This window comes from Rhipicephalus sanguineus, chromosome 2 (genome assembly GCF_013339695.2).
Source record: "Rhipicephalus sanguineus isolate Rsan-2018 chromosome 2, BIME_Rsan_1.4, whole genome shotgun sequence".
Lineage (NCBI taxonomy): Eukaryota > Metazoa > Arthropoda > Arachnida > Ixodida > Ixodidae > Rhipicephalus > Rhipicephalus sanguineus.
Genome location: NC_051177.1, coordinates 86,330,087 through 86,432,552, shown reverse-complemented (window position 1 = coordinate 86,432,552; position 102,466 = coordinate 86,330,087). Strand labels below are relative to the sequence as shown.

The window sequence follows — 102,466 nt, the reverse complement described above, 5'->3', positions numbered from 1 at the left end:
TGATTGTCGAAAAGGCGAGCGTATAGTGTCTGGATCATTGAAGCTGTCTTCCCCTGACAAGGCCTTTCTGGTTTAGGAAAATCTATTTGTTCACCCGTGGTGAAGCCTGCAAGGCTAAGAACAGTGTTATATGCCAGCATGCATATATTCTATGCAGCTGAAGATGTCTACCCTGCAGTTTACGAAGCAAAAGTTGGGCTTAATGCGCTTAAAGGGCCCCTAAACCACCCAGAGGTCGAAATTTAGTTGTAGCGTTGCAGTTGTGAACGCTGGCGGAGTTGCACGCGCTTTCTCGTTTCGCTCTTTCCTTCGCCAGGCTGCGTTCCTCGGCTCGTCTATCCACCTCTCCGAGTGCCCTTCCTCAGCGTTCGATGTGGAAACGCAAGAAGCGCGCGCATCTGCTAGCAGAAAACAGCTAGGCTCTTGTTCGCCCACTGGCAGCGTCTCTTGCTCGCGACGTCACCTCATACAGGTGACGTCACGGCGGCTGTTGTCGACAGAGCCAATGCCTCGAGGAGGCATTGACAGAGCAAAGGCACCGAGAGTATACCCACTGTACCGAGAGGAGCAGGCGAGCGTCTGTTGGTGGTTTAGTGGCCCTTTAATAAACACAACGCTTAATGAACACAAACACATGGGGCGAGAACAAGGACGGGCGCTGAATGCCCGTCCTTGTTCTCGCCCCATGTGTTTGCGTTCATTAAGCGCTGTGTATTCTAATAGAATAAGTGACAGGTCCTAATGTGCAGATCATGACATGCATGTCATGTACGGCATGATTTACATGACATGGTCTCGAGACGCTCGCGGCTATTTAATGAAATGGAGATGTACCAAAAGTGGTATGGCGAAACGTTTCTGTATGACAAACATAAATGACAGGTGGGAACATGAAAAGCGTGACGTACGGCATGATTTACACGCCATGCTCATGATGCATGCTCGCGGTCGTTTCGAATATCTTGATATATACCAAATTTGGTATTGCGTGACGTGAGAGTATGACGAATATAAATACAGGTCGTAACATGAAAATAATGATATGCATGTCATGTACAACATGGTTTACATGCCACGCTCCAGGGGTGTAGCAAGGGGTGGGTCAAACCTCCCGAAAATTTTCAATTTTGCTTGCGCGCATACATACAAGCGCACGCACGAACGTGCATAACCCCTTGAAAAAAGTTTCTGGCTACGCCCCTGCCGAGCTAGCTCACTGTGCAGTGGCGGCCGATCTGCTAGCTTGATATGCGCCAAAACCGGCGACTGTATAACGAACATAAATGACAGGTGGTAACATGAAAATGATGAAATGCGCATGTCATGCACGGCATGATTTACATGCATGCCACGCTCGCGATTGATTTTATTTGCCTCAAAGACAAACTAGGCGGTGTGCGCTAGCTGCTTCGCATTACATCGATTCCCACAGTGCGTGGGATATGCCGGATTTTTGTACATGTTCTCTTTTGTCTTGCCATTGGTCAGGCATTTTATTCGGCGTACTTGGACATCCACAGCTGTTCGTCTTCACAAAAACTTTAGATGGATACTCGTGCTGTCCAGCTTTGCTTTGTTTTGGTCATTTGATGATTGTAAGAGAAAAAAAATAAGTCTGAATGGCAAGGTGAACGCTGATACGCGTTGGGTCAATTGCATTTTCACACGAAGAGGCAAAGCACACGGAACAACAAACTGGCTGTGTGCCTTATTATTTTTTGTCTCTGTCTTCGCAAGCGCAACCCAACAAGCCGTTCGAACTTTCCCAAGCAGCAGCATCCGTGCGGTTGTGGTCAGGGGGCGTTACAATCGGGGGCTGACGGCTGACCATCATCATCATGTTTGTATTTGTGATGTTTAAAAATGGCGGCAGAGTTCAGGTGAGTACATGTGGCTGTCATGCTCTTCGTGGCATTATTTTGAGTTTCAGCATCTTGTTGTAATGCATATTTATTGTCGTGCTCCAGGCTACTACAATCTCGGCTCCATTTGGCTCAACGCCAGGTAAATATTGCCTTTTTCACCTTTTACGCTGGAAAGTAATTTGTGTTACACCGGTCATACGCTGTTTCCTGCATCAGGGACCGTACGAAAGATCCGATGGGAGGGAGCTGAACGAGAGAAGGCCAACGGCCTTAAACATAGGTGTGTATTAAATGGTGAAGACATCAAGCGCAAGTGTATATAACAAAACATGGACGTATATTTCAGGGTCTATATCGACCGCTGACGGGTCCGCGCTTGTCAAGATGGGATGCACAACAGTAGTCTGTGGCGTGAAAGCGGTAAGCGTTTGAAATGATATTGAAGCTACTAGAGTGCCCTCTTCGTCTCTATAATCTGTGCTGTGTGCTCTCCGTTCTCTTTCTTTTTGAAGGAACTTGCTGAACCAGCGGTCACTGCACCGAAACAAGGGTTTATAGGTAAGCCCGATGAGGTTAGGGACAGTCGTTTTCACCGCTGTGCAATTTTTTTTTTTTACGAGTTTCTTCCACTTAGCTGTATCAGCCACATACTTCGACGCACTTCAGATGACTTTGGAGGGCCCCCTTTTCTTGTCGCAGTTGTATTCGACCTGTATTTTCGTCTTCTATTATGTAGGTGCCACACGGTATGAGTCTGCACATCTTTCGCGTTGTATCCGGACATGTTTTTTTAAAAGCTAATTATCGCCGGTATGTGGTTTTTTTCACGGCTTGTGTAGTCAGTGTAAAGCTCGATCAATCATCCCGGAGATCAGAGGGGACCTGATTTTAGGATCAGGCTAGAGCAACCGCAAGGTGCTTGCACAGTTGTGAATATGCTGCAGAGAGATTCGCCATCTCATGGAAACTGACCATTGTTATCCTGCAGTGCCAAATGTGGATCTGCTGCCCCTTTGCTCTCCTATGTTTAAGCCAGGACCCCCGTGTGAACAGGCCCAGGCCTTAAGCAAGATGATGCTCGATATTTTGAACAGGTGATCAACGCCTAACGTTTTGAAAAATGAAATCCACTAACGTTTTGAAAAATGTTCTGTTGCAGTTCAGAAAGTGTAAACCTTGAGAAGTTGTGCATAGAGGAAGGGAAGGTAAGAGTTTGATTAGCTGACATCGAAAGCTTGCTCTGACCTGCCTTGGCTGTGGTTGGCGTAATTCACAATGCATATCCAGCTTTCACGACTGTCCACCGATTTTGAACTCGTGTTCCATTCTTTCAGCTTTCTTGGTGCCTTACCATTGATCTGACATGTCTGGACTATGACGGAAACATGGCGGAAGCGTGCATCTTAGCTGCCACTGCGGCACTCTGTTCATTAACGCTGCCCAAAGTAGACACGAGTGATGGTGAAGTCAATGTGCTGCTGGAAAGAGAGAAAGTAGACATCAGCGACGGACCCCTGGCAGCCACATTTGCAGTCCTTGCTGACGACACTATTGTGGTTGACCCGACGCATGAAGAAGAATGTCTTGCCGCAGAGACCTTCACGGTTGTTTTGAATGCCAATGACAACATTTGTGGAGTCCACAAACCAGGCAAGTTGCTCTTTGTGTGTTGTTCATGACGCACTGGAACTCCAGACCTACATGGGTAGCCGGAATTCTATTGGAGCGCGTGCACCAGCTCTCATTCAACCTCTCGCAATTGGTGTCACTTCTATGACCTGTCCGTCTGGACGACGTTGGAATGAGAATGCGATGCTGTAGCGGTGGTACAGTGGTTACGGTGCTCGGCTGCTAAACCAAAGGTCATGGGTTCGATCCCAGCTGTGGCGGTCACATCTTCAATGGAGGGGAAATAGAGAAAGTATTCAGATTTTCCCCTCCATCGGCATTTTCCCCGCATTTACTTAAATTTCGGTACATGATAAAGAACCTCGGAGGGCTCCGACAGAAATTTCCAGAGCCCTCCGCTATGACGTGCCTCATAATCATATTGTGGTTTTGGCATGCAAGACCCCAGCAATTATTATTAATGAGAATGCGCGTTTTCTGTGGCGAACTTCTGGCATATATGTGACTGTTTTTGCTAACTTAAACAAGGGCTAAAATAAACTACACACTGTGCTTAGGTATTCATTGTATAGGGGTTGACTAATATGCAAAGCTGTATATACTTACATTGTTTGCTAATTACGTGGATGTTTTTCACTGTTCCACAGAATAACGAGAAATAACTGATGGACTTATTGTTTACAAATGTGTGAATGTGTCAAACAATCATTGCAAAGCTTATATGAAATGGGAGTTTAGGCTGTATTGGATGGTGCATATGACACTTTATTTAGATTAAATGCCTTTGACGTGCAAACCACCTGACGAGCAGTACCTTGACCAAGTGTGAGCTGTGTAGCAAATGGTCAATAATGAAAGCGAATGCCACACATAGGATGAGGAGAGTTAATGTCGGGGACAGACAGAAGTGTGCTATAGTCACATTTGTCACGAACAACCAGCACTTGTCTGTGAAGTAATACTACTAGAATTTATCCACCTACATGGGACGCACTGTCAGCTGCATTTAACTTCTGTGCAAAACGAATACTGGTCAGGGTGCAAAGTGTGTATGGTGGGTACGTGCTATTATTTGTTCTTGGTCGTGATAGGCGAGCTCTCTATCGCCTAAAGGGGTCCTGCAACATTTTTTCAGCATGGTCAGAAAACTCTGCCGATTGGTAGTCAAGGTTCCTGAGAACACGCGAGCCAAACATTATAGCGCAGCACGCGGCCTGGAATTTGCGATGAATTCTCAAAGCCAGCTAGAAATCGTTGTTTCTTACCTCGACAAATGATGGCATAAACCCAACTGACCGCTCCATAATCCCAAAGTCCACGACGATTGGCTGATTTGAGCATCGTGAGCTGTATAGTTACCGTGACCACAGCGGAATGCTGCCATGTGCTCGCAACCACACTGAAAGTAAGCCGCACATTCGAAGAAAAAAATAAAATGTGCTCATGGCAGGCTCGTAGCCAGGAATTTTCTTCGGGGGGGGGAGCACTTTCTTAAAACCTTTACTATTTGAGAAAAACACCTATTTTTATTATTTATTTTCCGTAAAACAGCCCCCTCCATCAAATTTTTTTTGAGGGGGGTGGCAAGCCCCCCCCCCCCCTTCCCCCGGCTATGGGCCTGGCTCACGGTCATGACGCGCGCTGGTGAAGGAAAGCATCTTCTTGCCCCCTTGTCATCCTCCTCCCTGCGTAGCTTTCAGTGCATTCGCTAGTACGAAAGGAGAGAGCACTTGAAGCATGCGACAAACCCTGTAACTCTGCTCATACTTGACGGATTCTAAAAATTTTTGAAGCAGTCTATTTGTGAGGCAAAAAGCTCTTTTAATGAAGCCATTAGACGATTACATGGAAAACAGTTGCAGGGCCTCTTTAAAGTAATAGAAACAGGTTTCACTTGTGTTTTAATTGATATGTATTTCAGCTATACTTATAGTGCCTGAAAATTTCACCCTTTGTCAGTTGCAACCCCCCCCCTCTCTTTTTTTAATGAGTTGTACCACATGTGGGAACTGCCTCAAAAAAAAAAAATTATTGTTCCTTGCACAAGAATATTATCTGAAAAACAAATGGGACAACACCTGTCCCAATGTCACTTGAAGCCATGAGCCAAGATGGACCACGCATTATCCCACTGCCCACTTAGGCCTTCAGCTTTTCAGTCAATCATATGATTATTGCTGCTTCTAAAAGAGCCCAGTGCCTGCAATGCAAGGAGGCACTTGCCAGGTTCCAGAAATAAGCTTTCTGCATTTTTTTTCTGGAATGTTGTTGAGCACTATTGGCCTCTTCAGCATGTTCTTCATACACAGCAGGACAGAAGAAGTCATAACGCATGCATGTCCATCATAAATCTACTTCAGGCTTCACTACTACATTGCAGACGGAGAAAAGTAAATTAGTGAGAATATGCCTGCCGCTTAATTTGACCATCATTAACACTAAGGCTGGTGCAGAAAACAAGCATGACCAAATTTCATCTCTATGTCCCTCCTTTATTAAATGCGCATGCCTAAACGAAAGTACACTCCGTTGTTTGAGAAGCTCACACTATATTAAATTAAAGGGGCCCTGCAACACTTTTTGAGCGTGGTCAGAAAACACTGTCCATTGGAAGTCGAGGCTCCTGTGAACATGGGAGCCAAATATTATAGCATTGCATGTAGCAGGGAATTCGCAATTGCGTTTCAAAGACGGTCAGAAAATGTCTCGTTTTTCTCTTGGCAAATTACGTCATCGACGAGCTCAACTACATCATCAGAGTAAAGAGTGCAGCCATTGGCTGATTTCAGCTTTACTGCAGCTGCCACATGCCGGCATCGTGCTGTGTGGTCTACTAGAATTACACAGTAGCAACACTAGTGTGTTCGCGTCGAGGTCATTATGTGCGCTGACATAGCTTCTTGCCCTTTTGTCACCCTGCTGTGTAGCTTTCAGTGCGCTCGTCGAGATGAAAGGAGAGAAAAAGTACTCAAAGGGTGCGGCTAATCACTGTAGTTCCACTCTTACTTGACAGATTCTAACATTTTTTTTTGTGACAATCGATTCGTGAGGCAATAAGCAACGATAGTGAGGTCATTCGATGATAGCTTGGAAATGTGTTGCAGGGCCCCTTTAATGGTCTACTCACTGGAGAGAAAGAAGTCGCCGCGAGTGAAGTGTTTCGAACAAACCAGCACAGTGTCAGTCATTTGATTCCAGATGTGCAAGTTTGTAACCCACATTGTTCTCCGTTGCACGTTGTCTTCTGTTGTGAAACAATGAAATGACGCGTTGCTCCCTTTCCACTGCAATGACGCACGTTTCGGCACACAACAAAAGTCTTTGGACATAGTTTTTTTTTTTTTCGGGCTTGTGTGCGGCGTCACGGCAACAATTTAATAACTATACTCTGTTCCAGAAGTTCCGTGCAGCAGAGCCAAGGCTACACGACCCTCGAGCGCAGGTTGTTGCGAAGCGAGATGTAGTGCCCCATATACATAGCCCGTTGTTTGTCCTCATGACTTTTGCAAGCGGTCTCGTCGGAGGATTTTTACTTGAAGGCTTCTCAGCGTGTTGTAGCTGTGATTTGTATGGCGATTTTGTCGCATTTTCTGTATAAAACAATTTTTGTGGCTCCATGATACTGAAGAAAGAGTTCTTGCTTGTATGTGTTATAACATGCAAATGACGAAAGAAATAACGCTGTTGTGGCTTGTATGTGTTATGTTTTTACTTATAAAGTACGAAGGAATGGTACGACACTGTCTAAACTTTTATGAGTAGTCCGCACAGCCCGAGCGTCCACAGCGCCGCGGAGGACCCAGTCTTGGGTTGTGATTAGTCCGCGGTGGCAGATTTGGTCACTCCTTAGTCAAAATGGCGGCGCCTGGTTCACCTGTGCGATATCGCTCCCGGATCAGCTTTTACGACAAGGGAGCAAAGCAGTTGGCTCTAAATGTGTTCGGGACAGTGCGTTAAGGCATGCGTATACGAAATCTGATGAAGCGTGGTGCTTTAATATTCAATTTGGCTAGTGCGGCGCTTTCCACCGAAACATGAGCCACTGAACCCTATCCCTCAAATGTCTACGTGCAAGTATCTCGAAGACGCGCGCTTTTACGGTGCCGAGAATATTTAACCGCTTTCACAATTGCAGCTCATCTCACTGCGAAGTTGCACAGTGTCCCGAGAGGCTCTTGCCGCTTTCGCTGCAGCGCTCGCCGCTAGCAGACGACAGGGCGCGGAAGGATACACTTAGATGTGTTCGCCTTCCTGATTGGTTGAGAAGGCCTGTAGCTTCCACAGTGCTGCACGGAACTTCTGGAACAGAGTATATGCAGCAGCATCTCACCATGCCGCAATGCGAGCTCTTGTTTTGCTTCAAGGTTGAACCTGGATATGCTGCTTCCAGGCATGCCCACTAGATGGCGAGCGCTCAGTTTGGATCGCAATGAATGTGGGTGTCCCGGGAAGACACTGTCTTTAATAAACATAGCCGTGACAATAAAGCACTGTTTCTTAGAAGCTCCTACAGTAAAGGGCGACAGGAAAATCTCAAGCTGGCTACATCGAGCCAGTGTTAGTGCATTTAGTTTTATGAACTGGAATGGAGAATCTCTGGTCAGGAGCTTTGCTTTCCGCACTAGGAGCCACCAGTACATTTATAGCTTTGCACAACATAGGTAGGACACGTGGGGTTTGAAAGGAGGTGGTGCACAAGATGTCTTGTAGAGGCATCGAGTTTGTCGGAACCCAGTTCCACAACTAGCGACACATTCTGTATGACTGAACTACTGCATTTTTTGTTTCTTTCAGGTGGCTTTGCGCTAGGCACAGACCAGATGTGCCAACATGTGGAAACCGCAAGGAAGCTAGTGAAGGACACTCGTGATTTGCTTTCTACAGCGCTGTCGAATGTTACTCAGTGCACTGCCTAGACGAAGCAAGCCGTCCATTACTGGTTCAATGTGAAAAAGAAAAAGAACGAAAGAGAAGCCTCATTTCAGTGAGAGTCAACTTTTACTGCGCATTTGAAATGTACATATTCAACGACAGCAACATTCAAGAAAAAAAACGGGAAAGAGTTGCTTTGGAACACTTCATGCAAGTTAAAAACTATTCTTTACACATTTCATTTTGTATGTACATATTTTGTCACCACCACACACACACACATCTTTTTGGGCAGGGTATGACCGAGGTATACGACCTTTACATGATTTGTAGGGTGGTGGCAGCAAGGGAAATAGTAAAAAGTGTGCGAAATCCCTTGTTAAGTTAAAACAATGCACCGAGGGGAGGTGGGTGGGGGGAGAGAAATCTTAACTACAGCATAAAAATGTCCTCACTTGTGGAGTGGCACGATCTGTTTCTATGTACAGCATTGGAAAGTGGTTTATGAAGGCAGAAACAGTGCTTTCTTTTTTTTTCAGCACCTTTTGTTAAACAACTTTCCTGGTCACATTTTAGAAGCCAAGAAACAGCACATTCTACGGAACTGTTTGACGGGCAGCGAGTGTAAAAGTGTTCCTGGAGTGAACACTTAATGTGGAGGACGATTTCTCAAGATGCAGGAACAAACTAACAATGTGATTGGCGACCAGTTTCAACAGACATGCACTGAAAACTGTCCATCTAGTTGCAAGGTTTAAAACATTTGTAAAATCTGGTATTTAAAAAAAATTAGTGGCACTGATAACACTCTTCCATAATGCAGGAAACTAACAATGTAATAATGTGCTTTGTGACTACTTTGAAGCTGAGAAGTAGTCGCTGATGATTAGTAGTGCGCTGATGATGCATGGCATTTTCGCCGTAACGTGCAAAGCAAAAGCAAGGTATGGCTGCTATTATGTTGTGCATGCAACCTAGAGTGGACTTTGAAAAATCGTGAAACTAGCCGCCTTTGATGCCGGAACCTGAAATGAATGGGAGGGACCTGCTTGCCTAAAGAAAATGATGATGATAAACAAGGTAAATACGGCCTGCTTGAAAAACATCACAAGTGTTATTAGCCAGCTGCAACAAAATTTTAAACTGTCGAAACCCATTTCAGATTCAGGACAACTGGCAATACAATAAATTGTTGCCAGAAGTTATGCACCGGTCAGGTAGTTAAGAATCGGACTGGCATGGCCTCTGTGATGAGTGGCACCAGATATGCATCGAAAATCTCTGAGGCCATGGAGTCCACATGACATTTAGCGACCCCATTGCGTACTATCTGAAGGATGTTAATCACATAATTTCACGACTGCCAGCTCTGAAGTTGCCAGGATTGCTTCGATATCGTACACTAATTGTAAAATTTTGTTGCAGTTGACCTATAGAAATGGCTCTCGAGCGATGCTACGTTTTGCCAGACTTTTTACGGCTGCGTTGCCTCGCGGCAGCCCCACCACTGCCTCCACTGGACTGCTGAGGAGCTGTGCTGTGCGCTTGAAGTTGCAGCTGCTTTTGCAGGGCCATTTGCAGCTGCTGATTGTGCACAGTCGTCGGTCCTATGTAATTAAAAAAAAAAGAAAGAAAAAGGCATACATAATTTTATCAGGGCAGCAGCATCACAGCTGTGAATAATCTCTAGTAACATTGTTAGACATCAGCAATCCTAGTGGAACTTGTAATTTTACGAGGCATGCACGCGTGCGTACATCAGGAATTCAGTGACATAATGTGCTGTGTCCCTGCGACAGCTTGTAGCCCTTTCCCAATTTTAGTGCACTTTTCCACATGACAGCACTGTACCGCGGCAAAAGTGCATTCTGCACACACGAGCCATTTTCATTGGCGCTGCTTTATACTCCCTTTCATACATTAGGTGCAACGCCATGGAAGTGTTTGCAGTATAAGTGTTTGTACCAAGAAATAGTACAATGATTTTACCACCTGTAAGGCGATTTTTTCATTTTTAGACTGAGCAATAAATGATGATGCCTTGTGTCTTAGAAATAAACACACCCCATTATATTTATACGGTTGCCAAGAGGTTATTGTGGATCGATTAACGTTTCTTTGGCTTTGTATCGTGGCCTCCACGATTAGTTCAAGTAGGGCGCAGCCAGAGCCAATCGCGGAGGCCACGTTTATGACGACGAAATCCAAGTGTGAGACTTGCACATTTTGCAGACCAAACTTCTTGCATAGCTTCCACGGCATTGCACCTCACGTATGAAATGGAGTATACTTGCTCCTTCGTCTTGTCGCACTCACTGCACCACACCTCCATGTACATATTAGAGAGACTGCAATTACCTTCCTTGGACTGCAACTTCTCTACCCCGCTTTGAGTGCAACTGCTACAGCCCAAATCCGCACAAGGCACCATCACGCCAGCATTGTTTCAGCGAGAGCTGCTGCCGTACACGTTTCCCGGATAGGTGGTTCGGCCGACTACCCAAAATGCATAGTGCTGCCGCCGCTCATGAGAGCTACCTATAGGCATGCATCCTGACAACAGTTAGTACAGAATATTAAATGGCCAGTGTAGCATCTTGAAAACCCAACACTCCATCCATGAAGCACTCTTATTTTTTTCCATTGGCAAATGACCTGATGCTTACCTGTGGCATTGTTTACAACATTTGATGCAGCTGGAGGCATCTGCCGAGGCAGCGTCCCAATTAGTGGCAGTGTCTGCTGGCCCCCAGGAACCTACAATTAAAACAAGAAGTGTGCAGTGTGTTGGTGCTGTTTCTTTATTTGGCAAGTGGCTGCTTCGTCTGCCAGGGCATGACAAGTCAGTCTGCAGCCTGCATGGCGTTTTCCATACAGGCATGTTGAATTTGCATGCCACAGCAATTCAAGCACTTGACATGTTGCAACCGCATGTGTGTGTGCACACACACACACACATTCTGTAGTTGTACACTTTTCAAAATTCAGAAGATGTAGGAAATGTGGGAAAACTACTAGATGCCTGCAGGAGTATGACCATAATGAATACTACAGCATTTCAATGCACATGCACTGTTTTTCTTCTAGCAACTCTTCATTTTTTTTTTTTTTTCACTGCGCTACTAGTACCACCTAAGTACCGCCTAACTAGAATACGGTGGATCCCTGCTGATATGTTCCTCACTTATATGTTTTCCCGCATGTAATGTTTGTGGCATTCGGCAATAACAAAGAATCTACGGACACCTATGTATTAGATCCCCTCTCCACACATCGAGAGTGCAACGTGCCAGCCTGATATGCAGTGAATGGTTGGTGCACTGTATATTCTGAGGATGTATGCCAGACTTCCATCAGGGTCTTCTCTAGGCCCAGTGCTGGGCGTTATCGAAGATACATGTACCTTCGATACTATCTTAGATACTCTTCGGGTATCTTGTATCTGTATTGCGATACGTCTCACGAGACGTGTATCAGTATCTGTATTTCCGATACATTGATGAATGTATAGTGTATCTTAAGATTCTTACTGCGATCGCAACACCACGATGCGAAACAATAAACGTTGGTTGAACTCGGCGTCTCAACCTGATACTGCTTCCACTAAAACACCAGATTAAAACTAAAGACAGTGACATTATTTTATCTTTTCGCCAGAATTTTCCAGCGAGGGCAGGGATGAGCTCTGAGCGTCCCTATTGAGGGAGCAGAGTCACGTGGTGGCGCTTGTGTCGTCCCGACATACAAACGCGCAAACGTCTACTCCTAGAGGACATTTTCTTTTCACGGATTCTTCCTTTTTCTTTTCAGTTGTGTCAGTGCTGTGGCGCTTGGCTCTTAGCCGCTGTCCTATGCCATGTATTCCAATGCGCGCAGTGTCTTTTGCACAAATTCTGATGCCGCTCGAAGTTTCTCTTGCGTTGTGCTTCGTTACGAAGTATGAAGAAAGCAAGAAAGGGGGTTGCTTTGCGTCTCGTGGCTTTCACACATTGGCAATTTGAAGGACCTCGTCGATGCAAGTTTGGTTTACATGCAATGAGATTGACTTATATGCAAACGAGATTCGAACATCTATAGCACCACTGGTATCGATGCTGTATTTAACAGAACAAGCATTCGTCTAATAGAAGCTATTTTGGCGTACGTCTCTACTTCTTTTATTCAATAGTTTCAAAATCATAATTGGATTTTGAGCACAAGTTCATTCTAAGCTGTCCTTTTCCATCCCATACATTACCTATGCCTCTGTACTGCTTTTTTCGGGACTGCTCATGGCAATATGTCTTTAACATGCTGTTAAGGTAAGCTCGAGATCTCTGCTTTATTCTTACTTTTAGCTGTCTGCATCATTTCTGCTACTGTTCACAGACTTATATTCAGACTTAAGTTTACTGTTATGTCAAGGCGACGTTGAGAACAAATATATAATAATCTGCGCGTGCTTCCAGTATACAGTAACAAAAATTCTCTTTACTGTTTAGTAAAATAGCGAAATTGAGTGTTCATTATAATAACGTAAATTATTAGCAGCCATCTCAAAGATGTTAGCAAATGGATTGGAGAAACATCGTTATACAAAATGCTCCGTTTTTCTAATGAGCGTCTCATCGAGCCGGTTTACGCTTTTACATAGGCACTGAATTTTCTGTGGTCTTACCTTAAATGCCTAATTCTCATAGCTATTAGGGGTTACCCGCAGTGATAGTCTAATGGTTATGGTGCTTGACAGCTAACCCGTAGGTCGCGGCCGCCGCAGTTCGATGCCCGTGTGCTTATATTTCAGTTTTATAACACCACGTGGTCGAAATTTTTGGAGCCCTCCACTACGGCATCTATCATTATCATATCGGGGTTCTGTGGCGCGTTAAACGCAACAATTATTATAAGCTCTTCGGGGTGCCGCCTGTATCGTGTTCATATACTTATTCGCTATGTTTGATGCAGAACTGCTTTTCTATTTTACTTAGGTATATTTGTTTTTTCTTTTTTAGTCTTCTCAAAATATTTATACTGTTACTAATCACCAGGTAATCGGGGCTTAAGTGGCAATATAGTGTGAATAGCGGTGGTGTCCTGTGGCATTTCGTGCAAATATAGAACACGTCTGACACGTTTCCTGGGCTGCAGATGTTCTCTCATGAAGGAAAAATTGTTAAAAGATCGCGCATTACTGAGCACGTCGCTAACGAATGCTTTACGCCAGCAGATATGCAGAAAATAGAAGTAATTGCAGTTTTATGTCCTCTACGTAAACACGATGCATCGCAAAGAATGTCGCTACCAGCTACTCGCTGATGTACACCTGTCCGATGATCGGGTGTAGCAAAAACCGTGCTACGTTTACGGGCAAGGTAGAACTTAACCACTGCATTTGTGTATTGTGCGGAGGCTTCTTATCGAAGTTCTTGTGATTAGATCGCATCCCGCTAGCTGGTCTACAAGCAGAGCATCGACTCCACCCAATTACAAAAGCGGCAAGCAAAAACTGTTATCAGCGAAGTGTATAAAGAGCTGTCATGATATGCAGCTAAAGCAACCCCAATAACTTGTTTCAGAACGAAAGTAAGATACCTTCAGCAGGAAATACAAAACTTTTGCAATACTAACAGACATTACATTCAAATGAAACAAAAATGGCCACAGTTAATAAACTTTCAAGCGAACATTTTTGTGCATCGGCGTTTAGTGCTACATTACCGTATAGAAAGATATATAATAACAAATTTCTGAATGTATCGAAGTATCTTAAGATACAATTGGAATGTATCGTATCGGATACAATTGGCGTTGTGGTATCTTGTATCTGTATCTCAAATACTTCTTGCCTGAGTATCTTGTATCGTATCGCGATACAATTTCAAAATATCTTTGCCCAGTCCTGTCTAGGCCATAAGCTGATGTATAAATTCTTCTGAGGTGGAGCTGTGTGCAATTTGCCTGTTTTATTGTGTAGCAGCATTTTTTCCCCAATTTTAACCGCATATTCGTAAAACACGTTTCCCGTCTACTGCACGTTTTTTTCTCACAGTCCAGTGACAATCGTATTAGAGGGGTTCTACTTTATACTATGTGTGATGCAAATGTAATGGTGTGCAAACTGTAATGTGTGTGAGAACCAGTAATTACTAGGGGTGTGCGAATAGTCGAAATTTCGAATATTTTTCGAATAGTGTTTGCTATTCGATTCGATTTGCACTGGAATTTTACTATTCGAACTTCCCGAAGACAAATACAGTCAACGTCGGATTGAGAGTGACCCCTTCAGATTTTCAATATGATTCACCTCATTACACTCTTGCATTGCAGCAAAGCTGTCTTTCAAGCTCCGTTACGGTTGAACTTAGCCAAGACACAGTCAACGTCCCATGGAAGTGGTCTTTAGCTTTTCAATATGCTTCACCTCATCACACCCCCGTATTGCGGCAAAGCTGCCTTTCAAGCTCCGCTACGGTCGCAAATATATTAACGAAAAAAAAATGCTGGTTTTAACATGGAGATGAAAGATGTGGCAGAGTTGGGGGCTTTATTAATGCTGTTTTGGACCTGAAATTTGTGCAGGAAGTCCGAAAAATCGGACGCCGAAGCTTTTTAGCATCCAAAATTTCAGATGTTATATATCGATGTCTATGAGACAGATTTGGAGCTCCGGACTTGAAGGGAGCAGACCCTTGTCTGCCACATCAGTTGGGCTTCCACAGAAGTTGAAAGAGGAGGAGAGGCTGAGGAAATGGCATCTTTGCCTGTCACGTGTAAAGTGTTGTCGGCAACACTTTGGTTGCACCAAATCATGTACATAAATACAATTCAGCCTCTACATTGCCTCATTCTTGATAAGACAACTATGAAACACAACCCCACCAGTGCTTCATCAACCTAGCAAAAAGAAACACTTTCATGTTGCTATCTCATAAGAATATGCTTAGGAATCCTCTCCAACTTTTTTTTTTCAGCAATTTCACTTCGAAGTATTCGAGAAATATTCTAGAAATATTCGAAAAATATTCGATTCGATTCGCACTCACACTTCAATATTCGAATTCACTTCGCAACGGAAATTTTGCTATTCGCACAGCTCTAGTAATTACACAGGCATGTACGATAAGTTACGTACAAGTAGACAACACAGGACCTCTTAGATCAGATTTTTGATGGGCGACGACTGGGCTCACAGCTGTCGCTGTGCTTTGGGTGTCGCTTGTTTTTGTTGGCACAAGTTCATTACCTTTGGCACTGCATAGTTGATGGTACAATCTAACATAGGTAACACAGGTGACACTTTCAAGTTGAATGCCGCTTGTTCAACTTCGTTTTACAAGGGTGCTTTGTTACCGTCCCGGGACAAAGGAACAATCTCCTTACCTGGAGCAGAGAGACAGGTGCGGGAGTGCTGCGAACGGCCTGTGGAGGTGCAGCCTTCAGGGTGGGCGCCACCAATTGGGCTGTCAGTGTTTGTGCCCCAAGGGTGGCCACTGTCAGCGGCATGGAGAGCACACCTGATGCGGGGCTCAGCACCGTTGACACTGGGTTCACCATTCCTCCTGCATAACACACACCGTAGACTCTCAGTAAATGGAAATCTCTTAAACGGAATTGCTGCTTAAATGGAACAACTGCCTCTAATATGATTAGTTTTGTACTTTAATTTTGCACCCTCAGCAAACAGAATTCTTGTTAAACCTCTGAAGGTAGAATTTTTTTGCCAAATGCGACCCGCCAGGGTAGATTTTTTTTATTGCCGATTTAAATTTTTCGAGTGAATCTATTTCAGTAAAAAATTGTAACTTCGTCTAAAAATTCTAAAAAGAAAGCTTATATGACTGTTAAAGAATTATCCGTTGCAATAAACATCTGTGTAGTTCACAGACGTACGAAGATAAGTGCACCAAGTGGCATCAAGTGCAAACATGGAGGAAGAAAAGTCACCTTAGATCAAGTCAGCCTTGTCTTGTTGCGCACGCTTTTGAGATGTCGCTCGCTTATCAAAATTTGAGTCTGAACTCTTGACTCCTCGTATGACAACCTGACATCCAGTGAATCAGATTCTGATTCGGCGGTCGAGCGGAGATTCGGAGGAATCGCCGTTAGACTCACTTGCAGCGGAGAAATCTGCGTGCACTTCCATAGCGCAAGTGATCTGCGCGGGTGAGCGCATTGAGAAAAACTGTATGGTTATGCACGCATCCAGAAAGCAGAAAGAAGTTGGAAACCTACAATAATCCTTCATCTTATCGCCAACAAGACGGAAGCGGCTTTTGCGAGTCCCCAAAACGGGAAACCGAGCCACAATGGCATCGTTTGTGTCAGTCAGCGCCTGCAGGGAAACAGGCATTATCATGTCCCGGGGAGCAATAAACGAGAGAGTAACAAAATGGCCACCCTTTGAGAGATTCTAAACCAGACAGCCGTCTGTTTGGTGGGCACGAGAAGCAGGAACAACCCGAAGGACGAAACCGAAACTAGACAGTGCGCCACTGCAGTAAGGAAAAAACAAAACAAAAAACAAAACAGAGACATCAGAACAAGAAAAAAATTCCACGTATTCCCGCAACGTGGCAGCACATGCGAAGTAAGAGAAATGATTGAAAAAAATGTGCTTTTTAAACATACAAGCGATGACGTACATGCACGTCATTGACCATCTTGAAGGTGTTCGCTGAGGACGTCACTGACCCTGAAAGGGTTGAACGGAACATCTTTTCCTGTCCCTTCAGGTTCTGTCCAACGAGACTCTGCTGTATTGTGTAGGTGTGATTTCCCTTTATGTTTGACAGACAAACACACACAGTAGGGGAGGCTAAGAACTTGCCGAGACAAAAGCTGCCCTGAACACTAGGAGAGTACTGTAGGAAACTGGGAATGCCAGATTAATAACAGGGAAAAAAGCTAGGAAGCGAGAAACTAGACGACTGCACATGACAGCACATCCACTATGTACCAGCAACAACTGTGGGGCAGCTACCCTCAATTTTCTATAACAAATACATTTACACAGCCACTTCGCAATGAACTTATATAATTTACAATGTGTTGACATGATATCATGATGTGTATAAGATAGCTCATTCACAGACATTCCCTTTGATGTGTGACACGTGGATTCTTGTAGCACACATGAGAAATGCTGCCTTTTTCACCGTCACACGTAGCGTTTGAGTTCGAATGTAGTAATGTATACTGTTGCACTGCCTCGCTGCACGTGCTGTGCTGTGCAGTGTGCTCTCACCATTTTGTCACTGATTGCAAAACAATCACGAGAACATATGTCGCTCTTTAAGCCATTTTTTTTTATACAGGCATATTTGAATGTCTTAGCTGCACAAGCGCCCTTGAGCTACCTTGAATGTTGTATATAAACACAGGCATGCACTCTTCCAAGAATTACAATTTAACTGGGCCAATGCATCTAAGCCAATGGAGATAAGTTTAACTTAAGGAGCATGAAATTTAGACACTTTATTATGTAAATGTACAGTCTCCCATAAATTGTTATTTTGCCACCCACTCATAAGGATTAGGCCAAAAGTATGGTTCTTACATTGCAGTTTGACACAAGTTCTTGATTCATTATGGTACAGCTAGTGAATAAAGGACATAAAACGGCATAGCTAACAGAGACAAAAGTCTGTCAAAATACTAGTGAAAAACTTGCAACATCCCACCAATATCAATCTACACATGCCTAGATAAAAAAACGTTACTACATTACTAACCAGAGGACACAATGACAGCCGATGGTGCCATGGATGCCACATTTGTTGTCTGTGCTACACTCGCTGCAGACTGAATATTCTGCACAGATGAGTCTTGGATCTGCAAAGAGAGCAAACATGCTTCTTATGACACTGTGAACAAAGAAAATGCCCCAAGCTGTCACACATAACAGAGCACCCCTCTGACAATGCAGTATAAAAAAATCGGCTGATTTCAGTGATTCATGCGTCTCTCTTACTGCGACAGCAGTACAAGAGCAAAATTTTCAATTTTTATGCAGTGCGGCAATTTCCCCTCATTTATACTAGCTGCTACAGCTACAGGCGCATAATGCTAGGTAATTTTTCATCTTTGCAGCCTTAATGCTATTTCTTACACACATACATGCACACATGCAGGAGGGAAATAATACATGCAAAGCGCAGCATACACCTGAGACACACACCTGACCATGCAGGCTTCCAGTTGCTCCAACAAGCACGCTAGACTGAGTCACAGGCACCATGGTCAGTGAAATAGGCACAGGAATGGCAGAGGACAAATTGACGCCCGTCAGAGACATCTGCACAAATGATGAGCATTAGAAACGACAAAAGCTATCAGCTTGAGTCCAGATCAACACAGTAATAAGTCCTCTTTAACACACGTAAAAAATTTCAAATATACTGATTGTATAACATCACTGGGCAGTTTCTTTTTCAACATTCAAATATCAATCTCATGCATGTGCAATGAAGCCTAAAAAGATGCCAAGTGATTGCTACATTGAAATGTGCTGGTGTTTTCTGTCTATCACAGGTGTGTCATTTCTGGAAGCGCTGATTGCATGAACCAGAAGTAAATGTAATGAAAAGTATGCATGGGGCGTCGTCAGATATACATTAGTGTTTTTAGTGCATGGCAAGAAAGCAATGCATGCCAATGTTACCATTTCATTGAGAAGCCTGGTTGGGCACTGTGCCATGTTACAGTGAAAGCATCTCTGAGAGTGACCAGTTAAAGAATGTGACTTGAATGTGCAAGCAACCTGCCTACTTCGATGTGTTGGAATCACATAACCATACTTTGTGTCACTCACTGCTAGCTGCTCAATTTACAGTGCTACAGTCAATTTAATTAATTATTCATTGATAATTACTTCCTCGCCATGACAACAATAAGAAGGGCACAATGGCTTACTCCTTTCAGAATGCCAGTCTTCAGTTCTAATAACACGACAAGGACGTGTATGAAAACATACAGGACAACATTTAAGCAGGAGCACTTGAAATGGGCCATACCAATATCTGTATTAGGGTCAGCTTAAGCTGCGCTCCAGCTGTTTCACCAATTCGTTTTGAGTTGAGGAAGAGCCACATTTCATCATTACCAAAAGAAGAAGTATAACGAGATCAGTTCAACGTGAACGGTACACCAGTTTACATCAAGTAATGGCAAGAAACGCTGCTGAACAAAGCACTCCACAAATGCTGCCCTGTGAGTGGGTGATTACTGTTCCCAACGATTGGTTGCAGTCCTCAACAGACAACAGGAGAAGTCAGAAACAAACATGCTGAAATCAATGTTCGTGTACCCTGAACATTCAAGTTTTGTGAGTCACCGTTTTTATTCTGGTATACAAATGGTTCAAGCAAACTTTAATCTAAAAGCCATGCTTACCAAATTATGCAGGCCAACATTCTGTGATAAGCTGATGTTAGGAAGACTGACCACCTCCGGTGACTGCGCTGGCAGTGCGTTTGAAATAGTGGATGCCTGGTTTGGTTTGCTGGTAGCGTCATCGGGACACACTGCAAAGATAAAAAAAAAAGATTGTTGGTTTTTTGACTGGAGGCTAAGGTATCGCTCAAGTATGTCAATAATGTGTAGTACGGTCAACGTCCGATTTTTCGGACTCCCTAGGGACTGCAAAATCGTCCGAAAAATCGGGCAGTTGGAAAAAACTAATTAATGCTTTTTTTCATTCCACTCAAGCGGTCAAATCGCCACAGCCACGTCCGAAGTAGCTTTAATGCCTCCCAGTACAATTATCAGGCATTTTGGTGCGCGCCCAGGCTCTCGCAAATACATTCGGTACCTGCTGCGAAGCGCGCTTAACTGCGTGACAACCGCCATTTGCAAGTTTTAGAGCCGCTGATACCAGCAAAGCGTGGGATAGATTACGGCTCTCTCGCATGGAGTGTTTGGAAACGATGACGCGGAACACAAAGACTGTGGCTGGAGAGCGGACGACTCGTCCGGCTTTCCCCTATGCGTGTGCACACGTAAACGATGCATACACACATCGCCGAATCTCCGACGATAAGCAGCATTTGCTGCCGTGCAAAGCCGATCATTTCTAGTTGTGTGCAACACATCACCAACTAAGCTGACACTGTTGCTGTATCGTACGCATGCATTTATCATAAAAGTGTTCATGATGCGCACTTTGTTCCTGACTGCACACGGGCGCGGCAATGGCGAGCTGGTTTCGTCCGTGAAGGCAACGCGTCCGTCATCTTAGACGCTCATAAGCGTTTGCGTCGAAATGCAACACTAGCCATCACTCTCCACGGCATTACGAGACGCGCGCCAAACCGGACTACTTCGCGTAGCAGTACATGCGCAGACGCTCCGCCCCCGTAGCTTTCCCTTCATTGCCACAGAAAGTTGTCCCCGAGTATAATTAGTATATTCATTTTGAAATGTGATCTGTGCACTAGGCTATAGCAAAGAAAGTACTATCATGGACAAATGAAATCGAAGAAGAAATTAAAAAGTATATAGCAGCACTCCCAAGCAATAACTCGAGAGCACTATCTCGCACTGCTAATTGTTTGGTTGCCAAGGCCTCACCGTAAGTGCACAAACTGGAAAAGAACGCACTGGTGAAAACAAAAACGAAACAATGCGTTTTTGCTAGCCCCAACTCACTCTTATTTCAATTGTCCATTGACTGCACATCAATTGAATATTGTTGCATCATCATAAAGGTGGCTTTTCTCACCTGTGTGACCGTGGTTGGGTTCCAGGATATTTATGTTCACTGGCTCTTTCCTGCGAAAGGGAAGAGAAGGTGCATGGATAAATCCTTCAGGTTGGTGATGCACTTGGCGACTTTTGGTGATGCGTGTGTTAGCGAAGTGCTATACCAAATAAAGAGGTTGATATCATCACCTGGGGTAAGACGAAATATCTTCTTATAATCGGTGTGACCTCAAAGATGTGTGTTTGTGGTTGTGTAGCTTTGTTTATGCTCCCTTTCTGATCTACACGTGTTCTATGACAACGTCTTGAGTGGAATAAGCAAGGCGCTGATAAATGCGAGTCAGTTTGTCAGCAGTTAGTGCTGTGTTGCCCCATGTTCCAGGCATTTAGGGTGTTCGTCGTGTGCCGAAAGTTTTTCTAAAAGTGTGAAAAATTAAATCTCTGTCTAAGCATTGTATTAGCAGGCTATAAATTTGGATGTTTGTTATTAGTAAGGTAATCCATAGTATATGTTGGTGAACATACAGTAAAACCTTTTTAATTTGAAGTCACCGGGTCCACAAAAAGATCTTCAAATTAAGTGGGTTTTTTTATTAACAGAACGCACGAAAAAATAGGATACAGGAAACTTCGAATAACTGAAAGTAATCAATAGGCTTGTGCGAATATTCGAGCACTTCAAATATTCGAACGAATATTACAGTATTCGAATTCGCTTCGAAACTAATTGAAATTCTAGGAAATTTCGAAGCATTCGAAATGAACGAATAGACATGCTATATAAACCGCATGTAATCCCCTGTAAAGGTGGTTTCACTGCAGTGAAGGTGTGCTATACCGTGAATACATCTTCCCAAAAGAAATTCGCACTGCCGCGAAGCCCCACTTCAAGGTTAAATAAACATGAAGTAAAACCTCGTTAATTCAAAGTCACTGGGACTCTGAAAAATTTAAGCGGGTTTTCGAATTAACCAAACATACAAAAAGCGGGATGCAAGGAACTTTGAATTACTGGAAGTAATCAGAGGTGGTTGTTTTCTGTGACTGCTAGTTTGCGGCTACAAGGGTTATGTTTTCCAGCAATACCTGGCCCCAATTTTGCCGCTAAACCGGGGAAACGGCGGGCCTCGCTGCTGCCAGCGCAAGAAAAAGAAAAGGAAAAAAAAAATGGTCTCGCGGTCAACTGAAATGCGCGCCTGCGAGAAAAAAGACATGCTTTGCTGCAACACAGTGGTGACACGCAGGCAGCATGTCACCTGCTCCTCGCAGCGTCAGCGCGTTATGATGCGACCATTCGCCCAATCCTTCTGGTAAAATAAAGAATTTAATAATGACCAGTGTGACGGAATTCGCGATGCGTTCTAGGTGGAAAAGATTATCATTGAAGTTTTTTAACTGAGTTTTCGAAGTAGGTGTTGCAGGCAAGTACTCCGCCAGCAGCGCAAGTGCGCTAATTGCTGGAACAACCACCAATCGGAGGTTCGCATACATAGCAAATTCCGTCAGACCTCCCTTTATTAATTTCTCTATTTTCCCAGAAAGAATGGGTAAATCATGACGCGCTGACATTGAGAGAAGGATGCGTCATGCTGCCCGCGTGTCACCGCTGTATTGCAGTGAAGCACGTCTTCTTTTCCGCAGGCGCACATTCCAGCTGACTACCTTTTGTTTTGTTTTTTTCTTGCACTGGCAGCAGCGAGGCTGGGATGCTTCACTTGTCACTCATTAGTATCGCTACAGTGCATTGCCTTGTGGCTCCTAAGGCCATCGTTTCTGTGGATTTGCGGCTAAATCGGGATCGGGAAATGGGCACATGGCACCCAATGTTTTCGAATTAACTGGGCTGGTACTGACTGCCACTTCAAATTTACATTGCAAAATACGGGGCCGCAGAAATCCTTCTAATTGTGCGGGATTTAGAAATAACCGAGTTTGAATTAATTAGGTTTTACTGTATTACCCTCACATCGATTCATCATTTTTTAAGTTTAAAAGCTTGTTTGCTCTATATACCGGCTTGTATGCTCTATATATAGTAAATTTTAAAATGTAACATATTTTACAGGTTATCACTTGCGTTCTACCGAAAGTCAAATCCTGCTACTACTCAAAGTTGGTTCCACTTCCCTTCGAACCAAAAAGAATGACATATGCATATGTCTTGTTTCAACTTTAAAAATATTGCGCTGGTTAGTTGGGTTATGACAAGTATGCTCATATTTATTTCTAAAATGTGATATAAACTATTCGAATTCGCTTCGAAATTCACTTCGACAAAATCACTATTCGCTTCGAATTCGCTTCTGACCTAAAATTTACTATTCACACAAGCCTAGTAATCGGAGATGCTGGATTGTTGTGTCCAGTATTTTGCCACTCCAAGGGTCACGTTTTCCCCAGGAAAACAATGGCCCCTTGGAGCCATGAGGCAATGTCACACAGTGATGACTAGTGTGTTGATGACTGGTAGCTGAAGCACCCCAGCCCAGTCGCCGCCAGTGTAAAAAAAACAAAATGGTATGCCTTGCACTGGTACACCTTGCACAACATGCATGTGAACTTTGTGCGAACCTGTTCTCAGCAGTAGCTAGCACAGGTGGTGATTCACTGAGCTGTTCTTGTGCCTTCATGGTTGGCACTGCTGCCGATGGTTCACAGTGTTCATCCAAGCCACCAGACATGCTCTGGGGGTCAAGGACCACTGGTGGTTTGCCAGGAACGAGGTGGGTGATCTTCACAGCCTTGCGGCCCTCCTCGGTGAAAATCTCTCGGAACTGGTCCAGGTACCTGAAGTGGGAATTGTATATGATCATGACTTATCTCAAACGAAGGCATCCCAACTGCTAAGCCAGTGGACGAACATGGGTCCTTAAAATATTTTCTAACCTCTTCATCGATATTGATGAATCTAAGTGACTGTTTATATATGGCTGCCGATATACAAAGACGGGAAGAACGAATGCAGCGACTAGAGCGAGCAGGCTGAGCAAGGAAGTTGCGAGGAGACAATCAGTGCCATCTGTCGCATAAACTATGAAATAATAAAGGAGACTATTGTAGTGTTCCTGTGGGAGCACTTACAGGAACACCAATCCCACAGGTGCCCTTAGCACCAATTGGTACGTAAGAGCTCTGCCGACTTCCGAGTTCATTTTCCACGCATGGGAGCAGTGTTCGTCCTCATCACAATAAAGCTAAGGTTGTGACTAGGGTGGCTAGCTATTTTAATGCGACGGCATTGGAACAAACACTTGAAATAAAAACCGGTCATCACTGCTTTTTCTACTCTTTTATTTTAGGAAATACTTTGTTAAATCGGGCTGGGTGCGAAGTTTGTTTCACTAATTCAGGTTGATGAGAACATTGAACCCTAGTAATGAGTGCCGGGGAATGAAAAATTCTTCATTAGAACGGGAAATTCGTAGAATCGGGTTTCGTTAAATCGAGTTTTAACTGTACAAGTATGGCTTTGTAATATCGATAGTTGACCGTATATGGTAGTCGTGATAGTGGGGCCAACGTCCAGCCGTTGAATACACTCAAACCTCATTATAAGAAAGTCGCATCTGACACGAAAATAAATTCGTTATATCCGAAAATTCGTTATAAACGTATATTTGTAACCCTGTATATATGACAAAACTATTCTTCATTTACTTCGTTATAGCCGATAATTCGTAATATCCGTGTTCGTTATATCGAGGTTTGAGTGTATTATTATAGCCTATGCACCGGCAGTGCTGTTGCCACATAAACTTTTTGGATGGGTATAGCAGCTGGAGCAATGGTCTTCAACTGTGACTAGTTACCACTTAATAAATAAATTGTAATACTCTACTAATGGCGGGCAACTATGGTGCATTATTTTTGCAACATGATCTAATGAACATCGTTGGGCAAAATTCAAGGCATTTTATAGTTTGTACATACCTGGTAACGTTGGCTTGACTGCCAAGGTTGAATCTGCAAGCCACAAAATGTATCAAGGGTTATCAGAGCAATAGCCCCACTAAACACTTCACAAATGCACATAAAAAAATCCACAGTGCCCAAAACGAAAATGCTGTACTTTTCTCGGAGACCATGGTTAGAGGCAGACTGCCACAAATTCTTGGTTTTTTAAAAGACAAACAACAAAGCGTACCATGATAAACTAATCAAGCCACCTGAACGACTCTATAAACAGGATTCTCCCCCAGAAATTAATACAGCTACCAATGAGAATGCAAAGCGCTATGATCACATAATATGCAAATGCGATAGTTAATTGCCAAAAACGTCTTTGTAAGGGCTCCTACACCATTCACGGTAAATTCATCAACACCGCTGTGTGGTCTCGTATGGGCCTTTGGCTCCTCAGTACTACATAGCAGCAACAAAACAGAACAAGCTTCCTCTTAAGTTCAGCACATATTTTTTTATTCTAACACTTTCCCTTGGCAGGGTTTAAATGTTTGTTAGAAGTGGTTTAAAATGCACCTTAAAAATAACAAACCAAGCTATTATTTCTTATTACTGAAATTTTGAACCATAAAAAGGAGGAGGTCATCATAATGCAACAACACTCCATTTCATTTCTTTGTTATCATCCACCGCTTGTAACACGCCTATTGTGGTGATTGGGTAGGCAAACCATAGCTCCAACCACTGAAGAAAAAAAAACAACAGAATCGTCAAGATTACCACAATCTGAACTTCTTTTCTCTCTCTCTCTCTTTTTTTTTGGTGCATTCTCTTTCATATCGACCACACAATTCTTGGCAAGTGCCCATAGGTGGGCACACCAAGTGTGTGTGTGGGGGGGGGGGGGGGTCGGGAAGCGCCCTGCATTCTGATCATAAGGCTTCTATGGGATGGGGTCGAGAAGCACGGGGAGGCGCTGCGGTAAACCCCTCCTAATTGAGAACTCTGCGTGCACCTATGCAAATGCCCCATGATGGCGGTACGCCATCTGCCACGGGTTCCCCAAAAGCGCCAACACTCACTCGCAGCTAGTGCCCTTGTTGTTCCCTTCCCGATCAACGTAGAGACGGCCGAAGAACTGTTCGTCGGTGGGCCTTTGGAGGATGGTTACACGGGTTAGCTTGCCCGTGTTAGGCTCCGTTTCCAGTACAAACTCCTGCACCACCAGCGGTGTGTTGTCCATTGTTGGCGCGGAGGATTCCTTGACGCGTGCCAGTTTTTCCACCTGCACGAGCACATGCACCGATGAAGGCCCATCGTAAATATACTACTGTGACCATGGCCGAGGAAACATCATCACCGTCAACCTATTCTATGTCCACTTCAAGACAAAGGACTGTCCCAGTGATTTCCGATTTACACTGGCTAGTGCGAGCAGGTTCCATTTTATTCATGCGAGCTTCTCGATTTCGTCACCCCATCCAACTCGCTGCCGTCCTCAGCTGTGTTTCATATCGCTTCATATAGATTCAGCGAGATTAATTGATGACCAGCTGTCTACCCTTTGCATTATGTGGCCCGCGCAGGTAAATTTTTTTCGCTTAGCACCTACAAGAATATTTTCGCTTAGCAGCTACAAGACGTCCTCGTCAGACAGCATAAATATAGGTGCAATTTTTCCAATAAAGGTTGTTGCAAGTTTAGCGCTCGTCGTTGTTCGTGTTCCATCCGTTGTGTGTTTTCTTACGCTGCAGTGTGCCAGAATAGTGGCTATCCCTGTTTGTTTTCTGATTCATTCTGCTGTCTTTCGATCTCTTAATGTTACACCTATCATCTTCCATTTTGTCACACGCTGCGTGGTTGGTCCTCAACTTCTTCATGGGTTTCCTTGTTATTCTCCAAGTTTCAGCCTCATATGTGAGTAATGGCACATTTTGTATATATTGTAACCCGAACCTCTTCATCACAATGCTACGGCATCACTTTCTTGACTGTAGTACTGCTTATCGCTGCTGTGCTCACTCTCCTTCTACGCAGCACATCGGCCCCTTCCATACAAACTTCAGTGACAAAGCCAAGCACTCCTTGTCCCAAACATGTGACACTGTTAAAGTGCTGTTGCTGCAAAAACTGCTCACACAATGCATTTACAAGAGACACGGTCCTGGCCAAGAAAGACAAGAGTTTCAGCCAGGATGTGTTGTTTGGTGTCTTCTTTGGAGTGATGGCCTAACTCATTCTTTCTCACTTCAACATCTCGTAATTGTAAGCTGATAAAGGTGCAAATATTAGTGGTAGAAACAGGACAATGTTATAACAAGACCATCCATGCACACAGCCTAGGGAATTGGTGGTAAAAATGCAACTGCACGTATTTGATAATCACTGTACAGGCAACATCCGATTCATTTTAATAAAAGAGGTGACATCTGTTAATGACACCTGTCAGTATCTGCTCTCTTCAGAATGGAGCTCAAGGCATTTGGTAGCATTAACTACGTTTTCACATGTGCAAGTAAAGTCACAGAATTTGAAGAAAGGCTTATCTGTAGCTTCTTCAGTACTAAGTCATTTGTCCAGTCTCCATGTCAGGATGACGGAGTGGGGGGCAAACGAACTGCTTAAAGAAGCATGATTCACTGAATTCAAAAAGGCAGTGTTTGCAATTCTTTTTTCCTAAGCTGTCAAAAGTAAATACATAGATCACAAGGTGTCATTATAACGACATGGGAATATAAGCGTAAAAGAAATGGTCTTGTCAGCATTTGGCTGTTCACTGTGGGATCTGCAAATGTTCTCCGCTGTGTAAAAACAACAACAACAACAACTAATTTTTAGTGAACACACCAGAAGGGACTCGTGAGGGGAGCCAGTCAAACAAGCTAGACTACACTGTTGGCAGCTACATTTATTCTAAAAAGTAATTCACCATATTTTCTTGGCTGTGTGTAGAAAATGACGGCTAGATATTCTGTCTACTATGAAACTGTCACCACTGAAAACTGTAACTGTGCAAAATAAATAGAAAAAGCAGTTCAGTGAATAGGCTTGGAAAGCTATTGCGCAACAATACCACCTTTACTGGTCCTTTACTCCTTTACTGGTGTCTCGGGCCAGTGATGAGTAAAGTGGAATGCAAGTACTAAGTCATCATCAAACAAAGAGGAAACACTAGAATTGAAAACAACACAACACTATGTATGTGAGCCCAGAATGTAATTACCTCAATCTTTTGGGGCACTGGCATTGCCGCCCTTTTCTGCACCCAGATATCAGCCTGCAAGATAATGAACATGTATAAGAACCCTGACAAGCAACTTGTTCAATTTATTTTGTATATACCTACAAAGCAGGGACAACACTTATAACAATTCAATTCAAGTCCTTTCCCTTTTGAAGGCTCGTCAATGGTTGGAGTGACATTCTGTCTAAATGAACAACGTCATTACCTAGAAGGTTTAAAAGCCAACAATTCAGCTCCTGTAATGCTGCCCATCAGAAACTAAAAGCCTGACCGCAAGCTGTGAAGGTGTCTTATGCCAGGTTATTTCAAAAGCAATCGGGTTAGCATTAACAATGTGAAATTGCCTGTGATGTACAAAAATCGCCTTCATTACCACAGGCATTGTTATTCAGCTTTTTTTTTATTCAGGAGTAAAAACAGAAGAAAGAAATTGTAGATCAATATTAATTTGACAATTGTGGATAAACAAGTCTTCATTTCATTCCTTTTGTTTTTTTGGGCATATATTTCAGTATTAAGACTTCTTGGGGGCATACTTGCTACCAGAATACATTAAAAGATGTCCATCCTTTGCAGGAAACAAAATATATTAATATTCTCAGAAGATAAACCATGACGTATGCTCAAAGAGACTGTTTTCTAATTTTCAATCTCTTTCAGGTTGCTCATTTTTGCTGAGAAACATTGGTACACCGTGCTCAGAAACATGTAGCATTTCACAGTCTACACAACGCTCACAAACGATGGGCATAACACAGGCCTCAGCCCACTGCACCTGTTTGGAAGGCATGGTTGGCAGCGGTGTCGGTGCTGGTACCCTCTTGCGGTACTGCGTGATGAAGTCGTGCGCCCTCAGGTATGGTGGTGTCGCACACTGCTCCAGCTTTTTCCGACGATTGATGGCCACTTGGCTGTGTTTCTTTGCCATCCTAGAACAAGACATAAAAGTATGGCACAGGCAGTTACAGTGTCCATCTAGATACCTTCATACCACCAGGAAGTATGCTTTAAAATGCGCAAGATTGTGTTATAGAACTCTGACTTATTAACTTCTGCTTCATTAACCCTCACTCGAAGAGACAGACAGTGTGAATGTGCGAATTGGGCAAATAGACATATGGAGATGATTAAACCAAATGAGCTAAAAAATAAAAACGATGTGCACGCATTATGGAACACATTCATCAAGCATTATCCTAGCTTTGCATGCTTGGCAAATTATCAAAGAAATCTGCTGTGCCCTTGTCATCATAAAGAGAGCACGTAACAGTTTGTCATAGAAACGGGTGCACCAGTAGAGTTTCGCCACAAAGTGTGAGTGCCAAGTTTAATGACTATGCACCATCATACAAATGAGCTGACTTTAATTTTTCCCTGGACTGCGAAGGTTAGGGCTTGCCATGAGTGCGCAAGGCTAATTAATCATGAGGCCATTCTGGAAAAAGGCGTCAACGCCTTCAGCTGAGACAATACTTATCAAACTATGAAAGACCCAAAATACTGACGCTGCAACGTGACACTAGTTTTTGGACGTCGCCATTGCTAAGTGCACTGTGACATACCAGACACGAACAAGGTAGATGTAGTATATTCCGGACGAAGGCAAGAACAGAAATTACAGGACACAATTGGCATTACTGCCAAAGATAGATCGTTAACAAGCCTGAATTGCCACTTAAATGATGGACAAGGCACGTGTATCGCAATGATCACTTGTTCTTATCTCTCAAGAGTATAATGTGAAGTCATGACTACAAATTTCCGCATGTGTTACTAAAATTATCATAGCCAGTGGCTGTATGATAATTCAAAGAGCTAAGCACCTGCTGATCATGTGGTTGCTGAGGCGAGCCTTCTTGTGCTGCAGCCAGTTGGAGACAACGGCCACACCCACTGTGGGCTCCAGGCAGAGTGGCTCGGCAGTGGCCATGACCAGTGCCGCTTCCAGGTAGAGCTTATCCTCAAGACTCCACGAGTGGCCATCGCCACGCGCCACCAGGCCCACGTCGCAGAGCACAGACTGCAAACGCATCATCTCGAGCCTCTCGGTGTGCATTCGAGTCACGGCTAAGCTTGCGGAATTAAATAAGAGACATGGCATAAGCAGTTGCCTGTATAAATTTAGTTACTGAGGCATTAACTCTATAGTGTCACACTTAGTCAGTCATGTCCAAAGTTGGCTCGATTATTAAATTATTACCACCCTGAAGGTGCTTCACAATGAACCAGGAGGAGTGCATGGGAGGGCACTCTCTAATTTCAGTTGAGTACATATTTTAATGCACGACGTTTCATTACACAGAAAGTTCTGAGTTTCCATTTCAGAATCAATTTCATGATCTATAGTACTTCAATCATTGTGCCAAGACGTGGCAAGTACAATGGGGACAATATAGTGTGCCATGCAAGTATGATGAGGGTCAAGTATTTGAGTTACATGTATGAAACTGAGTTTCAATATGATGAACTTCGGTTTAACAATCATGAAAATCGCACTTCCTGGACCCCTAGGTTAAGTGCAGAAAGATGTTTAAACATGAAGGCAGCATCACCTGTACTAGTGGATAAGTGCCTTGGTGCACTATGCTGAACAACAGTGAGAGGTTGTGAGACCGCAGAAACGGGTTATTAACAGGTGGTATAAACTTTTGGATTTGAAAAATACTGAAAGCAAGCCTGGTTTTTAAAAGTACCGTCATCGAGAAGATCACATCCTTCAATTTTTGCTAGGGGGCTAACAAGGACAATCCAACAATTGAGGACATCTTGAGAGTTCATTTTAACGTTTATGAGCTGATTGAGCAAACTTGGCAAAGAACAATACAAAGGTGGGAATACAAGCGTTAATATTAGATGTCTAGGTTTAATATGTTTTAAACAGAAAACACAGTGCATGTGGTGCAAAGTATCACAATAACCACAAAATAGATGATCTTCAATCATCCAAATGAGCACATCCTAAATATAGGGACAAAGCGTGGGGTCCATAGCATGCCCACTGAGGCATGCACATAGCTACATTCTCTAACATTAGTAGTCTTGCGTGCCAGGTGCTCAAACTCACCTGAGTTGTCGGTTTTAGGAGCACATAATGCGTGGCAAATGTGCCCATTGTTGGTAAGCACCTCCTGTGGTCCCGTACTTCAACAACTATGCAGCCGCTGTAGAAAACTGGTGCCTAGGAAAAGGGCATGCCACACAGTAAATGCACAAATCATGAAGGGGAAATTTGTGTGCACTTGAACTTCCAAGCCAATTCGTATGGGCAAAGTAAGAAGACATGGCATACCTGAGATCTTTCCAAAAGGTCAACAAGGATTGGTGGAAGCTTCAGCGTGCAAAAGAAACGAAGAAGAGCAACAAAGCTTAGTTAATTCATCCGAATATCGAGTTGCTACTCTACAGCCGCTGTTATTACGTTTGACAAGAGCAAACTGTGCACGCAAAATGCTGAATAGTTGCCAAAGCTGGGGGCAATGAAGAAGTAAAGAGTACGCCATTTAAATCATGTTATTCCCGATGTTTCACAAATAGCTCTATGGTGAAAGTGAAACAATTATTCACAGACAATAAATTCCATGAAACAGCTGAAATATCCACTTGTTAGAGTATATATAATTTATAGAAAAAAAAACAGGCTTTTACAAATACAGAGAAAGTTGGGCCTCAGTGAACTTTTTTTTTTTGCATTTGTCAAATAAGCACCATACTTCACGCATGAATAAATGACAACTTTTTTTCAAACGAAATGAACTTCAATTTTTTTTTTTTCACCAGATATGCTGCAGACACCTTACTATGCAAGTTTTCTAGCTCGCCTCGGCAACAAAATGGAACATGGCTTCTGCAAATAGAAGTGACTGGAAAAAATATTTGTAGGGCACTATATAAATTTGCAATTATACGTCAGGACACCTGCGTAGACAAATATTGTCAACTGTGGGCGACTACTGAATTGCATCTTTGCTTTGAAAAGTCTCCACTAACTAACTTTAATGCTATCTATGAGTTATGCGGAAGGCACATAGATTTTCTCAGGCTGCTTACTCATTCGTGCATGGCATGACAGATAAGTTGTCGACCATGTATCATATAAAATTGAGTGAAAGTTGGTTTGAATAAAGGGCACCATACAGACAGAGGGAGCAAAAATATTAGTGTCATAAAATATACTAGATTACATGGTTCTGATAAAAAAAATTAGTTATGCAGGTGGCATGCATGTATTTTATTTATTTTAAAGTTATTTCTGTGTGTGCGTGTGAGAGAGAGAGAGAGAGAGAGAGAGAGAGAAAGGGTATATGTGCATGTCTTTTTTATGTGGTAGTTCATGTTGAGAAAAAGATTATAAAAAATAAATTCACCACAGGACCAAGAAGGTCTCCTGGTCAATGGTGCACCATTCTGTGATCTAACTGCATATTGCCTTTCTAGCATTCATTGCTTTGAAGCGCATAGAAATGCAAACATATAATTTTAGTGCACAGCCGTGGGCACACTTCATTTGTACGAGCTCGCAATGTCGCGCACAAATGCGGTTTTGTCCTTAGAACATCGCTCTGTTTATGTTTCATGCACTCTTGTATGAGCAGTACAGTTCAGACAGCGCTCTTTGGTTACGAAAGAACTTCAAAACAATCTGACAACACCACTAGGAACTTACCTCTTCACTGTCGATGTACTGCAACAGTTCACTTTCCTGGAGCAATGTGAAACGAGGAAATGATTACCGAAACAAGGCAAGAACACAAGCCAAACATGCATTTCCCGAGCCCGTTCCCGACTCGATGGCTACGGGTGGGCGCTTTAGAGTAACTCACCTCGTAAGGCAGGCGAATAGTTTCTGTTTCTGTGCCATTCCTGGTTTTCAGCATGAGCGAGTAGCCTTCGTTGCCGGCATAGAGGTTCAGGACGAGGCAATTCAATTTCTCCTTGGACACAAGCTTTCCCAGGAGATTTGAGCCATTGTATAAATTCTGCGCGTAAGCCACGGCGAAGGATACGGGTGAACAGTGAGCGAGATAACGGTGAGCAGTATCGAAGTGAGATAGCGAAACTAACCTTGTTCCTCAGATTAAAATTGCATTCGGACAAATACAGTTCAGTCAGCTTCTGTTGCAACGATGGGCTGCAACGAAACCGAAAGTTTAGCGTTAAGGCCGGCAACAATACGGGTACGCGTAAAAGAACAGGCTAAGCGACACACTCACTATTTTTCTTTGCGATGTTCACGACTTAACTTCCCAGGCTGCTGCTTGGCTGTTTGCAACAATACCTGCGCAAAATAACGCTCGACATGACACGCGAGCAAAGATGCATGCTCACGAAACAACGGAAATTTTTACTTACGTTTGCCTGTTGAAGGCAAGATGAGATTGTAGTCATTGATGACATAGAGTCAATCAAGTGAGTGATTTGCGAAATCTAGACACGCAAGAAACAGGAAATAGCTGTGAGAAAGACGTCCGACACGACTTTCGGCGATCGCGGTCACAAAAGTTCGCGCGATTCCACGCGAAAGCGTTCAAAGTACTCACCCGTCAGCTGATGTTTACACAGACGCACTGGACTCTTCTCATTTGAGCGTCCGTTTACCACCGCACGTGTACACAAATACATTGTCACTGACAAGCGCATCTTTGCGCATTCTTGCTAACATATACATATGCTAAGATCACGACGTATACGTAAGGATCTGCTCCAGATCATTTTGAACGCCGTTTCGAGGAAACTTGTTAAAAAACTCAGCTTCGCAAACGCCAACTAGGGCACCATTTTGACCAGTGTCATCAGACGTTGCAGGAAGCTTGGTCAAATCGCAGCAATCGTGTCTGGACGATATCAGCGTATTAAAAATTTATTATACTGCATTCAAGTAAACAGCAATTTGTACTTATCTAGATCAATTTTAAAACGTAGTAGAAACGGTGATAGTCAAAACTCGCGTTCTAAATTATGGTTATCTCTGAGGATTAAATGTAGATCTCTGAGGCTTTACTTTGTTTTCTACAAAAACGTCACGGTCACCATATTGAAACGATTTAGCTTCGGCGGCTTCGGCGGCAGTCTTGCTGCTCTTGCTTGGTCGTGTTTGTCGGGCGGAGATCGGCAGTCAACGAACACTGTGCGACTCTTTTTCGGCCGACTCTTCGAGCCGCAACAACGGTGAGTGCATTGGTTCTCAATCTGCAGTAATCCTGCTGTGGTAATTCAATTAAAATGTTCTCCTTAACGTGTGCTGATTTCTAACGCACCCTTAGTTTGTCTAACACAGCGATTACTTCATTATTTGGCGTGATACATTTATTAACTAGCGCTCACATCCACGCTACCTACCACTTCGGTTGAGACGTGCAGTCAACTCTGCATGTTGTGCATGTAACGTGGGATTTGTCTCTTGCGACTCGCTAAACGACGGTGTTTGTTGCGTGCGTTCTCTTACAGATGGCAAAGATCAAGGGCGAAGGGAAGCGCGAAAAGCGCGGAAAGTCGACGCTCAACGAAGTTGTCACCAGAGAGTACACCATCCACCTTCACAAGCGGTTGCACGGTATTGGTTTCAAGAAACGCGCACCCCGTGCCATCAAGGAGATCAGGAAGTTCGCAGAGAAGCAGATGGGAACCTCAGACGTCCGAGTTGACACCAGGTTGAACAAGTTCATCTGGTCCAAGGGAATCAGGTGAGCCGGCAGCGCATTGATACTTCAACACAAGACCTCTAAATGTGTCCATCTGACTAATGAAATCTCATTTGTTCCGGTAGATTTTGCTGACCTGCGAGAAGGCCGCGGCTAGAGTCCCCCCATGATTAGTTCGTGTTTTGTTTGCATACCGTTGTACCCTGCGTATATTTCTACTGTTGAATGTGGGGTTGCCTCTTTCATAAGAGACATTCGCATTCTAGCCTGCATGTTTCTCCACAATGAAAGGTACAATTTTTGGGTAGATGTAAGCGCAATCACGGGATAAAAAAAAAAAAAGCCTGTTTCTAACCTTATGCAAGCCGCTTTATTTTCCAAAGAGTGACACTATGCGCACGACGGAGTGCACTCCCTCCGGAAACGGCTGGGTGCACGACGATGTTTTCTAGAGAACGATGCTGGCTCACGTAGATCCCTAGATCTAAGGATTGGTGCTGGCGCAGCTGTTGTCATCGATGGTTTTCCACAAATGTGACTACATTATTTTTCCGTTTCTCACTGAAGGCCCCTCTGCGCCCTTCAGGCGCGGAAAATTAATCGTGGCTTCGCCCTCGCTTCGCGAGTGCGGCCATTTCACTGACGCTCAATGGCTTGTTGGCAGGGTCTCCGTCACGCGCTACTGGCCGCTGTTGCGGCCACGCGCTGTTTAGCCCGCGTGCCTGCCCCTTCGGGGCAGGCGGGGGCGCACGTAACAATTCAAAGTAACAACCGTGTGGGAGTGTTTCAAAGCAATTTTTTTCGGGCTCACATCAAGCAAAAGATGTTCTCTTGACTACATAATTCAAATAAAATCTGTTATGTCGATCAGACATGCAGCGCTAATATACAACCACTAAAATAAGGCGCACTGCTTCAAGCCGACAGTGTTACGACCCTCTCCCCATAGATGGCGCCGCATCGTCGTGCATGCACACTCTCGTCCTTTATGAAAGGGAACACGCGAGCGCGCGGCCTGCGCGCTGCGGCAGCTGCGTACAGCACCATCAACCGAGAGCTGAAGAAAGCACGTCCGCTTTTGGCGGCATCGCCCGCTGTGCGACCGAAGCGGGAGCGTAATCTAGCAGCGCTTGTCCACCGGCCATGACTCGTTATTTTGTTTGCCAATAGATGACGCCAAAAGCTGGTGCGCTTTCTTTCGCTGTCGGTTGATGGCACTGTAGGCAGCCGCAGCAGAGCTCAGGCCACGCGCTCGCGTGTTCCCTTTCATAAAGGACGACAGTGCACAGTGGTGGTTAGATGTGTGTGTAGCCACTTATGTGTACGCGCTATCGTTTTCTTTTTTTCTTTCTTTTTTTTAAGTCCTTAGGCCAGGGCATCGGTTGATGCCCGCCCGTTACAAAGGGTGAGGCCATAAATCCAAATCCCAGCCATTTCCGGCAGGAGTGCACTCCGTTGTACGAATAGCATCACTCTTTTCCAAACCGCTTAGTTTCTTTCTCTGTGTAGGTGATGCTGTTCTTCGCTCTCCTTTCAAATGCACCCGAGACACTCGGGACTCTCACTCTACAGGGTTTTCGAGAATATTACAAGTTGGTGCAAAAGAAATGGCAGGTGATAACTACCCGACTGCCTTTGTGACATGTGGGCACCGGGATTTAACGCTTGCCAACACAATTCCTCTCATCCGTTCTTGCCCATTGGATGGCAGTGTCATTTTATCAGATGTTCTACCATTGGATTTATACAATTTAGTGGTTAAATTCAGGTTGATCATATAGATGGCTTGCATTGACGTCACTGAAACTGCCATGTTGGAGCACCAGCATCTGGAGACGCGACGTTTGCGATGTCGCATTGATGCTATCAAAACATCACATGCGGGTTCTTTCGTTATTTATGAACAGAGATGCTCCTGCCATGTCGTTTTCCCATTGACGCAATTTGTTTGTCATCAAAACCACTCGTCGTTGAGTACCAGTACATTCAAAAACTGCGTCCATGACGTCACGTGCAAGCTATCTATATTAATCATCCCGGACCAATCATGTCTGACTGATGTGCTGCTTTTAGCCAATTAACATCGACGTGTGAAGCCTGCCTCCCAGACAGCCATAAGCATACCTGCCAAGTCTCCCGGATTTCGACCATTTCTTATGTTTGTTCGGTTAGCAGAAAAATCTCCCGGAAATTAAAATTTCTGTTGCATGATCAGGCCACATTGACAAAAATCCAACCCAATCTGATCCAGGCTTTTTGCGAACCCATTGCGTATAACATAATGTAAACCAATTTTGGAGTTGTTGATTTAAACCTACTATAGTGAGATACAACTTGAGAAGACCGGAAAGGCCCCGCCCCGCCCAAATGACCGAAGTGTGGCAGCCGATCGCCTCCACAACTGAAGAAATAGTCCCGCTCATGCACTCAGTGATGTTCTCCGAAGGCGCCCCGGCAGTCCGGCTCATGACGTCACTCTATATATAGAGTGTGCGTCCATTAGTGCAGGCTTGTGTGCATCTGCCTTTGAGGAGTAAATACCACAGACTTCTAATGTTGTATCCAACTATAGTTGGGAAACCCTTACCTGCGTTGTTTGTTTGGCCACTCTGAGCCATTATAAGACCGCAACGCCAATGTTTTTGCATACGGGGTTGTTTGCCCCCATCCCTCCGTTTCGGAAATCTCTCGGCTTCAGATTCCTTGAACTTGGCAGGTGTGCATAAGCAATCTGGGATGATGATGATATCGTGCAGTGGCTTTGGCTGCTGATGTAGGGTTCACTGTTTCAGATGCCCTGTCCACGGTGGCCGATTTTAAAGCAGCTGAAGTGCAAAAGTGTTTGTGTATTCATTCAGGGACATGCTAAAAATACACTTAAAACTGAATGTTACGTAGACAGGAACTGTTAAAATACCATTCCAGAAAGCATGCAGCGCCTGTTTCACTGCGCTGCAAAACCTTAGTGCTATGAATAAATCACCTGCCCTGAGCAGTTCTGATGTAGATGCCATCACTGCCCAACAGCCAGCACTAGGGTTTCTTTCATAGAAAACGTTCCACATGATTAAACATCACTGCTTAGGTGCAGCATTTTCTCTTACTTGCATTTAGCGGGTTTTTTGCCGGCAAGTAAAGCCAGCACAGCGCAACATGACGTTGAAGCCACTCATGTGTGCATGCGTGGGAAGTGCTAGAGCTGGGTGAAGATGAAACTCTTTGACCACTCATGTTGTTGTCAAGATTAACATCACTAAGTTTTGTTTACAAGAATGGAATGGAAATATACAAGTAGCATTTTATTCCATCGTAAAATGCACTGCAATTCTGTTTTTTACTATGAGTGATTCGTGATTCGGCACTTCAGTTATGCTGAGTTATACCTTTTTAATTACCTGCAGCTGGTGAAAACAAATTCAGAGCCTTCCACTGAGGCCTATCTCAGTGTTAGTGTTACTTAGAGTTGTCGAACTTGTGGTACGGATCCACAGAAGGGGCAGTAGGAGGGGTATAGAGTTGGATGAAAGAGATTTATCATGTAGAGACAAGGAAATGAGTTAGTCTGCAGCCATACCAATAGTGTACCACTCCACGTGGGAATGCCTTGGCCCATGGGGCATTCCTCCCATCCCCAATCCCACCCCTTCCTCTTGGGAGTCTGCAGTGCTCAACTTACGCCAGCAGGAACAGCAGTAGTTGGTCCAGTGGGGTCGCAGGGTCGCGCAAGGCAATGGAGCCCTGTACTGTACCACCCAACGATGGTTTTCTGTAAATTCAATAATAATAAAAGTTTATTCTCTCTCTCTAGAACTCGTGGGCCACCCCATGGCCCATGAGTTGTGTTGTGGTTTACGAGGACATGTAGTAATTTCGGAAAGGTCAGAGGTAACACGAGTGTGCTCTGTTTTGCCATGCAGGAGTGTTCCATTCAGAGTCCGTGTGAGGCTGGCCCGCAGGCGCAACGAAGACGAGGACTCCCCCAACCAGCTGTACACGCTGGTCACATACGTCCCTGTGGAGAGCTTCAAGAGTGAGTAAACAGTTGCTACAATGGCTAATGCTTCTACGACATTTCATCAGTTGATAACATTGTTCTTGAGGAACTCCCACGTTACTTATGCTGATGTAAATGCAGGACTATTGACAAGGACAACCTTAGATTGAACATTGTTTTCTTGGAACATATTTTATGTTGCCGTTGATGTTGACGACATCATCATGACGTCATATGTCTGAACTTTGCATATTCGGGCCAGTTTTGTGCTACAAAAGTTGCGGGATGTTAACACTGCATCTATATACAGTCATGATAAGTTTGGAGACCGCATGGTCGCGTGCCAGTGTGCATGTGCGTGCCATCTACCGGCTCATTGCCCGCTCTCGAGAGCCTGGCAGTGCGCATGCACGGCCATTCTATCTCGCTGGCCTGCTTGTTCGCTTGCTGCATGTCGGCATGCAGGCTGATTATTGGAATCGGGGATTGCTGCCGCCAGTAATGCTGACAGCACAGCAGCCGCGGCCCAAACTCTGCCCTTTCGCAATAAATGAAAGTGTCGCCTAGCAACAAGGGTTGAGGCATCTGCCGAGCTTGTTAAAAGTGCTTTATATTTGTTGGTATACGCATTTCTACAGCGACTGGGTGACAGACAGAGCTCACGTAGGAGCATAATGGCTAGCTTTTCTTCGTTCGTGACATTCTGCCAGCGATAGCAATTTGTGCCGGGAAAGTTTCAATTTTATATTGTAGTGACCACGTACGTTGGGCGCCAGTGTAGTGACCACGTACCTCACAGGAGTACGGCCACTAGCGTGGGTTCGGACTTAGCGAGCCACAGGGCCGCGTCTGCCGTCGCCTCGCGTGAACTAGCGCGCCGCTGCACACGTACGTTCAAGCGCAAACAAGGCGCCGAGCGTAGCGCGGCAAGTACACAGTACTGCTCTCGAAATCCGCAACACTTTATTGCCTGCGGCAACCACAAAACGCAGTACAACGCCCGCTCCCAAAGGCGGCGGGAGAAGCAAAACAGGCTTAACCACGCCACGGGCGAAAGTACAACACAAAGGATGCCGCGAGCACGTCTCCGCGGGCAAAAGGGCTCACGGGGACACGCCGCTGAGAGAAACGTTCCCTCGCGACTATGCTGCGAGCTCTCACGATCAGCGACCAAAACAGGGCCCGATCGCTCGAGCAAGGGCAAACTCCGCTCGCGTTGGCTTCGATAGATACGGTTTCGGCGTAGTAAGACCACGCGCGAATGCACCGCACCGCTCTTCAGCCTAGTGTTCGGAAAAGGACAACGTAAGGTAAGCGCTCGCCGCTGGCGCAAGGCACCGTTGGCGAACTCCGTCCGAGCGAGCCCAAACAAAGGAGCCGACGGACAGGAAAGAAAATGCGTGCTTACCCTACGAGGTCCAGAGAGAGTCTGACTTCCCCGCCGCGCGCAACGTCTCGCGAGACGCGAACGTGGCGCCACCGTCGCGATCCGGCGCCGGGGTGAGGGGGTTAACGTCACCCCCGCTCGCCCAGCGGCGTAGGACGGCGGAGGAGGGGAGCGACATGATCGGCCATGAGGATGGCAGAAATAGGCGAAAAACCCGCGCAATGGCGACGGGCAAGCCTCAATCCCCACAATATATTTCTGAAACAGCGCTGAGATCGGACCAAGGTGTTCCAGGCTGTTGCGCCACTGCTTGGTGATAAGCGCTACTTGTGGTGGCAGCCACAATTTCCTATATTCGGCCGGTGTGCAGCAAGCGAGCAAGCAGGCCAGCGAGATAGAATGGCCGCGCATGCGCATGCAAGACTCAACAGCAGACGAGTCGTTAGACAGCGCACACATGCACACTGCCACATGATCGCGTGGTCTCCAAACTTATGATCACGACTGTATGTTGCTTTCCTGTCTCAGTATAACTGCAATATTGATGAACTGTTAATTTGCCTGAGGCACTCTCACGATCTGTGACGTATAAGAGAGCTGGTTTAGGAAATTTAAGTGGCATTACCATTGGTGCTTGCTAAGCCTGAAAATTGGTGCTCCAGAAGTGAAAGCTACACCATATCTTTGCCAGTGTTTTGCAAGAGATATTTAAACTCGCACTACCTATGGTTGAGTTTAGATGCAAGATATAGAGAGTGTAGGCTGAATATGTGTTGTACCAATCTTGTATTTGGCGTTTCTTGCCCTGGCAACGGCCTTAAATGGAGACTGAATGCAAGAACGCTCGTGCACTTTAATCACGTGTTCATGAGAGATCTCAGATAATTAATATTACTCGAGCCCTCTGTTATGCCATGTAATAGCCACACTGTTTTTGCTGCACTGCACTGCAGCAAGAGTTTTGTTAGAGATTTATGTAATTCTATCACTAGTGTTCATGCATTTATTTACTGAGTTGTACAAAGGCAGTAGGCATACAAGCAAAATTTTCAAGCTACATTGAAGGAAGTACTCTGCTGTTGAGTTGTGGGGCACAGCTAAAAAGGTGGTCTCATCAGAGAAATGCATGCTACCTCTTGTTTCGTAGCATACATGCTTCCACAACATTTTATTTTTTTAAGCTTTGTCAAATGTGTTTTCAAATGCTTCTTGCATCCTGTGTGAAGACTGTTTTTACTTTCACATTGCACTGATCCCCTGCCTTTCTTTTTCCTTTTCCAGAGCTCCAGACTGTCAATGTGGAGTCCAGTGACAACTGATGTGCATTGAGTAAATAAAAAAGGTGTACAGAATTTTTTCGTGTGGTGCATGCAAAGTCACGGGATAATGAGTGAAGACGCCTTGGATTTATAGTGTACTAAAAAGAACAGTACATGCATTTCTAGAAAATGTTTTCACAAGAACACCTATGAACAAAGGGCGCTGTAGTGTATCCATTCTGGGTTTTGTGACAGTATTGAGAATGACAAGCCATGCAGTGTGTCACATTTGCCACATTTGCATCACTTCTGCTGACGGCCGCTCATGGAGTTCCGTACAATATTGTAGATTACAGGTTACGTATTTGCTTTGATAATAAATACTGTAGCCATGATAATCACCGAAATACTGAGATAAAGGCCTTTTATTTGCCCGTGACAGAAAGACTGGCATGAGCACGTAAATGCAGGCGTTGCTTGTCTGATCAACTGTAACAGTATTGATGGCGCTGGTATGGCGGATTGTGGACAATGCGATCCCAGGAAAGAACACCTGTAGGTAAAGCATTTAACATTCCGAGAGCTTTCCACAAGCTCGCCTGAGCTAGTGATTTCCTGCACCCATTGCTGCGGCTAATGGTAATTTGCTGCTGTATGCAACCTCAACGTAATTTTGGCAACGTTAAGCATGCCTTGTGTGCATGAACAGCATTGGATGACCACTTGGGAATCTACTAGTCATGCAGAGTTAAGCCACGTCGAACTCTGTGCTCCGTCACTGTGCGGGGGGCCATTGAAACAGTTTTTTGGTGGGCCCGGACCTGAAGCAGCGCGGCCGGGCTCGGGCCCGCTCACTGAAGCAGTTAAAGGGCCTTTATGCACTGCGTGGCTGAAGGCATTCTTTGCCAAGCTGAAGTGACACTTGCATAAAGCTGGCTTTCAGCATACCTCAGCACAGAAAATCGAAATGCAGTTGAAAGTTCTTTAGTCGCTTACAGCTGAAGAAAAAAAAATATAAGCTCCGCCCACAGAACCGCGGCGCGCATACCATTCACAGTGAAAGACTATGTGATTTCCGCTCGAACCGTAAGTTAAAACATTACGCTTGGCTGAGCAGTGATGTCAGAACCCCTGACAACCAGCGCAAGCACACAAATGTAGGCATTGCTCTTGTGTTCAACTAACATTTTGTCATTTTTTCATAGCGGCCGATAAGAAATTAAGATAACTGCGTGAGGTGATAGTCATAGGTCATTAGAACCATTTGGTGAAATATACGGACCCAGGAAGTAACGCCCGTAGCAAAAGGGAGAGTTGGGCTAGTTGGTTTGCGTTCATATTGAAACAGCGCAAAAGACGAGCACACAGACGAGCAACACAGCAGCGCTTGTGTTGTCTAGTCTTTCTGTGTGCTCGTCTTTTGCGCTGTTTCAATATTAACGCCCGTAGTTAAAGTGGTTAAAGCGTGTGTCATGCGAGCTTTTCATATGGTCGCCCAAGCCTTGTTATTTCCCCCAACCGCGCCATGCAGACGACGCGATCCCCATCAACGTAACCATAGCAACATCAGACGTGCCCGTGAACATAACCAGCATTGGATGCTAAATTACTTACAAATCTAATCTCGCTTTTCAAAAAATTGTTAAACCGCGTTGAGGTCCGTGCGAACAAGGTTCGTCCGCTAGCTACATTTTCTCGGCAGTCCTTCCATCATCGCCATCAATAATGGTGTCATGGCTGCTGCGGGCACGCGAGAAAGTTTGAAAAGCGATGTAGACGACGAATACTCGCTTATCGTGACTTGCCACGAGACGGTGCACGTGCCGTTGCCTCCTGCCTACATCGGCTCTGAGGGAAGAGGAGTTAAGACACTATTGGAGAACTGGAAAGGACAGTATGTCGAGAGGTGCGTCACATGTGCTTTGGCCGCTAGAGTTTCTACACATAAGCGTGATTAAAGATTTTACAGAACGCGCGAGCCGCGTTCACTGTCAATAAGAAAATCTCGCTTGTCACCCATCTGTCATCTGTGCGAAGTTTCGCGAGAGCCAGTATACGAAGGCTGCGCTTTACATGTTTGAATTTCTGGCGCGTCTCGTAAGCTCCCGCTTCTGCGGCTTGCAATGATTACGATGGAGTGAACGACTAGAGGAGTTTTCGTATGAGTGCCTAAATTTCGTTTGTGTTGACGCTTTCAGACTTAACGGTGTCCTTCTGGGATACGAAAATCTGAAGTTCGTCGAAGCAAGTGGCACGATTATTGATGACCAGCCCTTCGTGCACCAAGATGTTGTCGGAGACTTTCAAGTCTTTAGGCCGGAGACTGGATCTATCGTACGAGCTCACATCAACAGGTGATGCCCTTTAAGTAGTGTCCATGTCTAGTGCATTTGAAACTGCTCTAAAGATGCCAGTTTCTCGCGCGCTGTGTGTGCCAGGTCGAGTGTATTGTACGAGTAAATGAAATAAGAAATGTGAAGTGTGTTCTCTAGAACGAATGACCTTCGCAGGCTGAGCTGCGATTGGCTTTCCTGAAAAGTTGACTAGTGCTCGTAAACTGTCTGAAATATTTCGCTGCGACTTGGATGTCTTTTCTTTTCCCTCTGCAGAATGAGTAAAAACCATGTGGGCTGCCTAGTGCACAACTGGATCAATTTGTCCATCCTGTTGCCCCCAAATCCCTCTCCTGAGCTGTCACGTTACCTCAACATGGGTCAGGAAATACTCTGCAAAATCACATCAGTGTCGGTGTACCGTCACAATGCGCTCAGACTTCGGGGTGCAATTACATCCGAATGGTTTGTATATTGTATGCGTATCTTCATATTTTAATGGAAAAAAAAAGAATGCATGTGAGTTGGCTGCTACATTGTGCAAGATGACATTAGAAATGGCAGCGCAAAAGTGTCGCTGTGTCATCTTGTTGTTGTTGTCGTTGAGGTTGTTGATACTGTTGTTATCCATGTGTGTGGTGTTAATAATAATAATAATTTTTATTAGCACAACAATGTGAGCCCTCCGGGGACGTGCGAGGCTAGACAGAAAGGAAAGACCCTTACGCGCGTGCGTCTGCTAGCCCGTCACCGGAAGGCAAGAGAAAAAAAAAAAAGGTTACCTTTCAACAGCATTAACTAATCTGCACGTCATACATGAAGCACTGATATCATAAATATGAAAGTAGTTATTGGTAACTTCAATAATTATGTGTTTTAAAGGGACCGACAACTGCCCAGAACATGAAATGAGATGACTGTACTGATGGAAAGATTTTCCGTCGCATTGACTCAAACCAACCCTGTTTATCTCGTGAGACGCGAATTTATATTTTTATTTCTTCATTGAAAGTCGCGAAAAATGACCTTTGTAGCCTCTGGCGGCAAAATTATACACGGTCCGATGAAGCCGGTCACGTGACCATTTATTGGTGTATGCGTTCGATGACTTTTCTGTTAGTACTGAAATATTGTTCATTTTTTTATATTAAAAGATATTACTCCATAAAAATGTACATATAGGCCTACGTTAGTTGTATACAACAAAGTGGCGCTGCCGTCGCTTGGCGTAATGATCCCATGCCACGAAAAGCCATCCATGACACAGGCGCGGGCAACCTTGGTCGCAGGCGCGCACAACGCTGTACAAATACCGAGAAGGTGTATAAAGCCACATCATCTCATTGTAACAGCTTGCTATTTTGAAAAATGGCTGGAAAGCTCAAAATAAAGGTGGTTAAGCATAGCTACGGTAACTCCTGCGAAAGCAGAACAACGACAGCTTTCACAAGGGCTAGCGGCATTGCTATCAATTCTCAGCGTTGCTGGAGCAAGCCTTCATGCGTGTTTGGACCCTTTCAGATAGAAAAATACTGCTTATAAAATAACTACGTGCTTTTAGGATAAACCACTGCAGCTACAAACGCTACAAAGGGTAAACTTCCTGTTGCGCCGTAAAAAACTGGGTCGAGAAAAATCAGTTGTCGGTCCCTTTAAGTATGCCTCTTGCATTGGTGGAAAAGCCACGAGATCAAACGGCATTAAAAGTTGCAGTGTATGTAAACCAGTTATGCTGACTGGCAAAGTAAGCGGGCAGTTATCATTATCATCACACACAAATGGTGGGCCCATATAGCACTTTCTTACACACTTTCTGCTCCACCCTGTCACCTTAACTTTCTTTCAAGTAATTGTCCAATACCTCATAATAAATTATAGGAAATGTGACAGACTCTTTGGTCATATGTGGCCCTTCCGCCAATAAACACCGTTAGACCAGTTCATGACAACTTGCACCTTAAGGGGATATCCTCAGTGGCACAGCCAGGGGGTGGCACGCATTACTTGATTTGCTTTACAGGATTTTATTTGATTTGCTACTCAAAATTTTAGAATATTTGCACACCCCTACAAAGCACCCTTTGTTTTACAATGCTGCACAAGCAGTCGTGAGCTCTCCACGGTTTAATCGCTTAGGTATCCCAGCAGAGTTGTGTGCTTGGGAAACCATTTTTTAAAAGGCGGGCCATCTCCCCTCCTCCACATTTTTCATTGTCTTCTTGACATTTACTGAACATTAAGCTCACTGGTTAGCGGGTATGTAATGGTGTGTCTCTGCTTTTTGTGTGTTGCGCAGCCTCAAGTTAATGCAGGACACCATACCGCTCACCCGGACGTCTTACGACGACGAGCTGGTGGAATACGAGAGCAACTTTGGAGATGACTGGAACGATAACTGCGGCTCCGACGTGGAGGCTGGGTCGCAGCAGGAACTGTGCTACCTGGAGCCCGAAGAAGACTTTTCTGTGAGGAGACGGGATCAGCTGCTGTCGGAGGACGGCTCATTAGCCACGAGAGAACTGCCACTGCAAACACAAGAAAAGCCAAAGAGGAAAAGGAAGAGTGTTGGCAGTAAAGAGACGCAGTCCAGCATGCTTGCCAATCCGTCGAGCGATGCGTCAATAAAGCAAGAATCTGAGCTTTCGGCCGCCATACTTTCAGACTCCGGAAAATCAAAAACCAAGGCCAAGAAACGAAAATTTGAAAATGACGCCGATGGGGCCCCTACACCTAAAAAGCGGAAAGAACAGAAAGAGAAGAAAAAGAAAGAAAAAGATGTGGATGGAAGGTAATTGCATGTGCCTACTTTTTGAGCAGCCTTTCTACTTCGGAAGTAAAACTGCCATTCGGCCTAGTTGGAACAAATTCATCCTTCACTTGCTCGTGCAAAACACACAGGGACAAGAAGAGACTTACGAGGACAGTGAAGGATACTTTAGAAAGATTGTGAAGTTGGAAGTGGTGCATTTCGAGAAGCTCATGGTCAGATTACAATGTGCATTTCTCTTTAGTCACCCCCTCATCCATTTTACACTGCTTGCAGTGGATCTTATGGTTAATTCACTGCATTGTGTTACGTAATAGTCATCCAGACAGCAGAGACGAAGTTTTGAGCCTGTGTATGATGGTTTCTGGGGGAGACTTCTCTTTGGTTACTGTGTTAGACAACCGTTACCTTGCTTATGGACATGTGTCTGTTTGCCATAAAGGGCCCACTCCTCACCAGGCATCACTGCAAACTTCAATTGTATGCTGGATGATGTAAGAATGCCACTGCCACAAAAATAATATTTCAATCGGTTGGTATTGAAGGAATTGGAAGAAATTGAACTGCCCTTTTACCAGTCCAGTGTAACTTTAAACAGATGCTCCCCTTTGCCTCGGCTAATGTGCTCAAGGAGCATTCCTACTTTCTGCGCTTCCTCTTTCCTTACATTGTAAGCATTTCATTAACTTTGTTTAGTTCCATCTGACTTAATTTAAAACACGATTGAAGCTCAAATGAAATCGGGAAGTGCCCAACACAGTGATATCCTTTTCAGATGCCTCAGGCTGTCTGTCTCAATTTAGTGAAAGTAATAGCCAGCAATAATTTACATACTACCTTATGCTTTTGCTAACGTTTTCAATCTCGTGCAGGAGGAAGGAAAAGAAACTGAAAAAAGAAAAAGGGCTCAAGGGGGACACTGAAGACAACGCCAGCACAGTTTCCTATTCCAGTGATCATATGTCAGCTTCTGAAAGTGCTCTCATCAAAGATGTTGTCAAGAAGAGGAAGAAAAAGGAGAAATTGCTAAAGGTGGACATTGAAGACTACGCCAGCAGCACGGTTTCGTATTCCAGTGACCCCCTCTTGGCTTCCGAGGGTGCCTCTGTCAAACACATAGTCAAGAAGAAAAAACATAAGAAACAGAAGGCCTTAAAGATGGATGCTGAAGGCGTTGGCAGTAGTGCAGCCTCACTTTGCAGCGACCGTCTCTCTGCTGCTGAAACAGCCTCCATCCAAGATGTTGCAGAGCCAATTACCATAGAGCATGAGTTTGCTGTGTCGCCAACAAAGCATAAAAAAAAGCACAAGAAGATCAAGGTGGAAAATGGTAAGCTTCCCAGCATGTTTTCATGTCTACTGGGTGCAGCATTAGGCATTACCAGGATAAAAGCTGTCGAATGGTCGGATAACATTGCTAGCATACCCAGAGCTTTCCATGTATACCTAGAATGAAGCTGAGGTTTGCCCCTTGTGTGCCGCTGATTTTGTTATGAAAGCCTTGGTCACTGGGCACTGTGCGAATGATGATTTGGAGTTGGACAGTAGAGAAGCCTCTGTACTTTTATTGCACTGCATCAAGCTGAGAGTGTGGGGCAAGGAGAAGGGTTACATGGTAATTAAAACTAGTTCAGAGCTGCCACTTTGTAGCAAATTTGTAACTCTAGTTTATTTAGGGGACCTTTAAAATAGCTTAGGTTTACACTAGAGGATAACGCTATTATGCCTCTAGAAATGTTCCTCTGTTAAAGTGGCACTAAAGAAATATTCTAAATCAGTTTAGAGCGATAACTATTCTTTCAGAACTCTGTATTTGGTAATTTCACACCAAAAGGTTGATTTGTAATGAAATTGAGGATGAGCTTTTATTTTGTCAACTTCGTGACATGACCTCAGCGGTGTTATATCATTGTCGCCTACGTTTTGTTAAACAAGAAATGTCACTGCAGCTAACATTTTAACTAAGGGACGTGTCTTTATGAGGGTAGCAATGGCTTTTAGTGTGATGACCAGGATTTCGCGTTCTTTTTTTTTTTCCCTGTTTTGTCACAGCAGCTGAGTAACTGTTTTTTTGTACCTTGCTAAGTTTCAGTCGTCAGCTTGTTCTAAATACAATGCAGTTAATATTTTCTCATAATTATCTAACCAAGCTCACAGAGGTGTCATCATAGTCTGTGATGTCACATCAAACCTCGTGACATCATCCCTCGTGTCCCCAGCAAGTGTCAACGTTTCATCATGCCCTGGACTCTGTGACATTAACCCATATATGCCCAAACTCAGAAAAAAAGACATAACAAATATTTTTTTTCACGAAAAGTGTACTTCTACCCTGAAAAGAAAGCACAAGTTCTTTATTTACTGTCAGGTTAACGCAACACTGTTTTTCAGGCCGTCCTATATATACAGGACACTGGGCATTAGGGGTGCTATGTGTGGGTGTGGTAAGCCTTGAAACATTCCACGTGTACCATGACATTGCACTTCTTCGTCTTCATGACGCCTTTCATGCAAAGCATGCACTTGCCTGGAGAAAGCGGTCGGCATTTCATGTGCACTTCTTCCTCTCCATGACGGCTTTCACACAAAGCTCGCGTTTACCCGCAGAAAACGGTCGGCACGAGGCAGCATGAAAAGCGAGCAATGTCTAGGCTTGCACACGTTGAGAATAAGGCCTGCTTGATGCGCTGTAGTCATCAGCTAAAGAAAAAGCGATGTTAGAGTGCATCAAAGAAGCGTCCCATATGTAGGATACTGGGCATATATGGGTTAATGAAACTATATAAGAGGCTTTTTTGCAAAGAAAGCGCCTATCAGTTTATATGAAGTGTGTGAGGTACTGCAAGATGGACCTATTATTGCTCTAGTAGTGTTTGGAAGTAATGGTCAGAAATTGTATATACCATCCTTTCAGGTAGTTCTTAAAAGTATTGCAGTAATATGTAAATAGGTTTTATAAAATTTTGCAGTACACTGTTTTTGTCTGAGGCATTGTAATCCTCAGACTTTAACTAAGCTTGTGTCTCATTTTCTTTATTATGTAGCTGTTGACATCATAGTTGTAACATTAAACCCTAGTGTCTGAAACTCGCAAACAAATAGTTGATTGTGTTACCTTTAACAGAACTTGCTAAGCATAGGTTTCGAGAACGATATTAACCAAAAGGCTGGTTACATCAAGGAAGTATGAGGTTGTAGTCGCATTGTACCATAACCCACTCATCAGTGCACCAGTAAATCCAAAGCAGTAGTTAAAGGCTACACAACAGGCTGGCACAGACTCATCCATGCCAGCCAAAGGAAGAAAAGATCAGTTTATTAATCCAGTTCACTCTGTGGCTTTTGCAGGTCCATTATGTGATGCTGGCACAGAATCAGTGTCCTCAGACGTTAGCTTGAAGGTCAAGAAAAAGAAGAAGAAAAAGGAAAAGATGGAACATTGACAGTTTTAGCTTAGACACTGTAAGTATAATAGTATAGAAATTGCAATAATTTATTATGACATACAGTCAGAGGCTTCTATAAAGAAATAACCTCTATGGCCAAGGACTTTGTGTGTCCTAACTAAATTACTGTTGTGAATTTGTATGTCAAATGCTCCTACAGCAAAGATTACTGCAGCAAAAGCCTGTAATAGGAAATACCTCAAGCTTGGCTGATGGCTTTAGCTGTTGATTTGCAATGAACTTGTGTACCAGTGCCACCACTGAGCTGTAGCACACATAGGTCGTGCTGGTTAACATTATGGCAAAGACCGCATGGGGCTATCTGGACTCTCCTTCCCCACTTAAAGGGACACTAAAGGCAAATAACAATTTATGTCAGAGTGAAAGCCCAATGTATGACAACTTCTAAAACGGCAATATTATCACCAGCAGTGCCCTACTTACCGAGAAATTAAGCTAAATGTATCACATGACGAGCGCCACGAGTCGGACATTTTCGAAGTGATCCCGATGACGTAGGGAAGTCGGCCTGCAATAAATCACTGGTAATCAAACTAGCAGCAGTAAAAAAAGAACATTCCGAGCATCAAAAGACGTAATAAAATGCTGTTTGTTCGTTTCCGCTTGATTCATGGAAAACAAACCCTCTGTGGCGTTGCCATGGGGAACGGCGCGCGTGGTTCAAAGGTTCCGTTTTCGCCGAACTGTGCCTCGCCCGTCTCAGTGGTAGTTTCGGGATCGCGTACTGCCGTGCGTGTTTTGCGCGCTCGTGAAGGTCGCTCTGACAGAAAGTTCGACAAAATGCCGCATGCGTGTGATATTGCCGGATGCCCGAATGGTGCACAACGCCAGTGCTGCAGCAAGCAAACCGGTGTGTCTTTTCACTGGGCGCCGCGGAATGAACCCTTACGCTCGAAGTGGCTTAGTGACATGCCATTGCGCCAGTGTGCTAAACAGTCAAAACCTCTGCGTGTGTGCTCGCTGCACTTTCGTACTGAGGATTACGAGACCAACTGCAACTTGGTGACGGCTTTGAATGTGCCCATCCGAGCAAGCCTTTGCCGCAGCGCCGTTGTTGCTACTGTGGGTCCCGCTACTTCCGCTCGGCTGCTACTAGTGTCGGCGGCCGCGCAGTAAAAGCGGGCAACGTTGGGCATGGCAGCAGTGACGTATGAGAGTCGTATTTTCAGGCGGGAGATTTGAAGCGCGCTAACGCGATGCGGACCACTAAAAACGTGATTTTATTTCAAAATAAGCACTTCCTTGGCACAAAAGCAGCGCTACGAGGTTTCTGGACAGCTATTTCAACAATCAACGTCGACTTAATATTTGCCTTTAGTGTCCCTTTAAAGGAGTCCTGACACAAAAATTTTCGCCCCGCGTTTTTTTGCTGCAGTGTGTTGCTTGGGGCCTGTTAGTCATAACACGACACATCGTTTGCTGCAGCGCGCGACAGGTAATTAATTATAAGCTCCTCATTACCGACACAGCCTCAGTTTCGGTTTGACAGAGCTCCAAAAACGACAAGCCGCCGGGTGCAACTATCAACACCTAGCGAGTGAAACGCTCTGTCACGTGAGCACACAGAACAGTGACGCATTTCCGCACGGTCTGTCGTCGTCGGGCTCATCGTCGTCTGATGGCGACGATTTTCTTGCGGCGGAGATGGAAGAAATTTTCGACGTGGCGAATCACTTCAGGTTTGACCCGCTGGCGAGGAGCGATTCGTCGGGAAGCGCGTCAAGACAGAAATGGCGGCTACGACGTCATCATAACTTGTACCGGCTGCAACGGTTACGTAGTGGAAGTAGGGGGGTCACCTCGGGTCACCTCCGAAGGTGTCAATGCACTGGGTGCGGCCTATAATGCTGGATCGTGCTTGCGAACTTCAAAATGCATATAAAATACCTTCCAAGCTTTATTCGCTGTCGATATTTTGCAGATGGTACACGCACGTACATGGGAATCGATCCAGCAGGCTATCTCGGCTGCGAAATTTTGTGTCAGTACCCCTTTAACTTAGCAGTAACCTATTCAGAACATACTACTAATGACGTCATTGAAGCTTTCCTTGATAGCTTTGATGATGTTGTTTCAGGCAATTTTTCTATCCCCTATCTGCATATCATATCAAAGTGGTCATTATTAGAATGTATATATAGTGCTCATGGATTGAAATGCGACATCAAAACTTTTAGCATAACGACTAGTACTATATGCAAAAGCTCAAAAAGACCACGTCATGTTGCGGTTATCTTGTGAAGCATAGGTATGTGCATCACTTAGCCCTAAATTGTCGCGTTTGAATCTGTGAGGGCTGTACATCTGCAAACTTGATTGTACAAACTTGATTGTGCAAGCTTGATTGTACAAAAAACCAGTGCCTGTTGGAGCTGAAATTCCACCTTTATTGTCACCATCACTGACACCATAAAATTCAAGATACCCTGTAATTTTCTAAATGTCTATTTTGCTGTGTGTTTCATGTATATTATCCCACTCCTTCCTCTGGTACCTTCGGACCCTGGAAGTGTATTTAATACATAATAAAATTAGATCGAGAACAAGCGTAACGTTGATAAAGGCAGCAGGGATGATGTGTCTGCAGATGCACCAAGAATTTTGACAACAGAAAAGGCAACATTGGCAATTCACACACAAGCTGTACTTCGTGCCACTCCTAATGTTTCACTGGATTTCTTTTAAATTCATGTTAAATAACCATTTTCTCTTGCTGAGTGTCTTTGCTGTACTTCAGTGCATGTAGTACAACTTATAGCAAACAATATTGGAGGTCTCAAGTGCTCCATGGTAGAGGCGTTTCAGGTGTTTATCTTTTCCTCGGGCCTTTTTGCTTTACTTCTACCATACATTCTGATGACTTGCTAATTTGTGCATTTCAGGTTGATTTTTATATGCAAATCAATTGCTGCCCACACCTGGGCACGCAAAGGGATTCTTGAGAAGTCGCATTATCGAGGCCATTCCGAGCACCTCCCAATGGATTGAAGCAGCGTTTTAGTCGCACTTTTCACCAAGCTGCTCAGGCTGTCGGAAAACATCTCATTGTACATTTCATTGTTCATGGCATAATACATCACTCGTTTTATTTTTCTGTTAACTCTTCTAGGGAGTCATCATTGTTTTTGTTTTACTTTATACATTGTTGCCCGGCCTACTTTTTATTGCATGACTTTTCTTTTCTGGCTTCAAGTTTATAATATACATGCTTTCATTATAAGTGGGGTATATCACTAGACGCATCTGTGTGAGCTCTAGGCATGAAGATGCAGAGACAGTGCTCCAGCCTGGATGCACCATTCATTTTGGTCATCAAATTATGGTTATTTAGTCTCATTGGCTGCAGCAAATAAAGCATATTGTCATTACCAAGCCTGCGCTCATTTTTTTCCTTTTCGTGGTGCGCTTGGAAATCATTAGACCACAGTTCAGGTTTTCATAGTCTTGCTGGTAACAGTTTTATACTAGTGGCAGATACACTATTTTCAGACCCAAAGAGAACTTGTGTATGTATGGACCAGCGAGTTGTGCTTGCCTCCTGGTGGCAAGCAAATGCTCCCAAATTGGTGAATGTAAATCCTGTCATTATTTTCTTGTCAGAACGGATAGCTCTTATCACTTCAGTACATTGTAATCCTTCACAGCAGTGATTATGTCCGAGCAGTGTGCCTATATATTTTAAGTGCAGTTAAAAATACATCTGTTTTCATTGCCTGTCACAGCTATCTGTTTCCTTGAGCATGCAAGTGACTGACATAGTCTCCAAAATGCATGAACAGTGAGATTGCGATGCGAAGATTTTTGTATTGGCATGTTGGTCACAAAATTTGTCGTTTGGATAAAAAAGTATACAATAAAAACTTTGCATCCAAAGTGCATTGATGTTATGGGCGGTAACAGCGCACACACTCACGGGACGGATAGAAGGGAACACAAACAAGCGCTGCCGTCCCGTGAGTGTGTGCGCTGTTACCGCCCATAATGTATCACCAACTAGCCCAACTATCAGTCTTGCATTGATGTTCAGCATTTCATGAAACTTCATTCTGTGAAGAACATTTCATTACGACTTGCTTGCCAAGAACAAAATTTGGTGTGATAGAATGCATGTTTTCATTGCGTCCACATAGGGAATGAGCAGCTCACTCAAAGCTGTGTTGGTTTGTCTGTAAATATACTTGTCCATCTGTGATAGACAACCACTTATTTGCTCACGGGCACTCTCCGTAAGGCACTCAAACTGACATCTCCCCTCATCGTCAGTGAAAGGCACGCTGATCGCAAAGCATCCAAGAATACTGCCTCAGGTGTGCCACGCCACACTGTCCAATTTGAGTCAAGCCCATTTCTCTCTTGTTAAGGGCACAGGGTAAGACAAAATTTTTTAAAAATCAATTTTTTTTTTGCAATTTGGAAAGTATTCCTCAACGCATATTTTCCGTATTCGTGCTTTTTTTTAAAAAGTCTTTTTTTTTACGGCTTAAAGCCAGTTTTTTCAAAAGCAAGTAGTAAGTGAACATGCATTCCAGGACAAGCCCCTCATATGCGTTCCGTGCTTACCGTCCGTTTGAAAGCCATAATACTTGTCTGGAGTCATTTGAATGTAAGAAACTGTTGCGTAACTTGTAAGGTAGTCTGAAGATGCTGTGTGCTTTTTTATTCGCACTTGTTCCTCGTAGTGTGTCTGTTCGAACACCTTTAGCTCCTAGCTTAGTTACACTTTGTGTCTGTTGAGCCTGTCAATGAGACAGGGTGCTGAGGGTAAAGAAGGTCTTCAGCAAGGGTAAATTTTGCGGCAACCAATACAGTTCGCTTGCAAACGTGAATAAATGGCGGTGATGTACTGAGATACCGATCTCTGAAACAGCAAGCTCTTCACCGTCAAACCTCTAAAGCCTTTCCAGCTTCCTTCGAGGTGAATTGCATGCTGGGCAACAATGGGTGTGCTCTAATGGACATGAATATTATATGTGATGCAATTTGACAGAATTGCGTGTGCAAACTGTGCAGTGGAAGTGTTGAGCTTATCGGAATTGCGTTGAAGAGTCTTTGCTGTCTTTGTTTAGGCTTCAGAGTCTTAAGGACTGCGACATTGGATGCTGTTCTTACGTTTAATGATGCCAGTATCGCACGTGCCAGAATTCTGAAATGATTAGGATTGAAGCCTGGCCAAAATACAGTCAATTTGCTAAAAGAAGTTGACCACTATCCACGATACATCGCAGATAGAGCTGCATGACAGCTCACAAAAAAAAGCAAGACGACAGGCTCGAAAGTGATAAAATGACTTTGGCAGTGATCACCAAGCTTGTAGCTACGAAATAGAATTGTTGAATGGTGTTTGTGGCAAAAGAAGTTTGCTTTTCAGCTGTTTTCTCACTTTAAACTCAATTATCTCAAAACTATGTTTTTTATTACTTAAGGTACCGTTATTTCCTATGTATTCCAAGATAACAAGTTGATTATTTTTTCTTGTATTCTGCATAAGTGCATACAACTACTGTACCAGAAGTAAAATTGTGCACTTGACAGGTTTTGTGTTACAAATTTTGAAAAATGCCAACTCGAATTTTAGGTCCCAGTAGTAAAAAAATCCCCAAAATTGTAATTCTAGTCAGATTTTAATGAATCTGGTACAGTTAAAAGAGCGCAAAATTGTGAAGAAAGTGATATGTATTATGTGGATACCCTCTTTAATTACTGAGAAAACGGTTCTTTAACATGGTCAAAAATGCATAGGGCGCATTAGGTCTAACCCTATGCCCTTAAGGCAATTCTTGCATTTGGGTGCACTCGGCACGTGTCATGTAGTGTCGGAGCCCGTAAGAGACAATCTCTCTGGCGCTTCATTTTTTTTTTTCCCGGAAAAGCTTCGTTAACTCGGGTTCAGTGCCACGATAGCTTCGCTAATTCGTGATGATGACAACATTGAACCCTATGGGCTCCTGCCAGGGAATGGAAATTTATTCGTTTGCTCGGGAAATTCGTAATATCGGGTTTCGTTATATCGAGTTTTAACTGTAGATCAAAATGAAGAAGATGAAGTTCGTATAAATGTTTACAATATTACCAACCTTAGTACAAACATCTCCGGAGTATTTTTTTTGTTTATGTTGCTTTGGTTAAGCATGTCATAAGTGAATTCTTATAAGTGTATAACAACGTACGTAAAAAAACACTGTATTGTCTGTGGCGCCCTCTCGTCAACGACGACATTTTTAAAGGCGTAGTCGCGGGCGACGGCTTGGTCGGCTCTCGGAGCATGCGCAGTCTGCGAAGACACGTTTCACGCGGTAGGATTGCTTGTTTATATTACAATTAAACTGAGGTACCAGCTGCCTGCTGAACCGTTTTCTCGTCGAAAATGGGTGAGCCACTTCAACGATCTATCTGTGATCCACCGCGCAGTGCACCTAAGCTAACCTCCGGTCCGTTGTCGAAGCCGATGAAAGCGCCCGGTTCCGAGTGCGTTCGGTTCCGAATGGGAATTCCAGCTTGAAAAGCTCATTTTGTAAATATTGTATTAAGCGACAGTCTATCCGGATCTCTAATGACAGAAAGCAGGGTATCTCTACGCTGTGTGTAAAGCACCGCTCGGCGTATAAATGGTGATAAACATTTGCACAGTACAACGTCGATTTGCGTCACCGGGCTCATGGTGGTTTAGGAGTGCGGCCGATGGCTTGACACTTGCCGTATCGTGCCTTGCGTACGCTGCCGTCGCATAGAACGACACAGTTAGCATACATTTACGCGTGTTGATTGCTAGCGGTTATGCTTCTTAGTCGTACAACAGGATTCTCGCATTTCGCGAGATCAGAATAGGAAATGCCGGGTCTTTGAACTGGTGTTTTCGCAAGTGAATGGGGACAGCAGTCTGGGATGAACGTAGTGCTTGCAGAGCTCATAGATCATAACGTTTTGCCATAGACTGGTTGTATTTAACAGACCACTACGCGGGACCTATTGTTTTCTAGTACCGAAATCTTTCCATACTCGCAGCATTATAGGAACTTTGCTTCCAAGAGCATGCTTAAATCTCTTGTACGTTTCATCGTGGGATACCGTAATGTTGCTGTTTAGCTACTAGTAATTCGGTCACTGAGTCATAAATCCTTAACTACGAAAGCGTACATCTTACATGCCAGCGTTTACGTGGAGCTTTCTGATCGAGAACCGCCCATTGCAACCGTGTTTGTAACGTGTGCTCAGCTACAAGTGTGTGGTGTGACAACGCAAAACTAAGCAGCGTAGTTCTCTGGCAGACCAAGATGTTTTCTTGTGATGTTGAAACAGGTGGGCTTCTGAGCTACTTCAGAGGCTTGCTGGGCAGTCGGGAGATGCGGATCCTGATATTGGGCCTGGATGGGGCTGGAAAGACTACCATTCTGTACCGGTTGCAAGTCGGCGAGGTTGTTACAACCATTCCGAGTGAGTCCAGCTGTTCTCGTTCTTGGAGCAGATGTTTTGCGTCTTTGTGGGTTATCGTAACATCGACTGCGGTGAGGTATTGTGTGTATCGTCAAAGACGGCAACTCGATTGCGTAACGGTCGAATCCGTGAATGGGAACCCGGTTATATAGTCGCAGCAGGGTCATCTGCATTACGTTTCGCATCTGTGCGCAGTTTTGTTATTGAAACTTATCAGATGTGAGAGATCTGCCTTCGTGTCGATGTAGTGACTTTTTTTCCCTTGTGATATCCCAGCGGAGAGACGATGAAGTGCTTCATAAATGCCCGCACTGGGACAGAGAAAACAAATTTATCAACAGAGCTTTTACGTGCTATTCCTCAGCTACTTGCCAAAAAAGAAACACTGATGCACACTTTCAGAAGTGTAGAAATCCTTCCACGCTTTTCTCGCATGTGAGAGGATGCAGTTTATTAAGTATGATGTTTGTGACATGTATCGATCGTAACACTGTCTTCTGGTGTGTAGCAGTAACGTATGGTGATGTTGCTTGTAAAGGAAGAGTGATCTGCGCCTTTCTGTTGGCCACGCTCGTGTGGCAGCTACAAAAGTTGCCAGAAGCGAGTGAGTCAATGCTCATGTTGTTATGACAGATTCTCCTACTTGAGGCAGAAGCCAAAGCTCGCTTGTAAGAGCAAACCTTATAACAACTTTGAGGATGCTCTGATGCATGTCAGTGTTTCTTATAGGGTTAGACTGTTCCATTCTTAATTTAATGCTGAAACACCACAAGTAAAAAAAAAGGAATTCATGTCAGAACTCCTTTAGATGTGACCACCTCAGGAAAAGACAGGCCTGATGCCTCTGCTGCGCAGCCCTGGCATTCCTAAGCAGTCTGTTAACGGTGTTCAAAACCACATTAGTGAGCTGAAAATGCAGTAACACTAACAGAAAATAAGAAAATATGAATTTAACATATTGAAACGTGCTACATGGACAGGACATGTAAGCATACCAAATCAATTTCCCTCTGATAATTTACAGTAATCACGGTTATTTTTTGCTTATGGGCGCTTGGAATAATATGTCATAGCTACTTCTACTGGATCGGTGCTTTAGCATGTGTATCTTGTCTCTGATCTCACATACTTTCTAGCTTATCTCCTGTGTTACAGCCTCTGATGACGCTTTTTTTTGCTAAAGTAGATATGTTCAGCGCTACACCTTCATTCTTTTGGCTTCAGTAGCACGAATGCCATGATGCATCCTTCATTGCTGTTTTCATTGAGTAGCATCTCTCTCTGGAGCTGCCTCCTAGTAGAGAGCTTGCTACTTCGTGGTGTCGCTGTTAATGTGATGTAATGGTGCAGGCCATTCTTACAGGGCACCAACGAGCACTGCAGTTCACCAGTAAGATTAAGTGTGGATGCAGCAGCTTCTTTAAACTGTTAAACACGCTTAGTATTCTGGAAGTTTCGGCACTGCAAGAACAGGAATGGTGGCTTTTTATTTAGTCCACATTAGCCAAACCAGTTGAAAATTGTCAAGCTAGTTTTCGTATAAAAGTGTTGACACAGAAGAGGGAAAGGGTAGTTTATTTTAATTCGACACGCATCTAACCTTGCTAGTGCTCTTTTATGGTATTGAAGACACTGTCATAGTTTCTGTCATGGTGTCACAAGCACATATTTAGTGCTTAAATTCAGATTCACTACTTCATCATTAAGGTGATGATTAATGAATTAATGGTGCCAATCATTTAGCACCGTGTCTATCACTCTCACTTCATCCTGTCTGAAGTGCTGTTCGATTACATTACAATGCAAATTAAGCAGCTTAGTTCAATGCGCTTGTACACTTGCGATTAATGCCACCTTTATTTGGATGAAACTAGGAGAGAGCTTCAGCTCAGTAGCTTATATATAAATGCATAAGAACATAGAAATCGTTTTCATGGCAACTACAGCAGTGATTTTGATTAAATATATTGCATAAAAAGTAAGTTAAAATATGGCATTTTTCTTGAATAGGCCAATGTTTCTATAAAAATTCTGTAAATAAGAAAATTTTCAAGCTCACAAGACTCTAATTCAACGAAAAGAAACCTCAATTCTGTAAACTTCACTTAAAGGGACACTAAAGAGAAACAATGAATCGGTTTAGATCGATAAATTGTGCTCTGAGAACTCTAATGTCGTTAATTTCACTATCGTAGGTTTATTAATAGACGATAAAATCAAGTTCAAAGTTTCATTTTTAAATTTTGCGCCGAAATTTCTCCGCGTGACGTCACAGATTTCAAAGTGTATTTATCGTATTTTGGCACCATTGGCTCAACAAAATTACCCCAAACTTGGTATGTTAAGTCTATGGCCCCCTCAGAGGACAATGCACTTCATTTTTACCGATTAGGAACTATAGTCCCTAGTAGGCGCCATCAAAACATGCAACGTCACGGCGAATGGTGTGGAAACTAAAGTGGCGTCTCCACCCACATTTTGTTTTTGCGCGTTTTCTCACTTACTAAGCGCCTTCTCACAGCAAGCAGGTGTTTTTGGTATCGTGAAAAAGTACTTTACTAATATGAGAAAAATTGTTTCGCTCTTTAGTGTCTCTTTAATAATAAATCTAAAGCTGGCATAATAATACGGATCACTCTGAAATGCACCACTCATTCAATGATTCACTAGTGCAATCTGTGGCTCACAAAACTATTAATTTTGAAGTAATCTGATATGCTAAACTGAGATTAGGACTTCAGCTTTTGTAACATGGCTATCATCTGCTCCATGTTTTACGATTCACTGAAAGAAATGTAAAGAGAAAAAAAAAAATTTAAGATGACGAAAGTGATGTGTTGCCCGACTTGTAGCATGGTGACAGCACATTGTCAGCCACAAGCATCTTGTTTCCTGTTCGTTGTTGTAGTATACAGGTCCTGAAAAAACAGTAAAGCTTTCGTAACATTTGCTTACAGACATCTTTTTTCCTACTGTCTTTTTCAGCTATTGGATTCAATGTTGAACAAGTTACATATAAGAATCTCAAGTTCCAAGTGTGGGACTTGGGGGGTCAGACGAGCATCAGGCAAGTCTTGCTATTCCACTTGGCGCTGTTACGTCAATCACCTGTAAACATGTTTGCATATAGAATGCATCAGGTTTACATTGAGCTGTCATATTTGATGTCGTCATGCTTCTCTTATTCATTACAGGCCATACTGGCGGTGTTACTTTTCTAACACCGATGCCATCATATACGTTGTTGACAGTGCGGACAGGGACCGTATTGGCATATCTAAAGAAGAGCTAGTTTCCATGCTCGAGGTGAGGACACCATTTGTCTGATTGCGCATTCGCTGGCGTTTGCATCGTGGTTAGAAGTGATCACCAGTCCGACCAACTGTGGCAAACTCACTGCTTGAAATAGATGTGAAGTCCAGAGTTAAAGATGTCACTTCATCTTATTCATACATCAAGAGCAAGTTCTTGTATATTCAGTAATGTGGCAATAACCACCAATGAAAGCCAGTAGGTGTTGCAGTTATGGGGAGTAGGGGCATATTAACTTCATTTTTTTAGTGAAGTGCCTTGTAAGTGCAGGGTATCGCCTAACTGTGTGTATGCTCCTTAATAATAAAGGAGAAGGAAATTTGAGTGGAAGAGAACACAACGTATTGTGAATGTTCCCGGAGGCACGTTGCCTTTTCACACTGGAGACAAATCATGTTTCTTCGTGGTGTCTGCAAGGCAACACTAAATTTAACCAGTCTCAGAATTGGTGAATACTTACAGAAGAGATTGCACTCTCCATGATTTTGTGTCTGTTTGGTGGTTACCAGAGTAAGCATGAGGACTCGCAGTTTCTTGGATTATTCTTGGGTCAGTGCATGACTTGTGATTTCGTTTGATCTGACAAATGGATGGGAAAAAGTGTGCAAGCAGCAGACTCTGGCTTTCAAGGTGTTCTAAAATGAAATACGTGTTTGTAATGTAATAATACTTGCAAAACAGGACAACTCGTAAACCGGGGCAGGTCGTTAGACCTGACCTGACTCTCCTAGCTAATTTTGCTTGAGTGCTAACGCCCTGTTCAACATTTCTGCATCTTGTGTGGCAGGAAGAAGAGCTGAAGAAGGCTATCCTTGTCGTTCTTGCAAACAAGCAGGACTTGGACGAAGCCATGACAGTGTCTGAGATTCACTCGGCACTGGGTCTAGATGCACTGAAGAGCCGCACATTTCAAATATTCAAGACCTCTGCACTCAAAGGGAATGGACTTGACGAAGCCATGGAATGGTAATAAGTTTGTCATTATTTATTTCGACATCGCTTCTGTTTATCTTTAGTTGCTTTCATAGAGGCTATGTCATGCACAGCTAAGCCTCGTTATAACGAGATGGGCTATGACAAAATAATGGATATAATGAGCAAATTTTAATTCCCCTTGAAAGCCCCATAGAAATCAATGTATTTGAAACCTCGTTTTAACTAGGTAAAATTTGCATGTTGTGCGATATAGTAATGAACAAATTTTATTATTAGGAAATAAAATTTTGATCCAATGTCACGACAGTGCGCAGCACGCATTTTAGATGGTGTGCAATGCGACAACTATATTTAGCAGCTGAAAACTCCCGCCACGCATCCTCCAGCAACTCTCGCAAAGCTGGACAGCACGCCATGCGCACGCTGTGGCGCCCGCGAAGCCATTCCCACCTTCCTCTCGCTGCACACGGCATGCAGACAATGCACATGGCATGCATGGCCGCGGTGCGCCTGCCTTTTTGCCTGCTATTTGTTTTGGGTAAGTAAAGTGCATAATATTTGCAGTAAATGCCTGCTGCGGCTATAACAGAATATTGGTTGTAATGGGCAAATCGTGGCACCCCTTCATTTTCGTTATAACGAGATTTAACTGTAATAGCTATTTTCTCGGTGCATTGTTTTTGCCACTTTGCTGAAATGGGCAATGGCAGTGACATGGATTTCTATATAATGCTGTCCTTTAATTTTCTGTTAATTAGCAATAACAGACTTGCCAAGCCCAATTCTTTATGGCAAGCCTGTTATTCTTCTGCTTGCTTTTGCAGAGTGTCCTTATGTACCAACATTGGACTGAAAAACAAAAAATTATAGAACAAAGATGCTGAGTTAATTTCATTTCTGTGGACAGTGGCATAGCCTGGGGTTGGTTTGGGGGGATTTAACCCCCCCCTCCCTAATCCCGAAAAATTTACATTTTGTATGTGGATATATACGGGCACACAAACACACAGAAACATACATAAAGGGGTGTGGGACCCCCACCGAACCCTCCAGAAAATCTTTGGATAAGCTCTTGTCTGTGAGCGTTACACAGAAGGGTATTAAGGAAATAAAACTAAATTTTTACAGTGCTGTTGGCCTTGAAGCTTTTGCTCACGAGTGCACATCATGGTAGCCAAGGCACTTGATCTTTACTTTTGCATTTTCGCAGCAATGGCACAAGAATGCTATCTAGCTTCCACTCTACTAAATAGTTTTTTTTCCCCTTTTAACAACGTAGCTGTTGCTTGGAGTAGCGTTGTTTGCCAACCACACAAAACTGGCAAAACGGGGAAGAGCGAAGCTAAGAGAGGAGGAAAACCTAGCATAGCTATGCAATGCAACGGTAGGAGAGGTAGAGGACAGCATATGCATAGCAAATCACAGTATAGTATAGCAAGGGGGTGAAAAAGCGAAATGAGGGAGAGGAGGAGGAAAAAGGTAGAGCATAGCATATCCACGTATAGTATAGCAAGGGCTGGGAAAAAGACTAGAGGTTGAGGAGTGATGCGACGGTGAGGATTATGGAAAGGAGGAGGGGGATAGGGTAAAGGATCGCATAGTCATGTATAGTATTGTCGCAAAGTGGAAAGAACAAGATACAGGGCCACGGCACGACAAGGAAAGACAAGTCTGTATTCAGAGATCACAAGAGCTGATGCTTCAACATTGTCTTCCTCAGAGGACCGGTAGCTGCTGCTCGTGCTGCTTACTTCGTTGTCATCTGTTATCCTGCTGGCTATTAACCCTTTAGGCCCTGGAATTTTCATTTTTGTCAGAGAAGCTTTTTGTACGTGTTTTTCTGATAATTAGGAGCTCAGAATACCACACACAAGAAATTTGAGCCTGTGGTGTAAGTATTTATGGATTTGCAGGCATGGCATCAAATTAGGTCATTAGGGCTCAGTGGTCGTGAAATGAGAAAAATGGCTTCTTTAGTCCTGCTACTCATTCGAGTATACAAAATCTGAATTGACGTCTTATTTGGCAGTGTGTAAGTCCTTGAAACAACTTCGGGACTTTGTACCGAAAACGGCGCTTACCCACCTCGATGTCACCCATGACTTAGGTCAAGCTTCTTCTTCTTTGTGGCTCCGAACTCCGCAGAAGTATCACAATGATGATGTTTATTGCAGTGGGGATCATTGAAGAAATACTTCCCCAAGAATTAGCAGTTTCGGTTTCGTTTCCGAGTTGTTAGGTGAAATTTTGTGTGGTGTCCTCAATTGGGGACGCCAGGGCCGAAAGGGGTAATTGTGACATTATAGCAAGGGGGTGGGACAGGGAAGTGAGGGTGAGGAGTGATGTGAGCATGAGGAGGAGGGAAAAAAGTAGGGGAGAGGGTAAAGCATGACCATGTTTACTATAGTATAGCAAGGGGTAGGAAAGCGAAGTGAAGGTGTAGAGGAGGAGGGGAAAGCAGTGATTCCACTCCTGTGCCAACTGCGCCAAAGTGTGCCAAGTTGTATTTACTGCGCCATCCTGATAATATTGACGAAATTTGCGCCAAACTGCGCCAAAGTCTCGGGTTTGGGGCCGTCTATCACCGGCAATCGCACCGCCGGCGCGTCAGAACATGTGCAGCTCGATCTTGGGGCTGCCAATAAAGTCGCAATCATGGACCAAGAATTATTCAGCTGAATAAATAGCGCTCGCGCGTGTGTTCCGAGTATGCCACGATGCCATGCACGGTGCCGACGTAGCTTCTGTTCTGCAAGTCGGCTCGACAGCAAAACGCGCTCTCCGCAGAGGCTCGTGATATCTAGGCTTATCGGTAGCGAGAAAGTGCAACGGCGATTCATCGGCGGACATCGTCTGTTCCAGAAACGCAGCTGATAGCTCGATTCAAGCGTCGCACGGCACGTGAGGAAAGCAATGTTCAGTAATAACTACATGAGTGCCGCTAAAATGTCTGTCACTTCTGTTTCCGGACATCGCGGAATGAAATCTGGGATCGCTCGCAGTAGATATATGGGACAATATCGAATTTTCCTTTGCTTCGCGTTTATGGGAGCACACGAATGGTGGAAACGCGTTGACACTTTTCCTCAGATATACTTTATCCATGGATCTTCATCCAGAACAGCTTTTTCGTAATTCCTTCCGCCAGCACGTCCGAGTTTGTAATCACTCTGCGGTAAATACCCCCTAAAAGGCCCTGCCGTTTCGAGCTCACGTGCTAGGTTTCCAATTTGAATGTTTTGCTTGCTTTTTTTAAAAATGTCATATCATTAGTAAAATCATATCTCCTGGTCGGAGCAGTGGCAAATGCGCAGCTGTCAGTAGCGGGCCCGTCGCTGACGGCCCACAGTGAAGCGGCTACGCCATGTTACACGTCCGTCCCTCGCTTTCGGGGGTCAATAGATAACGGTTAAAAAAACTCAGTTTTGCCTAAGAGCAAAGCAATGAATGCGATACCAAAAAATTGTATTGTGAAACAAAGTAAGACTAGCAGCTAACTCTTTTGGATCCGATCTCGCGTAACTCAACAAAATGCTGGTTTAAAGGGGTCATGAACCACTTTTCCAAGTAATGATCTAATGGCCTCAGTATCGGAGTGTACTGCCTCCCGAATCGATTGCCGCAAAAATTTCTCGAATCCGTCAAGAATCAGTGGAGTTACTGGGGTTTGGCGCACGCTCCCAGCGCTTTCTCTCTTTTCTCGTGCCGACGAGCGCACTGGAAGCAAGACAGGGAGGGATGGCATGGGGGAAAGAAGTTACGCCAGCGCGCGTCATGAAACGCGATCGCTCTCCCGCTGTGATTCGCTTGCGCGAGTGCGGCTACCGTGTACTGAGGAGTGCGGCGCCGGCAAGTGGCGGCACCCCGCGGCAAGAAGCGCATCTGATCCGAACGCCGCTCTCGATTTACGTCGGCTATCGGCCAATAAGCATGCTATGTCTCTTGCGACGTACAGCGGACAGACACCCCGCCCACCGACGAGAGTGAGAACCGGCCTCTGTTTGAAAAGAGGGTGCCTGGGGAAACGGCAACTTCGCGCTCCGCTTGTGGCCATTACGCGGCGCGCACGACTGTAATATTTGGCAGAGCAGTTCATAGCCGTGTCAGCTTTCCGCAGGATGTGTTTTTTCAATCAGCCCAAGGGGTGCTTCATGACCCCTTTAAGGGAATATGGTCCCTCCAGGAACCAAAGCGTTTTCTTGCTCTGAGTTCTCTAAACGCGAAGTAAGCGTTGAGAGCACAGCAAGTTTACGAGCCGTCTCCTGATGCCTCGAGATAGCGCGCGCGCAAGTGACTGCGCCCTTTGAACGATGCGGTCTCCCCCCCTTCCGCTCCCCTGGCGTCCCTTCATGCTCCTTACGAAAGACTGGCGGGGCGTTTCCTCTCTGTTTGATGAGCAATCGACGGCAGGCGTGCACACAGGAAGATGTTTTCTCATGCGCTGTCCATGCGGCGGAGACAGACGGCCGGCTAGTTTAATCTCCGCTTCAGCCGCGTTCGTCGCCAGCGCTCACGAGCTTTTATCCGCGGCTAGAATGCGCGTGGTGATGTTATTAATTTGGACTTTATACGGAAAATTACGGCGACGGCAAAAATCCGCCGAGAGTGTCCATATAATTGCTATCGCAAGGGTCAATGTACGGGGCAGATTTCGCCCCCCCCCCCCCCCTGTGCGCACGCCTGTGCTCCTGGGATGATTTTTTCCATGAGATTTGCAATGAATCGAAATATTTCTAGCCTTCGTAAGAGCCCCATAATAATACTCAGGTGCTTGAATGTTAAAGGGACCCTCTAACACTTTTCCAGACCTCATTGTTTTACTTTGTTTTACTTTCGGGTTACGTAGACTGAAGGCTGAAGAGATTAGTGCAGCAAGAACGGCAGCGATAGGTGCACGCATTCCGAAGTTATTCAGCCTACAACACTGAAAATACAATAAAATGGAGGCCTACCCTCAACTCGATTTTCTCGGGGTCACCTGACCACGTTTCACTTACCCTGTGACGTCTGATGGCGCCCCAATGAAATTAACTGAAAGAACCTACATACGGGAAGCTTGCACACAATGTTTCCCGTTCTTTCCAACGTAATGATGACGCCGTTGCGATAGTAACAATGTGGTGCATTAAGTGAACTACGCGTGCGAAACAAGGCAGATCGCGAACGCCTCTATCATGTTTTGTAGTTTTAGTCATCTTTCTTGTTGCGACGGCGTCTATATCAACGCTCTTACATTTTTTCCCTTCAGTTTCTTCAAACAACGGCGCCTGGAGCGTCCCCAGCGCGTTTCCTCCAGCGCCGTGGTATAGCCGTGGCGTTCGGCGCATTCTTTGCCGGGCACTGCAGTTTTAAAGCTGCAAAAGTCTAAGATCGTTCGTCTAATTGGTGTTAAGTGAAAAAGGCATGCTAAAGAAAAACTAAACCCAATAATAACCCCTTTTGTGATGCAACGCCGTTATTACTTCTAACGTTACATTTATCCAATCATAGGCCAGCGCTCATCGTCGTCATTTCCACCCGCAATAGTTCTGGCGAGCGCCACTACGCGTTGATGCGGTCGGCAGCGATGTAGGCGCTTCAAAATAAGTGTTGGAGGGCCCCTTTAATGCAATATGCTTTTGTATTGCACTCCAGGATGTAAAATTCGCTGCTCCCAAGTGCTCCCAGATGCAAAATTATCTGCTACAAAGTGCTCCAAGATGAAAATTTTGCTGCTCCAAAGTGCTCAAAACAGAAATTTTGCTGCTCCAAAAATTGCTCCAAATCAGAAGTCCTCGGTAGCATCACTGGGAAAGGGTAAAGCATAGCATAGGTATGTATAGTATAGTATAGCAAGGGGGTGGGAAAGGGAATTGAGGGTGAGGGTGAGGGAGGGTATAGCATAGTTTAGCTGAGGCGAGCAGGGGAGGGACGAGAGTTGGAGGTTGCAGACATGCTAGGGAAGGCCACCAGCTCCGCTGTTCGCTCAGTCTTCGCACCGCTAGCGCGCATCTGCCCCAGTTTCTTTCGATGCTAATGTCTGCTTTAGTTGTCAAATTGTAGCTTGCTAGGACCGTGTATTTCATGTGAGCTTGTGTTCATTCGTCGCAGCATAATGCGCTTAAGTAAAGCAAGATTCCCACAGTGAAGTGCCAATATTGGTTTATTGGTACATGTTGTAGCTAGTGGCAGCGATAGGACAGGGCAAACAAAATGAATGGGCAGCAGTTCATCCGTGACTTCTGTTTTACATTATGTGCTGCTTATATGTTTAGCTATAAGGAAAGGGGTCTACTACCCCAAGTAGACCTTCCAGCAGTGCACATTGTCCTTTCTACTTGCCCAGTAGTACTGCTTGCTGTTGGGTTAGTACGTCAATTTTCAGTAGTAATGATAGACATAGCGCCAAAATATGACCACGGGAAGGGCACATAGACGTAGAGGGGTGCTTGTCCTGTCGATGCGCCATTCCTGTGGCTGTGGCTTCTGTGCCAAGCCTGTTATCTTTCTAGTTATGCTCAGGTCCCCTCACTCGCTTTCTCACTTGCTAGATGCTGTTTAGGAAGCATGTGAAATGAGTATGGACCGAGCCTGCTGAACAATTGATTTCGCTGAGCTATTTCCTTCCTCGCAGGTTATCAAATGCTCTGACCAACAACAAGTGACCGACGATCAAGCAAAGAAAGAGGCTTCAGCCATGCCAGTCCACCATCATTGTCATCTCAAAAAGTGCGCGTTTGTCGAGAAATGCGAGCGAGAACAGTTCCCGAGGCTGCCGACATAAAAACGAGAGGAGCGCAGGAAAACTGGCTGTGTGCAGCATGGTGGCAAGACACACGGCCACGATCGCACGGCACGCATGGACTTTGGTGCACGTCGGGAAGAAGGCCTTGGAGTGTGTCGCTTCGCCGCCATTCCCCATCTCTAGTCTGTGCCCAGAAATCAAGAAGAGCCGCAGTTTGTGTTTATGTCCCCTTCCTGCAGAAAGCTCCTCAGTAGCCCCGACATGTCGGAAACATTCCTGGCTGGCTGGTTGGTCGATTTGTTTTGTATCTTCTGGTTAGGTGACTGTGTAATTGAAACTTTTTTTTTTCTTTACGCGTGTGTCTCTTTTTTAAGTCCAAGATAAAGCTGAGCATTTTTCTCTTGGACTGCTGCCTGCTCATTCGTTTTTCTTTTTACGTAGCAGCTTGCCTGTATTGAGACTTGCTCGTTAAATTGTAATGTCCCTTGCTTAGAAGAACTTTCGTGGTGGATGGTGAGATAGCCGAGTCAAAAAGCAATTTAAATTGTGGAGATTCAGATGCATTTTTTCTTTTTTTGTGAGTGGATTGATTAGCTGGCCATTTGCAGATTGCCGCGTGCCTTGGAAGAGGTGTCCAAACAACTGTGCTCGACATTGTCCAACTTAAAGCTTGCAAAGCGTGGCTATCATAGCCCAATTCTGTGTAGACGTGCCAGACTAATGCTGTTGTCAGCAGCTGCACCCACTCGTGATCATTTCAAGACGAGAAGGTAAAACCGTTCTGTGAAAGAACATTTTTTTTCTTGGTGCATTGAAGCCCCCAGTTGTGAAATTGAGTAGACCTATGCGCAGCAGCAGGCACGTAGGCAAGGGGGGGGCCCGGGGGGCCCGGGCCCCCCCCGAAATTCGTCAAGCCTTCTATATTCCCGGGCAACTTTTGTTTTATTTTTGCCATGGAAATACTTTCTTTCGAACAATTAGGCCTTGGGCCCCCCCCGAAAAAAAATCCTGGCTACGTGCCTGCGCAGCAGTAACTGTGGTTGCCTGGTGCTGACAAGCTATACAATGGTATGAACTTTGTTGTCTCCTTTCTAAAATATTGTGCAAGTGCAGGTTGCAACCTTAAGTTGTCAAATGATATAACACATTACTCATTGGTTTCCTGTGAATTCATCCATTACACTGCTTCACAATAATCCAGTTTGTGGCACTTCACATTTTGCATCTCTAAAGCATATTAGTGTACCATTTTTGTTGACTCTGTTCCAGTTGGCATTCTTATGACGGATGTCACGGATAATATTTTAGGTAATTTGCCTCACTTCATCATAACTTCGTACTTGCAGATTGTACTGAGCATAATATTGCATCCACCGTTTGTGCAAGCACTCGTGAGTACGCAAGCAACATATGGAATGGCTTACCGAAGCTTGTGAGAATTTGGGATCGCATTCAAGTGTGGTTCCGTGAAACTGAACGTCCGCGAGTTTCTGTAGTTTTATTTGAGGTACAAAGAGCAGAATTAACGTGGTGTAGTATTTGTTGTTTTAAGCTAACTAAAGGGTCATGGGCTGACAACAGTAGTAGCCATTCTGTATGGTAGGGTGCTTTGCTGAAAAATTTTGAGAAGCAACTGTCTGCAATTTTTCTTTTCCTTTGTCACACAAAGGTAGCCTTGTTCATCTCCACAATGTCTAGCTTGATACGGGCAGCATCAGAAACATGAAATGCTGTCACCAATGTCCAGTCGGTATGCGTAGGAAAGTGTTCAGCGGCAAGCTTAGTGAGTATATTTTTCTTTATTGCTTTGCAGCTGCGGACAGATGTCGGGCACAGTAATTGCCAGAGCGTTAGTAATTTCTAACCTTTCCTGAGTGGTCTGCAGCCATAAACGCATGAGAGTCTGCAATGTTTTGAAACCTCGGCTTTTGTAGGAAAGATCATGCAGCCTCTAGGTACGCAAGCTCTGTGCTATTGCTGTGCTCACTGAAGTGGTGAGATGAGGGATGACTAGTGTAGCTGAATGTGTGCACATTACGTGATTGGTTGATGCAGCTAATTACATGAAAATGGGAAACCTGCAAGCTATGTTGGTACGCAAGTTTCTTTTTTGTAAGCGCACACCAATGCCAAAGCCCCATCCAGAGTTTAATGCATATATGTCATTTAAGGGCAGCCGGGAATGTGAATAAAACCTTTTTATAAATGAATGTTTTGTGTAATCACCAATGTTTCTTGTTACTTGGTCGTAAGTTACATTTTGACCTTGAGCTTTTGTTTTGTTCATATGAAGTTTCTGATCTAACATATTCAACTCATAGGTCGAAGTGGCATTACATTTGCCTACATTATTGGGATGTGTATAGTACCTCAGTATTAGCTAAACTGCTTCTCTTGCTCCTTGACTGGTCTGCTTGGTCATGTGTTGGGTCTGCGGCCTCATATGCTCGATGTCTACAGAAGACAAACAGCTGTTTCGGCCAAGAATTTATTTGTCTTCTGGAACCAGTACAAAGCACATCTTGAAATCTTTTAAGATGATGACCATGAACTACAGTCTGCCGTCCGCTGCCAACAGTACTGTTTTGTCACTAAAGGACATCATTTCTTGTGCTTGAAAACTTTGGCTCTTGCCATTTGAAGCGCATAGTACAAAGAAAAAGGAAAAGAAATTTGGTTGTAGCCTCATGCTACACGACTTTGAATCGACAAAAAACAATTTTATGAATTTAGCATATTTCCCTCCATCTACTGTCGTCCAGTATCGTTGCCCATTTATAAAATAAAAACAAAGAAAGTCACCATCTCCTGGAAGACTGCAATATTGCCGGGCATATCTAAGCCTGCTACAGATTAAAATTTGCTCGTGGTGGATTCTGTACACGAAGGCTAGTGAACTGGTGAAATACAGTCGAACCGTAATTTAACCCTTTCAGACGCTGTCTATGAAGAACTGTCTGTAAATGTGTCAGATTGATACAATGTTATTTCAAGGCACTCAATATTATATTGGAAGGCCCGTGTGCTTAGATTTAGGTGCACATTAACGAACCCCAGGTGGTCGAAATTTCCGCAGCCCTCCACTACGGCGTCTCTCATAATCATATCGTGGTTTTGGGACGTTAAACCCTAACAATTATTATATTATACTGGAACAAAAATAATGTTGTAGTAGGTTCATTTATGTGGTTATAGTAATCATTCTTAATTGCTTTGTAATTATCTGTTTATTCTGAGGCCATCCATGTCCCGTTTTTTGCACAAATTGTATGAAATCTATAGCTAGAAATATAGTGCAAATTCGTTTTCGGTTATGTCCGTGTTAAGCAAAGAAAAATTGCACTTTGACGTGGGTCGCGGGAAGCGGCACGTTGAACGACTCGTCGAATATGGTAGCGCCTTCAGCAAAAGTGATCATATGATTGATCATATGCAACAGTACCCTGCAAAATGAAGTTAAACGAAGACAAATTTATTAGGCAGGAGGTTCAGTTCATCCAAAGCTCAATGTATCTCGCTCTTTCTTAGCCCCTAGCAGATACAAATAGCAAAAGCAAGTGGTGCACACAATTGTGTACATAGCGTCTCAAAGGGTTAAAGGACCTCGCACGAGGTTTTAGTGCTGCACTCGAACATATCTGCTTAGATGGCGCGGCGCTGTAACCGTCAGTCTGAAAAGTATGAAACTTGAGTGCGCCGCAGAAAAGCTGTACAGCATTCAAGCAAGGCCGCACAATCCGCTGTGCTGCCCTCTGCCGTTTTGGTAGGAGGGTACTTGTTTGGGCGAGTTGGTATTCATTGCTACGTCATTGCGCTCTGCTTAGAAGACGAGGACTGTCTGTGCATTTCTCTCCTCGTCCTCTAAGCGGCGCGCATTACATAGCAGTGTTTTGGTAGGGTTTTGGTAAGGGCTGGGACGAAAGCCCCCGATATCAAGACGCGTTTCGCGACTTTTCCGCTAAGGGAAGGGCACATGCGCTGTGGCACCGTGAAAAGAAGGCGGATTGTTGATGGGCCTTTGGGGCGCAAAGCGAGCAACTTCACGTGCAGTGGCGTTTCCGCGTCGCGCGCGCGGCGGTTGCAGTGCGAGCGCAGGACGGCCTCTATAAACCCTACACAGCAAGCAAATCTAAAAAAAAAAGGATGAAGCGTACACTTAGAGCAGATGTCGTGACAGAAGATGGCCACTGGAAGGCGCGTACCTTCCCAGTAAACCATGGATGTCCATCAGATATCCATAGCATTCTATGGATATCTATAGGCGTGCGCAAAGGGGGGCAGGGGGTCGGCCGCACCCCCCTAGTCACCTAAGAAGAGGGTGGGGGGGGCTCAAAGCTATAAATTGACTTAGTAGGGAGGGGGGCGCGATGACCCCCCCCCCCCCCCCCCTCACCCTTGAAGGGGAACCCTGCGCACGCCTACGTAGATGTCTAATTGACATTCGTGGTTTACTGGGTTCTGCGCTGCTGTGTACTCCGAAGGAATTTTGCGGCGTGAAAGGTCGAAAGGTCTACGCCGCCGCTTTTCGTGTCGTTTTACCTTTTTGGGCCTTGCCTCAATGAGAATGGCATTGCGTTATCATTTTAGTAGTACCGGTCGTGACGACTGCGTGCGCGAGGTCGCCAATGTCTAATTTATTTGCATGATCCATGGAAAATGTCAATTTTCGTGCGGTGTTGGGGGGTTGTACATGTCAGTTGGAGGGGGCTTAACATCCCTAGTTATCGATTGAATTTCCTGAATAAACTTCAGATTTTAATCAAGATAACTATTTTAGCAATTAAGACATGTGTATGGGCAAGTTGGTTCATACTTGATGCGAAACAAACGAGCGCTAAAAAACGGAAACATAAACGAGAGGCACACAGGACAGGCGCTCAACTTTCAACTGAGGTTTATTGGGGAAAAAAAAAACATGAAAATTCATAACGGCAGCCAGCAAGGGCGATAATATTCGTGATGCATCCACCCGATGACAAAAGTGTTAAGACCTCAGCATAAACACCACATGACAATACGCATCTCGGAATACGAAGCTACACCAGCTGGCACTCCCGTTTTGGGCGTCGCTGTCTGGGTCCCTCCGCTCTTCGTGAGGGTGCGAAAGCTACGCCTCTCGTCTAATCCATGCGCCGGGTTACACCGTGGTAACCGCAAGTGTAGTCTAAGCGTTTCTACATCAGACTTCAATGTTTCATTTGGTTCGAGTGTATTACTTTGTCCCATGTTTGTCTCCAAGTGAGGCCTCCGAGTCAGCCGAGGCTCCCAGACACGTTCACGGCAGGCTTGCAAACCGACGTCATCATCTTTACTCTGTATCATCTAGGCACCAACTGCTGTGACATAGCTGACTGAGCACCACAACTCTTCACGGAAGACCCGGCTGCACGCGACGTTGTGAATCCCACAATCCGCATTGTTGAGACTTTTATATACAGCAGACCCGTTATGGGCGAGGTTTTCCGTGTGTCGTGGATAGAAAATTATCGTCATCATGAACCGGCACGCGCTCCATCATCGCCCAAGCACTCTGTACAGATGGTTAACATAGAAGCTGAAGCGTGCCCAGCCATCCTGCTGTGGCTCAACCTTGCGCGACTTAGTACAACCTGCGCTAATTTTTTTTATAACACGTACGTGCAAACGCGAAACGGTTGCGTTGCCCGCGGTCTTTTCACTTCCACTCCAAGAACGACAGCATTCTGTTAGTGCATTGTGTTAGGACCACGGATCTTGTGAATGGCTGCCACCACGCGTGCTCAAGTCATGTAACTAAACGAGTGTTCAGTACATTCTATCCTACCATTAAGTTTAATAATTCGCTGTAGTTGTCAGTGCTTCGCGGCCCTTCTGTTAAAACTGCTCGTTTTTTTTGCTTTACGTTGGACCTGTAGAGGCGTTCAAACGAGTTTCCGCCTATGGCGTGGCGAAATGTACGTTACTCAATAGCAGGCAGGCACGAACGCACACATGCTCCATGTTTCTCCAAGAGTAAGACGCCATGTTTTTGCGTAAATGTCGATATCAAATGAAATCTAAGCAGTTAAGAAAAGGAAGGAGATGGAAAGGCAGAGGGTAAGGTGGTTAACCAGAAAAGCGACTGGATAATTCCTCCGAAATTATCACCCTGAGTGTCTACATATCGGCTAGTTTTCGCGGGATCGAATTCCGGCCGCGGCGGCTGCATTTTCGATGGAGGCGAAAATGTTTGAGGCCCGTGTACTTAGATTTAGGTGCACGTTAAAGAACCCCAGGTGGTCGAAATTTCCGGAGCCCTCCACTACGGCGTCTCTCATAATCATATCGTGGTTTTGGGACGTTAAACCCCAGATATTATTATTATTATTATCGGCTAGTTTCTGCGCTGAAGGTACGACCTCATGTCTTTTACTTTCTTTCGTTTTATCTTTTTTATGTTCGTCCAAAAGCCGTTAGTAGATTCTATGATCCGACGGTTATTGAAAACTGGTGGTGGTAGCAACTTTATTCAGAACTCCGGCAAATTCGTGGCCTGGGCCTAGGCAGCCCCCGAGGAAGACCGTAGACCCTGCCTCCTCGTCCCTCACGAGCTTGCTGGATGGCCCACAATTGATCTTGCAGGTTTGAGCTCCGCAGCGCGGCCGTCCACCGCGCCGCAGCTTCATGGCGAGACTGCATTTTCTTCGCCTATAACCGCACATTCCCAGAGAATGAGATGCGTGAGTCAAGCCGCATAATTTGCAGTTATCTTAATAGAGGTCTGGATATATCCACCCGAGGTGAACGCGGTTGGAGAAGGTCTGGGTTTGTAATTGCCTCCAATCTACCGATTAGGCCCTGTTGAGTTTCAGGCTTGGGGGTGGATAAATACGCCTTGATTTTTGATAAAATTATGTTATGTCACAGTATCTGGTCATTCTGTCCCTCTCTTTTCAGCATTCCACTGGATTTCCATCCCCTGGAGAGGACCTTTCTACACAGGCGCGGAACGTGACCCCTCACGCTACGCGGTGGAGCTCTCTAAAGCCCCTCCATCGCGTCTGCTAGCTGGCGGAAAACACATGGAGGGGCTTTAGACCTCTCCATTGAGGTTGGGTACGGGGGTGTGGAGGGACGTATGAACCGGAAGCCATATTATGTGTCGTTCTTCCGTCTCTTCACGGGTGATATAGTTCGCGTTCGCTTTGAGGATAGCCGCGGCCTCTGGCGAAATTCTGCCTTGTGCATAATTTCTGACCGCCGCCCACTCCGCTACCTCAGTGTTTTTGCCGCGTACACTACACGAGCTGACCAATTGTTTATCTGTATTGAGGACTGCCATTGCGAATAACGACCCTAGGTTTTTCCCTCTGAAAAAAAAAAAAAAAATCTAGGAACTGCGAAGGCACGTCGATCCGCGTATCCTGCTGCGTCTCCACACAGCGCTTCCTTGTCCCTACCGAATGCTTGTAGTAAAGACCTGGCTCTACTCTCTCTTCGACCCCGATTGAGTTCGGGATGCGTGTTCTTAGGTAGGGTAGCCACCTGGAGCTTTTCTCTGATCGAGCTAGGGAGGGATGTCTTGTCGCCGTGCTGCTTGTGGTAGGCTATCTCCGCTTTGGACAGGATGTTCCTGCCCGTTCGTGCCCTGGTTAGTCTCTCAAGCTGCGAGATTTGTTCTGCCACGAGTAACTCTTCGAGCGTATTGTGGATGCCCAGCTGTAGTAGAAGTTCCGTGCTTGTGCTAACTGGAAGGCCTAGCGCCATCTTGTGTGTTCTTCTAATTAAGAGTGTTTAGCTTGGCCTTTTCATCAGTGTACCAGTTGGTCACGTAGGTTATGTGACTAATGACGAAGGAGTGTATGAGTCTGACGACACTGGCCTCTTTCATACCCCCATGTCTGTTAATGATTCTTCAGATGAGCCTCGTCGCGTTCGTGCCTTTAGTCTCCAGATTCCTGATCGTTGTTCCGTTGGCGCCGTTGGATTCTATGATGAGTCCGAGCACCTTAATCTGCTTGACCCTCGGTATTTCTTATCCTGTTTTGGTGCGCACGCAAATTTCTTCGTACTCAGCATGCCGGATGTAACACTTGGGGGGCCTTCCCTTAGGCATCGGGTGGTAGAGGAGAAGTTAAGATTTTTCTAGCGAGCAGACAAGACCGGTTCCTACGAGGTACTGTTCCACTACCTCGACCGCGGTCTGTAGCCGCTGCTCGATTTATCCGCCGCTTCCCTCGCATACCCAAATCGTAATGTCGTCTGCGTATATGGCGTCATGCACTCCCTCTATGGCGTTTAGGCACTCGGGGAGGCCGATCATAACGAGATTAAATGGCATCTGCGAGATGACGGAGCCTTGTGGGGTGCCGACGCTGCACATATCCCTGTCTTCTGACGCGAGTTTGCCCAGCGTTAAAGAGACACTCCTGTTTGTGAGGAAATCCTGAACGTAGTTGTACGCTCGGTTGCCTAGATTTAGTGCAGCTATCTTGCGTAGTATGGCTGCGTGAGCTGCGTTGTCGAAGGCTTTCTTGAGGTCTAATCCTAGAATGGCCCTGGTACCTCTCGTCTTGTTGTCAAGTATCTGATGTTTGATTTGCAACATTGCGTCCTGCATGGAGAGATGAGCTCGAAACCCGAGCATGGTGTCCGGATACACTTTGATGTCCAAGGGTGCATTGATACGACTGAGGAAGGCGTGTTCCATCAACTTTCCGACGCACGATGTAAGGGATATGGGGCGAAGGTTGGCAAGATTTGGAGGTTTTCCAGCCTTGGGGACGAGCACAATTTTCGCTCTTTTCCATTGGTCAAGTATGAATCCTCGGGTCCAGCATTCATTGATGTACTTGGTCAGTTCGTAGATGGTCTCGTTGTCTAAGTTACGAAGGGCCTTATTGGTTACGCTGTCCGGTTCCGGGGCCGACTTGCTGTTTAGCTTTTGCAGAGCGGCCCAGATCTCCGCCTCGTCAAAGTCTGTCCAGAGAGGGGTTGGATTTTCCCGTGTATTCCACGTGTGGAATAACCGGGTTCTGAGGGGCGTATCTGTCGCAGAGCTCGGAGAGGATTTCTTCTTCGGCCTTGGTGTGTGTGTGTGTGTATTATCCTGCGCATGGTTTCGCTATGTGTTGCCGTGGTCTCAGTCGGGTCTAGCAGATGTCGGAGCAGGCGCCACGTGTGACCGGTGCCTGCTCCATCCATCGTGTTGCAAATCTCGTCCCATTGCTGTTTTACTAAGAGTTCTGCAGTGTTCTTCAATTTGTTTGTTGAATAACGCAACGCGTTTCCTCAACCTCAACCTCTTTGTTTCTGCCACTTGGCCTGTGATGATTGTTTGGCCTCCCACATGTGCACCAGGCGGCAGTCTATCTTATCGACGGGAAGCTCTGGCGCCACGGTCTTTGTAACATCTTTGACGTCAGCCATACCTTTTTCGGCTCATTGCTTGACGTCCGTGATCGGCTCGTGAGTCATTCCGGCCCTATTCTGACGGAACTTATCCCAGTCTGTCCATTTGAACGTTGTGTTGGTTTTGATTTCTAAAGTATCCGATAATTTATTTTCGAGAGTTCTGTGGTCGCTACCAAGGTCGTCGATCGTGTTTTTCCAACTGGATCCCCTCGTGTTCTTCACTAATGTTAGGTAGGAGCGGTGTCTCTTGCCAGCCCGGTTCCCATTCTTGTGGGGGAGCTGGCGTCGATGATGGGAGCCAGGCCTGTCTCCTGTATGTCTTGCTAGTCTTGCCATAATGTCTTGCCTTTGGCTCTCGTGTAGGCGTAACCCCACGCTTCGTGCGGTGCGTTAAAATCTCCCCCGATTAGTAGAGGGTGCGAGCCCGCGGGGTAGGCGGCCCTCCTAAATGGGGTTAGGAAGCGCTGTCGTATGCGCGCAGGGTTGCTGTATAGATTGTAAAGTTTTTACGCAGACAATGCGATTGCATCGGTTTACCGTTACATTCTTTTTCTATCTCGTCTTCTTCTCCTTGGCCCTTCTTGCTGGCGCTAGTGATGGGGCTCGGGAGTTGTAGTGTCTTGCTGCAGCTCGATGTATCTCTGGCCACAGCCGCTGGATGAGCTTTTTCATCCAGCGGCCGTTCTCTGGCCCTCTGCTTGAAAACCCGCAATGAGAGGGCTCTCCTGACGGCGAGTGAGGTTGAACTTGATCTGAATTTTCAGGTTTCTGACCTAGACTGCGACAATGCAAAGCTGTTATGCATACAGTGCGACTGCGTCGGTTTATTGTACGTTACATTCTTTTTCTATCTCGTCTTCTAGCGCCAGCAAGAGGAGCCAAGGAGAACACGAAACAGAAAAAGAATATAACAATAAACCGATGCAGTTGTGTTGTCTGCGTAAAAGCTTGTGGGTATTGCCCTTCGCTCTGGCTTAAGGAAGACGATACGTAGCTCGGGCTCACGCGCTCACGGCGGAACGGCGGCCGGCAGTCGAACCCGGGATTCCGCCCAGTAAAGGTGTATTTCCTTGCTCTGTCTCGGTGTACTTTCTGAGGGCTTCAGCCGACCCTTGGCCCTGAGCCTACAAGCTTTACATGTATATGTACGCTCGATGAAAACAGGACACGTGTTGTCTTTTTTGGCCTGGTCCCGGAAGGACCTTCCCCACGAAGGATAGCGTTTCCCCATTCTCGCGAAATCCAAATTCTCCTGGGTTTCGTTAAAATACGAAATTGACGTTCTTCGCAATAGGCACCGCAGAAAGCGAACGCTGTCAAATTCGATTCTGCGTGCTTCAAAGGCTTGTGTTTCAGATGTAGACGTGTGACGAGGTAAGAAAGCGTCATAATAGAAAGTTCTGCATAATCAAAACAGCAAGATCGCGCGCAAGCATGGGTATGCGCAGAAAGTTCAGTTTCACTCCAAATATATCTTTGCAACTTCATCACTCTTCGACTTCCCCCTTTCTTTTTGCAGAGCAGCAGACCACAGCATACTAGCTCATGCTGACTTCTTTGCATTCCTGTAACAAACGGTCGCTCGCTCGCTCGCTCACTCACTCATTCTCACTCACTCACTCACACTCACTCACTCACTCACTCACTCACTCACTCACTCACTCACTCACTCACTCACTCACTCACTCACTCACTCACTCACTCACTCACTCACTCACTCACTCACTCACTCACTCACTCACTCACACTCACTCACTCACTCACTCACTCACTCACTCACTCACTCACTCACTCACTCACTCACCCACTCACCCACTCACTCACTCACTCACTCACTCACTCACTCACTCACTCACTCACTCACTCACTCACTCACTCACTCACTCACTCACTCACTCACTCACTCACTCACTCCCAATACTACGTGGAAGGTAGCCAACCGGAACTACCTCTGTTTAAACTTCGTGCCTTTCTCCGCATCCTTTATCTTCTTCTGATCGAGTGATTGATACATTTTGTTTGCCAAAATAGGAGTGTATGACTATGCTTCCTGAACAAACACCAGGTGGTCGAAATTACCAGGATCCCTCCACTACGGTGTCTCTGTAGCTTGTGTCGCTCTTGGGACGTTATTCCTCGTAAAAGCAACCGAAAGCAAAAAACAGAGTTAGCGCTGTCGCCCCTGGAAAAGAACCAGCTGCTGGCGCAAACCTCGCGAGGGGGCAGCGCGTGACGCAATAGCCGCGCTGCCAAATAAATGACTGATCAGCGTCCTGCACTATGAGGCCCGTTGCTACGAGCGTTCCCTGAGCGAACTTGACATTCCTAACGTCACAGTGACAAGCTTGTGACATCACAGCGTGAATTGCGCAGATGTACACCGAGGACCGCTGGGATTGCATCACGACTGCTCGTAATGCGAACCCTGAAGGTCCGCGCCGGCTTTGCTCCTCCCTCCTTCAACTCATGCTTTCTTGCTTTCTTTTTTTTTCTGCCTGTAGTTTCCTATCGCGACTCCCGAGCACGTATAAGCTTTCCCAGAGCTGTTATAACTCGCCGTGCGTCACTCGCCGATTCTCGGAGCTAGCCGTGGTGGTGTGTCGATATAGCGACAACCCTTGTCGTGGACCACGCCTGATCCTTATCACCGCTGTGGAGATGCAACCAGTCTATGCTAGGCTTATAGCTATGGGTTTCAAGTGTAAACGAGATAGTATATAGTATTTGCTGCGTTAACTGCGTGAGCTTTGTGTGTTGCAGGAGTTAGAGAAGGACTTGGGAATGCGTTTGTGCGATGTGGATCGTAAATCCGGGTTGGAAACATGATTCGAATACCGCCGTATATATATATATATATATATAGGGAGAGAGAGAGAGAGAAAAGTGAACTTCATTCGCACTCAATTTGATGTGATTTTTCATATACAGAGATAGAATTTGCTTCGCAGTGTTTAGTGTCATTCTAGAAAAAGTATAGTCAGTTCTACGTAGCATACACTGGGACAACATACACCTGTTATGCATGTAATAGTATTGCAATCAACACTTTTTATGCATTACCCACCCACGAAACTTTATGCATGAGTGCGATTATGTGGATGGCGGCCTCCTTAGTAGTATAAATTTGTATCATTCAATGAAATTTCGTTAACGCCTAGAAGCTGCTCACTAATAATTGTGTTTTTAATGCAGGTAGCACTGACTGCACCTTTTCTATTCCGCAAGTGGTACTACACTTTCTTGCAAATATTCAGCTTTGCGTATCCTATATTTTGTCTTGTTTGCTCCTAGTGGAAATAGTGTTTCTAGCACATTGTTAATATTATTACTATTATCATATTAATATTATTGTTAATTTGTCAACCACAAGTTCTCTTGAAGTAAGAATTTGTGGTATTAGAGGCTTAGTAAATTCTTTATACTAATTGTATTTGTATTTGCAACTTTGCTTGAAGCGTGCGGGCTTCATAGTAGAAAACAGCGCAATACAACGAAGTCAAGAAAGACCAAACAGGACCATGCAGCGCTGAACAGCGCTGGTCCTGTTTCGTCTTTCTCGTATTGTGCCATTTTCTACTTTGCTTGAAAGGCACTCCGGCCCTTCCAAGTGAATACGCCTATGCAAACGGTGTAAGCACACATTTTCTTAGAAAAAAATGTGGGTGATTATAACATTAAACTACCCCGCATTGTTTCCTTCCGCATTGGTCATTAGCTGTTTATGATTGGTGGACATCTTCCGGGGCATGCACACAGCACCTGCTCGTAACGCGATGCGAGAAATGACCCCAAAATGATCCATTGCCTAATGACCACTCATTCACGACTACATAAAAAATAAGAGAATACACTATTTTCAGTACGGCATATTTTTGCTGACTGGTTCTTGGCCATTCGTCAAAAATTTTCGGTGTGCCTTAAAATCGCGTGCTTGTTACGCGGCGTCACAAATCTGGGAAATCTCGCGGTGTAAAAATGACGTGTGCGCACTAAACAGCGCATTACTATGCTGAACAATAGCTAAACATTTTTTGAAATAGCCGTACAGTGCCTTATTCTTTTCGGAATAGCCGGACAGTGCCTCATTCTGAATGTGATTCAAGAAGGCTGCCTACCAGTCACATTGGCAGCGGCTGCTTATGGCAACTGGCGAGATGGATTCATATGAGTATAATAAATATTTCCAGTTGTAGTATAATGATGTTGAGCTGTTTGTGCGCGGGTACAACTCTGTGAACTCATCCTTGCTGAGAGAGAGAGAGAGAGAGAGAGAGAGAGATAGAGAGAGGGAGGGACGGAGGGAGGGAGAGAAATAAAGAGCGCTGCGCGTGTGTGCTTCTTGTCGTCCGAGATGTATTTTGCCCTGTACAAGTCAATTCGAGATGACTCAAGAACAACTAACCCGGCTGTCAATTCAGCCTCCTTAGTCCAGAAAACCCAGGTCGCGGGATCGAATCCCGGCCGCGGCGGCCGCAATTTTGATGAAGGCGAAAACGCTTGAGGCCAGTGTGCTTAGATTTAGGTGCACGTTAAAGAACCCCAGGTTGTCGAAATTTCCGGAGCCCTTCACTACAGCGTCTCTCATTATTGATATTGTGGTTCTGGGGCGTTAACCCCCAACAATTATTAGTCTAGAAAACAGGGGACCTAGCTTGACCATTTCCCTGGTCCAGTAGATCAAGATGCGGGACAAGCTTGAAAGCTGGGCTTCCCAACGTGCTCGAGTCCACTGCCTTATTCCTCGCCTTGTTCCAAGCCGCCGCGATCGCTGCAAGCTAGCATATGATAAGCAAGGCCAACGTTTTTAGATGGATCTAAAAGCGTTGGCAAGGTGAAGCAGGTTAATCGGAAACTCAAGCTGAAACATTCTTTAGCTCCCCCAATGCGGCACAACTGAAACGCTTAACAGTTCTGCACATTCATCGACTCATAGCAAATTGGATATAGAGCAGCGGTGATGCTATTCCTTTCCGGTGAAAGAAAATGAATTTCCTGAAACAGGAAGAGCGTTTGATCGGTCCATAAAACTTTTACTGGTTCCTTCCCGCATTTGCGTCGTCGATTATATAAATTTCAGGCCAGGCAGAGCAGAATAAAACCATGACAGAGTGCTCTAACGTTAAGAGCCCGTGCTCAGCGGTAGCCTTCTCTGCAATGCTGCAGCGCAAAGCGCGAAAGCATCGCACAGGCGGTCTGCACCGCAGAGGACCTACAGTGCGTGGCCGTGAGACACGGGAGACAATATCCGCAGCAGGAGCGCAGGAAAATTTTCATTATATAATTAAGTGATTGCTGTGTAGAAGTAAAACTTCGCCTCAGTTGACGGTTCCCAGTGTGCAGCCAATAGTGACTACTGTCGAAAGTGATGGGGGCTCCGCCCCCCTAACTTTTCTCAGTGAGGGCGCTAGCACACCCTTCTCCCCCCCCCCCCCCCCCCCCCCCCCCGGTAGATACGCCTATGGGCGAAACCTTTAGATGACTTAGCAAACGCTAATATTGACCGTCGTCGGCGTGAACACGTGTGACGCAAAAGAAAAGATCATCACGTGATGACCTCACTGCATGTCATCATGACGTCACATATCTGGACGTCGCATGCTGACGCCATCACACGACATCGTCGCTTGGTCAATGGTGGGCTCATCACAGGGGCGGTGCAAAAAGAAAAAAAAAGGTGGGGTGCTGAAAGCTTGCAGTGCTTCCGATCCTGGAGGCTGTGAAAAAGCACGTTAGGTGCAGAAAGCTTTTGGAGGTGGGGGAAGCTCAATACATCGACAGAGAAGGAAAAAGAAGAAGATAGCTTTCGCCTTCGAGTCGTCTTAGGCGAATGCATAATTAGCCCTGTTAGTTCTTTGTTCTGTCATATATGTGTGCGCGTACACGCACAATTTTTACGACTCAATGCAAGTCGACTTGTCTTTATTGCACAGCCAAACACGCATTCCTGTAATCGAAAAGTAATAATAATAATAATAATAATAATAATAATAATAATAATAATAATAATAATAATAATAATAATAATAATAATAATAATAATAATAATAATTGAAAGTCCTTAAAGTCATTTCTAGAGCCATCCAAATCGTAATAAATTCCCGACAGCTGGTATGCGCCAACCGCGAAAGGAAAACGGCAGAAAATCTCTCGCGAGATTTTCACTGCCATGATTAGGTTCGAATTCTTTTATTCTTACATTTATATTAAATTTTTATATTTTAATAAAATCACTCTCTCCCATTTGTTTTCATTGCGACCAACGTGTTCGATAATTAATTTTGTTTTCTTGTATCTTACTTACATCAACCTACCCGTATTCATGTTTAATGGACATGCGGCACTAAAATTCAAGGATTCACATCGATTCTTTATTCGTTAAACCCCCTTAGAAAAGCTGTGTGCCACCGTCTCACAGCCTTTTTTCGTCTACGATGGAGTACGACTTATTACACGACTTCTCTATATGCGGAGGTATATACGTATAGCCGTAACCACGAAACGTTACTTGGACATCATCAGAGTTATAGACGTTCTGTTGCGCGTCTTTTATTGCGCGAAGTCTCCTATACTGGTGCCCGTAAATGTGTCGGCTATATATGTGGGCGCATATAAGGGTCCGTGCAACGCTGCATGCTGTTACGAGGGAAGCGACCGGGGCTGCGGCCGTAAGCGTCTTGCATATATACCCAGGCACGCGCCGTGCTCTTACGAGATCACGGGGAGCGCTGCCTCTATTGGAATCATTACGTCGTTACGACGTGGGAGACGCTGCGGACGAGTCTCAGATCCCGATGAGTATTGTTTTGTCCCTGGAACCTTCAATTTCTCTGTGCCCACCCAGCACCCGGCATGCATAGTGAATCTGCTTGTCGGTAATTACGCGGTCAGTATCCGTTGCAGTATCCGCTGATGCTTGATGCAAGTTCTTAAAGGGACGACACCAAAGAGAAAAACGATTTTTCTCGTATTAGCAAATTATACTTTCACGATACAAAAAAACACCACGCTTCCGCCGCGAGAAGACGCTTGGTAAGCGAGAAAACGCGCGACAAGAAAGCGCGGGTGGCGACGCCACGTTGAAGTTCTCGCACCCAGCCGCCGTGCGTCATAGATTTTAACGGCGTCCACTAGGGCCTTAATCGAAAGGAAATGAAGTACATTGTCTTCCGATGGAGCCAGAGAGTTAACATACCAAGTTTCGGGAAATTTCGTTCAGCCAATATTGCCAGGATACGGAAAAAAAAAAAGAAAACACTGAAATCTGTGATGTCACAGTCGATTTCGGCGGGAAATTTAAAAGTTATACTTTCGACATCGATTTTCTCGTCTGTTAATTAACATATTGTGATGAATTAACGACACTAGAGTTTTCAGGGTATAATTTATCAGTCGAAACATCCTTCAGTGTCGCTTAAGTGTTTTCCTTTAGTGTCGCTTAAAAAATGCCAGTTACAACTGCGTTAGTATGCATTTTGATATTACTCATAGCGTAGCCCTTGCGGGCCTACGCAAGGGTCTTGCGGCGTGCTCAACGCAAGGCCCTACGCAGGGGCCCTTGCGTAGCGCAGGCTGCACAAAATGCTTTGTCATGGTAGTTGGACTGAGTGGTTAGTGCATCCGGCTTCCAATCACGAGTGTCCGTAGCAGATGGGTTCGCCACGCAAGGTTGCCAGTGAGGCAAACGTTTAATATTCTTTTCCGTATGAGAAGTGCCTACCTTACCGTCGATTGCGGGATAATGGTATACCATACACCATGCTATTCCTGCACATTAAACCAAACATCGAAACGGCCTGTTGTCTCATGCATTGCTTAGCGGTCGTCATGTAATCTTTAGTTGGTAGTCAACGCTGTGTCATTCGCCTTGTTGACCAGTCTTTGCGGTAATACGTAATGACATGGTGAGGTCTAGTTTGCTTGCGTTCGATGTAAGCTACAAGAACTCAACTTAAACGTGGACACAAAGAAAAACGCGCGTCAACTTTAAGATAAATAATGATAGGAGAGGCACCCAAAGTAAACTGAGGAGTGAAACAAGTTTGTCATTAAAAAAAATGAAAAAAAAAAGGTGGCTGAAGCTCGCGAGTCGCAACGCACTTGCTCAGAAAAGTAATTAATATCGCTGATACTAAAAAAGTGGGTTACAGTAACTGGGGTGAGATAACTGATATTTATTCTCCAACCAAAGTTACGAAAACACGTAAAAGCTCGACGTTTCGGAACCAGCTTGGTTCCTTCCTCAGGGGGGACTGCGGCGGCTTGGCAGCGGCCTCTTTAAGGCACTATTGCGGCGGTTAACGACCCCACGCATTACCGCGGAGCGTAGCCCATGCGCATACACTGGGGGGAGAGTTCCGAGGAAACGATTGATATTTTGAGTGGTCCTCTGTATGTGCCACGACTCCCCAACTGAAAAAACGACCTCGGCTCTATGCTGGCCCAACGTGCATGGCCGATCTGGCCGGCCATGGTCCGAGCTTGGCCGACAGAGTTGGGCCGAGGTTGGGATTGGTTAATGGCCTTACACCGGCCGACATATGGCTGCTAACATAGGCCCAAGGCCGTAGGACGACTGTGTAGGCATCAGGCGGTGCACAGCTGGATGAATAATCTTGTGCGAATAATGTAGTGGAAAAAAATGACAGCGGAAGCTCAGCGCTCATACAAGAAATTTTCGCTGACCGAGAAATAATGCACGCGGCGGAGGAAAAAAATTTGCGCCCACAGATATAAAGCAATGTCGGCTTGTCGCTGGCTCATAGTACCTGGCCAACGTGGTAGGTAGCAAAGCATGGCTCTACGGAGGACCACGTTTGGTCGCCCGAGCATTGGGTGCCGACTCTTTCCCTGTCATTTGCCGACCGTTGGCTGAACGTCTTCGGCCAACTAATAACCAGCGTAATTGGTTGCCGATCAGGGCCCCACTTTGGGCCGCCATTGGTCGGCCGACAATACCGGTTGCCGAGCGCTGTCCATCCGTTTGCCAACTATCGGCCGTCGGCCAATTTCAGTTGGGTCCAGTAGCAACCTCCTCCTCTACTTGGTTTCACTTTCCAGGATGGCCGTTCCGTCGAAGTCTATTTTGTGGTCAAACGTCTCGGCGTGCTCGGCGACGGCGCTGCGTTCTTTGTTGAGTTTACGGACGTCGTTGACGTGTTGCCTAATTCGTTCGGGGAAGTTTTTGGTCTCGCCGATGTACGACGAGGGGCAATCAGCGTACGGTATTTTGTAAACGACGCCGGGAGCTCAGTTTACTTACCCAACCAGACAGACTTCTGTCTAATGTTTACCTTCAGTAACTGGGGTGTTTCTAGTAATTCACGTTAACCGCCTGGGTTACAATTTTATAGTTACTGTCACCAATTGTTTTGGATTAGATTATTCGAATTAGTTGGTAATCACGGGATACCGACCTAAATTTGTCGATGCAATACGGGAGTTAATCACGTAAGACTGACGACGTCCCTGATAGGGACACTGAAACATTGCTACAAGTCTTTAAACATGCGAATCACTACAGGTCGCAGCGGCTCAGCTAAACGAATTTTCAATTTCCCGCGTCCTCCTTACGTAGCATTGTTCCATGTTACGCAGCACCGTTGACCGATCTGATTGGATGTGTTCAGTCTACGTCATTGAACCTCCGGTGAGCAGCGAGCGTTGTCTACCTGTGCTACAGCGTGCTCCGTGTTGACGTGACCTGTGCGACAGTGTTTTTCTCGAGGTTTCTTTTCTCAGACACCATGAACTGCTCTAGCTGAGTTGTGTGCCGCAAATTAAGCGATTGGTGACTTGTAAAGCTGCGGCAAGCGGAGTCGCTGCAGTGAGCGTCGGGCTCTCGCTACCCGATCAAGGCCAGGATCCACGCGTCTGCGGCTCTAGCTTCACCTCTGAAGACGCAACCACATTACCACAGTTCACGCTTATCGCCGACCGTTCTCAAATACTTCTTGTTAGTCCGCATGCCTTTGCAGATTGTCGCCGTACAGGAGAAGAAAAATAAGAACGGCTGCGCCTTTGTTGCCCTTCGGGCTTCGGCACACTCGACGGAGCTCGACCCGTCGGGTGCGCTGCGGTCGCCAGAGACGACCAGATGCCCGCGCGCTCCGCTGAGGGTGAGGACAGGCGCGTCGTCTGCTACGACGGTCGCCATTGCGAATCCCGCCGCATCTCGGCAGCATGCGAAACGCGCTACACAAAGCGCTTGCGGTGCGCGGATACGTCCGGAAATAAGTGCACGCTAGTGAGCTTTCTCTTTTTCTTTTCTTTTTTGAAGCTTGGGCAACTTTTATTGCTATTGTTGCCGAAATGTTTACCAAGGAAGCATGTAATTCATGTAAGCTGACGGCCTGTGCATGTGTTACGCGCTAGAGGTGGACGTAGACTCTGTTATGTTGAAAACGAATACTCTTCCTTACGCCGGAAACGACAGCCGAGCTCCGTCACCACTATACCACCGTGGCGGACGTATTTTTTAAGGCGAAAGTCTTAAATGCCTCATCAAACGCGAAATTTGACCTTCGGCGTCCCGCGTCTACGGCGTCAGCGTACCACGACGTTGGGGACGAGGGATGCAAAAAATCATCGTCACGTGATGACGTCACCATATATGACGTCATCAGGGCTTCACAAATTTTGGCGTGACGTCATATCATGCCGTTATCACGTGACATCGTAACTTGGTCATAAGTGGGCAGATCACGGAGGCAGTGCAAAACCAGGTGAGGTGCCTCCGATTTTGGAGGCAATGCAAAACCGCGCTTCGTGCGCAAAAAACTGAGAAGAAGATGGCTTTCGCTTTCCAGCCGTCTTTTAAGCGAACGCATAAGCCTGTGAGTTTTTATTTCATTAACTGGTTTTCCATGACGTGCTCATTGTACAACTTGACTTTGTTTCTTGTATTTTTACTGACATACGTGTCTACTGTACACAATGCTTCTCCGTCTTCTTGTTGTTTTCATGCATCTTCTTTGTATAGACGCTTTGCGAGAACTGTTCAATTTGTATGCGCATTCCTGTATGAGCCTTCAGGGCTTACATTATTAATAAATAAATTATCCTTGCTCAAAAAAACAAAATACTGAATGTGTGTGTGTGTGTGTGTGTGTGCGTGTGTGTGTGTGTGCGTGTGTGTGTGCGTGCGTGCGTGCGCGTTAATATCCAGTGTACAGGCCATTTATTTGTGCGCAATAATGCTGCGCTGACAGAAGCAATTACTCAAATAAAACGCAAATTACACAATAAAACATAACTGCCACTAGTCAATTCACAGTGATCGTAAATGATTAAAAAAAACAGGAGCTACGTAATTATTTAAGACAGGGCGAAAATGTAACCTTGAAACACAGAAACAGGGAAGGATAAAAGAATTAACTGCACACCCCGCACCTCCACCAAATTGTCAAGACGTTTATTAGCGGGCAGTCGGCGACGGCGACAGTCAAAAGCGGGGCCGACTCTCTGCACGAAGAGCGTGCTCTCAGAGAAGAGGCGACCCACTATGAAGGCGCTCGAGAGGACGACCCATTACCGACTACGAACGCTTCGCTACAATACATACATGGGCATCAGACCAGCACAGAAGGCGCACTTGAAACACGGAAAGGAATATAAAAAACAAGAACCCGCCGTAGTTTTAGTTATGGTGCTTGACTGGTGACCCGAAGGTTGCGGGATGGAATCCCGGCCGCAGCGGCCCCATTTCGATGGAGGTGAAATGACAGAGGCCCGCGTACTTAGATTTAGGTGTACGTTAAAGAACAACAGAGAGTCAAAATTTCGGGAGCTTTCCACTATATACGGTGCCACTCATAATCATATCGGGGTTCTTGGGACGTAAATTCTCACAAATAATTATTATTAGGAAAAAAGAAGCATCTGATCTGCAGACAAACATGCATAATATATTCCATGATACATTGAAATTCACAAAAATAGCGAAAGCAAAAATCAAAGGCAGATACAGGACCAACCAAGTGCAGTAAAGAATGTTTGCGAAGAAAAATGCAAGATTCATGCACACGTGAACCAAAGCATGTTAAGCTTGTAGCTGATATTAGTGTGTCCATTTATTACGCAAGGTTAACACCGGCAGAAGTTATCCTTGCATGTGCATTCGAAATACCAGCCGGAAGCTTACGCTGCAGGTGCATAATGTTTTCTTAGGGTGCCGCTTGTCACGTTTGATTTTTACTGTCCAAAGAAACCTCGTATCTTCTAAAACGATACAGCTCCCAGTGTTTCTGGAATGATTGGTGCACTGCGGAACGCAACACCCGGCCATGGTGACGGTAGCGAGCGCATAAAACCGGAGGGAAACGAGCAACGACCTAAAAACAGCACGCGCGCCACGCACAAGTGACCGGGTGAGGGATTCAAAATGGCGGCCACGCTGCAGCCAAGGCCGAGGAGGCGGCACCTGCCCTTTCAAAAGCTGACACCACTCTAAGCGAGGGCGCGCGCATCGAGGCACTCTAGCTCGATGCGCCATCCAGCTCCTCCTAGTGGAGATCAGTGGAGACGACTGGCTGTTCGATGAGTTGAGGAGGCAAAGCATGGGCTAGAAGGAGGGCATAACTATAATTTCCCGTAGCTGCCTTGATACACGGCGCGTCGCTTAATTCGTGGTGCGAATGATTTGATGATGCTATAGCCTAAACGCTGACAAAAACTTTGAAAACAATTACATCCTTTAGTTATGCCGCTGGCCGGTCATAATTAAGGAAGGCAGGAACAGGAGAGAAATGAAAGGCAGTGGTGTTAACCAGTCTAGAAGGACCGGTATGCTAGCCTACAATGGGGGAAGGGATGAGGGAGCTTTAAAGATAGAGGGAGAGGGAGAGCACGCACGTGCGAAGTCACACACCTCACAGTCACGACATCGCCATTGGTCTACAACCGCCGGTGCAATTCTGATGTCTTCAAGGTGTGTGATTGACTTGGAAATACGTATTTTGTACAATGAGATGGTTTTTCCCTGGCCTTCGTTTTGCTAAATAAGATATGCCGTAGTAGTCACATACTTTCTAAAGATCTTGGACGAATTCACTGGATTTTTTGTCATGACTTTTCTCAGAGAGCCAGAGACTGAAGCGGAGGCAGACGCAGTCTGCGAATTTGTTACTCAGAATGTTTTCGCGATTGGGAAGATAGAATAATCGACATCAACATTCTTTTAATTCTAGGTTGTGTGACTTGAATTTTACCTCCATTCATGCGGGTTCAGTGTCAATCAGTTTCGGTAGCCTAGCTAATAACTAGAGGCGGTCTATGTGGACCGGTGCATAAATCTTTAATTTTGTTACATAATTATCGCTTCCAAAAATCTAAGGTACCCACGTTAGACCTGTTTGCACTCTATCTCTTGTCTCCTACTCCTTCTTCCTCAACTCTGTTTCTTGTTTGCTCTACCATATTCCAGGTAACGTTACTTGTCTGTAGAGCAAAATTCTTAAGGACAGACATAGAATGATGTGGCCTCATGGACGCCAGAAGTCGAGCAGTGATAACCTCGGTATTTGTTTTCATGTAATCAAACTCCTGGATGACGCTTAAATTTCTCCGTAACAGTGCAACGCGACTTGATGAATACCAACCGTGCTGCGATGGAAGGAATGTCTGTGCGCGTGACACGGGCCGTTGTAAACTCTTTACCCACAATGCGCCTGTAAGGCAATACGCGCAGCTGCACACTTTGATGATGCTGTGGCTGATGATGATGACGACGATAAATTATCGCTCACCATTTTGTAAAGAGTTGGCAGCTTTCAACCACCCACTCGTTATGCAATTCACGTCGTGTGACGCCTGTTGCGATTCTACGCGTATGCCAAGGAATATTACGTCTGCAGATGTTTGCGTACTACACAACCAGGCATGACCATTGTATAGGGTCTTTTAAGTGCGAATGCACTTTATAAGCGACCCTGAATCCGCCGTCCCATAGCAACGGCGCGAGGAGCGGTGAGGAGCGTCTGTAGCAACGGCGCAGCGACGTCACGCCCCACGTGACTGCGCGCGCTTTGCCCTCCGCTCCGTGGCTGCGCGCGCCCCGCGCATTGCCTGTGGTGATGAAGGCCGGCGGCGAGACGCCGAACGAAAGCGTGCGAAGCGAGCCGAGCACCCCGAAGCCGATCTGGCGCGGGGACGCGCGATGCGTGAGCGAGCGCGGGCCCTCGAATTCGATCGGCCGGACGCGAACTTCAAGCGAGACTTCCTGGACCGCAGCTTCGGATATAGCTGCGCGGTGTGCGATCGACTGTGGTTCGACAACAACCCCATCTCGGGCGTGCGCAACGCCGCCAACAAGTTGAACGCGTTGCGGGTTCTTTGGAACGAGTTAGGAAGACAGATCATCATCATCAGTAAAAGTGCTTTGCACTTAAAAACGGCCAGACCTCCGTGGGTCGGCTGGCGCGTGCTCTCTCGCTGCCGTCTCCTTCGCACGGCTCTGCAGTTTAGTCGCGCGCCCCCTCATAGCATCACCCCGTGCTTCGCACTTCCTCATACTCCCCTTCGGGGAAATGCGGGTTTTTTTTCCGAAGCAGTTTTAAGTACTGGCGTGGCTCGGGGGTAGAATACTTGACTGCCACGCAGGGTAGCTGGGTTCGATTCTGGCTCGAACCCCGATTCCTCGCTCATGGACAGCGCCAATTTTTCGCTCACAACCAACGCCGCCGACACCGACGCAGATAACAACAACGCATTATCTGCGACGCGGACTCCTTAACGCTATTGCATTAAAATGGCTGTGAAATGGCGTCGTCCACTTGACAAGCCGCATGTGTCTCTGGACGCTTGCCGCTGCGGTGTCCCTGCGGTTACAGTGCTCGGCTGCTGACCCGAATGACGCGGGTTCGATCCCGGCCGCGGCGGCAACATTTCTATGGAGGCGAAACGCTAGAGTAGAGGCCCGTGTACTGCGCGACTCCAGTGCACGTCACGGAACACCAGATGGTCGAAATTATCCAGAATACTTCGCTACGGCGGATCTCATCACTTTGGGGTGTTAAACCCCATGAACCAAGAAATAATCTGGACAAAGGTTGTAGATGCGTCGTTCTCTCGCTATACCTTTACAGGAGCGTTTCATTTCATTGCTCCGTAAGAAAATCTGGCCGAAGTGGGGAAAAATATTATACCCGATAAAAACCTGCAGAAATTGGTGGGAAGTGCTGAAAAACAGGGAGTTGCAAGAGTGAGACATTCAGAAACTTCACCACGAAGGTAGCTTCGCTCCTTGTATTCAGTGAAGAGTAGTCAGTCGAGCTGTTAACATGTGAACTGCTCTGCTTTTTGTACATGGCTAGGTTCTGGCGAATGGAGAGAGAGAGAAAAATATTTTAATGAAAAGCTGGAGAGGGGTTCGATTCCCGTCAATGGCGAATAGAGTACGCCCACAAAAGAAGCGTAGAACGACAGTTTCTGGCGAACGGATTGACTCGACTAATCCAGCGTTTTTGCGCCGGAAAGATGGGCATGGTGTAAAATTAAACATAAAGGTGTACGATTTCACCGACATGGCGCAATGACGTAAACAATTCCGTCTAAAACACAAGACTACTTGCGTAAGAAACGAACGTCATGCCATTTTTTTTTGTAGTTTCGAAAACAACGGGGTTTCTTATGTGCTACAGCATTTCATTTTGAGACCGCCTTTGATGAGATAATATGCGTCTTGCACAAGAGAAACACAAATCTTTGAGTGTATGTCTGTTTATTCGCTTATTATAGTTAGCGATGATAATATATAAATTCACTATATAGCAATATTCACTGTACCAGGCCCGCCACAGTCATAGCTTCGATGGCTTACAACATCACAGTAGTGGAAGAGCTCTGATTTTCTTTCTCTCTCTTTCGGAAGCTGTAGAATGCAATCATACAACGGCACGGAGATGAGACGACGTAACATGATTAATTAGCTACATCTTCGACGCAACGGACATTTGCATGCCTGGTGCGCGAATTCTACATACGCTCTACTAGCGTAACAGGTCGCTGCCACTCGCGTATATATATGTAACGTTTTGTCTTCGTCATAAGTTTCAAAGCCACCGTGCACGTAATCGCTCTTGTCGGTGGAGCCTCTTACGAATTTTCGTCTTCTTACGTTCTTATAATTTTTCGTTCCTCCGAAGTGTAAAGAAGCTGAGAAAAATGAACTCTTCTAAGTTTAGGAGCGTCGGCCGTACTCCAGCGACGCCCGGCGACTGATCCTTAAAGGGCCCCTAAACGACTTCTGAAAATACAAAAAAGCCCCGCCACGGTGGTCTGGTGGTTATAGAGCTCGACTGCTCACCCGAAGGTCGCGAGATCGAATCCCGGCCGCGGCGGCTGCATTTTCGATGGAGGCGAAAATGTTTGAGGCCCGTGTACTTAGATTTAGGTGCACGTTAAAGAACCCCAGGTGATCGAAATTTACGGAGCTCTCCACTACGGCGTCTCTTATAATCATATCGTGGTTTTGGGACGTTAAAGTCCAGATATTATTATTAAATACAAAAAGAACGCGCGCATGCTATTCTCTCCTGGCGTTTCCCGTCTATTCGGTACAATTCGTCACGCCAGCAGTTCGTTCACGTGGCGTCATGAGGAAATAATCTCTAGGTTGGTCCATATACGAGGATATCAGTTGTGAATTGTCTCCTACGCTGCTTTTCCATCCAGTCGCGCGCCCGTTCTGCATCGTCTCGCATGACTTTCATGCGCTATCAACTGATTTCACCCCGTCTTGTACGTTTTCGACTGCGCAAGCGCAGATAACAGCTTGTAGCCGAAAACGGGAAATCCTGACAGTTGGGATGGGCGAATATGCGGGCCAAAAAAGTGACAAACCAAAAAAGTGACATTCGGTCATACCTAGTTCCAACCCTTAAAAATATTGTGCAAGGGTCATGACAAAAATGCTCATTTTTCTTAATAATACGCGGTAAATACTATTCGAACTATTCGGTTCGAAATTATTCGACCAAATCACTATTCGCTTCGGATTCGCTTCGAACCTCAAATTCACTATTCGCCCATCCCTACCTGACAGGCTCAACGCTTAATGCAGACATATTGTCCACGTGTTTTATGAAGAAATAAGTGGCGAGGAGGGGGAAGGGTAGTGAAGGCGCAAAAAAAAAAACATTGTCTTTGAAGTCGGAGTGCCCGCATGGGCGTCGGCAGGATTTTGTCTTGGGGTTGCACGCCCGTGGCGGAGGGTGGGAGCGCTGGTGTGGCTTGGGTGGGGCGGGGAGGGATGGAGGGGGGGGGGGGCAAGTGACCCTTTTGCACCCCCCTGCCGACGCCCATGTTTTAGGGGCCCTTTAAATGTGTACCAGCTCGCGAATTTCTTTCGAGATTTTGTAAGGCCGGCCGTGCTCTTCGTGCTTACTGCATCGCTAACCACCTTCGTCATTTATGGTAGTGATCATTGCGAATTATTTTAATTAAACTTACATATTCCTGTTTGACAACCGCTGCCATTACATCCCGTTCCACACTTACGACGGCGCAGCGTAAGAAAGGCCGGAGCTCGCTCCTCCTCGCCCAACGAAAGAGGCGGCGCTATTCGATGACGCAACGGGATTTCGGAGCACCTCCTCGGACGTGCACTTGTCTCTTCCGGCCCCCTTCATCGATTCGAGAGGAAGGACGCGGTTCTGAGCTCGCTCGCAGAGGCGGAGGGCAGACAGCGTTGATCACGTGGTCCATTATGGCAGCTGCATGTTGCGCAACCTGTTGCTCGCCCAACGGCCCCAAGCTCCGGGACACGCAGTGGAGATGACAGTGCTGCTCCGTCTCTCGTCCGTGGTGTTCCGACGCCGTGCAATGCGCCGCCTAACGGATAACTGACTCTCTTCCTCTGCTCGGACCTTTTTTCGGGTTTCTGGACATCGTATTGACCCACATCAGAGGTGAGCACCTGCGCCTTACTTACTGAATTAAGTTTCGTTATCGTCTCCTATGAGCTGTGACATGTACGCGGTGGATAAACTCGACATAACTCTACTATACTGGGCTGAGGCTGGGATACGGCGACGTGTAGGGTAGGGCGGCCGAACCTCTGAACTTTTGTCGAGTCCGGCGGACGCGAGCTTATGTCATCCGCGAGCAGCGAGTGGGCATGCGCGTGGAAAGCGTTCCACACGCCTCCGCTCGGAGAGATCGAAGAGAATGTGCAATGCATGCTTGCCTGTAGGAATATTACCAGCTGTTATTTATTTGAATGCATATGTTCGTGCAAGAAGCGTACAAATGTTTACGGACGATGGCATTACTACAGCAGGGAAACACACCTGGTCCTGCGCTAATAGTATTTGTCCAACAGAATGCATGTCGGCTTAGTGCTCGGTCTGTACGGCTATAGCGTAAGATATTACCATGTGAGCTTTTCGGCTAAAACTCCGACGGGACGCGATTGAACGCGAACTAAATGCTTGACACCACTGTTTCAGGAAGCGAGGAGGGGAAGGTGCAACTTTTCTGTTTTGTTTCGGTTCTTGAACGTTAACGTCGTGTGGCCGACGGTTAACTCCAAAACTTACAGCTGTTTCGGTTATAGATTAGGGAAATACACGTCAAGATTCGCATTCAGGAAGCGCATATTCTAGAAAAGGCAGGGTAATACTACTTCGTTTAGGAAATAATAAAAAAAAAAGTCGAAGAGAGGCTTCATCATGGCTTGTCCGTTTTAGATTCGCAACGGGTGGACCTAGCTCACTCCTACATAAATCAGTCGAGGCATCACATATACGCTATATATAGTGCCTTCCACTTCATACGACTGTCTTTACGTAATGCAGGCGTTTATGCTTGGATTCTTTTTTTTCCGGCGTACCAGAGGGACAGCGGTTACCACCCACACAGAATCAATAATCCAAACAACTGAAGGAAAAAAAACAAAGAGGAGGGCTACGCTAAGTCCGCTGAGAGAAGTCAGTTGTGTCTGTACAGCGACAATGCTGAGATGAGAAAACCACTCTATATAGGACGAAGTAGTTCGCCTCTATAAGCACAAGCGTTCCTGTCGCGATGCTGTAATGGCAGTAGCGTTCGTGCGTCATAGGCAGAGAACTCTAGACTACTACATGACTTGTCCTCAGCGGCATCTATAGCTGTGTATCGCCCCCCCCCCCCCTCCCGAAACACCGTATACAAGCTAATTTCGTAAAATTAGTGCGCTTTTTCGTTCTTATACTGCCTCTTGTGGCTTGTGGAGCAGCTTCGTCTTTATTGCGTCACGTAGCTTATACTTACTTCGTGGTTTTGGCACGTAAAAACCTCAGAATAAAAAAAATAATAAATAGTGTAACGTGGTCGTGACGTCGACGAAGACAGCAGTCGGCGTTTGCAGGATGAAACTGTTTATTTGGCCGAACTTGTGGCCGGAAAATGAGAACTAGAACTACAGCAATACACGCTGTACAATGATAGCGGCGAACAGGGCGTCGTCCGTCGATCAACTGACAAGCGGTCAAGCGCGTCGGCTTTTATACAGGTGCTATCGAACTTTCCAGCAATATCGCTGGTGGCGGCATTATCTCTCGACAAAGCTAGAACATTCACGGGCGGCGCGCAATCTTAACAAAACGATCTACTACGATCGAGAAGCTTCTCGAACACTGCTTTGCGGACAGCGTCGATCGTTGATAAACGTCCTTGCTGGTCAAACCCGAATAATTCAAAATAAAACAAGAAGTGGGCGTGGCATTGCCCCCCTCTGAAAAAGCATCGTCCCGATGCTTGTGACAGAGCAAAGAAGAGAGAGAAAAAAAAAAACAAGTGCATACATATATAAATTACAATAACAAAGGAAAAGTAGAGTCCCCCAGGTTCGCTAACGCGCAAAAAACGGCTTAAGGCGCACGACATGGACGACTTCAGGTCGTGCGCGGCGTCGCTGGGAGTTCGTAATGCCGTCCGGGATGACCTCGTAGTCAAGAGCGCCGAGGCGTCGAAGAACCTTGTATGGCCCGAAATATCGCCGAAGGAGTTTTTCGCTAAGCCCACGTCGGCGTATCGGCGTCCAGACCCAAACACGGTCGCCGTTCTGGTATTCCACGAGGCGTCGTCGAAGATTGTAGCGACGGCTGTCGGTGTACTGCTGGGTCTTGATGCGCAGGCGGGCGAGCTGTCGAGCTTCTTCAGCACGTTGTAAGTAGGTGGTCACGTCGATGTTTTCCTCGTCGGTCACGTTTGGTAACATGGCGTCGAGCGTCGTTGCCGGGCTCCGTCCGTAGACCAACTTGTACGGCGTCATCTGCGTCGTTTCTTGCACAGCGGTGTTGTATGCGAAGGTCACGTACGGAAGGATGGCATCCCACGTCTTGTGCTCGACGTCAACGTACATGGCCAGCATGTCGGCGATGGTCTTATTTAGCCGCTCGGTGAGGCCATTGGTTTGAGGGTGGTAGGCAGTGGTCCGGCAGTGGCTTGTCTGGCTGTACCTCAAGATCGCCTGAGTTAGCTCCGCTGTAAACGCCGTACCTCTGTCGGTGATGAGGACCTCTGGGGCGCCATGACGCAGAACGATGTCTTCAACAAAGAACTTCGCTACCTCGGCAGCACTGCCTCTAGGTAGGGCCTTTGTTTCGGCGTAGCGGGTCAGGTAGTCGGTAGCTACGACGATCCACTTATTACCGCTAGTCGACGTTGGGAACGGCCCCAGGAGGTCCATCCCGATCTGCTGGAACGGTCGCCGAGGTGGCTCGATCGGCTGAAGAAAGCCCGCTGGTCTTGTTGGCGGTGTCTTGCGTCGCTGACAGTCTCGGTATGTCCTTACGTAGCGAGTGACGTCGGCGGCAAGGCGCGGCCAGTAGTACTTTTCCTGTACTCTTGCCAGCGTTCGGGAAACACCGAGGTGTCCTGCTGTCGGGTCGTCGTGCAGGGCCTCGAGGACTTCTGGTCGCAATTCTGGAGGCACCACGAGAAGGTACTTGGCTCGATGTGGCGAGAAGTTCTTCTTTTGGAGAACGCCGTTGCATAAGAAAAACGACGCCAGTGATCGCTTGAACACTTTCGGAACGACGGCGTTCTTGCCCTCGAGGTATTCCGTAAGGCCTCTGAGTTCCGGGTCGGATCGCTGTTGTTCAGCGAAGTCGTCGGCACTTATGGTTCCCAAGAAGTAGTCATCATCCTGGTCGTCTTGCGGCGGCGGGTCGGGGGCACGAGACAGGCAGTCGGCATCAGAGTGTTTTCTTCCGGACTTGTAAACGACGTGAATGTCGAATTCTTGCAGTCGTAGGCTTCACCGTGCGAGGCGACCGGAAGGGTCCTTCAAGTTAGCCAGCCAACACAAGGCGTGGTGGTCGCTCACAACTTTGAAGGGCCGGCCGTAGAGGTAGGGGCGAAACTTCGATGTAGCCCAGATGATGGCCAGGCACTCCTTTTCCGTTGTGGAATAGTTGATTTCTGCCTTTGATAGCGACCGGCTAGCATAACTGATAACCCTCTCCAGCCCGTCAGTCTTCTGCACGAGGACGGCGCCGAGTCCTAGGCTGCTTGCGTCGGTGTGGATTTCCGTATCGGCGTCTTCGTCGAAATGCGCTAGTATTGGAGGTATCTGAAGGCGTCGTTTAAGTTCTTGAAATGCCTCGATTTGCGCCGTTTCCCACTTGAATAGCACGTCGGTCTTCGTCAGGTGCGTTAGTGGCTGGGCTATTCGTGAAAATTCCTTGACGAAGCGTCTGTAGTAGGCGCACAAGCCGAGAAAACGGCGTACGGCCTTCTTATCGGTTGGTGGCGGGAAGGCAGCGATGGCAGCTGTTTTCCGCGTGTCCGGGCGAACACCATTCTTGTTGATCACGTGACCCAAAAACATGAGCTCCTCGTACGCGAAGCGGCACTTTTCAGGCTTCAGGGTGAGTACGGAGGTCTTGATTGCTTGAAGTACAGCTTCAAGGCGTCGAAGGTGTTCGTCGAAGTTTGAGGAAAACACAACGACGTCGTCCAAGTACACAAGGCACGTCTGCCACTTCAAGCCGGCCAGTACTGTATCCATAACGCGTTGGAAAGTCGCGGGCGCCGAGCAAAGACCAAAGGGCATGACCTTGAACTCAAACAGGCCGTCTGGTGTTATGAAGGCAGTCTTTTCTCGGTCTCTCTCGTCGACATCGATTTGCCAGTAGCCGGTCTTGAGGTCCATCGACGAAAAGTACTTGGCGTTGTGGAGTCGATCTAGGGCGTCGTCTATTCGTGGGAGAGGATACACGTCCTTCTTCGTGACCTTGTTCAGGCGACGATAGTCGACGCAAAAACGTAGGGTTCCGTCCTTCTTCCTCACTAACACCACATGTGACGCCCACGGACTCTTGGACGGCTGGATGATGTCGTCGCGTAGCATTTCGTCGACCTGTTTCTTGACGGCCTCGCGTTCTCGCGTCGAAACTCGGTACGGGCTCTGACGGATTGGTCGGGCACTTTCTTCAGTTATGATGCGATGTTTCGCGACTGGAGTCTGTCGAATTCTTGACGACGACGAGAAGCAGTCCTTGAATTGTAGGAGCAGGGTTTTTAGCTGGTCTTGCTCGTGCTTCGAGAGGCTCGGGTTGACGTCGAAATCTGGTTGGTTTCGTCGATTCGTCGAAGCAGGTTCGGTAGCATCGAAGAGGGCGAGAGCATTGCTGGATTCCACGAATTCGTGGATGTAGGCGACCGTCGTACCAATGTTGAGGTGCCTATATTCGTGGCTGAAATTTGTCAGCACTACCTTTGCTTTGCCATCACGCAGCTCGGCTATGCCTCTTGCGACGCAAATCTGACGGTTGAGAAGTAGGTGCTGATCGCCCTCGATGACACCGTCAAGGTCTGCGTGTTCTTCGGTGCCGACGGAAATGATGATGCTGGAGAGAGGCGGAATGGTGACTTGCTCTTCTACCACATTCAATACGGGCTTTCCTGGCGTCGTGTGGCGGCAGCGCTTTTTCTGAGGTTAGTGTTATTGACTCAGATCTCAGGTCTATTACGGCACCGTGTTCACTTAGGAAGTCCATCCCAAGTATCACGTCCCTGGAACAGTGCTGCAGGATAACAAAGCTCGCAGGATAGGTTCGGTCACTGATGCTGACTCTTGCTGTGCAGACTCCAGCCGGCGTTATCAAATGACCTCCAGCGGTGCGGATTTCAGGACCTTCCCAAGCAGTCCTAACTTTCTTCAACTTCGCGGCGAATGACCCACTGACGACGGAATAGTCGGCCCCAGTGTCGACGAGAGCGGGTAACGTTGTGTCCGTCGAATAGTATGTCGAGGTCGCTAGTCCGCCGTCTTGCGTTGCGTGTACGTCGCGGCGTCGGGTCACGGCTACGTCGGTTTGCACCGCTGCTTCCGCGTTGCGTCGTCAGGTCTGCTTCCACGGGTCGCAAAGTTTCTTCTTCAGGACGTCGTTCGGCGTGCGGAGGGGGCTCGGAACTTCGTCGCGGCATCGTCGTCGACGGCGGAGGATCTTCAACGTTTCGTCGTTCAGCAACCGCATCTCCATCGGTTGCTGCCCTTAGTTTTCCGGATACGGGCTAGGCGACCGGCCCCGGAATGGGCCAGTGTACTGGCGGCGTTGGGGAGAGGCGTAGCGGCCTGGCGACGGCGATCGGGAAGGTCCTCGGGGGGTCCACTGCGCTCCTGCCAGGTAGTCGGCGATGTCACGTGGTCGTTCACCCTGTTGTGGACGCGGCGCGTCGATGGCGAACCTGCGCCGTCCCATCTGTCGATACTGGCAGCGGCGGTAGGTGTGGCCGGCTTCTCCGCAGTGGTAGCAGAGTGGACGATGGTCGGGGGCGCGCCAAACGTCGGTCTTCCTCGGCGTGTATCGCTGGCTGGTTGGCGGGCGGTATGGCGTCGGTGGTGCCTGGCGGCGGAACTGCTGGGGCGGCGCGGCGTCTTGACGCGGGCGAGGAGGGGGGGCGTTGCGTCGGGCTGCAGCAGCATAACTCATTGCTTGAAGCTGCGGCGGTGCCGGCTGAGGAACACCCAGTGACTCTGATTTCTTCGCGGACAATGTCTGCGATCGAATCCACTTGAGGCTGCGGCGAAGGTAACAGCTTGCGCAACTCCTCCCGCACGATCGCTGGGATGGTTTCGCGCAAGTCGTCGGTGGCTAGTGAGTGCACTTCGGAATTGGTTGCAGACAGCGGCGAGCGGTTGTATTGTTTCGTCCGCATGTCCAGTGTCTTCTCAATAGTCGTAGCCTCGGTGAAGAATTCGGCGACCGTCGTGGGCGGGTTGCGCACAAGTCCCGCGAAAAGTTCTTGTTTGACACCCCGCATGAGCAGGCGAACTTTTTTGTCTTCCGCCATCGCAGCGTCGGCCTGACGGAAAAGTCGAGTCATCTCTTCCGTGAAGATGGTGACGTTTTCGTTTGGCAGCTGCACCCGGGTCTCCAGCAAAGAAGCGGCTCTTTCCCTGCGGACGACGCTTGTGAACGTGTGCAGGAATGCGCTGCGGAAAAGATCCCAGGTCTGCATTGAGGACTCCCGATTCTCAAACCAGGTTCTGGCCACGTCTTCGAGGTAGAAGTACACGTGACGCAGCTTGTCTTCATTGGTCCAGTTGTTAAAGGCGGCGACACGGTCGTATTTTTCAAGCCAGGTCTCCGGGTCTTCAAACGACGACCCGCGGAAGGTTGGCGGCTCCTTGGGATGCCGAAGAAGGATCGGCGCAGGCTGCGTGGGGTTG

The 102,466-nt window shown here is 45.9% G+C and overlaps 6 protein-coding genes across 7 annotated transcripts in view; 5 read left to right on the top strand and 1 right to left on the bottom strand.

The window, feature by feature from the left end:
- Positions 1-1,847: 1,847 nt before the first annotated feature.
- LOC119383294 (exosome complex component RRP43) lies at positions 1,848-8,447 on the top strand. The gene is made up of 9 exons (XM_037651362.2): positions 1,848-1,880; positions 1,968-2,004; positions 2,082-2,145; positions 2,212-2,285; positions 2,378-2,423; positions 2,854-2,959; positions 3,025-3,070; positions 3,200-3,515; positions 8,289-8,447. The coding sequence occupies exons 1-9, from the start codon at positions 1,864-1,866 to the stop codon at positions 8,408-8,410; spliced, it is 828 nt and encodes a 275-aa protein (XP_037507290.1). The 5' UTR covers positions 1,848-1,863; the 3' UTR covers positions 8,411-8,447.
- Positions 8,448-8,473: 26 nt separating this feature from the next.
- Positions 8,474-33,980, bottom strand: LOC119383293 (transcription factor SPT20 homolog). Its single transcript, XM_037651361.2, has 21 exons — positions 33,729-33,980; positions 33,541-33,615; positions 33,402-33,466; positions 33,253-33,319; positions 33,012-33,167; positions 32,855-32,890; positions 31,481-31,519; positions 31,256-31,369; positions 30,015-30,211; positions 28,967-29,120; positions 28,171-28,224; positions 26,030-26,232; positions 24,975-25,007; positions 23,616-23,831; positions 21,064-21,113; positions 19,737-19,867; positions 18,523-18,639; positions 18,077-18,176; positions 15,726-15,904; positions 11,033-11,123; positions 8,474-9,973 (listed from the first exon to the last, which is right to left on the bottom strand). The coding sequence occupies exons 2-21, from the start codon at positions 33,583-33,585 to the stop codon at positions 9,822-9,824; spliced, it is 2,199 nt and encodes a 732-aa protein (XP_037507289.1). The 5' UTR covers positions 33,586-33,615; positions 33,729-33,980; the 3' UTR covers positions 8,474-9,821.
- Positions 33,981-34,254: 274 nt separating this feature from the next.
- LOC119383291 (60S ribosomal protein L31) lies at positions 34,255-41,562 on the top strand. The gene is made up of 4 exons (XM_037651357.2): positions 34,255-34,356; positions 34,636-34,871; positions 38,747-38,859; positions 41,492-41,562. Exons 2-4 carry the CDS (start codon positions 34,636-34,638, stop codon positions 41,527-41,529), a joined length of 387 nt encoding a protein of 128 aa, XP_037507285.1. The 5' UTR covers positions 34,255-34,356; the 3' UTR covers positions 41,530-41,562.
- A 1,602-nt stretch (positions 41,563-43,164) lies between these two features.
- Positions 43,165-53,408, top strand: LOC119383290 (DNA-directed RNA polymerase I subunit RPA43). Its single transcript, XM_037651355.2, has 7 exons — positions 43,165-43,375; positions 43,668-43,823; positions 44,079-44,267; positions 46,099-46,590; positions 47,442-47,899; positions 49,918-50,031; positions 52,919-53,408. The coding sequence occupies exons 1-6, from the start codon at positions 43,203-43,205 to the stop codon at positions 50,010-50,012; spliced, it is 1,563 nt and encodes a 520-aa protein (XP_037507283.1). The 5' UTR covers positions 43,165-43,202; the 3' UTR covers positions 50,013-50,031; positions 52,919-53,408.
- Positions 53,409-56,247: 2,839 nt separating this feature from the next.
- On the top strand, positions 56,248-70,649 carry LOC119383289 (ADP-ribosylation factor-like protein 1). 2 transcript variants are annotated; one of them, XR_007415114.1, is made up of 7 exons: positions 56,293-56,404; positions 57,333-57,467; positions 60,453-60,534; positions 60,662-60,773; positions 61,567-61,745; positions 68,329-69,245; positions 69,421-70,649. XR_007415114.1 is itself a non-coding variant. In XM_049412471.1 (6 exons), exons 1-6 carry the CDS (start codon positions 56,401-56,403, stop codon positions 68,357-68,359), a joined length of 543 nt encoding a protein of 180 aa, XP_049268428.1. In that variant the 5' UTR covers positions 56,248-56,400; the 3' UTR covers positions 68,360-70,649. The 2 variants fall into 2 exon arrangements, 1 of the variants encoding a protein (XP_049268428.1); XM_049412471.1 differs by having other exon boundaries at positions 56,248-56,404; positions 68,329-70,649.
- Positions 70,650-79,245: 8,596 nt separating this feature from the next.
- Positions 79,246-102,466, top strand: part of LOC119381722 (aryl hydrocarbon receptor nuclear translocator-like protein 1) — a 40,113-nt gene continuing 16,892 nt past the window's right edge. Inside the window, exon 1 of the mRNA XM_037649489.2 lies at positions 79,246-79,249. Coding sequence (XP_037505417.1) covers positions 79,246-79,249 — 4 coding nt within the window. The remainder of the gene's footprint in view (positions 79,250-102,466) is intronic.

What these genes read in the sequence shown, in the direction of transcription:
- LOC119383290 (XM_037651355.2), top strand. Translation starts at nt 43,203, where the DNA reads ATGGCTGCTGCGGGCACGCGAGAAAGTTTGAAAAGCGATGTAGACGAC. An exon ending in GTACGAGCTCACATCAACAG is followed by an intron (nt 43,824 to 44,078) that starts GTGATGCCCTTT and finishes TTCCCTCTGCAG; the next exon opens with AATGAGTAAAAACCATGTGG. An exon ending in GGTGCAATTACATCCGAATG is followed by an intron (nt 44,268 to 46,098) that starts GTTTGTATATTG and finishes TGTGTTGCGCAG; the next exon opens with CCTCAAGTTAATGCAGGACA.
- LOC119383291 (XM_037651357.2), top strand. Translation starts at nt 34,636, where the DNA reads ATGGCAAAGATCAAGGGCGAAGGGAAGCGCGAAAAGCGCGGAAAGTCG. An exon ending in ATCTGGTCCAAGGGAATCAG is followed by an intron (nt 34,872 to 38,746) that starts GTGAGCCGGCAG and finishes TTTGCCATGCAG; the next exon opens with GAGTGTTCCATTCAGAGTCC. An exon ending in CCCTGTGGAGAGCTTCAAGA is followed by an intron (nt 38,860 to 41,491) that starts GTGAGTAAACAG and finishes TTCCTTTTCCAG; the next exon opens with AGCTCCAGACTGTCAATGTG.
- LOC119383289 (XM_049412471.1), top strand. An exon ending in GGTTGTTACAACCATTCCGA is followed by an intron (nt 57,468 to 60,452) that starts GTGAGTCCAGCT and finishes TGTCTTTTTCAG; the next exon opens with CTATTGGATTCAATGTTGAA. An exon ending in GGGGGTCAGACGAGCATCAG is followed by an intron (nt 60,535 to 60,661) that starts GCAAGTCTTGCT and finishes TATTCATTACAG; the next exon opens with GCCATACTGGCGGTGTTACT.
- LOC119383293 (XM_037651361.2), bottom strand. Translation starts at nt 33,585, where the DNA reads ATGTCATCAATGACTACAATCTCATCTTGCCTTCAACAGGCAAAC. An exon ending in GAACATCGCAAAGAAAAATA is followed by an intron (nt 33,320 to 33,401) that starts GTGAGTGTGTCG and finishes GTTTCGTTGCAG; the next exon opens with CCCATCGTTGCAACAGAAGC. An exon ending in AGTCAAGCCAACGTTACCAG is followed by an intron (nt 23,832 to 24,974) that starts GTATGTACAAAC and finishes TTCCCACTTCAG; the next exon opens with GTACCTGGACCAGTTCCGAG.
- LOC119383294 (XM_037651362.2), top strand. An exon ending in TCCATTTGGCTCAACGCCAG is followed by an intron (nt 2,005 to 2,081) that starts GTAAATATTGCC and finishes TTCCTGCATCAG; the next exon opens with GGACCGTACGAAAGATCCGA. An exon ending in GCCAACGGCCTTAAACATAG is followed by an intron (nt 2,146 to 2,211) that starts GTGTGTATTAAA and finishes CGTATATTTCAG; the next exon opens with GGTCTATATCGACCGCTGAC.